The 121,896-nt window shown below is 36.8% G+C and overlaps 1 long non-coding RNA gene and 1 other non-coding gene across 5 annotated transcripts; one reads left to right on the top strand and one right to left on the bottom strand.

Moving 5' to 3' along the window:
- Positions 1–21,374: 21,374 nt before the first annotated feature.
- Positions 21,375–71,010, top strand: LOC117201171 (uncharacterized). 4 transcript variants are annotated; one of them, XR_007470313.1, is made up of 6 exons: positions 21,375–21,413; positions 24,104–24,150; positions 26,511–26,617; positions 28,906–29,056; positions 35,291–36,648; positions 68,479–71,010. It is a non-coding gene; the product is annotated as an uncharacterized LOC117201171 (long non-coding RNA). The 4 variants fall into 4 exon arrangements; XR_004483148.2 differs by lacking the exons at positions 35,291–36,648; positions 68,479–71,010 and adding exons at positions 47,015–47,133; positions 48,201–48,584; XR_004483149.2 differs by lacking the exon at positions 35,291–36,648.
- Positions 71,011–83,426: 12,416 nt separating this feature from the next.
- Positions 83,427–83,533, bottom strand: LOC117201189 (U6 spliceosomal RNA). Its single transcript, XR_004483165.1, has one exon. It is a non-coding gene; the product is annotated as a U6 spliceosomal RNA (small nuclear RNA).
- Positions 83,534–121,896: the final 38,363 nt, after the last annotated feature.

The following is a 121,896-nucleotide window of genomic DNA, read 5'->3' as shown; positions in this document are numbered from 1 at the left end:
TGCCAAGAGCCATCAAAAGCTGGAAGAGGCAAGGAAGATTCTCCCCTAGAGCTTTCAGAGGGAGCGTAGCCCTGTTGATACCTAAATTAAATTCCTTAAGCCACAAAATTTGGGGTAATTTGTTATGGCAGCTCTAAGAAACTAATACAACTCTCAACTAGTTTTCCCCACAAATCCACCCTCTGTGCTTCTGCCAGAAATATGAGACCACACTATTTCTCTGATTAATGTCTTTCAATACAATACAAACAAAGCTCTTACCAACCTGGCTTTTCTTCCTTTTCTTATTCTCTTCCTGCATTCTTTATACTTCTGACCCTCTGTGACTCCTGAGCACAAGTTTCATTCACACCTAAGTGCGTTTTTGAATCCTACCCCTTTGTTTGGAATTCCTTACCAGCCTTTCTTCTCATGCTATTAGCCATCTATCACAACCCAGCCTGGGTGTAATCTTCTCTGTTTGGTCCCTCTTAACTCTTCTCTCTCAAGTTCATTTCATGTTCATGTTTTACATTTTCTTCTATTATTATGTTTATCACACATTGTGATCGTTTGCTTATATCCTCTTATTCATCTTTATAGTCCAATACATAGTAGGTACTCAACATATATTTGTTGAATGAAAGAATTCCTTCTCCCTTATAAATTACACATAACTAAATGTATATCAATTTTAATTCAAAAGGTCAGTTTTTAGTCTTTCCTCCCAGTTTGCTCCCCAATCTTGTTCTCTTGGTTCAAAAGTTCAACTATCGGGCTTCCCCGGTGGCGCAGTGGTTGACAGTCCGCCTGCCGATGCAGGGGACACGGGTTCGTGCCCCGGTCTGGGAAGATCCCACATGCCGCGGAGCGGCTGGCCCCGTGAGCCATGGCGGCTGAGCCTGCGCGTCCGGAGCCTGTGCTCCGCAACGGGAGAGGCCACAACAGTGAGAGGCCCGCGTACTGCAAAAAAAAAAAAAAAAAGTTCAACTGTCTCTCTTAAACGGTTTTCCTGCCTCCATAGCCCTGTTCTCCACTTTGTTTCTTCTTCCACCGTTAATAGGGTCTTTCTGAAGCACATCTGGGATCATTCCCTCAGCTGGAAACTTCAACAGTTTTCCATTATCTTAAAGATAAAGCCCTAATTTTATACCATGACTTATAAAGTTGTTCCAATCTCTCTCCATCATGAATGCCATGCTCCAATTTCACTAGATTTCCTACAAATCCTTAAACCCTATCTCTATGTTTGTGTTTTCATATCTTTCTTCTTCAGCTTTCTCCTCCTGGTGGAGTCCTCTTCCTCCACAATGGGGCTCAAGTGTCTCCTCTTTGAGATTCTTCTCAGATCCTGGGGTGGGCATCAAGGAATCCATTACTCTTTCTTCCATCTTCTTGCAGAACTCTGTCAGAACCTCTTCATTAAAATTCAGCACAGTGTAGCATAGTTGTTTGAATACATTACATAGCTGTCTCTGTCTCCCTGAACTGTCCCACACAGATTATGGAAATTTCTAAACTTGGGACCTTCGTTGTAGTTCGATATCTAGTAAAGAGTAGGTGGCTCAGTAAGTATTGTTTCAGAGTTGGCTAATTCTTCTTCCCTATTAAGGATTTTACTAATTTGTTTTCAACCATAACATATAAATATACAAACACATACAAGTGTACAATTGTGATGGTTAATTTTATATGACAACTTGGCTGGGCCACTGTACCCAGATAGATGTCTCTGCGAAGATATTTAAAGATGAGATTAACATTTAAATCGGCAGGCTTTGAATAAAGAAGATTATCCTTCATAACGAGGGTGGGCCACATCCAATCAGCAGAGGTCTTAATAGGAAAAAGATTCATGCTGCCTGAGGAAGAGAAAATTCTGCCAGAAGATAACCTTTGGACACGAACTGTAACTCTTCCCTGGATCCCCAGTCTGCTGACCTACTCTGAAGATTTTGGACTTGGCAGTCTCCACAGTCTCATGAGCTGGTTCCTAAAATAAATCTCTCTCTATGTGCACATCCCACTGGTTCTGTTTCTCTGGAGAGCCCTGATGAATACAACAGTCAACACGTACTTCTTATCACATGAAACATTTCATTGGTTCTCTTTCCACACAAAAGTTTCTAAAACACAGTAACACACAAATATTTATAAATAAACCTCATGAGTTTAGATTTGGAAATCTTTGTTTGTGAAGGTGTGTTTGTGACCCAGTAGTCCCGAAGTCACTCTAAGTGTGAGTTTGAATCCTGGCTCTGGCAGCTGGGTGACCATGGTCAAGTTACTTGGTCTCTTGGTTTTCTGTGACTTTATTTTAGAATGAGGTCAAACTACCTACCTTATATGATTGCTGTTGTGAGGATTACATGATTTACAATGAAAACATGTAAAGTGCTTAACACAGTGCCTGGCACATAGTAAGTGCTCAATGAACATTAACTGTCATGTTAATAAAGCCTGCTCTGTCTGCCTAATTGCTTCAGTTTATTCACTTCCCCTTGTTAATTTACCACTGGAAAAAAAATAGGAATTATGTTTCTCTGCAGTTCCGACAGTTTAAAAATTAATGCACAATAATGTATTATTATAAAATTCAACTATTAAATTTTTTTAGATGGCTTATATTTCTTGATGTAATGATATTATATGTGTATTCCTAGGGTATTTTTTGTTTGCTTATTGTTTAAACAAACATATCTACTTTGATTCTAGGATATAGGACATGGGAAAAGTTCAAATATATAGGTAAAAATAAAAGGTATCTTCATTTACTAAAGCTATAATCAAGACAGAGGCATTAATTAATTACTTAAGAGAATAAAAATGTTGTTTTTGAGTTTGCTAACTATTCTTCCCTGCAGAAGAGTTGCTACCATTCTGTCTTGAGCTATAACATATGCAAATATATACGTAGTTAGAGCCAACTCTGGGTTTTCCTTGCTTATGAAAGAAAATAGTGGTTCAAAAAGATCTGAAAAGAAATTTTGTTTGGCCTGGAACTGGACCACATGATTTAGGGGGCATTAGTGGATTTATTTTGGAATATGTATGTATGTTTTAAGCCTTAATCTAAAACAAGACAAAAATCAATCTATTTCTTAGCACAGTCCTGCTTATTATTTAAGAATCTGTCTCAGAATTGTGTTAATAAGATAGGAGAGTCAATCAGGAAGAAAGGAAAGAGAGTGTGTGAGAGTGTGTGTGTGTGTGTGTGTATGTGTGTGTGTGTTTCACACATCATTTTCATAAGACATTGGTTTTTCCTCAGTACTTTCTGTTTTCCACTTATGGCACTGAATTCCTCTTGCCCTTTCTTGATAAAGCATCATGTCCCTAGGTATATACTAAATGTTGAAAGAAAACATTCTTTTTTTTCTTTTCCCCCTTTGAGTATGTGAAAGATTGATGATGAAGACAATTCCTATCTTCTCTCATGCAGTTCTCTCTTTAGATCATTACTAATAATTTGGCAATCAAATGCACTTGAAAGATGTAGATGAAATAATCTTCATTCTTTTTATCAGTGGCAAAAGAATTTCTGATTTACAAGCGGATCAAGAAACAGACACACATTTCACTGAAATATATTAATAAATATATAAAAGACCTACAAGCATAAATGATAAACTGAGCATAAAGCAATATAAAATAAAAATATAAATATAAAAGGGCCCATATTCCTGAAGTCACTTAAGTCATTTCTCATCTTCCAATCAGGCTTCATTAAATCAATACAGATTGATGAGTGTTTATCTCTTTCTTGTAAATTTCCAGGAAGAAAGATGCCTCATTTAAGGAGTAATTATTACCTATATATGTACATATATGCATATATATATATATCTTATGCTATTTTTAAAAATTCAAATTAAGTTTTAACTTGTAACCTTGCATTAAGCATTTGCTTCTGTTTGAATTCTGATAGGACAACCTCACTATAGTCTTATGATATCAGAATTGTTATCTTGTTTGTAGAAAGAAAAAAATGAGGCACAGACTTTCCTTCATTCCACAGATAATTAATTTTTTAAAAAGGGTTTCGCTTTTTAAAAAAAATTTTAATACTAGGCTTCTTTGTTCAGCCCAAGTCATTTTTTTAAAAAGTCTAAACCATTTCTCTCAAAAGTATTATGAATGGAGGGAAATCCTCAGTTGGCATAATTTTTCTCTCTCACACCTTACCTTTCCCACCCCAAATTTTCTTTCATGTTTAAATAAAAACTGCTTAGAATCACACTCCATTGGTATACTGTGGTAGATACAGATTAAACTAACCCCTTATTGTCAGTATTTCTGTATGCAAAAATCAGTTTGGTTTGAAATCTTTGTGCTTGGGTGTTTATTAGACTTGCTGACTAACACAGATGCATCTGGTGAATTTCCTCAGCTTCGAAAGGACTTGAGAAACAAACCCAGAAACCCTTTGAAAGACAAGCCCACTAGATCCCAAGGCAGTTGTTTGATATCCATGGTCAGCTTAGTTTGGCTGATTTCCAGAGGCTGGAATGTGAAATGTTCCCTGATAGTTTCATCAAGCCCTTCTTATAAATGACCTGTGTCATATCTTTAATTAGACTCGTCATCCTTCATACCCCTTCCTTTTTTCCCCACCTGGACCCGACCCCAACTTTTCTCTCTTTTCTTCCAACCTAATGTTAACACCGTGGGAGCTGAAACAGCATAATATTATCAAACCCATTTTCCTTTGACTGATAAGCAGAACCTTACTTCTACGTCTTTTAATGCCTAATTTCCAATCAGGCCTTTCCTCTAATCTCTCCTATGCTTCAGTTTCTCCTTCAGTGCAAAAGGAGTTTTCCTTAATGCATTCAACAGATGCTCCTTCCCAATGCCATCTTTTCAGAGCGCTGAAAAGTGCCCTATTGTGGAGCCTAGCGGATATGCTTGAATATACAAACACAGCAATACTTCTTTTCTTTATTGACTTGCACTGAAATCTGTGCCTCTACTAAATAAAACACTTCGCTATCCCAGTATCAGGCCGCCCATGTGCTGAGACATTTGTGTCTCCTTTAAATGCATCAAAACTTCCCAGGTTTGCCTCCAACAATATTTTAACAGATAACACACTGCCAAAACCCGATCAAATGCTTTCCAAATCTTCTCGACAGCATTATTGATGACAGATGCTTAGCCTCCACATTTCACCAAACCGTGGGACAGTATTAGAAATAAGATTGCCTCTATATGATTATGTAGGAAGACAGCATATGTAATTCCTGCTCAACTCTTGACCCCTGCAAGAACATAAACATTTAGAAGAGTTCCAAAGTACTAGAATAACTATAATTGCACATGGTTTTATGTGAACTGTTTACTTACGGATCCCCTTAGCTGAAGGGGAATTATTTATTTGCTTTTCTTTTCATAGGAATCATGTGTCATTCTACTATATTTATAATGCCCATTTTCAGAGCTTACCAAAGAAAGGCAGCTAATTTTTCATGAGTGAAAAAGCTCTGAAAATAGATGTACTCAGGGCTTGAAAATGCAATTTCTCAGAAGTCTGTTGTTGTTTCCAGTTAGGAATTTTTAAACTAGAAATAAAATCATATATTGTTTTTTCTAATTACTGTTTGGTTCTCTGTGATGTTAATCCTTGATCTGTAAATATCAAAAAGGTCATTAATATTGCACAAGATGTGTTACTAATGTAGCTGCTTATGTAAAAATTTTAAAATTTGTAGGTAGTTATAATTTAAATAAGTCTTTTGGGCACCAAAATATGCTATCATAATAAATAGCTTATCTTGGATGTGTGGAATGGTGGTCATGTTCCCAGCTTCTTAAATACTCCCAACTATTACCTTCCTAGATTATAAACTCCCTGAAGATGGGGATTATGTCTGTCCTGTTCACTTTTGTATACCCATTGAGAAGCATAGAATCTGCTGTCATAATTGCTACTCAATAAATATATGATGACTATCCAGATGACTAGATGGATTAACGGATGGATGGATGTATCTAGCTAAAGCATATTACAACTTTCGTCTTTTTTTTTTTTTTTTAAAGAATTACACAGTGAGAGTTAGTATACATTACGGGTAAAAGCCTGGCTTTAGCTCTGGTTATACTTAACAGCTTTATAAAGTGGAAGGTTCTTAAAATCTAGTGCAGTTTCCCCATCTTTAAAATGGAAGTAGTAATACTTTCTACAACATAAGACTATAGAGACAGTATTGTGATGGTGCTAAGCACATTGGTTCTGGGTATAGATTTTCTGTATTTGAATCTATGTCCTACATGTAATAGCTATGTGTCTTTGCTCAAGGTTTTTATGAGAATTTGGTAAGTTGATACTTACAAAGCTCCAGCACCTAGGGCTTAGTAAACACTTAAAATAAATGTTATTTTCATTGTATGATACTATTTTTTTCTTTCTTGAACCAAATAAGGGTTTTTTGTTTCTTTGTTTCTCACTGTGACTAGTTTAAAAGAAAAAAATTCAGTAATTGTAATTTAAGAGCTGTAAATATGAATTCATCAGTCAAGTTGCAAATGTGAAATAAAAGGGCTTTAGGGCTAGGAGTGGTGATGGAAAAATAACCCTTCAATGTAATAGGGCTTTACAGAAAAAGATTAACTTGTTTTTGCTATCCATCTATTCACCTACTTCATTTATTCATTCAATCAATTATTTATTCAACAAATGTATTGAGCCTTGGCTCTATGGAAGGCACTACTCTAAGTGTAGTAAATATAGTTAGCAAATAAACAGAAATCACAGCCTTCGACAGTGCTTAGGAACATGTATGTGTTGTGAGGTGTGTGTGTGTGTGTGTGTGTGTAGAAAACAACAGTAGGCAAAATAAGTAAATACATATTTTGTCTAGTGCTAAAGTAGGTTAAATTCATGTAGGTAATTCATGTTAAGGAGAAAATAGCTGAGAAAGAGAGAATTTTGGCAGCATAATTCTCCCAGAGTAGACAGGGGAATCTTCATTTACATCGTGGATTTAGAATAAAGATCTAACAGAGGTGAGGGAGTGAATCATGCTGGTGTCTTTGGAAAAGACAGCCAGGCAGACTGAGAAGCAGTGGGAAAGACCCTGAAGAGGAAGCCTAGCTAGTACATTCCAGAAACATCAGGGAGGCTGGACTTTTTGCAATCAAGTTCCATAAGGAAGAGAGTAGTAGGAGATGAAGTCAGAGAGGTAGGTGGGAGTGGGCTGGACTGTGTAGGGCCTTGTCTGTCAAAGGAATAATTTGAAATTTCACTTGTGAATTTGAAGGTTTTTAGCAGGAGGATGAAATTATCTGATCAGCACTTTAACAGGATTATTTTAATTACTGTCTTGAGAATATACAGTAGGGAAGGTAAGGGTGGAAACAGAGTCAGGAGACTTCCAAAAATCATAGTAGGAGATGATGTGCTTTTGGACCAGGATGTTATAATACGAAGATTGTACAAAGTGGACAAATTCAGAAGCTAGTTTGACGCTAAAGCCAAGAAGACTTATTGACAAATTAGATGTGAGAAAGGAAAGGACAGAGAGCCATTTTTTAAAGATCTGGAGCTACTGGAAAGATAAAGTTACCATTAACTATTTGGAAAAGCTGAAGGAGGGAAATGAAAAAATATATATATGTGGTATTTAAGCATAAATGGTTTTTACTGTACATATTGTTCTCCCACATAATTTTTCACTTGAAAATATGTCTCAGAGAGTTCCATATGATATATAGAATTCCTTTAATTGTTGCATGATATTTTATATGATACCCTCTTGATGAAACTTAGAGCATTCTCAGTTTTATTGCTGTTATCAACAGCTATGTAACCAACATCCTGGGCATGCCTCTTTGTGCATATAGGTGAGTGGTACTCTAGAGTCAATGTTTATAATCAAATATATGCACAATGAAAGTTTAACTGATACGTCACACTTTCCTCTAGGAAAATGGTTCCAGTTTATACTTTCACTAATAGAGTAAAAGAATAAAATTAAAGGTTTTTTTTTTATTAAGGTAGAAAGAATTTGCAAAAGATAACTTCCTAGTGTTCTTTGCACATAAATAAAACACTGGCAATATGTTATGGACGGATTAAAAATTATTGATTTTTCCTAACATACTTCCACATAGTAAAGACATATCCATGGGGAAGCTTGGCAAAGTTCCTGCTGTGATGAAGATAACACTCTAGGGGGTATAAATTTTGTGGACTCAGGGTTTTGTTTGGATTATCTAATATATTAAAGAGAATTTTATTTCTCTCATATTCTCTAATTGCCATGTTCTCTTTTGAGAAATTGAAAATGTATACCTAAAAGTCTAAAAACTTTTTGCATTAAAAAACCAAATAACTAAAATGCAATAATTAATTACAAATCAGGAAAATATTTTTCAATTTATAAAACAAATATTAAAATTCCTTATAAAATTTCTTTAAAATGAGGGAAAAGATGCCTAATAATGGACAACTCAATAAAAATAATGCAAATAGCCCCAAAACATATGAGATGCTTAAACTCTCACAATGACAGATTTACAAATGAAAACCATAGTGAGATAACATTTTTCATTCACCAGCATGCCAAACATCAAGGACTTACACCATTAACTTTTGGCAAGACTCTGGGGAAACAGGCACTTTCATTTACTGCTGGTGGGTATGCAAAATGCCATTGTAAGGGAGTTTGGAAATATCCAGCAAAATATATGTCTTTATTCATTTTTTTTGAATTTTATTTTATTTTTTTATACAGCAGGTTATTAGTTACTTATTTTATACATATTAGTGTATATATGTCAATCCTAATCTCCCAATTCATTCCCCACCGGCCACCGCCTTACCCCCTTGGTGTCTATATGCTTGTTCTCTACATCTGTGTCTCTATTTCTGCCTTGCAAACTAGATCATTTGTACCACTTTTCTAGATTCCACATATATGCATTAATATACGATATTTGTTTTTCTCTTTCTGACTACTTCACTCTGTATGATAGTCTCTAGGTCCATCCTAGAGACTCTACAAATGACCCAATTTCGTTCCTTTTTATGGCTGAGTAATATTCCATTGTATATACGTACCACATCTTCTTTATCCATTCGTCTGTTGATGGGCATTTAGATTGCTTCCATGACCTGGCTATTGTAAATAGTGCTGCAATGAACGTTGGGGTGCATGTGTATTTTTGAATAATGGTTTTCTCTGGGTATATTGCCCAGTAGTGGCATTGTTGGGTCATATACTAATTCTATTTTTAGTTTTGTAAGGAACCTCCATACTGTTCTCCATAGTGGCTGTATCAATTTACATTCCCACCAACAGTGCAAGAGGGTTCCCTTTTCTCCACACCCTCTCCAGCATTTATTGTCTGTAGATTTTTTGATGATGGCCGTTCTGATTGGTGTGACGTGATACCTCATTGTAGTTTTGATTTGCATTTCTCTAATGATTAGTGATGTTGAGTAGCTTTACATGTGCCATCTGTATGTCTTCTTTGGAGAAATCCCTATTCAGGTCTTTGCCCATTTCTGGATTGGGTTGTTTGTTTTTTAATATTGAGCTGCATGAGCTGTTTATATATTTTGGAGATTAATCCTTTGTCCATTGATTCATTTGCAAATATTTTCTCCCATTCTGAGGGTTGACTTTTTGTCTTGTTTATAGTTTCCTTTGCTGTGCTTTTAAGTTTCATTAGGTCTCCTTTGTTTACTTTTGCTTTTATTTCCTTCACTCTAGGAGGTGGGTCAAAAAAGATCTTGCTATGATTTATGTCAAAGAGTGTTCTTCCTAGGTTTTTCTCTAAGGGTTTTATAGCGTTGGTCTTACATTCAGGTCTTTAATCCATTTTGAGTTTATTTTTGTGTATGGTGTTAGGGAGTGTTCTAATTTCAATCTTTTACATGTAGCTGTCCAGTTTTCAGCACCATTTATTGAAGAGACTGTCTTTTCTCCATTGTATATCCTTGCCTCCTTTGTCATAGATTAGTTGACCGTAAGTGCGTGGGTTTATCTCTGGGCTTTCTATCCTGTTCCATTGATCTATGTTTCTGTTTTTGTGCCAGTACCATATTGTCTTGATTACTGAAGCTTTGTAGTATAGTCTGAAGTCAGGGGGTCTGATTCCACCAGCTCAGTTTTTTTCCCTCAAGATTGCTTTGGATATTCAGGGTCTTTTGTGTCTCCATAAATTTTAAGATTTTTTGTTCTAGTTCTGTAAAAAATGCCATTGGTGATTTGATAGGGATTGCATTGAATCTGTAGATTGCTTTGGGTAGTATATTCATTTTCACAATATTGATTCTTCCAATCCAAGAACATGGACTATCTCTCCATCTGTTTGTGTCATCATTGAGTTCTTTCATAAGTGTCTTATGGTTTTCTGAGTACAGGTCTTTTACCTCCTTAGGTAGGTTTATTCCTAGGTATTTTATTCTTTTTGTTGCAGTGGTGAATGAGATTGTTTCCTTAATTTCTCTTTCTGATCTTTTGTTGTTCGTGTATAGGAATGCAAGATATTTCTGTGCATTAATTTTGTATCCTGCAACGTTAGCAGATTCACTGATTAGCTCTAGTAGTTCTCTGGTAGCATCCTTAGGATTATCTATGTATAGTATCATGTCATCTGCAAATAGTGACGGTTTTACTTCTTTTCCAATTTGTATTCCTTTCATTTCTTTTTCTTCTCTGATTGATGTGACTAGGGCTTCCAAAGCTACGTTGAATAATAGTGGTGAGAGTGGACATCCCTGTCTTGTTCCTGATCTTAGAGGAAATGCTTTCAGTTTTTCACCATTGAGAATGATGTTTGCTGTGGTTTTGTTGTATATGGCCTTTATTATGTTGAGGTAGGTTCCCTCTATGCCCACTTTCTGGAGAGTTTTTATCATAAATCAGTGTTGAATTTTGTCAAAACCTTTTTCTGCATCTATTGAGATTATCATATGGTTTTTATTCTTCAATTTGTTAATATGGTGTATCACATTGATTGATTTCCATATGTTGAAGAATCCTTGCATCCCTGGGGTAAATCCCACTTGATCATGGTGTATGATCCTTTTAATGTGTTGCTGGATTCTGTTTGCTAGTATTTTGTTGAGGATTTTTACATCTATATTTATCAGTGATATTGGTCTGTAATTTTCTTTTGTTGTAATATCTTTGTCTGATTTTGGCATCAGGGTGATGGTAGCCTCATAAAATGAGTTTGGGAGTTTTCCTTCCTCTGCAATTCTTTGGAAGAGTTTGAGAAGGATGGGTGTTAACTCTTCTCTAAATGTTTGATAGAATTCACCTGTGAAGTCATCTGGTCCTGTACTTATGTTTGTTGGAAGATTTTTAATCACAGTTTCAATTTCGTTACCTGTGATTGGTCTGTTCATATTTTCTATTTCTTCCTGGTTCAGTCTTGGAAGGTTATACCTTTCTAAGAATTTGTCCATTTCTTCCAGGTTGTCCATTTTATTGGCATAGAGTTGATTGCAGTAGTCTCTTATGATGTTTTGTATTCCTCCCTTTTCATTTCTAATTTTCCTGATTTGAGTCCTCTCCCTTTTCTTCTTGATGAGTCTGGCTAAAGATTTATCAATCTTGTTTATCTTCTCAAAGAACCAGCTTTTAGTTTTATTGATTTTCGCTGTTGTTTTCTTTGTTTCTACTTCATTTATTTCTGCTCTGATCTTTATGATTTCTTTCCTTCTACTAACTTTGGGTTTTGTTTGTTCTTCTTTCTCTTGTTCCTTTAGGTGTAAGGTTAGATTGTTTATTTGAGATTTTTCTTGTTTGTATTGCTATAAACTTCCCTCTTAGAACTGCTTTTGCTGCATCCCATAGGTTTTGGATTTTCGTGTTTCATTGTCATTGGTCTCTAGGTATTTTTTGATTTCCTCTTTGATTTCTTCAGTGATCTCTTTGTTATTTAGTAATGTATTGCTTAGCCTCCATGTGTTTGTGTTTTTTACATTTTTTCCCTGTAATTGATTTCTAATCTCATAGCATTGTGGTTAGAAAAAAGGCTTGATATGATTTCAATTTTCTTAAATTTACCAAGGCTTGATTTGTGACCCAAGATGTGATCTATCCTGGAGAATGTTCCACATGCACTTGAGAAGAAAATGTAGTCTGCTGTTTTCGGATGGAATGACGTATAAATATCAATTAAATCTATCTGTTCTATTGTGTCATTTAAAGCTTGTGTTTCCTTATTAATTTTCTGTCTGGATGATCTATCCATTGGTGTAAGTGAGGTGTTAAAAGTCCCCCACTATTATTGTGTTACTGTCGATTTCCTCTTTTATAGCTTTTAGCAGTTGCCTTATGTATTGAGGTGCTCCTATGTTGGGTGCATATATATTTATAATTGTTATATATTCTTCTTGGATTGAACCCTTGATGATTATGTAATGTCCTTCCTTGTCTCTTGGAACATTCTTTATTTTAAAGTCTATTTTATCTGATATGAGTATTGCTACTCTAGCTTTCTTTTGATTTCCATTTGCATGGAATATCTTTTTCTATCCCCTCACTTTCAGTCTGTATGTGTTCTAGGTCTGAAGTGGGTCTCCTGTAGGCAGCATATATATGGATCTTGTTTTTGCATCCATTCAGTGAGCCTGTGTCTTTTGGTTGGAGCATTTATTCCATTCACATTTAAGGTAATTATCGATATGTATGCTCCTATTACCATTTTCTTAATTGTTTTGGGTTTGTTTTTGTAGGTCCCTTTCTTCTCTTGTGTTTCCCACTTAGAGAAGTTCCTTTAGCATTTGTTGTAGAGCTGGTTTGGTGGTGCTGAGTTCTCTTAGCTTTTGCTTGTCTGTAAAGCTTTTGATTTCTCCATCAAATCTGAATGAGATCCTTGCCAGGTACAGTAATCTTGGTTGTAGGTTCTTCCCTTTCATCAATTTAAATATATTGTGCCACTCCCTTCTGGATTGTAGAGTTTCTGCTGAGAAATCAGCTGTTAGCCTTATGGGAGTTCCCTTGTATGTTACTTGTCATTATTCCCTTGTTGCTTTTAATAATTTTTCTTTGCCTTTAATTTCTTTCAATTTGATTACTATGTGTCTTGGCATGTTTCTCCTTTGGTTTATCCTGCCTGGGACTCTCTTTGATTCCTGGACTTAGGTGGCTATTTCCTTTCCCATGTTAGGGAAGTTTTTGACTATAATCTCTTCAAATGTTTTCTTGGGTCCTTTCTCTCTCTCTTCTCCTTCTGGGACCCCTATAATGCGAATGTTGGTGTATTTAATGTTGTCTCAGAGGTTTCTTAAGCTGTCTTCATTTCTTTTCATTCATTTTTCTTTATTCTGTTCTGTGGCAGTGAATTCCACCATTCTGTCTTCCAGGTCACTTATCCGTTCTTCTCCCTCAGTTATTCTGCTATTGATTCCTCCTAGTGTATTTTTCATTTCAGTTATTGTATTGTTCATCTCTGTTTGTTTGTTCTTTCATTCTTCTAGGTGATTGCTTTTTAATTCTTCTAGGTCTTTGTTAAACATTTCTAACATCTTCTTGATCTTTGCTTCCATTCTTTTTCTGAGGTCCTGGATCATCTTCACTATGATTATTCTGAATTATTTTTCTGGAAGTTTGCCTATCGCTACTTCATTTAGTTGTTTTCCTGGGGTTTTACCTTGTTCCTTCATCTGGTACATAGTCCTCTGCCTTTTCATTTTGTCTGTCTTTCTGTGAATGTGGTTTTCCTTCCACAGGATTCAGGATTGTAGTTCTTTAAATTTACAATTAAATAGACTTTTCTTCCCCTAAAGTTATAAAGGAATTTATTTATGTTTTAGTCTAGTACTTCTATGGTTTTACTTCTGATATTTCATTTTTAAACATTTAGAGAGTATTCTGGTGTTTGAGGTATGGTTTGATTAGAGGTATAGATCCAATATTGTCTTTTTTCTAGCTGGCTGCCCAATTGCCTCAATACCATGCACTTACATATTTCTATTTGCAGATGCTACCTTTATCATATGCTAAATTTTCATACATATTTGGATCTATTGGTAGGCTTTATATTCTGTTTTGTTGATCTTTCTATTAGTAAATCTACTGTTTTATTATATAAATTTGTAATATGATTTAATACTTGGTAGGATTAGTACCAATAATATCTCTACCATTTTTTCATAACTTTCCAAAATATTTTTACTTTTTAATTTGTCCTATGCATTTTTGAATCACTTTTCTTAGTCCCCAAACAAAACAAACTACAACAATCAGCAAACAACATACCTTTCCCCCCCCAAAAAATCCTAGAACAGGAAGAACATGGCTTATCTTTCCCTTGATGAAGTATATTTTTGTGTCTTTCAGAACTGATTTAAAATTTTCCTTGCAAAGGATTTGAATATTTCCTATTAAGTACTTCAAACAGTTATTAATGCTTCAAAATCACTGAAACTTAGTGGTATAAGACAACCATTTTGTTATGCTCATAGATTCTATGGATCAGGAATTCGGAAAAAAAAGAATGGTGACAGCTTGCTCCATTTTGCATGACATCAACTGAAAAGAAACAAAGGCTGAGGTATCTCAATTGCTAGAGACAGGAATCATCTGGAGGCATCTTCATTCACAAATCTAGCAGTTGAGTCTGACTGTTGTCAGGAATCTCAGCTGGGGCTGTCACCTGGAAACCTATATATGGCTTCCCTATGTCGTCTGGGCTGACTCATGGCATGGTGGCCTTGGACATCTTACATGGTGCTCAGGGATCCAAGGGCAAGTGTCTCAAGGGAACCAGACGGAAACTGTATCACCTTTGATAATCTATCTTTAGAAGTCATATAGTATCACTTCTACCACAGTCACAAGCCCATCTAGTTTCAGGCAGAGGGACATGGACCCTACCTCTTTTGATAAGAGGAGTGTCTAAGTTGTATTTTAAGAATATGCGGGATGAAAGATATTGCTGAGGTCATTTTTTGAAAATACAATGAGCCAGAGGATTTTTCCTTAACATTTTTTTCTGTTGCCTTTATAGATTGGGCCTTTTCTTTCATTTTATACCCTAACTGGGTGTTTATTATTTAATAAATGTTCCTGATTTCTGTATATGATTTCTATATCCTACAACCTTATTGAATTCTGTCGCTTTCTTTTTTGTGTGCTTGATTCTTTAGGGTAATTAGTTATAAAATCAGATAATCAGCAAAAACAGTTTTATCACTTCTGTTCCAATTTTTGATTTTTTTACTCTAAACTTTTACTCTTGCAAATTGTGTTGGCTTTGAGCTAGTATAATGTTAAATGTAATGTTGACTGTGGATATCCTTGCCTTTTTCCTGACTGTAGAAGAAATGTCTCTTTGTTTCCATTAATTAAAATGCTACAATTGAAAAGACCATATTTTCTCCACAGTCTCCTCCTTTTTTAAAGTTGTGCTATGGTGTTTGATATACAGGTAATCATTACTTCACATTTCCATTTTGAATCACAATCTTAACTATTATAAAGTGTCTCTTTCTTTCTTCCTCCCTCCCTTCCTTCCTTCCTTCTTCCCTCCCTCTTTTCTTTCTCTTTCTTTCTTTCTCTCTTCCTTCACTTTTTGGTCTTATTTCTACCTTATCTGATATTAAGATCACCAACCCTGATTTTCTTTTATGGCTTATACTTTCTTTCCTTAAACACCTTGTAGGTGTTCCTCCACTGTCTTCTGGCATTAAAAAATACAGTTTGAAAAGTCTGATACTGTCTTAGCCTGTTTGGGCTGCTATAAAAAAAAATCAGAGACTGGAGTAGTCTGTAAATGACAGAAATTTATTTCTCAGAGTTCTGAAGACTGGAAATCTAAGATCAGGTTTCCAGCATGGTTGGGTGAGGGCCCTCTACTGGATTGCAGACTTCCTTGTTGTATCCTCACATGAAGAAGAGGCTAGAAATCTCTCTAGAGCTGCTTTTATAAGGTCATTAATTCCATCTGTGAGGGCTCTGCCCTCATGACCTAATCACTGCAAAGGTCCCACCTCCTAATATGATAGTATACTGGACGTTAGGATTTAACATATGAGTTTTCAGGGAGACAAAAACATTTAGCCCATAGCAGATACTAATCTTATTTTTTTTTCCTTTATAAGAGGGTTGACGTTTTTGTCTATCCAATGAAATTTTCTTTGCCTTTAAAGCCCAATACATTTATTAGGCTATGTCCTGGGGCCAGTTTTTCTTGGTTCACAGGTTCAATATATAGATTCACATCTTTTAGTTCAAACAATTTTTTAAAATATGTTTTAAAGTATTAATTGTCTCTCATTGTTTTTCTTCCTTGGAAGCTTCAGCTATGCACATTCCTTTACCTGTCTTCTATATCCATCATTTAAGATTTATTTGTTTCCATTTCATTTGTTTGTTTTCCTTACCTCTATTTGTCAGACCCTTTACTAAACTTTCCATGTCACCATTTTCTTTCATTTTTGAAATAACTTTGTCCTTTTCTTTTCCTGAGTTCTGTCAATTTCTTTTTTCCTTTTCTGGTTTTCTAGCCATTACCTCTTATAGTCTGACTGTTATTCCAGGACTCTTGTACTTCTGCTTTGTAATCTTTCCTTATAGGTGCAAATAATAGGTGCAAAAAATTCTTATTGGAATATTGGATTATAATTATTTGCTATATAGTACAGAAGTATTTTAGTGAATGTTGCTTTGTATTGGAAATTTTCTGTATAATTTTTCATGTTTTTTCTTACACTATTTTCCTATTTTTTGGTTTTTTGGTTGTCATATATAGATTAGAGCAAAATGTTCCTGGATGTGAGCATGGAATGGAATGGGGTGAGAGCAGGAATAGTTTCCCTGATTCACAACTCCCACTAGAATGGTATGGACACTGGTATAATATGGAAACTGATCAGTAAGAACAGATATTTCAGGGGGAATTCCCTGGAGGTCCAGTGGTTAGGACACAGCACTTTCACTGCTGTGGGACCAGGTTCAATCCCTGGTCGAGGAACTAAGATCAAAAAAAAAAAAAAAGCTATCTCAGCCAACCATTTCAGTTTTTAAAATAAAAAAAAAAGTGTTCAGCAGTGAGTTTATATTGAAAATCAGCCCTGGGCTCAAAAATCTTTCCTTACAGTGTGCTACTTCTATGTCGGCATCCTTCCTTTGCCACTTGGAATCTAAGTTGGCTCTGGAGGGCTTCTTCCTCCAGCCCTGTATCTCCTCAGCTTATTCTCTCAGCTGCTGTTACTGAGGGACAGTAATCCACTCACTTTTAGAAAGTAGATTATTACTGATGTTTTCTAAATACACTCTCCTCTGCACTCATCTCTGGCCAATTTCAAGTCTTGCTTCTGTCCCCAGCGCTCATGTCCAAATGTCTTTCAATGCTGTGTTCAGAGCACTTGCGTACAGTTCGGGACCCTCACCTCTTGGAGAGTAGATACGTATTTTGCTGTTGGTTTCTGGGATGGGCCTCTGCAGTGTCAGCACTCTCCAATCGTCCCAACTACTGCATCATGGCTGCCCTGGGGGCTTCCTGCCTGGCTCCGCTGGTCTCAGTTGCTTTTGGCAGCATGCACACATAATTTGAAATTTATGGGCTTTCTCTGTCTCCTATTTTTAAGTGAAACTGGAGCTTGTGATTTTTTTGTTCTTTTTCTTTTCATTGTCTTGTTGCTCTATTTCCAAGAGAAGCAGAAAGATTCAGAATTGGGCTGCCACCATGCTCTTCCAGAATCATAATTAATATAATTATTTTTGTCATAGTGAAGATATGAAGGATATTCTCACTTAAGTCAGGTAAAGAATGGACTTTTCATGTGGAAATATGAGATTCTCTAAAAGACGGATCCCTGGGCAAAATATATTCCCCACTGGTGACTTTTCAAGATGTGCTCTGGACATAATTGAGAGAGCGCAGCTCGATAAACTTATTAGGTAAGCAAATCTATGCAGAGAGTCTGTCACACCCTGAGAAATAAAACTGGGTAGAGGAAAAAGATTCAGATTTACATGTTACAAAAATGCTGTTCTTTATTTTAATCGACAGAATTGAATTAGACTCCAGCATCAGCATGCATTTCCCATTGTTTTCTTTTTATATTAACTACAGGAGACTCATTAGAATTTCATGGATGTAATTGTTTCTGGGTTACATCCTCAATTAATGACTATAATTGAAAGATTGGATAGGATTTGGATAACGTGACTGTAATTTAAGTGTAAGACAGACGTCTGGGCCTCTATTTACAATGCATTTGTTATTTCTTTTCTTCTACTGTGGAGGAGTATTTACGAGAGGCAGAAATAAATGCATTTCAAACAGCAATGTCTCAATCAAAACAATGTGCATATTGTGTGCTGGGTACTGTCTTCTCGGGCTGTTTTGTGACTCTGCAGGCCTTAGCAGGATGCATATGCATAAAAAGAGCTTGTGCTCAGATCTTCTGGGAGGACTTGGGGGAGGAGAACAAGCTTCAACAAAGGGGAGGTGGAAGAGAAGGCTATCTCTGTCCTTCTTTATGTTCTGTTACAACACTGTTCAAAACCCAGCATCTCAGCCTGCACTTGCCAAGGATTCCTTAATCAGTTTTAGATTATGTCATGGGGAAAGAAAAAAGGACCACCTCCAAGCTCTTAATTATGGCTCTTCTCTGCTTTCCTCTCCTTATATTTCCCCCCAGAAGTAGATATTAACCTTATTAGCTTTTTTGAGCAGTGCATCACTGATTATCTATACACAAGCTTTGAGGCAGCTGCGAGGGGCAGCTGAACAATTACCCAGGGTTAGCCAGATTTGCTCCAGACTCTGGAAACACAGAAGTCTATAGACCAAAGCTCTTGGGTTCAAGGATGTCTGCTATTTCTTCATCCAAGGTCAAATGTGGACTGTGTAGCTCATTATGTGTCTTTCTCAATACTAATGACCTTTCTTTCTCTTGTGGGTCTTATGATCTGGATGAAAGGGCAAAGACAGTATCAGGATTGAAGATGTGATGGATGAGCTGGAGAGGCCAAGATGTGTGGCTGGACTAAACCACCATGGAAAGAAAAGAGAAAGTGGGACAATGAATAGTAGGAATAGAGAGTTAGGAAACAGAGAGGATGGGAAGGGAGGGGCCCCTGATTCAGAGATGATTTATCAACAATGATAATAACTTGACACCTATGGTACCTCTTGTTGTGGCTCTCATGCTAATTTTGTGAGCCGAGGAGTATTTCCTAATATGTCATCTCTGCTTCAGAAACACAAAGGTGGGTGCTTGCTAGAATGCAGATTATCAGACCCTACCACAGTCCTATAGGAATCAGAATTTCTGGGTATGGTTCCAGGATACTTCATCTTTCCAAGATCCTAGGTGATTCTGATAGACGTTGGAGTTGAGAGCAACTGGGGAGGAGGGAGTGGAAAGCAGAAGGAATGACATGATGGTGATGGGCCAGAGAAGGTGGCTGGGAAGGTATGGACTGAGAGCAGACTCAACAGGCACATATTCAGTTCTTACAGAAGGGGGGCTGGTAATCAAAGGAGTTCAGTGTCTTCCTATAAGTTATGCATCTGATAAGTGGCAGAGCCATAGTTTATACTTCTAAGTCCAAGGCTCTTTCTTTGTACCAAACCTAAGTCAATACGGTTAGGAAAGTGTTAGAATTTGGATGGCAGGTTACGGGAAGAAGGCAACACACCTTGGATCCAGGTCTCAAATTTATCTGTTGAGATAGGGACAATTTCAGGAAAATAGTGTGGAGGCAAAATATGTTCTATTTTTTTTGACCTCATATTCTAAACTCTTTTTTTTTTTGCATATTTCATGAATATTTGGGGGCATGGTTGCATATTAGATGTAAAGTTACACACTCAACTTATTCTTTTGTTAAATTGATGGCTTTTAAAATTTAGCATGGTTCTAGCTCATAATATTGTAAAACCAACATTTGATATATTAATTAAGGTGTTTTAGTACATATTAGCAAATACCCAACTAATAACTTCTTTAAAACTCTATCTGTATAGTATTTAAAATCACCTTGCCAGCAGTACTACACAGAACTTTGGAAGTAATGAATTTATCAATTTTATCTTCTGCTCCAGGCAGATGCCTCTTTCCATTGCCTTCCTGAGTCTTGCTGTCTTGCATGTCTGCATGATCTCAAATCATCACGTTTACCGGATTGGCTTGTTCAGCACTGCTTTCCCAGTGGCACAGCCTGGGTCACTCTCTCTCTTCAGTATCTTTTCTTGTCCCTCTCTGCATTTTGCCACTGAGCTGCTCCTCCAGCTTTCATTTCTGGCTGAACTTTACCCACGGAATTTGGATCTCTCTGCTTTTAGTGGTCATAACAAGCTCCCCTCTCTCTTCATCTATTGAATGTGACCATCTTTATGAATAGTCTTCAATCATAATGCCCCTTATTGACATGGTGTCAGTAAAATGTTTGATTGATAAATAAATTAATAAATGATTTCAGATCACTAAGTAATTAGATGGCTTTTAAGTGCCCAAATGACAGGCATTAAAAATGAACAAATAAATATAATACCAATACTGATTTCCTCTATGAAGAAAATAAAACAGAGTAAAGTATTAGAGAGACAAGAAGGTTTTTACTCTCTATGTGGGATGGATAGGGAAGATCTTCTTGAGAGAGGAAGACTTGAATAATGAGAAAAAGTTCATTTAATGGTAGAAGAGTGTACAAGGGAGAGGTGTGCAAAGGCCCTGAGATGGGGATGAATTTGAAGCTCCGGTGGGAACAGAGAATAAGCCCCCATAGAGCAATAATAGGAGAGGTTAGAGAGGTAGGCAAAGGGAAGATTCTACTGACTTTTCTAGACCACAGCCAGGAGTATGATGTATATTCTAAGTGGAATGGAAGCCACTGGAGGAGGTTCCCAAGGGAGGAGCCTGATCTAGCCTCCCCATCCAGGTTCTGGGGAAACTGAACCTGTTCAGAGAAGCATTCTAGACATTTAAGCTAACCTAGTCCTTCTTTTTACAGTTGTAAAACAGACATAGTCATTCTCTGATGATTGTCTTTTGTATTAGGGTTCTCCAGAGAAACAGAACCAACAGGATGTGTGTGTGTGAGGAGAGAGAGAGATTTATTTTCAGGAATTGGCTCAGGTTATTATGGAGGCTCACACGTCTAAAATTTGCAGGGTGGGCTGTTAGTCTGGAGACCCACAGAGTAGCCTAACCTACAGTTCAAGTCCAAAGGCCATCTGCTGCAGAAATCCCTCTTACTTGGGGGAGGTCAGTATTTTGTTCTATTCAGGTTTTCAACTGATTGAGTGAAGTCCACCTACATTCTGGAGGGCAGTCTGTTTTATTCAAAATCCTCTAGTTTAAATGTTAATCTCATTCAAGAGATCCTCACAGAAACAGCCAGAATAACATTTGGCTACATATCTGGGCACTATGGCCCAGTCAGATTGGTACATAAAATTAACCATCATGCTTTTCTTATAGGACAAGACAAAGGAAGAAACATTTTCCATTTTAAGAAGTAAGTCTGTATTTCATCACAGGTGGATTTGCATGTATACAATTTTGATGTTGCAGTAAATCAGCAACCATAGAATTAACAATCTCCTTCCAATAATTGTTATATTTATTAAAGTTTTTTCTGAAATAAATGTTAAAAGTATAGTAATCAGACTGGAAGAGTGAAATAAAGAACAACAGAACATAGACCAGGTCAGGATAAGAAGAACAGAAAGGAAAAGATTCATAGGAATTTACTGATGAGATTCCTTAGTAAAAGAGAGTAGAGACAGCTAGTAGGAACCTAAGTTTTGTTGATGCAGAATGGGATGATGAATATTTTTTTTTTTCCAAGAGAAGCACTTCATGCAAATGAATAATGGAGGTGAGGCTTATCAGCATGCTGGAAGCTTACAATTATTCAAATTATGCAAAGCCACCAAATATGTGAAAATCAAAACAGAAAGAACCATTAATTCCCATTCTGTCCCCTAGCATTCTAGGGTTTTACCCACATTTGTGAAAGAAAGATACTTCAACCTTGAAATTAAACAGAGAACACAGTGTGGTGATTTAGTTACACATTCACTATTTAATTGTTTTAAAGGTGATCTAGGCAAATGTACAACATTGAAGTATGCATGTTTTTAGTGTGCAGTCCAATTCAATTCATGTCTTGCATGATGGATTTGGAGTTTCAGAGCATTCTAGTTAATAGAAAATGTGTTAATTAAGATCAGTTTAATAATGGTGTTTTTGGAGAATTAAAAACATGTTTGATTCAAGCACCACATTTCCATACTGGAAAGCTACAGTGCTTTGAAAATGAATATATTGGACATGACATATGTCCTTAATAAATCATCCTTCAAAAATTGGATTTCTGTATTTTCTAAGTTTGAATCCATCTGTCAATCCACAAAGGACCCCTCCCTTTCCTCTCTCCCAGCCGTCCCCTTCCTCTCCATACACCTGTGACATCAATAGCTTAAGACAGTGGCTGCCAACTAGAGTCCTGGAGACCCACTGGGGAGAGAGGCCCCAGAAAATGTTGGCTTTTTGTTGAACTGGAGAAGAAATTCACAGCATAAGCGTCCCTCTGTTAGTTCCCATTGAGCTGAGTCCCAATTATAATGTGGCCACAGGGACCCCTTCCTGTGTGTCCTAACAATGTCTCTTTTAAAGATGTCAGGAAAATGGCCTAATGGTAAGTTCCATCAGAAAAGAAATATCAGACTGAGGGGATTTGATAGTCTGGAAAATCCGCAGCCACTAGCAAGCATTTATGTTCTGGGGCGAGCTACCAATCTTGTTGTGCTGATATTCTTTCATCTGTAAAATGGATACAACTATTGTTTATTGAGGTTGTACTATGTGCTATGTACTTTCATGCTTAATCTCTCTTAATCTTCATGATAACATTATGAAGTAGGCATGATTATACACTTACTTATCCCTTTGTAGAAGAGAAAACTGATGATTAGAGATGTCAGGTATTGACCAAGATTGCACAAGCATGGAGAAAAGATTTGAAAGCAAGCCCTCCTCAGTGCTTGATCTTAATTATTGCACTGATTTCCAGTATGCTACTTAGCACCTACCTCATAGTGTTGTTTCTGGGATGAATTTATTTAATGCATGTAAAACACATAGCACAAATACCTGAAAATAAAAGCTAGCTTCAGCATCCGGATACAACAGCAGCAACAACAAAGTCTTCTTAGGTAAACTTTTTACTAATCCCCTTCCAACATTCCCCTCACCTTTCTTCAGTGCTAATGAATTCAGAGACAGTACCATCTAATGGGTATCTGTTCATGTAATCAAGACCTTTTCATTATTCCCTAATTATTTTATGAAGAATATGTTCCTCTACAGTTCTGTTGTTTTATGTAGGGAGAGTCAAGGAGCAACAGGTTTTTGGTTAGAAGATCAGCATGGATTCTTAGCTCTTCCACTGGACTTTGAGGAAAAAAATCTAAGTTCAGTTTTCTTATTTCTGAAAAGGGAATAATGATACCTGTTCTTTGCTCCTGTCAGCTCTAGAATAAAATTCAAATTAAAGCAAGCATATGAAAGGCTTTATAAACGTCAATGTGCCATAGAAATATAAAGGTGGTGTTAGCAAGGGTTATGACATCTTCTGCTTCCCTTTCATTCATCCATTTTTGTGTGTCTATCAACATAAAAAGCAAGAATTTTTGACTTGCAAATTTTACTGTTAGACTGAACTGTTTTATGATACAATCAAAGGAGGATGCATTCACATTTTATTTTTATGTGAATAAATTAAGGACAATTGTTTTTCCCTTTTACTTTTTTTTCCCCCTTGTGGCAGATGAGCTCATCTGTTGATATTTAGACCAAAGATTCAAATTTCCTTCTGGAAAGTATTTAGGCTATAAAAGCTCATGTGAGCTAATCAACCTGTGTGAGGTTGTTTGGTTTGTTTCAGATGGTGTTAGAGGTTGGCCCCCCTGAAGAAGACTTTGACACAGAGATTTGAATATAAGAAGGCTATTAGGAAACACTCTTGGGTTCAAAACCTGGGGTGAAAGAGAAGTAAATAGGATTGGGCAAAGGGAAAAGGTTACTTTAATCAAACTCAGAAAAGGTCTCAGCTGACCCCGTGGGTACCTCTAACATGGGATGATCCTTCAGAGTTGCCCTGAACTGGGGAGGAGGGACTGAATCTTTGTACTCTCACAACAGCCAATCTTGGATGCAAAGCTTCCCCATGGAAGATGACATGGCTTAAGGTGAGTTGGCTTTCTTCAGACAAAAGCATTCCCAGAAGAGACTGACAGCCAGGAGCACTTGCAGCTGCTGGGAGATCATGCCCTTTAGTTCTGAATGGGACCCTGTGTAGCATATTATAATATCTACTACAGATAGCAATGTACCTGCTTTACCAGATCTACTTAAGATTCTCATCAACACCTTCCTGGTGAATTATCATGCAGACTCAGGTAAGTCATTACCTTACGAGTATTTCTATCTAAGTTTAGACAGAAAATAATTCTTATTACATTATGCTGAACCTTATATTAAGCGGAAATCTGACACCAGATTCTTTAATCCTTGAAAAGAGAAGATTCTGAGGGAACTGTACTGAAGAGCTCGACTTAGCATTGGAAACAAGTGAGAATAGTACAATATTTGGAGCTCATAAATGTTTGCTGGAGGAAGAAAATGTTGGGTGAAATGGAGAATTTATGTAGCTAATGGCTATAACACCAATCTTTACTCACAGTCACAGTTTTCAGCCCCTGAGTAAGAATAATGCCTAATACTTCTTGAATATTCACTACATACTGGATACTGTTGTAAGTTCATTACATAAGTTAACTATATTAATATCACAATAACCCTATGGGATGGGCATTATAACCACATTTTACAAGTGAGAAAATAGGCTCAGAGAGATTAAAATGTATATCTAAAGTCACATGACTAGTAAGTAAGGAAAACCAGAACACTTACATCACATAAAGGGAATGGTAGTAAAGGAAATTTGCATCTCACATTTTAATCCTTACTCATTTTCCTAACCTTTTCTTCTTCTCTTTGCCATATGCATTAGTTTCCTAGGGCTTCCCTAACAATGTAGCACAACTTGTGTGATTTAAAACAACAGAAATTTATTCTCTCACTCTTCTGGAGGCCAGAAGTCTAAATTCAAGGTATTGGCAAAGTTGTTTTTTTTTCTAGAGAGCTCTGAGGGAAAGTCTGTTCCATGCCCTTAGCTTCTGATGTTACTAACAATCCTTTGCATGAAGACATACCACTCCAGTCTCTATCTCCATCATCACATGGTATTCTACCTTCGTGTCTGTCTCTAATCAAATTAAGGCCACCTTAATAAAGAATGATCTAATCTTAATTACATCAGCAAAGGCATTGCTTCCAAATAAGATCACATTCACAGGTACCAGGGGTTGGGAATTCAACATATCTTTTTGGGGAATACAATTCAACCCATAATATCACATAATTGTCAAGAAGATTAATTCTCAGAGAACACAATAATTCAACCAATGAATATTTCTTATGTGCCTAGAATGTGTCTGGTATCATGTTAGCCACTGAAGGGAGAGTGATTAACAAGCAAACTCTCTACCATTCAGTCAAAATATTTATTAAGCATCTATTATTTATCAGGCACAGGTCCAAGAAGAGAGAATACAGTAATTAACAGGATAAAGTCTCTATTCATAAGGAGTTTATCTTCAAGTGAGACGAGATAGACAATAAACATATTAAGAAATATGATAATTTATACCAACATGTGTTATGAAAAAATTAAAGTAGGAAAATATGAGGAAGAGTGACTGGGGAAGGGTGGGTAACTGTATCTAAAGAGTCAAGGAAGATCTCCCTGCGAGGGTAATGTTTGAGTTGAGAGCTGAGTGACTAGAAGAAAGTGGCCATGCAAAAATGTTGGAGCAGAGAATCCAAGCAGAGGAGCAGCCAAGGGTAAAGACGCTGGTTGGGAACAATGTAGAATGTTTAAGAAAGAAAAGGAAAGCCATTTCTCTAAAGTGTATGAACTAGGGAAACATGAAAAGAAACATGTTAGAGAAGTAAGTGGTTAAGGGGTTTGGCTTTTATCATCCTTTTCATAGGAAGTTACCTAGGGGCTTATTAAGGACAATATCTTAAATATAAGTTTTAGAAACAAAGCTCTGGTTGCATTCTGTAGGGTAGACTATAGAGGGATAAGAACAGAATCAGGAAGACCACTTAGGTGGCTACTAGATGAATCCAAACAAAAGATGGGAGGACCGTGGAGTAGGGTTGTAGCAGTGAAGTTGGTGAGAAAGAGTTTGAACAGAGATATATTTTACAATTAGAGAGGATGGACCCTTCTCATGAATTAGATGCAGGGTTTGAATAAAAACATAAATCAAGGATGATACCTCTTCATCAAAAAGCTTATGATATAATCGGTGGCATCACAGAAAGGGATAATTTTAATTCGTTGTGATAATTGCAAGAATAAGCCCAGATGGAATTCCCAAAATCATCTGGGAAAACTTGAAGGGAAGCTAGAGTTCCCTCAAGAGTTGTGGGGATGTATCTTTCATAGCTGATGTTTTGTCCTATTCTCATTTCAAAGGCTGGCTTGCCTTTGAGAAACAGGTTACAGATGGTTTTCTGCACAGAGAGAACCCATATCAGAACACAATGTTTTCATGAAGACTCTCATTTCATGTCTCCTGAAATGTAAGTGAGTGTGTTTTACAGTATTGGGGAGCCATTTGATGAGTTGAGGGAGGGCTGGAACCAGAACATGAGATTGACCCTAGCTGTCTCTCTCTGACTCTAGGGGAACAAGACTTGAGGCAATGGGGTGTTGTTCTTGAAAAGAACCTCATGTGAGAACATAATGGGCAGACATAATTTATTTAAGGCCAGTCTCTCAAGATACTGTGGGTCTTTAGCCAGCACAATTCCTCTCAAAATGTATAATGGGCTCCCTCAGAGAGCACAAGAACTCAGGGTGGAATTTGAATGACTTCATAAGCTCCCAAATCCCATTTCCCTAGACAGCATCATCTGTATCAGTATATAACAAAACTATCAGTAGCATAACCTTAATAATTACAATTGCTGTGTATTAATCACATTAAGAGAGAAATATACTATTGCCAAACGGGTACAGAACTTCCTATAATACCTAAGCAGGTTGTAACTTTACACATACACTGCTTTGTGCTTACCTCACTTTATCTTTCCAATATTAAAGTTTAGTTTGACATTGCCCCAGGCTGTTAGCTTATCTTGCTGCTCTTCTAGGCTTCTGACCACTAATTTATGGGTTGTTTCTCTTGAGGATCTATCCCTTTACTGTATCTTCCCCACCATTGACCATCCTGTTGATTTGCTGCTGGGGTTCTATTTATTTCACCCCATCTGCATGGTAAGCTATTCCAACGTACATTTTGTTAGTCTCTGATTTAGTGGGTGGCTTCTGTGATATATTTGTCTGAAAATATGTTAAGTCTTTCAAACAAGCCATGATCTCTTAGAACTCTGCTTGAAATACCAATCATTACCACCATTTGGAATAGTAAGTTAACCTCACTATTGTGTGCTTTTCTATAAACATAAAACTTCTAAATAAAATACTCAGTGTAAATACTGACTAAAGTAAACTGTAAAGGAAATGTCTAAGAAAAAAAGATAAACTGGAACAAGATTTAAGCAATTACACCTGGGTAAGCACCGATTAAAGTATTTACTTGACTCTCAACCATGTATATGTATTTGCATATATATCCACATATATGCATGTATATAAAATCAAACTTCTGATATTCTCTCAGAATTAATTTCTATATCCTAATTTTTACTCTTTAGGTTCATAAATCTTTCAGTGTTGTGCTAGAAGTTACTAGTATTTGAAAGCTTAATGCACATCTACTTTGGGCAGTCTTTTGTATAGATACTCAATCCTTAATTGAGTAAAAAGTAGTTAGCATTTTCACTATCTTAGTTCTTTCATTAAGCTTCTCAACTGACTACCTAAGGCCATCCTATTTTCATTTGATAAGGGAAACAAAAACAAATCTTTTTGTATCATTTTCTTCTAAGGCATACTGAGAAAAGGAAATTAATATGTATTGATTCTCCTTTCTTTTCTTAGGACTGATTTAAGAAAACTCTGTGAATTCTCACATTTGCCCATTTTGCTAATTTCTGCTTTTACACTCTACTTCTGAAAAATGGTCATTGACTTTTCTATAACATGTTTAAACTGCTGCCACTTAATTTTAAAGATGCTGAACTCTGCTGCCATGAAAGTTTTAACACATCCTGAGCAAATCACACTGCAACTATTTTAAGTGAAACCAGAGAATGGCTTACCCCAAAACAGTAACTAGTTTTCCCGGTGGAGATAATTATTCCTTTCAGTATAGTTCAGAATAAAAATCAAGACCATCAGTTTAGAGTATAAATAGAAATCTACTCTAGGTTCTCTAGGTTGTCCTAAGCCTTGGTGAGTGCAAGAATGAAAAAACAATCAAAATTAAGTGAAAAGAAATTCTAGGCAATATATTTTTTTAAGATGTGATAAGAAAAAACCTGAAAGCCCACTCTCAGACCTTACAATTTCTAAGAGTGAAAGGAATGTCAAAACAGCATGTATAGGAATTTTTTAAAAATCTGAATACTCAGGACTTACCTCTGTGAAACAGCTACTGACTTGTAGAATCTTGGAGGTGATGGTAGCCAATCAGAATAAGCAGATTTTTGTCAAATATCAGATTCCAACATTAAATACACAATCAAAATCAAAGTCAGGCATCAGCCCGCATGCCCCACATCTTTCCTGAAAAGCAAAAGATATGAACAGAAAGGATGACAACATGTTACCATGGGGAGGTCATCCAAAGAAATCATAACTAATTAAGCAAACACCATTAAAAATAAATTATTGTACTGTCACTGTGAACTTTCCTGTTATATTAGCTCCTAGATATTTTATTATTTCTAATCTCTTTCTGCAGGTACTGATGCTTTTTGATAGTAAGTGAGAGCAAACCAAGAAAAAATGCACATTGTTCATTAAGTCATCTCGTAAGTCTTTCAAGAACGCTATTTGAGAAATGTTGATTTCCACATTGCTATACCCTTTGGCACACTGAGATGTATTAACTGGTGAGTAGTACATAAAATAAAACATCAACATTCTAAGTTTCATATTCATGACAGCTAATGAGGATTAACATAGTGGTCTTTTTTATAGATACATGTTTTGGAAAATGTCTCTCTATATATCATTAGTGTATAATGGCATCATTTAGAAATTTAGAGAAAAACATAGCAATTTTATCTTACTTAAAATATTCTTCTGAAGGGATTCACTTTCAAGTAATTCAATGTTCCTGAGTGCTGGTGACATTATCTTTTCAATAATGATTAGACAAAAATGAAATCATTGTATCATGGAAAAATTTATTGCAAGTTGTATATAAAATCATTTCCCTCTGTTGCAGATTTTATCTTTCCTTTGGAATTACTCTGAGGTGAACCATTACAAATGATTATTGAGGGATATAATTAAAGTTGTGCTGCCTTCTGATGTTTGGGGGCATTAAATACCCCTGGTTCTTTTGATGTTTTTTGTAACTTATATTTCTTTCAAAGCTTAGGTAGCTTAATTTATATGACTAGGTGACAGTGTACTTCTTCTTATATGTCATAGAAAACTGATGAAAAGATGAGAATATATGGCTCATCATGATGATACTCAGGTATAAAGAAGTATTAGATAAAATGTAGAGTAATTGGGGAAAAGATTTATGTCTTGTGCCAGTCATAGGAATGTTAAAAATAGCTTTACTTTCTAACATTGAAAAAGAGAATGTTTAGTATCTATTTTCTTTCTTATATTTACCTGTACCATACATCAGTACATGCGCGCATTCATTAAACTAAATGTGGGCTTTTATTTTGTAAATCAAGAAAATAGAAGCAGTTTCTATAGAGGAATAGAGAGGAAAATGAATGGAGGGGACCAGCATAGCTTTTGTTTCTTCAAACTCTCTGCTTTTGTTATTGTTTTTGATTACTTAGTGTTAGAGAAGCTATTTTGATGAGAGATTTTGGAAATTCATGTATAGCATATTTTGTTTTGGGATCCAGATGACAAAAGCTAGCAAAAAATTTTGGAGAAGGCAATTCTTACCACATATACCAAACATTCTACAATGTTGTGGCTTCGATAACATTGACAGGTAGCCTTCTTTGTGCCAATGTTCTTGTAAGGGGTAGCAGCAATGAAAAGGCTCTTCAAATGACTTGTTGTGTATCACTCTTCAAAAGGAAGATCCAGAGCAGAAGCAGAATGTGATGGGTATCACGTATGCACTGTAGCTGATAGTTTGGGTTGCAAACACACTTATATGTTGGGGGAATGTCCTAGAAAACATGTGGGAATCATAAAGAGCCTGGTGGTTCTGCGTGAATAAGTGAGGGTATTTTATAGGAATATTGGTTTATTGATTTTATTGTAGGTTTATTTGTACTCATCAGATAAAGTGGCTTAATATTTGGGGGTTGTACATTTTATCCTATCTTAGTTTTAATCTCTGGATTAAAGTCAGAATAAAGTGTAGATCCCAAAATATTGTGTTAGGATACTTTGTGTTAGCTGTCTCAGTGATGTGTGATATAAAGGTTTGTTTCTCACTTAGGGGAAATCTGATGCAGGTCAGATGTCTTCCATTTTGAGTTATGCTCCGTGGAGGCCATGATTACCATGTTCACTGCAACAGAGGGAGGAATAGAAGAGGCACCCCACTCCTGGTACCAAAATCTGTATTAGTCAGCCTTCTCTAGAGAAACAGAATCAGTAGGACATAGATAGATTGATGGATTGATACATGTCTATCTATCTATCTATCTATCTATCTATCTATCTATCTATCTATCTGTCTATCTATCTATCATCTATCATCAAGAGATTTATCATAAGGAATGGCTCACATGATTATGGAGGTGAGCAGATCCAAAGATTTGTATGATAAATTAGCAAGCTGGGACCAGGAGAGCCAATAGTTTAGTTCCAGTCCAAAGGCAGGAAAAAAAATGATGTCACAGTTTGAAGGCAGTTAGGCAGGAAGAATTCTCTCTCACTTGGGGGAGGGCAGCCTTTTTGTTCTATTCAAGCTTTCAATTGATTAAATGAGGCCCACTCACATTAGGGAGAGCAATCTGCTTTACTCAGTCTATCTACCAATTTAAATGTTAATCTCATCCAAAACATCCTCACAGAAACACCCAGAACAATGTTTGACCAAATATCTGGGCACCTTGTGGCCTAGTCAAGTTGTCACATAAAGTTAACCTCAAGTTTACACCTTGCAATTGGGCACCCATACAAATCTCCTTAAGCCATACTTAACCTTCAAATAAAGATAATACCAAGGTCATCACTCTACCTAAAATGATACAACTATCCTGTGTATAATAGAAAACTCACTAACTACTTTCCCAGAAGAGGAAGTGAAGCTCTTGAGTAATGTTTACTCTTTTTGATATCCTGCATTTAAATATGATGTACAGTTAACAGTACTTAAATACTATGATATAAAATCAAACAATCAACATATTATTTTACGTTATAAGGGAATAAGAAAGGGAAGAAAACAGACATTTGCTTAAAATTATACACACACACAAACTATCTGTTACAGTCTTAACAAAATAAGGAGGAAATACTTATGACAATTATAGTCCTTGGTGAGCCCTAAACATCTCCAGTATGATAGCTGAAGTTTGAAAAGTGAAAAGCACATATACAAGTCAAGTTTTGTACCAAAGCTTCAAAGTCAAACAGACGTTTGTACTTTTGGACCATATGAAGCAGTTTTATTTGAGTATCAATTCTATGTTCTTTGCCTAAGTGAAAAAAAAAAAGATTTTTATGCCTCAGTTCTGGATGACTCTTCTATTGATTTTTTGCTTCCCACACTGATGATATAGCCACATTGGCTATTTCCTTAGGGAATCTCAGACATTTTCACTATAGAGTCTGCATTAATCAAATATGAAGTTATCCAGGTTATTCAGTAAGAAACGAAAGTCCACAGTAGATTCTATCATCTTGTAGTCATTTTTGAGGTGTAGACAAGCCTCTTCACCAACTATTCCTCTTCTCGTAAAAGTACATTTTTGGGATTCAAAAAACAAAAAAATTGTACCACATGGACTTATTCCTCTGTTTACCCACAAAGTATGGTGCTCCTATGTCATCTTCTCATCCAAAGTATCCATCATACAGAAATAAAATTGTAAGAAACAGGTCTACTTCTACCCTTAAAGACTCTTCCTTCCATGAGTCTTGCTCTCTATCCAAGACTAAGCTAAATACCAGGTATGCTTAAAGGTTTCTTGTTTATCCTCCTCTCAAACAAAACACAACTATATAAAAAATTATTATTATAACTATAGTAATAATAATTCTTATTTTACTGAAAAGCCACAGTTGAGAAAAAATGGATGAAAACCCAGAAGAAAGGAGAAAGGAAGGAGAACAATCAGAAGCATGCTGCCAAAGGAACACAAATTAACGAGATGATTTTACTACCAATTACTCAAGTGATTTCCTAGATCTTTATTTACTTTTTTATTCTCCAGTAGTTTGATTGCAGCAGTTACCTTCTAGTTTGACTCTCTTTATATGATACTTAAAAATTTGATAGATTTAGTCAACTAATAAGAATACTAAATTTACGTTTGTCATCATATGACTAGAACAACAAATATTCTCTGGATTAATATTTTTCTACTAAGTTCTCTTGGAATCAAGGACACATGGCTTGACCCAATTAATATACAAAACAAAGTTCTCTCTATCACAACTTATTCCAATAGATGTGTTCAGTGGGGGGTATTAAGCAAGCCACCTGGTTCTTATTTAAATAATATTCTTCAGTTAAGCAAACCCAGGGTTATACACTTTATGATAAAGATTTCTTCAGCATGCAGAAGGGTGTACAGAGTGTGTATACATCTGTGTGTTGGCATATGTATTTGTGTGTATGGATTCTGATGCAAAACAAGATTTAAAATTAATTCGAGATGGGACACAATCAAATCTCCAATTCAGTTTTGTAGTGTTCCTGATCAGCTTTTTTCTTTTTTTTTTTGACTCAGCGCCTTACCTTTAGACTTTGTTCTGAAAGAATATGGTCACTATCACTACTTTGTGACAATACAGATTTTCAGTCAACATGTTTGCAGTATGAACATTTCTTCTCATACTGTACTTATCTGCTTTGATGTTTCTGACTCTTTCCTTAGATAGGATTTCTTGTGTTATTTTCTTCTCCCAGATCAAAGAAATGTCACAAAGCCCAGGGATTTCATATCTTAGTGTACAGAAAATTCAAGGGTATGAAGTTTAGGAAGATTTAAAAGAAACATCTGAGTAATGCAACTCTGATAGCCAGGTGTTACTTGCAGCTTTATATTATCATATACGGATGATAGAATTAAGATGAGGTCTGGGAATCACAATACATTTTTTTTTTGGTATAAAATACAGTTTACAAAGAACATTCATATATATCATATATATTCATATATATTTATATATATACATATAAAATATATAAATATATTCATACATATTTACAGCAACTCTAAAGAAAGGTGGAGCAGATATTATCTTAATTTCACCAACCATAAAATCAGGAGCCAAAGAATTTTTGAAAACTAATATTTTAACAGTGGGACAATGATTAGAAACTATCTAATCTAGTGTATGTCAAACAATGCTAGTCCAAGTTTATACAGCTGGTAAGGGGTAAAACTAGGACTCTGGTATTCCCAGCCAAAGTTCTTGAGTAAGAATTCAGATTCAAAAGCTGGAGAAACCAGATATATAGATGAGATCCAAAAGACTAGAGTGAGACCATAGGCAGGCAATGGAGCCAGTGGTCAGAGTGATTGAGTAATAAGACTAGAGTAGTTTGAACAGGCAGAAGACTCCTAGGTCATTATTGGAAAGTGATGGGGGGCTATGAATTGGAAGTGTGCTATGTCAATCATCATGTTGGTATAAAAGCACAGAATCAGAAGAGACAATGTCTCCATAGAATTTCTGGACTGTGAAAGAAAGAACTTGGTCATCAGATTCACTAGTCAAATCAATGTTTGATCCAGACTGACTCTGAAACTCAAAGATAAAAATTAGTATATTTAGCATTTGTATAGAAAGAGTCACAGGCACTGCTGAATCATAGACAAGATTTAATACCAACGTGGCAACAGGCATTGACAGAGTGCTGGAACACTGGTCACTCAGGTGTGGCCTTAGGGAGTTGGCTTGCACAGAGTGATTCTCAGATAAAGTGAGAATGTTGGACTAGGGAGGGAGGGCATTAATAAAATATTTTGAGCTGTGAAGCCCTTTCTTCAAAGGATATCATGCACAATTACCTAGTCTGTAAGGGAAGCACACGTTGTTGAAGGTTGGTGGGGGACCCAGACTCCTGCTCTCTCCCACTCACCTCATAGTTAGCCCCTAAGGTACACTTCGGAATCCCTCATGATCTACAGAGCATTGTTTAAAAATCACTAGATTAGATGATTTATAATAATACTTTCACTGCTAAAAATACTAGTTGACTGTGGTTCTAGATGCAGGCTTTTACATTTGTTAATGAAGGTAGAAGGGGTGTGTCATTGCTCTAATTTATGATGTTTGTCTATGACTTCTTGGATAAGTCTTGCAGGGAAGAAGATCCTAGCCGCCATCTGACTTTTACAGGACTCTTAAGTTTGGGGATATGATAGAGAATGAGAATTAAAGAAGCAAAAATATATGTCAAGGTTATAATTCCCACTTCCCAGGGTCAGGGGATTCATTGCCTTCTTGGGCAGTCGGGGGTGGGGATCAGTCCTTCCAGACAGCCTGAGGGATTGGACATTGACAGCGTAAGTAGCATCTGCTGTCACATCAGGTATGGTTTTCTGAACATGGAAAAACTGAGTCTGAGTAGAGTGGACAGTACTGCTTCATTTTATTCCCATTTTGGCTATTTCCTGACTTCGGGATTTTGGATGTATATCACCTGACATAGCAGCAAGCATGGTATTTAGCACGCCGTTTGGAGAGTTAAGAGACTAGAATCTGTAGCCCTGGTTTGCTAATCCTTAGTTTTTTGACCTTGGGCACGTTAGGGTGTTTGGAGGAATAAATGAGCTAAGTGGCAGTACTAACCATATAGCCAAGCAATATAAATAGTATCTATAAATGATAGGTACAACTAGTCCATCAGCAATCATAGTGGTATTATAATTTCTTCTCTGTGACTAGTCTTTTCAGCAGCAAAACTATAATAACAAAATACATAATAAACCCTTTTCTGGGGGTTTCCCTAGTGGTGCGGTGGTTAAGAATCCATCTGCCAACGCAGGGGACATGGGTTCGATCCCTGGTCTGGGAAGATCCCATATGCCATGGAGCAACTAAGGCCATGCGCCACAACTACTGAGCCTGTGAGCCACAACTGCTGAAGCCCGCAGCCTAGAACCCATGCTCTACAGCAAGAAAAGCCACCGCAATGAGAAGCCCGCACTACAATGAAGAGTAGCACCTGCTCGCCACAACTAGAGAAAGCCTGTGCGCAGCAACGAAGACCCAACGCGGCCAAAAATAAAATGAATAAAATCAATCAACCAATCAATCCTTTCTGGGGGCAGGGAGTGTCTTTTATTTCTATCCAGGCAGCTTTGTGATCTTTCTAGAGGTGGAGTCACATTTGGGGGGGGACTTAGCAGCAGAGTCTCATGTGTCCTCTTAGGCCTTATTTCAAAGGGTTCTGCAGGAGTCACTTTGTCACCTATTTTTGTGTAAGTGGAGTAAAGGGAACAGAGGTATGATTACGTACATGCTTTAGGGGCAGGTATGGGACAGCACCCTAACATTCTTAAAGACAAAATACTCTTACCTGAGGTGACAACATTTATTATCAAGGAAGTGTAGAGATCCTTTGTTGCTGGTATAATAAGCAGGTGACATCAGGCCACAGAGGACATACATTTTCATAGTACATCAATATTTCCTTGATTTTGCTGTTACTGATAGGAGACATGTAATTGGCCTTTGCTCATTCAGGAATCCTTATCATTTGCATGATTTCAGATTTTAATAAGATATTTGATTGACAGAGGAAAACTAGACTTTGAGGGAACTACATAATAGACTATCCATAGTGTGGAATCTTAGAATATTTTCTAGCAAAATTTGATGGAATCCTTCTGAAGAAGTTCAAACCAGGAAGAAACAATATTAAATAATCCTAAACATTGCAATGGAGTTTGGGACACTAAGGTTGATTAGGCTGTTTGTTTTGTGATGTTCCCCAGGGTTATTTTGTTGAGAGTTTGCCATTAAGTGGTCTAATTGTGTCAGTGGATGGGGGCCTTTTCAATTTGCATAATTTCCTCAGGGGACCGTAGCTGCTAATTTGGTGATTAATTATCCATATTACACATTGTTTATTTGACCATGCCTAGATTAATTTCTTTTTCCCAGCAAATCATTTAGATATAAATTTGCATATCTTGATTACATTTTAATGCCTTGGCTATCATTGTCTCTTCCCTGGACACCTCATCAGATTATAGAAGAGTGCTCAAGCAGAGAATGATGGAATGTCTTAAATGACATTGCACATCAGTGGACAGATAATGCACATGACTTATTTTTAATGAAGAATGTGTTCTTCCATAATCAAGTGAGTTATGACATCTAATGTACAATACATTTTGTGTTTTTACCATTTCCATTTTACCATTATCAATCAATTAAAAAAAGTCTTAATTTACATTTTGAATATTGCGATATATTTGTTTATCTCTTTTTATGTCAAAATATTTTATTTCTATTCACTTGTAATCTTGTATTTTGCTGTCAATTACTTGCAAGCTGGGTTAATATTTAAGTTCCTAATTAGTTAATCTTCTACCCAATTTTTTCCAAGATTTAAAACCACCAGGATTCTGGTGGCACTAAACCATAGGTTTCTTGTAATCAAGGACTATGTCTCAATTTTTCTTTTATTTATCTCATAGAGTGTCTTTACTGCTATCATTATTGCAAAAATATATAATAATTAATATTTATAGCTACACATTTTTGAGCACTATCTGGGTTCCATATAGTGTTAAAGAGCTTTACTTGCATCGTCTCCTTTAGTTGTCAAACCATCTTATAAGAAAAGTATTATTTTCCTTGCTTTACAGTGAGACAATGAGTTTTAGAGACAGACAGAAAGGAATTTGTTCAAGGTCAGATAACTAGGAAATCACGTAGCTAAAATTAGAAACTGTTTTCCTTCCTCCCTCCCTCCCTCCTTCCCTTTCTTTCTTTGCACCATCTCTTCACAAGTCATGACCATGTATCACAACCAGTCTCTTACTATCAATAGTCTCTTATTTAACATTTGTCTACCATTTTTACTCCACATCTTTAAAAAATGTTGGTTTATTTCTCAAATATCTTTTAACCATTCTCAGGCTGCAACCTGTTAGTCTCCCAAATATTCTTACCATTTATATTGGCTTCTACTCACCCTACAGGCATCCTAAGGCTCAGTTTCCCTACATCAACTCTGTGAATCCTTACCTTCCAGCACCCAGAGCTAACCAGCAGAGCTGAGGGTGTCACAGAACTCTGGTATATCCTGTATGATTATCTTAGTTTGTAACTTTACCTAAGCTTCATCGCTACTTAGAAATTTTTGTATACTCCTTGCTGCAAGAGTCACATGGCTGTTTTAATTACCTTACAACTTCTTTATGCCATTTAGTATATTCTGCTTTATGTTGTATATATATGTGTGTGTGTGTGTGTGTGTGTGTAGTTCTAGACCGTACTTCTTAGAGGTCAGTCCTCATTTTTAATAAATGTTTGTAGCACCTATTATATCTATTAAATTTTTATTTATTTATTAACAAATATTTATTGAATGAATTCTATGTGTTAGAATGCTCTAAGCATAGGGAATCCTGCAGTATCCCAAATGAGAACATTTCCTGCTCTCATGAAACTTATATTCTATCAAGAGACATACAAAAAATACATAAAGAGATAAATAATCAAAATAATAGATAATAATTAAGTTACTTATCCCCTACAAGATTATTACCATTAATGACAATAGAAGTGGAAGGAATCCTTGGATAGGAGTCATGACACCTCAGGTCTAGTCACAACTTAGAAATGAATTAGGTTGCATCAATTGTTGTCTCTCGGCCTCCATGTCCTTTCCTGTAAAATGAAGGAGGCAGCCTGGATAATTATAAGGCACTCCCTTTCCAGCTTACTACAGTATGTTTCTAAGATCTATGATGCTGCTATTCATATCTAGAAGCCCCAATTGATGCATCAAAGTATGCAGAATATCTTTGAAAAGATACTGTAAATGCCTTCTGGGAACAGTTTCATTTTAATAACGATTATGACAATAGGAACACTGTGTCTTTTATTAAATTTGTCCGTTCTCTGGTGTTGATAGTATCTTCGGAATATAAATTGCACAATATAATATAATAAAACACAGTTTAGAATTGTTTTCATAATAGTGCATGCCATAGTACTCGGCCATAAACTAAGAACTGAAAGTACATCTTGTTCTGTAAACTCATAATTTTCAGCTGTCTAAAAACTTGGTGTAAAAAGGAAATTAATAAGAGAAAAACATTTCACAGCATGCATGCACAGCATAAAAAAAAGATTATGATCTTCGTAGAAAAAAAAAAGCAGGGATGTCATTTTTCTGGAATTTGATAACCTAGAAAAATGTTTGTATTTTTTAATCTTTTGTTTTTGCTAATAATTATTGCTGTCACGTGTATTTATTCATTGATTCTGTAATTCTCTTAACAAGCATTGGTTTAGCAGTTACCATGTACTCAGCTCTACTTTAAGATCAGCTAATGTGCAGATTCATTAGACATTAAAAGAAAAGGTGGCCCTGGAAGCTTGGAAGTCATGAGATTTACATTAAGGATAAGTGAATATCTTATCCAGCTGATAAACATCAGCTGAAGTCGAATACCTTTAATTTGAGTTTTGCCAACCTGTAGGATTAGCTTAAAAGTGATTTTTTTTTCTAGTAGCATTGCTAAATTAACTTTGGGAGATCATTAGTTAACATGGGCATATGGTAAGTAAAAGTACAGATTGGATGCAAAGCTTGTTCTGGTAATGCAGTTTTGTTAATCAACTTTCTTGCCATTGGGACCAAAATTATGGGTTTGCTTTTTGTGGATCTGGATAATATAATAATGGCATTAATAATATTATTTATTGTACACTTAACATATGTCATGGGCTTTATTCTTTCATTGTATAGGCATCATTTCACCATATTCTTGGGAGAAAATAGAAAAAAAACAGCAAAGTTACTGTCTTCGAAATGCTAATTCAGGAAGCTCAGTTACAAGAGCGTGTGATAAATGCTAAGGAGTGTATGGAAGCACGTACTAATGGTAACCAGACTAGCCTTAGAAGAGTTAAGTGGACAAATTTACACATTGTGTGTGGTTTATTTTTGTGGTATTTTTTAAAAATTCCTATTGGAGTATAGTTGATTTACAATGCTGTGCTAATTTCAGGTGTACAGCAAAGTGAATCAGTTACACACATATATATAACCACTCTTTTTTAGATTCTTTTCCCATATAGGCCATTACAGAGTATTGAGTAGAGTTCCCTGCGCTATACAGAGGTCATTATTAGTTATCTATTTTAGATATATTAGTTTGTATATGTCAATCCCAGTCTCCCAATTTATCCCTCTCCACCCTTACAGAGTTTTGATTGTTTAAAATCTTAGGTAGATATGACAATCTACATTATACAGATAAAGAAATTGAGGCTGGAAATGATAAGTGACTAGACCAAGATCATGCAGGTAGAAATTTTGACAGCTGAAGTTTTAACCCTTAGTTCCAAAGCACTTGCTCTATTTGCTACAGCAGAGGTTGCAATCCCTGTCTCTTTCCCAAATGCTTGCTTGCTGATGGCTGTGGGGAAAATGATTAAAGGAATGTGAGCAGAGCAATAGAAAAGCAGATAAACAATGACAACAACTACACATGAATATATACACATATACACACTATGTACATAAATATATATACAAACTAATAAATGCCCGTATTCACACATACACATACGTATTCTACTTTTTTGAGTCAATGGACTCATCCTTCTGCAAAAAAATGGTATAAGAGGAAAAAATTGGCTTGCGGAGCCAAATGACAGTATTTAAATTCCATTTTCAACACATGCAAAGTGAAACTGCCTCCTTTAGAGGCTCATGTTCCACATCTGTAAAATGACATTAATAATAATATTTACCATTCCCATATGTTGGATGTTACACATTCAATAATGCACTTGTAAGCCACTGTAAACATTAAATGTTCTACATATATCAGTAGTTTATTTTAAAGGTGGTGATTTGTATGAAATTCTCAGATGCCAATGTTAATCTACCAGCCTCTCTGCTCAGGGTCCAGTCTAGGTGAATTTGAGGCAGCAGTAGATGAAATAAAGAATTACATGAATAATTACATTGCTCTTATCATGGTATTTTTGAAGATTCATTTTTATACTAACATGTGGAGTCATCTGGATAAATAACATTTTTTATGTAGAAGACAAATTGTGTTGCTAGATTCAATGGTCTCAGTTCACCTATCCAGAACTATGACACACTGATAACTCTGCCAGAAAACACATTTGCTCCAGTTTCTACCTTTATAGACATTATTCTTCATCATCTCCCTGCCCTCTTTTTTTTTTTTTTTTTGTGGTATGCGGGCCTCTCACTGTTGTGGCCTCTCCTGTTGCAGAGCACAGGCTCCGGACGCGCAGGCTCAGCGGCCATGGCTTATGAGCCCAGCCGCTCCGCGGCACGTGGGATCCTCCTGGACCGGGGCACGAACCCGTGTCCCCTGCATCGGCAGGTGGACTCAACCACTGCGCCACCAGGGAAGCCCTCCCTGCTCTCTTAAAGCTGTAGTGTCCTTGGGATTAGGACACAGACTTCTTTCCTTCCCAATCTACATTCACTGCCTTGGTGATCTCATCCACTCTGATGACTTTTAATGCCATTTAGATCTTGAACATTTATTTTTTTCAATACAAACTTTACCCCTGAGCTCCAAACTCATATACTCAACAGCCTACTTGACATCTCCACTTGGATGTCAAAAACACATCTCAAATTTAACACGATCTACCCTGAACCAATGATATTAATACCATTCACTCTTACTTGTCCTTCAATTTTCTCTCATTTAACTTAACAAAATGTTATCTATTTTGTTGCTCAGATCAACAACTTTCATATAATCCTTGACCCCTTTCTTACCCTCAAATGCACATGTGGTCTATCACCACATTTGACTCTACTTGCATAATTTGACCCGTTGTAAACTCCAGGGTTGCCATCAAAACTATCCTCACCTTGCATCTGGATTAGACAAGAACCTACCTGCTGTCCTTGCTTCTACCCTTGCCCTATTCTGTGGTCTATTCGACACAGCTGCCAAAGCAATTCTCTTAAAATGTAAGCCAGAGTGCATCACTTCTTTGCTAGAAACTTTCCAATGATTTCCCATTCCACTTAAAACAAAAATCAAAGTCCTAACAGCAACCTAGATGACCTTCATTTGCAGCACCCTCCCCCAAGCTCTCCGACCTCCTCTTCTTTTGTCTCAATCTGCTCCAGTCTCACTAACTCCATGCTGCCCCTTGAAGCCCCAGGCACCCACTCTTGGTCCTTGGCAATAACTATTTCCTCTGCCTAGAGTACTTTCCCCCAGATATCTGAACAGAGCCCTCACCTCACTCTTGTTTTACCAAAATACACCTCTGTGAAACATGCTCTGGTCATTCTCCCTAAAATTACACTATGCCTATGTTTTATATTACTTTTTCCTGCTCCACATTTCCTCCTTGACAGTTATCACCATCTAATTACTTTATATTTTACTTATTTGTCTGTGTCTTATCTACATCCCCGCTTCATGGAAAATAAGTTCCAAAAGTATTTTTGTCTGTTTTGTTTGTCACACTACCCTTAGGACTATAACAATGCCTGTAATATAGGTGCTCATAAGTAGTTATTGAATTGACGAATTAATAAATTTTGTTACACACATACACACATATCAATAACATATATGTGAGATATGTAACATATGTTACATAAAAACAAATCATACAAATGTGCCCTAAACTTGAACGATCTATATAAATATCTCAAACATCTATTCTATTTAATTGTATAGGCACAGTCTGAAGACAATTTGCTTCAGAAAAAAGCCTGTATTCATTCCTTAAATAAAGGACTGTTGGGAATGTTAGAGAGAAATTAGGACAATCTGAAGGCAAAATTAGTTGTGTAAGTTTTCAGATATCATAGAAATATGCAGGCCTAATTAGCTTAAAAATTCTCCCCAAGACTACCCTACTCATCTGGTGGGCAAAACAAAACATCATGAAATGTTACCATTGCCACGATGCGAACCAGGATTTCAGCATAGATTATTTAGTTGTAGCTTCAAGTGCAGTTTGCTTAGTAGTCAAGCAATGCAGCAGCTCTGGTGAAAATATGGCACATTCTTTGTGTAGCAATTAAAGTCTGCATTTTTAAGTTGAAGTTAATAAAATGGATAGAGTTGCATTTTCACCCAGAAGTCGGTACCATCAGAAGCTGGTACTATCCTCATAAAAGGAAAACAGGAAATATTAAGTTGACCTAGAAATATATTAAAGACAATTGAATAATAGGAAGTAAGTGAGAAAGCACTTAAGAAATTTTAAAATATATATTGGAAGGTCTTATTAATTGTTATCTAATTCTATAGTACCATGTTGTATCTAATGAATGTTTGCCTTGCCTTCTTCTTTATTATAAGGTTATAGAGGGTAAAAATCATAAAGGCAGGTAATTGGTTACTTAGTGTCCACACTTAGTCACGTAGCATATTAGAGTAGCAAGTAGGGAGCAAATAACAAGCCAGAGCTGGAATAAAATTCCAGAAGCATGGTTTTCTCAAAATTATGTGGTGGCCTGAGGATTTCCCCAGGAATCTCCATTTAGTTGGTATAAAAGCCATCTGGTAATCCTGAGATAACCAGATTTAGGGTGCATTTCTGGAGTAATGTATTTATTCAACAAATATTTTCTGAATTTCTAGTATGTTCCCGATATTATTCCAGGTGCTGGGGATACTGAGGTGAACAAAAAATTCCTTTCCTTATGAAACATATACTACAGAGTGATGGATAGTCAATAATATATAGCATTGCATAGTATCAGCATTGTGTACTATTATAAGGTTAGATAGAAAACAATAAAGCAGAGATAGAGCAAAAGGGACGGGTGATTTTTCTTTTCATTTTTTATGACTTGGAAAGAAATTGTGTCTCTGAAGAGGAGACTAGGGAAATTACGTAGTGGAACTGTCCATGGGACTATACGGAAAAAAAACTCTCCAGGTAGAGGGAACAACACAATTCTGGGAGTGGTGAGGGAGGGAGGGCATGTTTGGTGTGTTTGAAGAATATCAGGAAGCTGATGTGGTTGGCACCCAGAGAGTTACATCGTGTAGAGTTTTGTAGGTCAGGGTCAGATCTTTGGACTGAGTTTTGAATGAAACAGAAAGTTATGGGGGCTATGGTGAATAACAGAGTGTCTTTACACGATTCATGTTTTAAAGGATAATTATGGCTATCATGTGGCAAATGCATGATAAATGATGTGAAGTAGAATTGGGAAACCATTAGGAGGCTATTCCAGTGTGCAGAGGAGACATGATGGTGGCTTGCACCATGTATAGTGAAGAACGGGGAGTATTTTTTAATACAACATGAAGATAGAGCTTATATGATTTGGTAGCACACTGAATATGGAGAGAGAAAGCACAGATCAAGAATGTCACTTAGGTTTGTGTCATTTACTAAGGTAGAAAACACCTGAGGAGGGTAAAGTTTGGGGGATGTTGAAACTCAGAGTTCATTTTACAGATGTTAATTTTGATGTTTCCAGGGAGTAATGTTGAATGGCCAGTTGTACAGATGAGAGTGACGTTCAGAGGAGTGGACTATAGATCAAAAAAAAATTTGAAGATATAAGTATATGGAGAGAGGAGAACAGCGAGATGCACCTAGCAGACACCAGATCCATTAGGAAAGTATAGCAAAAGCAAGAGCAGAAGATCTGTCAGGCATGCTGGATTTTAGGTTGGACACAACTTAATCCTCTTGAAGATTTATTGCATGATGTCCTTATCAGCACAAACACTCAGACACAAAGCAGCAAGCTGTTTTCAGATCTTTTTCTTAGTCTTTACAACACCTGTGGTCCTTGGCTCAGGACTATAGATTTTTGCTAATCACAAGACAGGGTTGGAGCAATCAGGTCTTTACAGAGCACCATGCACATGGAGAGTGTACAGTCTGAATCAATTAATTAATGATAAGAACTTTTCCCCCTCAGAACTGAGATTCAATATTCCCAATGTCCTCTAAGTGTTTGAAAACATTAAGTCAAATAAGAAGGCCTGGGACTTACAATATAAATGGTTCCTGGACAGTGGGTGCAAGTCCAACTTCGATCAGTGAAGGCATCACTTCTTTTGGTGCTTGCAGCTTATGTTGAAATTTTATCTTATGCCAATCCATTTCTTTTCTTAAGAAAACAAAATACCTTTGTCCTGAAAATAGTTTCCTAGGATGCCCCACTGTGTTATTGAACCAAGCTTGGGCCTGCTTGCTTGATGCACAGCAAAGAAGCTAATCTACTGACACCAGGTTGTGGTGAAGGAAAGTACAGCATTTATTTCAGGGTCAAGCAAGGAGAATAGGCAGCTCATGCTCAAAAGACTCAAAGCTCCCTGATGGCTTTCAGGGAAGGATTTTTAAAGAAAGTGGGAAGGAAAGGATCACAGGGAGTATGATCAACTCATGCATAATTCTCTGATTGGTTGATGGGGAGGTAACAGGGTGATGTTTCAGGAATCTCAATTATCAACCTTCTGGTTCCAACCAGTCTGGGGTCTACATGCTGGTGGTGAGCATGCAGTTAACTTCTTCCACCTGGTGGGGGTTTTAGTATCTGCAAAACAACTCAAAGATATGGCTCAGGATATTATCTATAGCCCTTGAGGAGGAATCAAAGGTCCTTGACTTTGTTTTATGGCTAAACTATTATTATTTTGTCTTGTTTGACTGCTTTTCTTTGTTTCTGTATTTTCTCACCTCTCTGATTAAATGTGCTCTTTGAAACTCGGAGAAGGCCTAGGAAGCTAAAGTTTTCTATAAACAAAGGTGGGGGACAAGGCAGGGGGGGAGGTGGTCTTCCCCTGGGAAGGCCCCACAGTGTCCTGATCTGTTTCAACTGGTCCTTTTCTTCAATATGTAAAATGTTTTAATGGGCTTATATCCATATGAATTCAATAGGTCTTATCCTGTATTTATGCAATCAAAAGTTTCTCCAGTGCATGAATCATCCTTCCTCATTTTCTCATCACCTCTGGTTACTTTGACCCAGTGACTACTGGTTTAGTGTGATGTCAAGGTCAATTGGACTTCACTGTCATGGTGAGATTATACAACTATGAGTTTTGGTCACTATTGTAAGGGGAGCTTGTTTATGATAAGAAATGTTGGAAAAATGAGATGTCGCAAGTGGAGATATGATAAATTGACATGTCAGAGGTTGCCTTAACATTATATATAAATACTAATTATTTAATGTTATTCACTCCACATTATAAGCTTATGTTTAACCTATAATGTATTCATTCAACAACTAGCAAGCAGGCTTTAGTTAGACTCTGGATGTACAATGGTGTAAAAACAGACACTAGGTTTACCAGTAAGCTTCCATGCAGACAATAAACAAGTAAGCACCCTGTAAAAATATAGCAAATTACAACTTATGAGGGAAACAAACAGTGTGCAAAGAAAGATGGGACTTGCTTAGGTAGAGAGACCAGAAATAGCATTTCAGAGGAAGTGACAATTATATTGAAACTTGAAGGATTTTAAAAAAAAGAGTCAACTGTGTAAGTACTGAGGGAGATGGGAACAGTGTATCAAATTCCTGAGACAGGTGTGTTAGGAAAAGATTAAGACATTTGTGTTGAAGAGGGGAGAGACAAGTAAGTGAAGGAAAAAATAGAACAGGTGAGGTTGGGAGGCAAATGAGGTCTTTAAACTTTGGTAAGCTTGTTAGTATTTCATTTTGGAAGTAGACCAAATAGCAGCAAACACTAGCTTTACATGAATCAGTGCTTGCCTCTTCAGATCAGAGTCCTTTTACCCTTTAAAATTCCATACCAATTGATATGTTATGTAATAGCATATCCCCTATGAGCTTTATGATTCACTTTATCCTGGAGATTATTCATTTATTCCTCATTTCTACCATATTATTTTAAAAAATCTTGAACCATAATAAGTACCTAATGTAGGTGTTAGAATCAAAGAGGCCTGGTAAGTATGTATGGGTAAGTAGTTAGCTGTGTGACTTTTGGCAATTAATCTGAGTGTTAGTTTTCCTTAGCAACAAAATGGTAATAAAAATATTTACATAGTCAAGTTGTTGTAAGAATTAACTGAGATGATACATATAATGTGCAAGGTCTCAATAAACAGAAGATTATTATTGTTATTGTTATTATTATTATATTATTATTATTACGGCAACTATTGCCCTTACGGCTGTTAGATAAAATCATTTTCTTTTTGCTTCAGAATAAAATATAAGCTTGAATATTTATCTTAAACAATGGCAAGTTCTGAGCAAAGTTTATTTTATATGCTATCTGAGGGGAATAACAGAATATAAATAGAGTAGCCTCCCCAGAGGGATGGCCCAAGTGTATAAAGAGTTCTGAAGGTAATTGTGGTTTCTTCCTAGATTGGAAATAGTTATTCAAAGATTTACAGAAATCCAGCTTACCACACACCTATGTACATGGTTTTTTTCTTCTTTGCGTCTTTGTGCTGTATATTAGAGGAAATAAAACAGCAGAGAAATTACAAGATACTATGAAACATTTCTTTCGATTAAGTTTCAGAAGCAGATTGTGAAACTCATTCTAGAGAAAGAGTGAAGAAATACATAAGTTGTCTCTAAAGGCTTGTCCTTACACTGTAGTGAAGCTTTGGAAATGAAGCTGACAGTATGAAGGTATGAAGGGCTTCTTTGGGATGTGAATGGAGGAATGACTGTATAATGTTACTCTGAAGAAGTTCTGTTTTGACTAGCGGTATTTTTCAATGGTGTATAACTCTTAAATTAAAAATAGATATTTTTATAGATATGGTAAAGAGTTAATCCTAACATCTTAGTTAGGGAAAAACAAATTAGTGAGTTGAGTATGTCAAAATGTCTTAAGAATTATCTAGACAGGACTCAGTCATTGTAACTGGAGGCGGCAGACTGGTCACTTTATATGTGAGTAATGCAGAAAATATACAAGGAAAGTAACCCTGAGGAAGTTGTATACACAAGAGGTTTGGCTTGAGAGTCAAATCCCAATGGCAAAGGTCTCAAAAAATGTAACCAGAATGGAGACTATAGGATTTGCTATTTTAAAATATTTCTAAATTCGATTTCAATATTATAAAATTTAGTGAAATTTATTATGTATGCACTACTTGTTAAACCAGAGGTGTACACAGATGAAAAAAATTGTACCTGTCCAGGAGAGATGACACATAAATAAATGAGTGTAATACAATGAGAAGTAGGGTGTATAGATGACGGTCTAGAAAATGTCAATGGTTTAGCATTCTAAAACTTGGCACATAGCTGGATCTAATTCTTTGTTACATTATAGTACATATGCACACACATGTGTGCAGTAAACATACATGTGTGTGCATTTATATGCATTACATTATGGGGTTATGATGCTTAGTGATAATTAAGAAAGTTCCTCTAGAAATAGGACATCTGTGACCCTATAACCTGGTTCTAACACTTACCGGGAAAATTATTTAAACCCTCTAAGCTTCCATTTCTTCACATGTGAAACAGGAATATTTGTATCTATTCCATAGCCTTGTTAAGATTACATAAGATAGTGCTAGTTAAGCACTGGCTCAGTGACCGACACAGGGGATTTCAAGAAATATTAGCTATTACTTTCATGTTGCTTTTGTCACTTTTAGTAGTAGTAGCAGCAGTTTTATAAAATCAAGGTGACTAAAAGAATAGTTTCTCAGTGGCTATTATTCTCTTATCTATCTTAGAGGACACATATCAAGAAGATCTTTCCCAAACTTTCATTGTATCAAGAATAGAGGAACTTCCCCGGTGGCGCAGTGGTTAAGAATCTGCCTGCCAATGCAGGGGACACGGGTTCGAGCCCTGGTCCGGGAAGATCCCACATGCTGCAGAGCAACTAAGCCTGTGCGCCACAACTACTGAGCCTGCGCTCTAGAACCCGCGAGCCACAACTACTGAGCCCGCATGCCACACTGTTGAAGCCCGTGTGCCTACAGCCCATGCTCTGCAACAAGAGAAGCCACCGCAATGAGAAGCTTGCGCACCACAATGAAGAGTAGCCCCCGCTCACCACAACTAGAGAAAGCCTGCGCACAGCAACGAAGCCAAAAATAAATAAATAAATTTGAAAAAATAAAAAGCGTTTAAAAAAAAAACAAAACATTTCTGTGACATTTGCTAAGTGCCCAGCAGTGATCTAACCGCTATACAAGTATTAATTCATTTAATCAGCATAATAATGAGATAGCAATGATGATCATTATACTGTGTCACATTGTACTAACGGGGACGCTTCTCTACTAACCACTGAATGGGAGGAAAGAAAATTTCCAGAAAATTAGTGCTGACAGGATAATCCCTTAAATACACTCTCTCCCTCTCTCTCTCATATTGGAAAATAGATCCAGATTATACTACAACTCTCCAACTTTCCTTCTAATAATATGTCACGTACATCTTTCTACGGTATTACCCATAGATCCACCTCATCATTTTTTAAGTTTATTGAGTTTCAGTTTTGCAAGATGAAGAGTCCTTGGCACAGATGGCGGTGGTGGTTGCACAGCAACACGCACATTCTTAATCCCACTGAACTGTACACTTTAAAATAGTTAAGTAGTAAATTCTGTGTTATGTGTATTTTACCTCAATAAAACACTGGAGAAAAAGAAAGTCTATAGAATGTCAAGGCTGTACTAGATTTTGAATGATATATAGATTACTTCAAAATCTTTACTTTTATAAGCAGTGCTGCAATAAATATCACAATAATTTTCTTCAAACACTGATTTTCTGTAGAGTATGATAAGAAAATAACAACTATCATTTATTGAGTGTTCACTATGTGCAAGGCACTACACTTTATACAGATAATCTCATTTGAACCTCACAATAACCCTATAAAGTAGATAATCCTTGCCTACTCTTTTCAGATGATGCAGGATGTTCCTTACACAGGAACACCTGTTTGAAGTAGCAAGTTGGGGCTGACATCCAGTTTGAACATCTTTTACCAGCAGTGGCTCTGAAGTTCCCTGCCCTGAGGTTTCCCCTAACTTGTATGATACAGAACCAGGGTTGAATTCAGGAAGTCTCACATGAGAATACACTGAATCACTACACAAATGCCTCCTGTAGAACTAAATTCCCAGGAGCACAACTGCTATGTCAGAGGGTAGACACGTTGAAGATGTTTCTTTCAAAAAGAGTTTCACTTTTTACTCTCCACCAATGGTTTTTGAGAGTGTCTGTTTCCTCATGCCCTAGGTAACCCGGATATCACAATTCCTTTTTTTATTTGTTAGGTGTTTATTATCATAGTGCAAAAAGTTGCCAGACAATGCTATATTTTTTTCCTGGAAAAAGTCATTGTGGTTCTTTTATCCAATCTAGGGTAATTGACACTTTTCTGTTATTTGACTTTTTGTCAAAAGTAGATGTTTTAAAATCTTGGAAAATTGATGTTGTGATGGCATTGATTTTGCTGCCTGAGCAACCTGGCTTGACATACATTGACACACTTGATAAAGGGATTTGGTTACACAAAGTTGTAGACTTCTTTTGGATGACATTTTGAAATTTTTCGGAGCAGACAAAGATACTTAAATGCCTTATTGTATTTTTAAAGGCCGTTTCATCCATTGCAAGGCCATTTCCCTTGGTATGAACAAAATCAATTTTATTAGAATATTTGCCAACCATAAGCTGTATTTATAGACAGCATATGTGCTTTATATCAAGCTACTTCAAAGCCTGTGTTAATAGAATCATCAAGGCCCTCCAGTCCAGGCGTACTTGTAAATTGCTAGTGTGTCCTTTTATCTTTTAAGATCTTCTGATGTGGAGAGTGGATAAAGGTTTGGAACAATTTTTAAAGACTCATGTAAAATTTCATCCATGCAAAAGCATTTTACGCAAATGCTTTTTCTATTAGATTAGTGCAAACTTTACCTCTCATTTTAATCTAGTCCGTGCATTCACATTTTTAATTCTGTTTACCATCTTTTCATGCCCAATAAACGTGTTGCCTCAAATAAAGAATTAGATCTCATTCTCAGTTCAACAGAATGACTCGGAAGAGTCTCTGATAACACACATATTCAGTTTTCCATTTCTTTAAAATAGATATCATGGCAACCAAAATTGTAAAATTCAATAGTACAAGCAGATTGTATGAAATCTCTCCATGTCTAAGACTTTTATTCTTATGAGCCTTTCTTAGAGTACCCGTAATACATTTGTGTTTCTCTTGAGCCTCAAGCATGAGAGCAGTTGCTTCTTTTCATTTGGATACTGAGTTAAGGTGAGTATTAGGGCTAGATATGTCTAATAATCATAAATAAGTTTTGCTCACAGTTATGTCAACTCATATGTTCTTTGTGGTTTTTTTTATATAAGGTCAAGCAAATGAAACAGTGGGACATATGAATAGTTCCAGCTCAATTCTTATTTGGAACAATATCATTCCTGGCTACAAACAACAATGTGGTTCAGGTTACATCCTGATTCAGACACAGAGATAATAAGTGATCAGTTAGACCCCAATGACTGCAAGCAGTAGAAACTAATTCTAGCTAATTCATACAGAGAAAAATGGACATCAGTTAGCTGGATGATGAGAAGAGCAATGGGAAGGTGATGAGAATAGTAAAGAGTCAAGCTACTTCTACACTCAGAAGATCTGTGGGTTTAGATTACAATAACTACTCCAAATGAACATGCTTCACCTGATATTTTTTCCTGCACCAGCATCATGCTTTTCAAGATTTAAAGTCTTCAAAGAGAGAATCTGATTAAACTTGCTTAGGTTAGGGGGTAAGCAGTAACACACTGAATAAGAGTTCTACCATGACTGTGCATAATAGAGGCAAGATAATTCCTTAAAGTACTAAAAGAAGAAGAGTGAGTGGATACTAAGCAAACACAAATCAGAAAAAAAGTATATTATGGCAGAAAACGAATCATTCCTGGAAATGACTCCATTATTTGGAAACATATTTTTATTTAAAAAAATATACACATTTTATAACAATTTTAAGTACTATCTAGATTTAATGTAGAAAGATATATAATAAAACTTACTGAATAAGCATTGTTTTTTAGCCATTTTTGGACATGGCAGAATAAACATTTATTTCATAATTCTGGCCTTGCCACTAACCAGCTGTGTGACTTTGGGTCAATAATATTATTTTTCTGGATAGCCAATGTTTTGCCTACTTAAAATGAATAAATTGGGCAAAGATCTCTCTAAGGCATCAACTATAGCATAAGCATGATCCCTGGATCCCACTTACTTTTTCAACCCTAACCCGAACTGGAAAGGTGAGTAGTTTATGGCCATGCTTTCAAGCTTTGGCCATAATGAGCTGGATTAGCTTTTCCTGATTAACTTGTCTTGTTCCAATAAAATAAGAAAGAAGTTCCATAATTATTCTCGGCAAGCATCCAAAAATATGCCTCACTATCCAGTTCCAATTAATAATGTGTGACTTGTTAAAAACAGATTTTGTTCATTTGAAGGTTTTAATAGCACCCAGTTTCAACTTAGTTCTCTTGGGAAAATATTTAGCATGCATTTAGCTAGCTTGACACACACAACTAATTAATTTGTCTAAAGTGAACTATTATATGAATCATAAACAAAGAACTGAGAATTGAGATACTGCCAGAATTAAAGCTTGAGGTAGTTTATGCTTAATTAGCCTCAGGTTGTTTTTTTGGTTCCTGTTTCTATTAAATAAGGTACATAGATTAATATTATATCATTCTTCAGGCAGAAAACTGAAAACTCACAGAGTAATGGGCGCTTTTATGTATTTTGAGAAATTGAAAGAGCTTTCATAAACGTGATTTTTAAGAAATATGTCTAAATGACACAGATCAACTGATGATGGACAGGGTGACAAACTAACATGAGCTGCTATGCCTCACTCCCTAGCTCAATCCTAGAGATGCGCAGAAACGGGAGGGAGGTTGATGGATCTAAGTAGAATATTTACGTTACACACTTATTAAATGTTTAATACTTTCCATTTCTTGGTAGGAGTATTCATTTACTGTAAAAAATCTTGGGACACAGAGCTGGTTATATTCTAGTGTAAGGGGGAAACAGTCCTCCAAAGTAGAAGAGAACCAGGTGCAATGAGAGGGAGAGGTACGAGGACAAATCTTTAGTTGTGATGTCTCCCTGCTCCCTGTCTTCCACTGGTATTGCTTTGGAAAACCATTGTCCAGCCAGTAATTAATGCAAGATAGAAAAACAGCATGCTGTTTTAGCTTGGGCATGGGATCGTATTATATCATCAGGCTGAGATGGGGTGTAGATAACAAGAAATATAAGTAGATTGGTTGGCCATTGCCATTTATTACTTCTTATCCCCACCTCTTTTTATGAAACTGAAGGTGAGAAAATTATATCCCAGTAAGATAATATTGGTGGAGGTAAATTTGCCTGGTAAATAAATTTGCCTGGTGTGGAACAGTTTGTAAAGACTGTACCTTGAGACCCTTCTATTCCCAAGTACTAAATTTATGGGTGGCTGCTAAGTAGGGCCTGGGCTACTTTAGCTACTTCTCCCCACACTCATCATCAGCCTCGTGGTTGATATGTCCAGGGGAAAGGTGACCGGAGGGAAGCACAGCAATTTATATGAGGAAGACAATTGCTTCAGAAGACAGATATTTAACATCTTGTATGAGAAGAAGCAGAATTTCTTGACCAGATGAAAAAAGGATTTTAAAAAAAGAAAAGAAATTATCTTCAAAAGATAAAAAAAAAAATATTGGTATAACAGAGTATGTGTTTATAAAAAAGAATTAATTCAAAATACTGGGCATGAAATGTATAATAATTTGAACAGACAACTTAATGGATGAACAGCAGAAAGAAAACAACCAAAGCATGAATTAGTAAACTGAAAGATCAGATTTAGAAACCCTTTTCATATATCTTAGGAAAAGATCAGTAAGGGATAGAAAGAAGGAAAATTAAGAGTTAAGACATGTGAAAGCTAGAGGAATTCTCAGTAGATGTATAATGGATTTTCCATAGACAGAGAAAAATAAACAATGAATAAATAGAAGGAAATAGTTGAAGAAATAAATTACCCTAATTTCTCAGATTAAAAAAAGAAAAGAAACTGTCATTTTAAAGGAACACATAGAATGCCAAACAAAAAATAATGAATAGAGCAAAGTAAAACTAACCAAAAAAAAAAAAAAAAACCCTTAGAAACATTAAACTGAATCTTAAGAATATCAATAAAAGACAGGGGAAAGGGATGCTCTAAAAACTTACAGAGAAAGAAATACATTACTTCCATAAGTATAAAATTTGGATTTGTGTCAGACTTCTCAAAAACTTTAAAAACAAGGATGAAATAATATTTTCAAAGAAAAGAAGCTCTAACATAGAATTTTATATCTGTCTAACTCTTTATACAAATGTGAGAGTAATACACAATCATTCCCAGGCATATATGACCTCAGAAGTTTTATCAATTTAGTTTACTAATTTTAAAAGGAACCTCAGATGAAGTATTTCATTAAAAACAAGAGCAAGAATTCTGGTAGGATGTGGCAAGATATGAGGACTAAGGATGAGTAAATAATTTAGTAGAATTAAATATCTTCTTTAAAAAATCTGCCCCAAAAATGTGTATAAATCACAATCCAGAAGTAAAGTCCTATGGCACAAACATGAAGTAAGAGTAGGACAAGTTACTAAGCACTTATCTTTTCCATGAAGAAGATATAAATAATAATACATTTAGAAAATTGAAATGAAATATTAAATATAAATGAGTCAAATAAATTAAGCCCAATTTTAAATGGTATAAAAATATAATGCAGGGCTTCCCTGGTGGCGCAGTGGTTGAGAGTCCGCCTGCTGATGCAGGGGACGTGGGTTCGTGCCCCAGTCTGGGAGGATCCCACATGCCGCGGAGTGGCTGGGCCAGGGAGCCATGGCCGCTGAGCCTGTGCATCCAGAGCCTGTGCTCCAGAAGGGGAGAGGCCGCAAAAGTGAGAGGCCTGTGTACCGTAAAAAAAAAATATATATATATATATGTGTGTGTGTGTGTGTGTGTATATATATATATATATATATATATATATAAAATGCAAAACTTTCAAATAAACAAAAAGCATGAACAGAGAAAAAAGAAATAGACAATGTGGTAAATATGTAACATGAAATAAGATGGCTAAAACAGCCATAATACAGCTGTAATTGCAATAAATGTAAATAAGTTAAATTTATTGATCAAAAGAGCATCTCAGATTGGATGAAAATGATCTGTCACTCTCATAATTTTAGTTTACCAAGAAACAGCCTTTTAGACAGTGATTTGTGTGCAAGAGGTTTATTGAGGTGAGCTCTTAAGAACAATAGTTGTAGGGAGTGAGGGAAGGAGGATTGAGCAGAGGAAAGTTGAACTGTGATAGAGTTTCAACAAAACACACAACTGATTCCACAGGGACGTCTAAAGCTGGAATGGTCTTTCAGATATGTCCAATACTTGGGAAAGGAGGTTGGAACTTTAGGCCAACTCATTAACCAGGTAAATATTTGGTGTGGGCTAACACTAGGAGGTGACATAACCTTGAATGAAGCAGTTCCCTTTGGCCAAGGGTAATCCCTGGACAAGGACTCATCTGTAAGTCATAGAGGGGTAATAGTGCCAGTGACTGAGTTTCTCAGTCCTGAAACGGAGAGGGTTGGTGGGGACAGTTACAGTCCACACCTTGAGCCATTCAATTTCACTTGCTTCATGAAATATATTCACCCGTCTGTGAACTACTTCTATAAAACTCTAGCTGGTCTCTTCCTGGGAAAACTTCAAGAAAGATTAGTGGGGCAAACTAAAGTCCCTGCCCCTGTAGTTAGTGTTGGGACCACAAATGATACTCATCATCTTCCTGTACTACTACTCATGCTAATCACATCTCAATTTCACCTAGTATCTCTGCTAGTCTTGGTGACACTAACATCTATATGAGGTCTGAGCCCCTAGTTCAGGATATGGCCGCTACACTTTTCATTTACTACTGAGATTGATTAAGGCAGCATCAAGCAGCCACCATGGATAACTAAGTGTCACATACATTCTTTCTGCCTCCAGGTATAACAGCAGCCCTACCTCCTCTTGATAATCAGGGTCAAATAGCTCCATCAGGATGGTGTCTCCTTCCCTGATCTGCTGAGTTTTCAACATGAAGAGCCTGAAGTGACTAGGGGTTAGCCATGGCTTAAAGTTTCATGGAAGTGAAAGTGTTTCCATCTGGGATCCAGAACCTCTATATCCATAGTGCTTGGAGTTGCAGGAATGGAAATCAAATATTTCCCAAGTGGATCAGTGAACACAACAATAACTATACTAGTTCTATCCCTGGGTTCTTGCACTCTATTTTTTTGGGTCACAGCACCCCAACATATATTGTTGATTTAGAGTATATACTATGACTGGAAGATGAGACCCTGTTCTTTCTGGGTATCAGAAACTGATGCCTCAGTTTGAGTGGTGCAGTATGTGGTAGGACCAGTGGATTCCATGGTAATGTATCACTGCTGGACCTCCTTTGCTGTGAAAGGAATCCCTTGCACTGAAGTGATACTTTGTGGGATTCCTTGTTGCTGGAACAAACTTTATAAACCTTCAGACAGTGATGTTAGCCACCAGTACTTGCCACCAAGTGCTGGTTGGTTTCACTGAGGCATGGTACCAAATCAGAAGCTCAGTTGCTGGAAAAGTAGACATTCTGCAGTGTCAGTACCTACATCAGACTTAGTGATATATAATCAGAACCATCACTTCTGCATAATTTAGTTTTTTAAGGGAGGCACCAATCTCCACCAATACCCAGATAAAATATTGGTTTGCATTAACTATTTTAGCTAGGTTGATGAGGGGAGTTTTCAGAGTCTTCCTCTTGGCTTTCCCCACTCTGATAGTTCTTATCCCACAGACCAAGGAACTAATGTGTCAGTTCTGCTAACTAGCAAGTATATGTATTCTAATTATTTAGTTGGTGGCTGGAAAAAGTGACCACTGGGTGAACCCTTGAGCTCAGTGAATCTACTGGTGAGCTGGACCTAGACCAGAGTTCTTTAGTTGATCTCCATACATCCTCATTCTAACAGGGACACCATAATCATGTTTCAAGTTCCCAAATATCAGTATCAACTCAGATTTTGTATCCAACATTTTCAAATATCTGTGCAGTTTGAGTATTCCCCTTTTCCCAGTGTAGTTACCTGCATCAATGATCATAGTTACATTTGGGGAAAGACTGAGGGAATCATTACAATAAATACTTGTAATTACTACAGAGTTCTCCTCCTAAGGACCTGGTATTTCTTCCAGTCATTGGGTTCTTGGTCTAAGGTGTGGCTCAGAGCTAGAAAGTGGCAAGGAGTCATGATTTTACTGGATTGGATATCCTCAGCTTCCTGATCATCCATCCTTGAATTATTTTGATTGTATAGACTGAGTAATAACCTTCTGTGTTGCTGATCCATCTTGCTTCCAGGGTACTGTGTTCTATCAATATATAACCACCTTCATAGCTTTCTGTAGGTCAGCACCACCCGTTTTCTGGCTGCCATTGAGGTCTTTTTGCTTATTTCTATAGTTGCCGCCACATGCCTTCTCATAAATACCACCAGTTGGTCTCTGTTATTTTGAGATCTTACCATGTCCCATTGTTATCAGCATCTTCTACCACCAGATGGCAAGCTTCTCAGTGATGCGGGTGCCCCACTCAATAGTGCATTCCTTAGAACTTTGGAAAACCAAGTGTCTCTGGGCTTTCTCATGGAACATTGTTAGATGGTGGTTTTCCTAGTTGTTCTGGTTATCACTGAGGGGAGCTATAAGCCAAAGGGGACTAGTCGTGGATACAGGTTGAGAAGGAGCCACGGGTTTTTAGTGGATGAAAACAGCAGAGGTGAAAACAATGAACTAGGTACAGTCCTTTGGAAACAGTAGACTTTATTCTGCTCAATAAATTAGTTCTTTGTCTTCTTTCCTTTATTTAATATATGCACAGCTGACTGTAGCCCAATGATACTAACAAAAAATTGAAAAATTAGAAAACACAATACTCAACCTTGGTTCAGAGTTCTTATTAATTCTAAACCCAAATATATCCAATGATTTATTTCTGTGAATTATTAAAATCCACAAATTTATTCTCTTAGGAAAGAACTTATTGGCCCCATTTTAAACTTCACTAAAAAGTAAGAACCATGGATGCTGAGATGTTTTCCCTATTGTTTACTTAACCTAAAGTCACAAAGACATTTTCCTATATTTTCTTCTAGAGGTTTTATAGTTTTCAGTTTCATTTCTAGGTCTATGATATATTTTGAGTTAACTTTTGTATATGGTGTGAGGTATAGATCAAATGTCTTTCTTTTTTTCCCCTTATGCATATGGAAATCTAATCGTTCCAGTATCATCTACTGAAAAGACAATGCTTTTTTTCTACTGAATATTCTTCTCTCCTTTGTTAAATGACTATATATATATGTGGGTCTATTTCTGGACTCTATTTTTTCACATTGACTTATTTGCCTATCTTCACATTAACACCATACTCTTTTGAAGTTTTTCATTTTGGGGTGCTTTTACTTTTTTTCTTGCCTTATTGCCTGGTTAGAACCTCCAGTATGATTTTGAATAGAAGTGGTTGTGAGTGGATATCCTTGCCTTGTTCTTGATCTTAGGAAGTAAGTTCAGTCTTTCACAATGAAGAATAATGTTAGATGTAAATTTATTATAGATCGCCTTTATTAAATCTTTTAAAAAGTGTCTGTTGCTAGTGCGCTGACAGTTTTTTAAGTAAGTAATGGGTGTTGGATTTTGTCAAATGATTTTTCTGTGTCTAGTGAGATGATGATATATTTTCTTCAGTCTGATAATACAGTGAATTGCATTGGTTTGTTTTCAAGTGTTAAACTAACTTCACACTCAAGATAAATCCCAATTTGTCATGATGTATTATTCTTTTAATATATTGTTGGATTCAATTTGCTAACATTTTATTAGGAATTTTTGTATTCTTCTTCCTGAGAGATATTAGTCTGTAGTTTTCTTTTCCTATAATAACTTTGCCTGATTTTGATATTAGAATAATACTTGCCCCATAAATGAGTTGGAAAGATTTTCCTCTGCAATTTTCTGGCAGAATATGCATAGATTTGTATTTTTTCTTTCTTACATGTTTGGTGGACTTAGTGAAGTTAACATATTTTTGGAAAATTTTAACTTGATATTCAATTTCCTCAATAAATATAGGACTATTCAGATTATCTGAGAAGACCCAAATTACTCTTTGATACTGTTTAACTGATAGTCTTGCTTCTGAAGAAAATTGGACAAAAAGAATTCTCTAGCATTAGAGACTTGTAAAAATTAGAGGAAAAAGAAGGTAAGAAAAATAGAATAAAACCAATTGCAAAAGAAGTTTTTAAAATTCATGTGAATTTTGACAGTGGGAAAAAAAGTATGTCAAGGGGTTTTCTTAATCTAAATACATCTAAGTTTGTAAGGTTTGTTCTTATCAGATATCATTAATTTATATATGCCATATAAAGTTTATGGAGATGGATAGGTCATGATTAGTAATACATAATATTTCATATTAGTACTGATATAATCAAGATAATGTAAATGTCAAGAAATAAAACTCCTTTATTCATGCATTTATTCACAAACTCACTTATATATTCATTGATTCAGTATCTTAACACATTCATGAACTTATTTATTCCCAAATGTCAATTACTGAAGATCTTTTATGTGCCAGACACTATTTGAGGCCCTGGAAATTTAGCTGTGAACCATAAAGACCAGCATAAGAAAACAAATAGGAAAACTTCTGATGACCATAAATACTGTAATAAAAATAAGGCCAAATGATGCAAAAGAGAATGATCCAGGGGCTGCTCTAGATTGGGGGATCAGAAGGGTATTAATAAGGAGATGGAATTCAAGCTGACCTCTCAATGACAAAAAGGAACTTGTCACGAACGTATTTAGAGGACAAATAATTCATGCAAAGGAAACAACTCATGAATAAAAGAACATGACGGAATGAGCTGGGCCAATCTGAGGATCTCTGAGTCCAGTAGAGCTGGAGGAGACTGAGGGAAATGCAGACAGTGGGAGCTAAAGAGAAGTGGAGAAGATCTACATAAAAGGCACTTTAGGCCAAAGTGTAGTGTAATTTAGTTAGGAGAAATGGGAATTTCATGGACAGCAACAAGCAGAAAAGTGACATATGATTTACACTTTTAAAAGGTCGTCCAGACGCCATGTGGAGAATAGACTGGGGCAAGAGTAGAAATGAGGAGATCAGATGAAAGATGATGGTGGCTTGAACCAGGGTAATGGTAACAGATATGGAAATAAGTGAATAGATATGTGTTACACTTTGGACATAGACACAACATGCTGCTGGACTGGATTAAGGAGTTGGAGAATATTTCCCTCCAGCTGACTTGCACATTTTTGGCCTTAGTGGCACATGTGGTGTTATCATTTCCTCAGATAGAAGGTACTGAATAAGAAGATTTGAAGGAATACAAATTAATAGGTTTTTGGGGATATCTTAAGTTTGAGGTATCTAATGGATATTCCAGTGGAAATGTCAACTAGGCATTTGAATTACATAAATTCAGAGTTTAGGGTGATGTCACTCACTCATTCACTCATTACACAAAAACTTACTAAGAGACTATTATATGTGAGGTAACTGTGACAGCAATGGGGATGTTAATATAAGGAAGAAGTAAGGTCATCTCTTCAAAAAAATTCACCTTCTAGAAAGGGAGACAGGCATATAAATGCATAATTACTATACAGTGGGGTGATATAATGAAGGAAGGAACAGATCACTTTAAATATCAGCTGATGGCAAATCATTTCTGCTTGAGGGAATTGATAAAGGAGCTGCTAAAATTTTGAAGTTGATAGTATTTTACTTTTAGTGCAGAAATGATGCCAAATTACTAGAGTAAAATTTCTGAAAATACTCTTGTAAATGTGTATGAGATCTTTGAAAGTTAAGCTGAATATCTTCAGAAAGAAACCATAGCTCTCATACACATTTACAAGAGTATTTTCAGAAATTTTACAGACAAATAGAAGAATCAATGCACCACATGCACTGAAAGTAGAGCATTTCTCACGTATTGCATGTGGTCCAGTTAGTTTTATCACCTTTTTTGGATAACGTATTATCCAATGAGTAATTCAATGGGCATCAATTTCCTTTCCATCTTCTTTAATATTGTCTAGGCAAGTGAGAATTTGTCAAGGTATATTTAAAAAATAGCAATAAGTGCCCACATCCTCCAGGCAGTTTCCTGGCAACACTTATATAGCAAATCTTATTTTCAAATGCTTGCTGCTGCTATCACATACTCTACTTAATTAAGGACTTTGTGGACTTCTTGTCCTACTTCTGTCTGTTTCTGCTTCACATGTAGCCTTGAAAGCAGCAAGCAAATTGCTTGAAACCAAAAGTTCAATTCCTTCTTGCACCCTCCTGGAAACTGAGTGTGGGGCAAGAGATGGGTGATTAGGTAGATAATTTGCCTCAGTCAGACAGGTTATGTATTCCCAGCAGAGTTAAGAAATAAGAATGCTCTAAATGGAGGAAGCAGTTTTCCTGTCAGTTTTCAGGTCCCTCTTCAGGTGTGTAGTGCAAGGCCTAAAATTAAGTCCCAATATTATGTGCTGTCTTGACATCTGGTGAAACCAGGAGGACCTCAGATAGCCTAACCACAAGCTCCCCTTCCAATTCTGCTTCTGTGAATAAGGTCTCCTAGCCAAGCAACCCTTCTTATCAAGAGGACCAACTGAAGTTTCTGGTTATGCCTGAGAAGTCAGTTTCAGTTCCCTCCCAGTCTATGGGATTATGCAAACAAGCCAATTATATCCTCCCACAGAGCCAGGGGTCATCCCACGCTCTTGGTACTACAAAGCCCACCTCCCCCAGTTGTTCACTCTGTTTCTGAGTGCAGCCCCCATGTAGCCCTGAATTGAATGCAGTGTTTTACTCCTCTGGGCTGTGAGTATACGTGACTAATAAACTGCTGTCAAGCTCATCCGTTTGATGTCAGGTGTTGTGCCTTTGGCCATCCCCATAATATTAGGGCAGGGATCTCTTCTTCATGAATGGGGTGACTAGGGGGTGGTTGAAACAAGCTGGTACTAGAATACACACAGCTTTTTGCCCTGGACAGGAACAGAACACTTTAAGAACAGGAGGGGTACACCTTCACCCCAAGAAGTGTGGGTTGATATCAGCTAATTTCCAATGTAACCAAAAGAAATAACTTGCCTTCTTTGCCAACATAAATTGTCCTGTTTTCTGAAACTTGATGTTATATATACACAGTTCTGCTTTCTTCCTGCCTCTTTGCCTTTTGATATGATCCTCTACCTGCACCAGTATCTTAATTCTCAGTTTTGCATAGATTAGTCCCTTTTCTAATTAAACTTTCTTTTCTGGGGGCCTTTCCAAGATACACAGCCTTCTCACACTGTGCTACAATGGGTGTTCAGAAGCAGGCGTTCTGTGAAAACAAATCCTTTCCATCCTCTCTTGGCCCTTGACTTCTACAATTATGATCCTTCAGGTTTTGATTGGAGTCTATTCTTTGCTCGTCAACTCCTGCCAAGTTCAGTAGTTAGGATGCTTGCATGTGGTCTCATTATTTTGTTTGGAGTATTATCCATTTTTAGATCACCAGGCAATGTTCCTTCCAAAAATGTAAAAACTCCACCACAAACGAGAGCTATTAGGGTTTCTTTCCTGCTCCTTGGATTAGCACTGTGAATTGAAGTTGACTAACATCTATTACCCACATGGGTATGTCTGCGAACATTTGACACAGTAAGTTGTGACCCACTTGCAGTTGCCTTCAGTCTCCAAGCACATACAGTTTTCAGAAATAACTGTTGATGCTATCAGCTTTGTAGCTATTTTCATATACATAGGTAGCCACTCTGTAGTCACACATGTGCACATACATACACACTCATGCATACTCCATTTTCATACATACAATAGATTACTTGTTTGTTCCCCATTCTCTCTCCTCTGCTGCAAAAATATTCCATTTCCATTTGATTCTAATGGAAAATGTTCTCCAGAGTGAAAGGGGGCACTTGGTTATCTAATAAACTGGAGCTGCAGTGATAACACATTCAGAGTTGTCAAGGAGGAGGAGATTGATTTCTGCAAATGGAATCAGATGGCAACCAAAAGTGATAGCTTCAAAACTATCTCCCCCTTCTGTTTGACATCGATCTTTTCTACATGTGCCAGCTCATTATCTGGTGGGCAAAGGGGAATTGCGACTTGACGTCATCCATGGCAGTTTTACAACGGAGAGTGGAAGGGCAGACTGTCTGGTACTGATTGACAGAGGTTTTTAGCCCACAAATGATGGCATGATATACTTATCTGGGAAGAAAAGTATTTATTTGTGGATCAAAGTTGCATTTAAATAGCTGGAGATCATGTTGTAAATGGTGAGAAAACCTACAATATTCAATTTCAGTCTACGCTAGTATTTAAAAAAATAGGCTTGTATTAATACGACATTTCTCAGCTCATACTTTGATCTGCTCTGCAAACTGAAGACAATTTTATTTTAGTTTGAGTCTTTGGAGCACTTTGGTATATTTCCAAGGGCAGATTAAAGACAATTCATGGGCTGTGGAATGCATCACAGTTACCCAAGTTAGGACCTGGTAATTGATACAAATGAATGAATGCATTTACTATAGAAGGGTTCTGATATCAAGCAGGGCTAATGAAATTGTTTTAAATGGATCCTTTACCTCATTTAAAAAAGAGTGTCTGTAACCCCATCAATTTACATTAAAAGGTCCTTTTGGCCTTCCAGGGAGATCCGTATATGCATTTATTTTTGATAATCAGTATATACATTTATTTTTGAGTTGTTGCTGCCCTCTATTACACTTGTGTCTGTCACAGTGTGCTCTCAGTGTCTGGGAATTGTGTATCACATACTTTTTGCATTAACACTGGAGATAATACAGCTTTAATAGAACTGGAATCCTGTGGCACACGGAACAAACAACTCCCTGCTTCTAGGCAGAGTGCACTAATAGTACATCAAAATACACTGCAGCATAGGCATTGAGTCCACATATTCAGTTTTTTTTTTCCCCTGGTCCCACACATTTTATTTTATTTATTTATTTTTTAACATCTTTATTTGAGTATAATTGCTTTACATTGTTGTGTTAGTTTCTGCTGTATAACAAAGTGAATCAGCTATATGTATACATATATCCCCATATCCCCTCCCTCTTGGGTCTCCCTCCCACCCTCCCTATCCCACCCCTCCAGGCGGTCACAAAGCACCGAGCTGATCACCCTGTGCTATGCAGCTGCTTCACACTAGCTTTCTATTTTGCATTTGGTAGTGTATATATGTCCATGCCACTCTCTCACTTCGTCCCAGCTTACCCTTACCCTTCCCCATGTCCTCAAGTGCATTCTCTACACCTGTGCCTTTATTCCTGTCCTGCCTCTAGGTTCTTCAGAACCATTTTTTTAAATATTCTATATAAATGTGTTAGCATACAGTATTTGTTTTTCTCTTTCTGACTTACTTCACTCTGTATGACAGACTCTAGGTCCATTCACCTTACTACAAATAACTCAGTTTCATTTCTTTTCATGGCTGAGTAACATTCCATTGTATATGTGTGCCACATCTTCTTTATCCATTCATCTGTCGATGGACACTTAGGTTGCTTCCATGTCCTGGCTATTGTAAATAGTGTTGCAATGAACATTGTGGTACATGACTCTTTTTGAATTATGGTTTTCTCAGGGTATATGTCCAGTAGTGGGATTGCTCGGTTGTATGCTAGTTCTATTTTTAGTTTTTTAAGGAACCTTCATACTGTTCTCCATAGTGGCTGTATCAATTTATATTCCCACCAACAGTGCAAGAGGGTTCCCTTTTCTCCACACCCTCTCCAGCATTTATCATTTGCAGATTTTTTGATGATGGCCATTCTGACTGGTGTGAGGTGATACCTCATTGGAAATAAACACAGAGTAATTCTCTTGTCATCTTGATGTAAATTTTACTTACCTTTTAAATCATAGCTCACATCCTCCCTTCAGTTCTCAACCATTCTCCGACTTCTATGCCCCACTTCCATGATCCTTACTCTCAACAGATAACTTTGCCCCTATGGTATGAAAAAGATAAAGGCCATCCATAATTAGTAGAAATCCTCACAAATTATCTCCTCTCTCTCTCTCAACAAAAACTTCTTGAAGAGGGGTTCATATCAATTCCACTTCCTCATCCTCTGCTTGTTCTTCACGTATTGCAATTCAGCTTTTAGCCACACTGTTCTATTAAAATAGGCTCCCAATACAATCAAGGAGGACTTTCTAACTGGTAAATGAAATCACTGTATTCCTGCCTCTCTCCACACGATCTCTGTGACATTTGGCGTTACAGTTCTATCTTCCTTTCCCTTCCTCTTCTTCTTCCTTCTCATCCACAATACAATTTTCCCTTGCTTTAACTTTTTAAAATGCAGATTGTTCCATTTCTGATTGCCCCAGGGACTCCTTTGCCTATGCTTCCTTGGAGCAGAGGTGAGGGAGGCTTATGCTTGGTTTTAGGTATTCTCAGAGTCACATGGCACCTGGGGCTGAAGGGCTCACCCCTACCCCCTTAACACTGATTGGCTCCTCTGCTTTGCTTTCTGTCATGCCTGGTATGCCCTCTGTGACCATTTCAACTCCAATTTGGTAGCCAGGCTTGGGGATAGAAAGTGCTTATGTCATTACTTGGTATACAGTAAGTGCTTAATTAAAGCCAGATAATTATGGATGGATTTAAGTGATTTAATATAAATATTTTAATATTTTTTATAATTTGCATTTACCATTAATTCTCAATAATGCTTCCTCCTCTTTAAAATAATTTAATTTATAAACAAATTAAAATTATCCATGAATTATCCTATGTCACTACTTTCTTCATTCCTCTATATTAATCATTTCTTTTATTAAACTTGGATCAATAGTTCTTTATATATATCATCAGAGTTCCAGTAAAGCTTTTTGATAATTTCCTGTATAATTAAAAAAAATATGTTTCACAGAGCAGGAATCGTAGAAGAATTTTAAGGTAAAGTTAAAGGTATTTCTGAAATAAAATGGAAGTTATACATTTGCTTTGGATGAGCATTTAGTTGGACTAAAAGTAGCAATTAACAACAGAAATCACCACGCAAAGCATTTTGGGCTTTAGTTTTTATCTTCAAGTTAGGATCTACCACCAAAGCCTTTGAAAAGACTGCTAATAGGCCAAACGATGTGTCATAACCTCTGGCTGGTGTAAAGAGGTGATGAACATGAAAAAAAATAGAGAAATGGGGCAGTGAGGTTTAGTAGAAAAATATAGAGGGCCTAGATTCAAGTTATATCTCCAGCACTCATAGCTCTGTGATAACTCAAACTCTCTAAATGGGACCCTCCACGTTGGGAAGAATTCCACCTACCTATCTGTCTTCTAGTGCTGGAAATTTCTTCATGCATGGTAACTGCTATATACAATGTAAAGGATTATTTAGACTATCTTGCACCCAATAAATGCGTATTATCAGTTGGCTAAATTGAATTGTCTTTTTCCTAAAAGACAGTACTTTCATGGACCAGGCAGATCAATCCCATGCTGCCTGAGGCAAATCATTTTTATCATAGTAACTGTTACTTTTACATCCCCAAATTTTACTTTGTTCATCTATAAAAAGGAATCATTAATAACACTTGTTTCATGGGAGAGTTGTAAGGATTCATTGAGATGATACACGTAACTGGTTGGCAAATAGTGAGCAGTCGCCATCTCTGCCTACCTTTCTAGTCTTATTTTTAATAATCGTTTCTCATGTACCTTAAGAACTCTTCATATTGCCCTGTGTTCATGTTCTGAAATGCCATCTTCTCTCACCTCTGCTAGGAACACTGTTCTTCCATCCTCCTTTCTACCCACATTCTTCCCATAAAAAAAATGTACCTCTGTAAAGACAATTCACTTCTCCTTCTGGTGCTTGTCACTTCTGACCACCAGGCACGTTTTGAATCAATCTCTAGAATAATAGCCTCCATGCCAAAATAACACCTCACTGTGTGAACAGTATTTTCACTATGGCTTTAAAAATGATAGGCAAGGTAGAACATCAAGCAACATCTGCCGCTGCTTCCTCCCCCAGCCCCTACCGTTCTAGGACATTTTTTTATAATGCTAATCTTTGAAAAATACATAGAAGAGTGCTGTTAGAAAAGAGTGATATTTTAAAATCATGGCTAGACGTACACGACTACAAAAATCCTAGGAAAGCAAAACTACAGAAAAATGGAAGTCTATTACCATGCGAAACATTCAACTTTAAATTACTTTTTTATTTTTACCATATTAATCATTTTTGAAGTGTACAGTTCAATAGTGTTGAGTACATCCGTATTGCTGTGCAACCAACCTTCAAAACTCTTTTCACCTTGCAAAACTAAATCTCTGTACCCATTAAACAACAATTTCCCATTTCACTCTCCCCCCATCCCCTGGCCAACCACCATTCTAGTTTTCTGTCCTTATAAATTTGACTATTCCAGGTACCCTGGATAAGTGGAATTATCAATATTTCTCTTTTTGTGACTGACATTCCATTTAGCATAGTGTCCTCAAGTTTCATTCATGTTGTAGCATGTATCTGAATTTCCTTCCTTTCTAAGGCTGAATAACATTCCATTTTGTTTATCTATTTATCTGTTATTCAACTTAGGTTTTTTACATCTTTTGTCCATTGCGAATAATGTTGATAAAAACATGGGTATACAAATGTCTCTTTGAGACCCTACTTTCAATTCCTTTGGGTGTATAACCAGAAGTGGAATTGCTATATCACATAGTAACTTTTTTTTTTTTTTCTGTTTTTCTTTTTTTGCGGTACGCGGGCCTCTCACTGTTGTGGCCTCTCCCGTTGTGGAGCACAGGCTCCGGATGCGCAGGCTCAGCAGCCATGGCTCACGGGCCCAGCCGCTCCGCGGCACGTGGGATCTTCCTGGACCGGGGCACGAACCCGTGTCCCCTGCATCTGCAGGTGAACTCCTAACCACTGCGCCACCAGGGAAGCCGAGTAACTTATTTTTAATCTTTTGAAGAAACACCATATTGTTTTCACAGCATCTACACCATGTTACATTTCCACCAACGCTGAATGAGGGTTCCAATTTCTCCACATCCTCACCAGCACTTGATGTTTGTTTTGTTTGTTTTTATAGTATCCAGCCTAATGGAAGTGCTTCACTACCCTTTTTGGGGTCTGCCATTGATCCTTTTTGTAGAATCTTTCTTCTAACACTGGCTCCCTAGCCACAAAGAGCAGATCCAAAAACACAAAGAGCCACAAAGAGCAGATCCTTGTGCTGGTGCAAGTTTCTAGGCCTCAAAAAAGCAGAGATTAGCAGATGTCTTTGACTTTTTGGCTATCAAACTCAAATTTCCAGATACATACGTTGCCTCCTCAGGATTTCTGTTCTGTCTTAATTTGGGTTTACACTAAGTTAATCCCTTAGACCCAAGACTGTTCAATTTTCCTGCCATTTGTAAAACACTGATTACCTCTTCAGGCAGAATTAATGTACCCTTTAACTTTTTTCCCAAGACTTTCTATACATTGCTTAAGTTGATACATTACAGTAAAATTATTTGCTTATGTATTTCTCTGGAGCAGACCCAACAGACCCCACTTTGTTTTGACTAAAAGAACTTTTTCTTTTGAATAGCCTATAACCAGCTAAAAACCTATATTCCACAGACTCTTACAGCCAAGGCTACCCACATGACACAGTTCTGATTAAGAGAATAACTGGAACATTGTTGGTTATTTCTGAATAAGTTTTGTTTTCCTAATGTAGGTATAACTTGTTTTCCTAATGTAGGTATAACTTCCTTCTTTATAACTGGAATACAGATGAGAGGATAGACATGGAGCAGCCATTTTGGAGGTCTGTGGCAACCATGAAAATAAAAGCCATATGTGAAGGATGATGAAACAAAAACATAAAAAGAAGCTATAATGATGTAATGGAACTTCCGGTACCATGCTTAGCTGTGTACTATGGATTTTTAAAAAATATGATAAAATATCAACCTGTTTGGTAAAGCCACTGTTTCCCAGTATTTTTTTCACATCACAAAATATATAGAAAATGATAATATTTGATACTTACAAGGAAAAGGCAACTCAGACAAAGTTGAATATTCAGAATGCTCTTTTTGCTCTCAAGTAGAAGTACCTTATCTTGTCACACCTATAACACATCGGCAAAACAATAATGTACTGTGTAGCACGCCTGTTGGGAATCTCTGACTAAACCACAACAGTCATATTGTTTTTTCAAGGAGCTGAACATAATTTCTTACTAATAGAGTTTCTCTAGCTAGACAATGAGATTATTGAGAGTAAAACTATGCATTATTTATCTTGTTTCTCTCTTACCCAGTATGCTGCTAGAAATACAGTAATTACTCCACAAATATTTATTGAATAAATGAAAAGAAAAAATAATTCATTATTTCAGATTGACTGGTTTTCTCATAGTTCTGGATTGTGCTCCTTTCTGACTAAAAGGCGTTATTCATTTTCTCCCTGCCTGGAAAAACTTCCTAATTCCTCTCCATGTACCCAAATCCTATTCATTCTTCAAAGTTCTTCTTAACTCTCATCTCTTCCATAAAACTCTTCTTAACATTTTGGGTCAGATCATACCATTTTATTCCTTTCTCTGTACTTCTATAATTCATGCTGAAAGAAAGGTTCACTGTGGCCTTAAAAATACAGGTGTCCTCCAACTAATGACCCAGCTTTTCCAGGTCATATGCTAGCCATATTTCCTAATGACAGAAGGCTGTACTTTGGATATTCCTTTTCTAAAAACATATCTCATTCCATGAAAATACAAACAATTGATGACAAAATAAAAAATTAATCAAGCAAACAATAAAAAAAATAAGAATTACATTTTAAATGTTCTCCTTGGGGCAATGCTTTGTCTGAGATAAATCAGCTGCAGTTTCCTAAAGTATGAATCCAGTAAAGTTGGGATAAGCACACTAAATTAGTCAGAATCTCCCTAGGTTAAACACTGAGATTTTTCAGCTCTTAGAACTGCATTTAGAGATATTATCATCTGTCCCAAAATTTCTACTGAAAATTTGATACAAGGTAGGCTTATAAAGGTCTTTGGATGGTAAACTAGAGCTGGGCCTTTTATTTCCTGCAACAATTCTCTCCTGTCTAATTCATCACATTCAATACTGTGGAGAAAACTCACCTTTCTGGACATAATTAGATGCTTTTGGATCAATGCTTAGAGCTTCCCCTTGAGCGCTAGGAATTCACTAGTATTCCTCTTGCTACAATCAAATTATTCTTTCCTCACTCTAAAATATCTTTTATTTTTCACTTTTCCTGTTTTTCAGTATTTTGGAGAGATAATATTTTACCAGAATTTTTGCTCAGGTGTGTTTGATTGTACATTCATATCATCAAAAGTTATTGCATTTATATCCATGTATTTAGTGAACTGGATACTGTTTAAACAGTCTGGTGTATCACCCTCCTACTGCTTTCTTTTAGCTGGCTTTGAAGAATTACTCAGGCCTCAGTTTGAGTCTACCATGAGGAACACTGCCATCTAACATAGTACCTTTTTAGTATATCCAAAAGGGTACTATAATATTTTTGAATTTGATATATTTAATGTTTCTAGAATTTGCAGCCTATTAAGACCTTTATTCTTTGTTGGAGTATCATTTGTAGGTAACCCCTTTAAAATCTCTACTGATAAATACAGCAGGACTAGTTGAGATGTTGAAGAAGGGGCAAAGACTGAGAAATGTACACTAGCCTTAGACCAAAATTTTCTACTGTAGCTCTTAAAATTTTTGTGACTTTGGACAATAACTAAGTCACTATAAGTCTTTGCTTTCTCATCTGGAAAATGAAGCTGGTTCTAAACTTACCTACCACACAGAGTTGTTATAAAAATTCATTAACATATACAACATGCTTTGTAAATTGAAAACTTTATTGTGAAAATCCAACTACATATGTTAGTATCCAGTATTCACACATTGACCCACATTCTCCCTATGAAAGGGAATAGTGTTTTTCATATTGTAGGGCTATTTCACTATTTTGAATTGTATTAATGTTCTTAATCATTTGGTTAATGTATCCCTTGGATATTTCTGGGTTGGTTTACTCCCAGTTTGCTACCAAACTGAAATATTACTGTACTGTACTCTGTTCTCATTGAGGGAAGAAATGCTTACCTTCTTGCTTAAAGTGATTTAAATCTGAAATAATGGGCTTTACACCTTCAAATTTTTTATATTCCTTGATAACTGGATGGGTAATAAATGTTCTAAATTTGTTGAGCATTAAACACTCATGGCTTATAAACAGACTTTATTTGGGGTTGTACTCTTTGCTTATCTTTTGGGTTTTCATATCAGATACCTTTCAGTCTTGAAGAAGCAGTTACAATAAAATATCTTAGAGGGAATTCCCTGGCAGTCCACTGGTTAGGGGTCCATGCTTCCACTGCAGGGGGCATGGGTTTGATCCCTGGTCAGGGACTAAGATCCCACACACCACGTGGTACAGCCAGAAATAAAATAAAATAAAATATCTTAGAACTGAGCAGTCACTTATCACTGGTTAGAGATAATCCGTGGCCCTGTACAATGTGCCCATGGCCGGTTCTGGTAGTTTATTTTGAAAGGTTCGTTCACAGTACCAAAGAAGCCCTTTTAACAGGAAGCTCATAGGGTCTGTTTACCAGGTAATTCTGCCACATGCATTCAACTTGCAACTGTTTTTAAATTCAGAGCCATAAGGCCTTCTGCAGGTATGGCTTTCAGTAGGTTGTAAAGTGTTTAAACAGATGGGACATTGTTATTAGCGTGGATAATATATTTTCATCATATTAGCGTTGAAAGTGATTTTCCAGATAATGGCTTAGACAAATGTTTGTAGAATCTGTCTCGTTAATTCACCAAAAATGCAGCCTGGCTTTCAGGAGCAATTCTACTTTTATTGAATGTTTTTGATTAAACATTTAACTCCAGTGAATTTCTTACCACATTGTTAAAGAAACTCTATTGCTTTGTTTTCTTCTTGGAGTCATTGTTATTGTATTATTTAACCTAATAGTGACTTCTGACTAATCCAGAAACCCATTTTAAGCTAAATAGCTACACATTTTACTATATATTAAGTGATTTATTTAAAAAATAATCTCAACAAAGGTCTTTTTATATTTCCATAGGTATCATGGAGTACAGGGCAAAGTGTTGTTTGAACTTACTAGATGAGATACTGTAGCGGGGGTCCAAACCTGATGAATTGTGCACTCTTCAACCTAAGAGTTAGCCACAGAATAGCTATGTCATCTATTTATTCCATCAGCAAATTAAGTGTATCATACGTAGCAGTCACTGGGCTAGGTGCTGGGGACACAAAAGATAAATAAGAGTACCTTTTCTTTGTGAAGACAAGGAAATGACTGACATTTAAAAATTACATTTGCAACTTGTTGTAATTAGGGCTCCGTGGGGACTTAATACTTATGAGCTGAGTGGCTGAGTTACATAAATTGTTCTGTCTCAGCCCCAATTTCCCCATTAGGATGGAGGATATTAACCATATAGGCTTCCAGAGTTGCTGGAAGAGTTAAATGGGATATGGCTGGCCTGGTATAAATGGAAGCTGTATAGAGTGGGAAAAAAAAATAACGAAGATTTGAATAACTTAGAGTTCACAATATTTACACACCATTTATGTCCTTCCCTAAATTTCTCAGCTGATAAATATTCTAGCAACTATTTCAGTATTGCTTTGATTAGTTTTGAGGTTCTTTGAGTCTCTAAATTGCCAAGTTCCTGGTTATTGTTATAACCTATGTGAGACATAGAGAAGCCCTGATAGCAGCTCTTGGTTTGGCTGACTGACATTTTCTTTGTTTTTGGTTTCCTGACTCAGTTATAAAACCTATATCACCAATACTAACACCCCTCCACCAACAAATAAAAAATTACTCATGGGCTTCCCTGGTGGCGCAGTGGTTGAGAGTCCGCCTGCCGATGCAGGGGACACGGGTTCGTGCCCCGGTCCGGGAGGATCCCACATGCCGCGGAGCGGCTAGGCCCGTGAGCCATGGCCGCTGAGCCTGCGCGTCCGGAGCCTGTGCTCCGCAAAGGGAGAGGCCACAACAGTGAGAGGCCCGCGTACCGCAAAAAATAAAAAAAAATTAAAAAAAAAATAAAAATAGCTGTGTTGGTTTCCTATTGCTGCTGTGATAAACTACCACAAATTTAGTGGCTTAAAGTACACCAATTGATTCACTTAGAGTTCTGGAGGACGGAAGTCTAAAATGGATCAGCAGAGATGCATTCCTTCTGGAGGCTCTGGGGCAAATCCATTTCCTTGACTTTTCTAGCTTCTAGAGGCTGCCCACATTCCTTGGCTCATGGCTCCACATCACTCCAACCTCTGCTTCTGTTGTCACCTTGCTTCTCTGATTCTGACTCTACTGCCTCCCTATTACAAGGCCCCTGTAGTTACAATGAACTCACTGGCATAACCCAAGATATTCTCACATCTCAAGTTTCTTAATCACATCCACAAAGCTCCTTTTGCCACGTAAAGTAACATATTCACAGCTTCCAGGGATTAAGCCAGGGGCATCTTTGGGAAGCTATTATTTTTACCTACCACAAAGTATAAGAGATGAAAAGAAATCTAAAACATATTTTATTTTTCGGGAATTAGCTGAGATGGCAGAAAATAGACAAAGAACAGGTGACGAAGAAATGTGACACTCTCTTTCAATGGACATAATCAATTCTGTTAGGGCTAATTGAGGGAAAAGCCAGACAGTGGTGTGAATTATATAGTTTTGTTCATCAAAGCAGTATATTGGCATTGACTAACAAAGAATAACTAGGACTAAGCTAATTGAAAATGACCCAGTAGACATTGTTAAGAAATTTGTTTGTTAAGAAATTTGTTTGGGGGAACAGATAGGAAGAGTTAGAAATTAGCATATGGATTCATCATGAAATAATCATAGTTTGTTATTTTTTATGGTAGTCTAGAGATCAAAAAAGTTTCTTGGATATTATTTTCCTTTTAATACTGTGAGTACCCTTATAAGGTGTATGTGTTTTGAACCCTATATTTCTGATGAAGCATTGAGGCTCAGATATATTAAATAGCTAGCTCAGGGTTCCAGACTGGAATGCTAGGTGAGGGACTAACTGGCAAAGATCGAATCTGTGAACTCTGATGACTCAGTGTACCTGAAACCCATTAGATCCCAAAAGTAGCTGAAAATTTCCCTTTCAAGTCTTGTTTACACTATGAATTCCCCTTGATGTGCTAAATGATCACAGTTTAAGACTACAGAAAGTTCTCTCAGTTAACAAATAACACCCTTTTTTTCTTATTTTCTTATTTCTAATATCACTGTTAATGCAATTCATCACATCCCTGAGGTGAGCTACTACTGCATTCAATAGTACACTCTTTATCTTACCTTCTTTCACAACCACCAGCAAAACTAAATGCTGTCTTTTATTTTCTGAACCATTTCTAATAAAGGACTAAGCATTTTTACCAACTCTCAAAGATGACCTACCTACAATTGTTTTCACAAATTATTAATCCCTGTTTAGTAATGAACCACTTGCAGCTGGTAAACATTGGAGCACGCTTACTAGAACCTGCTCATGTGAGAAGCAACAAGCAAATTAAACCTGCATCTGCCTTTGTGACTCTCAACGTGAGACTCACAGCAGACATGCCATGCCTTCCAGTTGGGCTCCTACTGCAGCTCCTCTGGAGGACAGATACCTATGTTTTACTGCTTCTTGTTCCATGAAATTCATTTCGTGTTGACTAGAGAGCCAACATTTTAAGTCAGACAAACACAAGCATACTCTTATAATTTGGTGCAAAATCTGTCCTCAGTTTTAACTAATCTGGAGGATAACAATTTATCCCTTTGAACTACCCCCAAAGGATCCCAAAGTGACATTCCATCATTCTAAATTTGTTCTCTAAACGCAGGCAATTACCATCCAGATGTTTTCCTGGGGTGAAAGAAAATCTTGATTTTTATGTAAAGGCAAGAGATACTGTTTATTTAAAGATATATTAACAACAACAAAAATCTGCCAAATAACTCTCTGGGCTCTCCAGCTTTATAGATCCCATGATTCAAATTTGTGCCTCAGCAAAATACATCACAGTATATTATAGGTCATCAGTTTCATTGTCACTTGGTCCACCAGTGCATTTTCCAAGCATCTTCTGAATTGATTTACTTAGCTAACTTCACATGTATTCATCATCAGGACCACAAATGGCTTACAGTGAACTGAATAATGTCAAGAAACCTTTAGTCTAGCCTCTGTGTGAATTACCAGAGGATCTTCCTACTGCAATTAATGAAGTGCCAATCAGGGAGACTCCTTATATACTCAATTTCTGTACACACCTCACCCTTCACTACTTCCACAGTCATTATGCTTTCATCTTCTCACATCTAGCCTAGACAGCTGTTACATCTACTTTAAAATATTTTTTTCCTTAACAAACTCCTTGTTTTATGTTATTGTCCAGTGAGGCTTACAGACTAGAAGAAAAAAGCCAACAAAACAAAACAGCAGGTACTCTATCATTTTGAAAGGTTCCAATTGCATAAGCCTTTATGACACAGACTTCTGCTATATTTTGTATCAGCAGCTTGTCACATGGGTCCCAGTTCATAGTATGGGTCATTATTTTCCAAATTGAATTTGCTTATCTGCTCTTCCCTTTATGGGTAACACTACCTAGGACACCAAGCTCACACTACTTTTAAGAGTGCTCTTTTGAAATCTTTTTCTCTCCATTTTTGAACACTGCACTGGAATTAATAATATAACATATGTATCTGGTAAAATGGCTCATTTTAATCAGGCTCTTCTGTTCCTGTGGTGTCTCAGACTTAAGGAAAAAACTTTGACTTTTGATTATTTTCTTCTATTTCATTTTTCAAACTCTCATTTTACCTAGTTCTGCCATAAAGCAATTTTTTGAAAAAGCACTGCTTTCTGGTTTCTCGATCAGTTAAAAAACCTGTGGTCTGAGATCCTCCTTCCTACTCAGCCCCACACTAAAGCAAGTGACCTTGTTGCAAGCCGAATATTGTTCTTTGCTTTGATGCTCACATCCCCACCATTTTGTATGCTATTACTATTGTCGGCTCTTATTAGTGTGGACAGAGCCATCCCCAGGATAAAGCCCACCAGAGAAATGGCTTTATGCTCCAAACACTAGGTAGCTCACACTTTTGTCACTAGGCTGCAAGTCAGAGAGCTGTGGTGGGGGGCAGGCAAGGTAGGGAAATGGTGGGAGGAAAGTCCTTGATAGAGAATACTACAAAGAACCAGAGCTCACATTTTTCAGTAATTTATCAACCTCCCTTTCTGCTTCATATCCCTACCCTCCTCCTTTTCTCTCACACTGCACCATCAAGTCCCCCATCCCCAAAAGAAACAGGCAATACTATTCCATCCATGTATTTACACATTCTCTGTATCAGTTTTGGTTTTAAACGATCATCACCAACTCGGCCTTCTTCACCTAAAGTGAAATTTACTGAACTGTTATGGGGCTTCACAATATTAATGGGAGGTAAGTGGACAGAACTGATAAGACCCAAGAATAACTGAGGAATGGGAAGTAGAAATCACATCAAAAGTAACGCTGCAGGGCTTCCCTGGTGGCGCAGTGGTTGAGAGTCCGCCTGCCGATGCAGGGGACACGGGTTCATGCCCCGGTCCAGGAAGATCCCACGTGCCGTGGAGCGGCTGGGCCCGTGAGCCATGGCCGCTGAGCCTGCGCATCCGGAGCCTGTGCTCCGCAACGGGAGAGGCCACAACAGTGAGGCCCGCGTACCGCAAAAAAAAAAAAAAAAACACAAAAGTAACCTTGCAGAATTGGTCTGATCCACAAGCTGCTACAGCTGAGGTGCATATGAGGGTGTCTTTAGAATGCAAAGCCCTGGGAGGAAGATCTGAATGACCACAGCTACTGTTAGTCCAAACTGAATTTTTGTATGAATTATTGTAGAATATGGCATCCCATCTGGGGAGACACAGCCCCATAGGTGCCAGGCGTGGCAAGCAGACCCCAGCTGATTTTCAGTCCCCATTGACCATCTTGATAGGGTGTTCTTATGAATGGGGCTCAACCTGCATAATCTTTCCCAGGACTCTGAGGTTGGGTTGTGCCTGACTGAAACAGGAGGGGACGGAGAGAAGGATCTGATTCACTTAATATTCTTAGTGGGAGGTGAGCACTGTATACGGTGGAGAATCCACCAAAAGGGAAAATGGAGGAGGATAATTAAAAAGAAGTTTAAATATTGGAAAAATATTGAGAAAGACCCATTGCGTGCCCAGGGATCTAAAGACATCATTTGTTAACATCATTTCATTTTCATTTTCCCTTGAATGAAAGTACTTATAGGCTCCGAGGAGTGCCAAGGATGAAAGGACTTCCCCTCTTTATGATTTGTATGGGCTTCGACACCCCTAAATTCAGCCTCCTTAGACTTTACAAGATCACATGTAAGTGATATTATAAGAAAAGGATACATAGTCAATGTTAGACAACTAGGAAATCATTCTTCCCTTATTTAGTATAGCATTTTTAGGGAGAGAGAATTATACAAATTATACAGTTTAGGAAATGTGGTCTTTAATAACATGAATGCTTAGACCAAATTTTGGTTTTGCTTAAATTAAGTGCATGTTTTGGTTAGTGATCATATGCCCTTGGTATATCTGGAATAAAGTAGTACGCTATCCCTTAAATTTTTATTTTGTATGTTTGTAATGATTCCAGTAGCTTTCTGATTATACAAAGATTAAACACATGGTTTTCATTTCAGTTCTCTCCCCAAACCTCATTAAAGTGAAAGTAAAGGAATTAAAAATGGTAAAAACACAAAGAAAAAGAATGCAAGAAGAGACAATAATAGATTGAAATGGCAACTACTTGTAGTAAATGGAAAGTGAATGGAGGAGTTAGTATTGCTGAGAAAGCTGGATAAAAGTACTGGCTGGAGAGAAAGACAGTGAGAACCGTGCTTAGTTCTTTCTCCAGATCCCTGCACAGGCTCTGGGAAAGGGCATTACACAAAGCAGGGAAGGTATGCTGCAATCAGGAAGGTGGTGGGAAGTCTCTTTAGAGACAGGTAAAATCTTCTTCCCTGGTGTGTGCAGTCAACAGATTCAGCCATCTTGAGTCTGGCAGGAGACTGCAGGTTTATCCTGAATCGGAATAAGAGGCCCTCATCTGTGACATGAATGGACCTTGAGGGCATTATGCTAAGTAAAATAGCCAGACAGAGAAAAACAAATACTGTAAGATATCACTTACATGTGGAATCTAAAAAAAAAAAAAATCATAGAAATAAGAGTAGAATGGACTGGAGGGTGGGAAAAATGAGATGTTGGTCAAAGGGTACAAACTTCCAGTTATAAGATGAATACGTTCTGGGAATCTAATGTACAGCACAGTGACTATATAGTTAACAATACTATATTATATACTTGAAAGTCCTTTAAAAGAGTAGATCTTAAATGTTCTCACCATACCAACACACAAAACGGTAATTATATGAGATGACAGATGTATTAACTAACTTTATTGTGGTAATAATTTCACAATACACAGAAGTATCAAATCATCACATCATATGCCTTAAACTTACACAATGTTATTTGTCAATTATATGTCAACAAAGCTGGAAAATTTTAAATAAAAAATCAATTGCATTTCTATATACTAGCAGTGGACACATGGAAAACAAGGCAAATGAATTACCTAGGTATAATTCTAGCAAAACATCTACAAGACTTGTGAGGTAAAAACTACAACATATTGATGAAAGAAATCAAAGAAAATTTAAGTAAATGGAGAGGTACCCTATTAAAAAAAAAAAAGAATAAGATGAACTGAGCTCAGGGACAGGAGGTAGAGCAGAAGGCAGAAGAGAGGAGCCAAACTGAAAACAGATAATTAAATAAATGTTTAGACACTGAACTATGCAACTAATGCCCCCCATAATGCTTATCATACACTGCTACCAGGAGATTGGAGGGTTATGTTTTGGGGAAAATGGGATGGGCTGTGGGGTGGGATTCCCAATATGAAATGAAAAAATTCCAAATCAATCACTCTCAAGGAGAAGTCTCTCAGCTGGAAGATTTCATGTTCTCACACAGACCTTCAATCCAAGCTTCTGATGCCCCAATCTTAAAAATGAACAGCTAACAAAAATCCCAGGCTATAGAGGAAAGCCCCACCTAAAAATAAAGACATCAAAGAGAAAAAAAGAACTCACAGAAAACAGGAATGCAGAGAACAGATGAAGACTATAATTAAAACTATAATTTATGGTCTCAGATAAATAAGTCACTGCATCCAATAGGATACTATAAAAATGGAACTGTCAGCTAGAGCTCTTAGAGACTAGAAATATGAATATAGACATTAAAAACTCATCCAAAGAGCTAGATAACCAAGGTATCACAGAAAGCAGAACAAAATTAAATGAAAAATATGATAGACATAAAAAGATAAGATTATTAGTAGATCAGTCCAGGAAGTCCAAAGGCTGACCAAAAAGAGTTCCCCAAACAAGATAACAGAAGGGAGGAAATTAGTAAATGAAGAATACAATAAAAAGTTCCAAAACTAAAACAATGAAGTTTCCAAATAAACAGAGCCTAGAAAATGTCTAGCAGAACTATTAAGAAAATGATCACACTAAGGCCCATTACTGTGAGACTTCAAAATACTGGCAATACTGAGAAGACGCAAAAATATTCAAGCAGCAAAATCAAGAAGTTCACATTTGAAAGGAAACAAATTTAGGATCAAATTGGACTCCTCAAGAGAAATATTCAAGGCAAGAAATCAAGGAAAAAATGGGGACAAAATTCTGGATTCTCCAAAACCAGAAGAAGTCATTACAAGAAATAAAAACTAGAGACCAATATTGTTCATGAGTATAGATGCAACATCCTCAATCAAATATTAGCAAATCAAATCCAACAATATATTAAAAAATCATACAACATAACCATGTGGGATTTTTTTTCTGGATATACAAGGCTAGTTCGACACTTGAAAATCAAGTAATGCACTATATCACATCAACAGGATAAAGAAGAAAATTATATGATCTTATCAATAGTTGTAGAAAAAGCATTTGACAATATCTAACACTCATTCATGAGTAAAAACAAAAACAAACAAAAAACCCCAAACCCAAAACAAAACACTCAGTAATCTAAGAATAGAAGAGAAATTTCTCAACTTGATATAGAACATTTACAAAATACCTACAGCTAACATTATACTTAATGGTGAGAAATGAGATTTTTTTCCCCCCCTAAGATCAAGAACAAGGCAAGGATGTCCCTCTTACCATTCCTACTCAACATCATAGTAGAAGTCCTAGCTTTTACAATAAGAAAAGGAAACAAAGGGTATACAAATAGGGAAGGAAAACAAAACAAAACAAAACTGTCTTTGTTCACAGATGATTGCCTACAAAAATTCCCAAAGAGTTAACAACAAAGAAAACAACAAAATTAAACTACCAAATGCTGGTGAGGATGTAGAAAAATAGGAACTCTTAATTATTCATTGTTGGTGGGAATGCAGCATGCTGCAGCCACATTGGAAGACAGTATGGTAGTTCCTTACAAAGCTAAATTTGGTTTTACCATATGATCCAGCAATTGTGCTTCCAGGTTATTTACCCAAATGAGTTGAAAACTTTTGTCCTTACAAAAACCTGCATATGAATGCTTAAAGAGACTTTATTCATAATTGCCAAAATATTGGAAGCAACTGAAATGTTCTTCAAAAGATGAATGGATAAAGTGATACATTCATACAACAGAATATTATTCAACAATAAAGAGAAATGAGCTGCCAAGTCACTGAAAGACATGGAGGAAGCTTAAGTACATATTGTTAGTGGAAAAAGTCAGTCTGAAAAGGCTGCACTCTGTATGATTCCAACTATATAACATTCTGGAAAAGGCAAAACTTATAGAGACAGTAAAAGATCAGTGGTTGCCAGAAGTTTGGGGAGAGGGAGGATGGATGAGTTAAAAAAGAAGTTCTGGACTCTAATGACCGACAATTATCCCACATGGAGAATGAACTTGCCCCTTCCCAAGACCTCCAAAAGTCTTATCCCACCATGAGGTCAAGTTCAGGCTCAAGTTCAGAATATTTCATCATTTAAATTAGTTTGAAGTAGAGTGGGGTAAGAGGAGGCTTCTCAGGGGAAGTTCCTCAGTCACAGCTTTTAAAGAATAATTTATATTGATTTGAAGGCTAGTGAACTGAGAGACCAGTTGTCTGACACCTTCCCTTCCTCCTTTGTATACATACACCCTGTGATTAGATAATTGTAAAAAAAAAAAAAAAAAAAAAAAAAGGTAAAGGGAGGCCCAGAGTAGTCACTAGTCAACAACAATTATGAAATCCAATGGGCACCTGCTTCCAGTCCTTGATTAGGGCTCAGTTCTCCTTTCTGCAAGAGGCTCTTCCTATCTCTTAGTGAGTCATCTTCCTTTTCTTTAGAAATGGCCTGCGTTTGTAGCTGAGTAGCTTTCTCAGTCTGCTTCCTGTTCATTAAAGTTGTTGGCCCAGAAGCCTCTTTTCAGTGTAAATGATTTCTGTTCAATTCATTCAAAGCTGTAGGTGCTTCCATAGTTATAGTTTCTTATAAATCTTATTGTAGTCGACTCCATTAGACAAAGCCACTCCCACAAGTCTCTTTGAGATGGACTTCATTTTACTTTGGGCCAAGCGTAAGGGTCTTTTGGACAAGGCCTTTAAGATTCTTAAAGCCTTTATCTAGCTGAGAGGGTCTCTGAGATATAACCTTAAATCTCTCTGAGGTTCCAACTAGAACTCTTGTAGCCTACTCTAATATGACCACCTAATCAAAAGTGTTCTTCCCCTTTCCCCTACTGTGTAGTCAACCATAGAACTTAATATTTCTTGATATTTTCTAGTTTATTTAAAAAAATTTTCATTTGATTGTTATCTGCCGCTGCTGATTAAAATGTAGGATCCATGGGATAAACGATTTCATTTTGTTTTCCATAGTGTACCCAGGGCCAAATCCAGTGTCTGTTACATAGTGGGTCATAAAAATTGATGACTGAAACAATAAGTGAGCATTACTGATAATAGTGGTATTGGTACTACTGGTTATTGATTTAATAATAACAGTTAGTTGAAATGCATTTAGAGAGAAAGCCACATGTTTCCATTAAAAATGAGTTTTGGCTTAATTATAGGGCCCTTGTGGCTATACCAAAAGTGGGGATACACCCCAAAGGATGCCATCACACTCCCCCTTGGCCTATATCTGTATTAGATTTCCATATCAATGGAATTAACTATTCTTATTCCCAGTTTCCTACTTATCTCAGAGGGCTGTTAGAAGAATTAAAAATAAATTCCTACCTAGCACTTGATAGAAGAAGCACTAGATGTAGTATAGCTTTTACTATTGTTAAGAGAGGGAAAGAACTTCCATCCTGGAGTGAATCTTTACATTTCATTCATCATCCTTACTTCAGTAACAAATTATTTGATCATGAAATGTGTTTTAATAACTATTTTTTCATTATTAGACACTCTGACATGCTTCTATATATTTATTTTTTTGAGGGTTATCTGCATCTTTCCTTTTTTAAAAAAAATTATTTTATTGAAGTATAGTTGATTTACAATGTTGTGTTAATTTCTACTGTACAGCTAAGTGATTCAGTTATACATATATATACATTCCTTTTCATATTCTTTTCCATTATGGTTTATCACAGGATATTGAATATAGTTGCTTCTATATATTAAATAGAGATTCCCATCCCATCATGAAATAGTCAATAATAGAGTAACAATAAAAATAATAACTAATAAAGTATTGTCTATGGCAAAATTTTACCTCTTATTAAAATGGATGCTGAATTGTTACTGGCAATTTATAATCCAGGTGCTATTAGGTTAGACCAGAATGACAAAATGGGGACATTTCCATTTTTCTACAAATATCTTCTGACACCAGCATTCATTCTTGTAAATTGAGGGAAGTGATAGTATGTTGAGATTATTTCCCAGTTTGTCTTTTTTTCTGTCCTTGAGAGGTCTTCACACACAGCCCCATATTCATTTTCAGAAGCAGCATAAGCCCAGGGCTTCCTCACTCTAATTCCCCGCACTAAACACTTTATATAACATTCAATCCTAATGGTAACACCACAAGGTAGATATTGCAGCAGGGTTAGATAAATGTTTTCAGTAAAGGGCCACAGATTAATTTTCTTAGGCTCTGTGGGCCATGCAGTCCCTATTGTAACTTTCTGTCTGGTCACAAGAAAGCAGCATAGAAAGCAGACCATACGTAAACAAATGAGCGTGGCTATCTTCCAATAAAGCTTTATTTATGGATCATGAAATTTAAATTTCATACTATATTTGTATGTCATGAAACATTCTTCTTTCTTTGATTTTAATACTTAAAGATTTAAAAAATTAGCTTGCAAGTTGAGCCAAAACAGATGGCAAGCCACATTTGTCCCAGAGGTCCTAGTTTGCTGATCCCTGTAATGTACAGACTAGGAAACTGGGTTCAGAGAGGTCACAAAACCTCCCCAAAGTGACACTACCAGTGAGCGGGGGAGCCCAGACTCAAAAGTGGGTATCTCTGATTCTCTCTTTTCTTTTTTTTAAAATATGGAACGCTTCACGAATTTGCATGTCATCCTTGCGCAGGGGCCATGCTAATCTTCTCTGTATCGTTCCAATTTTAGTATATGTGCTGCCAAAGCGAGCATTCTGATTCTTAACTCATGTGGTATATTGCCTCTTGGACAGTGATCTTAACTCTTATCTTAAATTTTAAAACTGTAGTTTAAATAAACTAGAAATTCAGATCACTTTTGTTTAGCCTGGAAACCTGACCACTGCTTACAACATTTTATATATATATATAGGAAAAGATAGTTCCATTTCTAAGTCACATCATTACTTTGGGATTATTCTCTGCTCTGGGAACTACCTATAGGAGGTTCATATGCACTTACATATGAAAACATTTGTTCCTTTCTTCTACAAGCATTTAAACAATAGCATTATAATTTAATATATGATGATTAATTTGCACCAGTGTGTAAACAGATGCATATTCAGCTAAAATTCAGTTTCCCTTGTGATCTATCCACAGTGCCAACAATTGCAAGACCCCTGGCCTCCACTCACCCACCTCCCAGTCGGGGATAGAAAGAGGTTGGCTCACTAGCCAAACTGGAGACCGGATTTCTCCTGGGTAAGTCGGGATGATCACAATATTTGCACAAAGCTCTGCTCTGCCTCATGTTAGTATAACTATAACTATATAGTTGACTGAGCATCTGGGACAGTGCAGGATACAAAAAGGTTTTCCCAGCCCTGAACAAAAACAAGTCATGTACAAATGCTTATGTTTTTATCTCCTCTCCCCGATGTTTTCACCTGTCAAATCTTTGCTCTCTGGGGGAGATTTGGGTCCAGTCTGTTTGTTGAGGGTCTACTTATTATCTTGAGCTCTAAAACTCTAACCTTTTATATTTTAATTCAAAAGGGAGCATTGTTCCAAATTATCCATTATTTTCCACGAGGGCAAAATAATACAAGCTGTCAAGAGCCCCCCAGCACAGGTAATTTATTGCTCAGAAATTCTGGGTTGAATGTATTCTTCAGGAAAGCATTCTTCAAAACCAAATATCAGGCACCACCGTGTAGGAATCAGACTGTAAATGATTAAAAACACGATGGATCACTGGTCAGTCGTTTGGTCTGTCTAGAATCATTATGCTTGGAAGAGAAGTTAAGAAGCTAGGAAAGGAAACCCTTTGAGGTCTGCTCCCTATAAAGAAAGAGGATTAAAAAGAAAGCCCAGTCCTCCTCCTCCCCCAACATCACAGACAGTGTACGTGTACACACACAGCCACAGACAAACACACACACAGCCATAGACTGCTCAAATAGCCCAGGGCTAAAGGTTAAGAATTATAAGGTTAACATTTAAAAACGCAAGTTTGGGCAATGATTTAAAACAGACAAGGAAGAAGTCAAAGCAAAGAGCATTATTTAATCCTATAAATGCGCTAGCCTATGGTATACTTAAAGATGTAGGTAAAGACATTTGTTTGCTCACTGTTGTGGCTAGAAGCCTAGGAAAATAAATTTACTCAGGCACGCCAGTCTGTCTGCAAAGACTTCCATTTTGCCTTTTATGGGAATTTTGAACAAAGAAGATGATCTTTGCTTCTGTCACGAAAGCGGTTTCAATCAGACTGATGAATAAAAAGCACAGCTGCCAAAACTGATCCATGGCAGGGTAAAGTTTAGATGCCCAACTGCCCATTATACTATTAAGATGTGTCATTAATGTTGGCCTGGCTAATAGAGCAGGGCAATGCAACATGCTAAATTGCTTCCCAATTTTAAAATATCAGTTCTAGCAAAAATTACATAGGATAAAATATGGAACCTCAGTGTCACAAAACGGAGGCAGTTCAGTGAGACAAAGGTTTGGTTTTGCAGCCACCACAGATAGGTTTATGCTATTTACATATTTGGTAGCTCTGTACTTACGCCTGTTTCCTAAGAATTGTGTTTGATAAATGAATATTCTGGGACAATCACATTTTTTATCTGAATTTAGTGAGCTTAACATCTCATTTGAAAGAAGCAACATGGCACTTTTATTTTCTAAAATAGTTCTGACGAGACCTTCAAGATGGCGGAAGGGAGATCACCTTCCTCCCTACAAATACATCAGAAATACATCTACACGTGGAACAACTCCTACAGAACACCTACTGAACGCTGGCAGAAGACCTCAGACTTCCCAAAAGGCAAGAAACCCCCCACGTACCCGGGTAGGGCAAAAGAAACAAGAAAAAACAGAGACAAAAGAATAGGGACGGGACCTGCACCAGTGGGAGGGAGCTGTGAAGGAGGAAAGGTTTCCACACACTAGAAGCCCCCTCGCAGGCGGAGACTGCGGGTGGCGGAGGAGGGGAAGCTTTGGTGCCGCGGAGGAGAGCGCAGCCACAGGGGTGAGGAGGGCAAAGCCAAGAGATTCCCGCACAGAGGATCAGGGCCGACCGGCACTCACCAGACCTAAAGGCTTGTCTGCTCACTCGCCGGGGCGGGCGAGGTCTGGGAGCTGAGGCTCGGACTTCGGTCAGAGCACAGGGAGAGGACTGGGGTTGGCGGCGTGAACACAGCCTGAAAGGGCTAGTGCGCCACGGCTAGCCGGGAGGGAGTCCGGGAAAGAGTCTGGAGCTGCCGAAGAGGCAAGAGACCATTGTTTCAGGGTGCTCAAGGAGAGGGGATTCAGAGCACCCCCTAAACGAGCTCCAGAGACAGGCGCGAGCCACGGCTATCAGTGCGGACACCAGGGACGAGCATGAGACGCTAAGGCTGCTGCTGCAGCCACCAAGAAGCCTGTGTGCAAGCACAGGTCACTATCCACACCTCCCCTGCCGGGAGCCTGTGCAGCCCGCTGCTGCCAGGGTCCTGTGATCCAGGGACAACTTCCCCGGGAGAACAGACACATGCCTCAGGCTGCTGCAACGTCAGGCCGGCCTCTGCCACCACAGGCTCTGCCCGCATTCAGTACCCCTCCCTCTGCCGGCCTGAGTGAGCCACAGACCCCCTAATCACCTGCTACTTTAACCCCGGCCTGTTCGGGCAGGGGAACAGATGCCCTCAGACAACCTACACGCAGAGACAGGGCCAAATCCAAAGCTGAACCCCAGGAGTTGTGAGAACAAAGAAGAGAAAGGGAAATCTCTCCCAGAAGCCTCAGGAGCAGTGGATTAAATCTCCATAATCAACTTGATGTACCCTGCATCTGTGGAACACCTGAATAGACAAGGAATCATCCCAAAATCGAGCAGTGGACTTTGGGAGCAACTGTAGACTTGGGGTTTGCTGTATGCGACTGACTGGTTTCTGGTTTTACATTTACCTTAGTTTAGTATTTAGAGTTGATTTGGTTGCTCTCTCCCTTTTTTAATATATATATATAGATATATTTTTTTTTTTCCTTTTTCTCTTTTTGTGACTGTGTATGTGTATAGCTTTGCTGTTACCATTGGTCCTAGGATTCTGTCTGTCCATTTATTTATTTATTTATTTATTTATTTTTGTATAGTTTTTAGTGCTTGCTATCACTGGTGGATTTGTTTTTTGGTTTGGATGCTCTCTTCTTTCTTTTTTGGATTTTTTTTTTTACTTTTTAATTTTTTTTACTTTTAATAATTAAAAAAAATTTTTACTTTAATAACTTTCATTTCTTTCCTCCCTCCCTCCCTCCCTCCCTCCCTCCCTCCCCTTCTCTCTCTCTCTCTTTCTTCCTCCCTTTTCTTCCAAGTCGTGTGGCTGACGTGGTCTTCGTGCTCCAGCCAGGCGTGAGGCCTGTGTCTCTGAGGTGGGAGGGCCGAGTTCACGACATTGGTCCACCAGAGACCTCCCGGCTCCACGTAATATCAAATGGCGAAAGCTCTCCCAGAGAGCTCCGTCTCAATGCTAAGAGCCAGCTCCACTCAACGACAAACAACCTACAGTACTGGACACCCTATGCCAAACTAGCAAGAGAGGAACACAATCCCACCCATTAGCAGAGAGGCTGCCTAAAATCATAATGTCACAGACACCCCGAACACACCACCAGACGTGATCCTGCCCACCAGAAAGACAAGATCCAGCCTCATCCACCAGAACACAGGCACCGGTCCGCTCCACCAGGAAGCCTACACAACCCACTGAAACAACCTTAGCCACTGGGGGCAGACCCCCAAAACAACGGGAAATATGAACCTGCATCCTGTGAAACGGAGACCCCAAACACAGTAAGTTAAGCAAAATGAGAAGACAGAGAAACACACAGCAGATGAAGGGGCAAGGTAAAAACCAACCAGACCAAACAAATGAAGAGGAAATAGGTAGTCTACCTGAAAAAGAATTCAGGATAATGAGAGTAAAGATGATCCAAAACGTTGGAAATAGAATGGAGAAAATACAAGCAACATTTAATGAGGACTTAGAAGAATGAAAGAGCAAACAAACAATGATGAACAACACAACACATGAAATTAAAAATTCTCTAGAAGGAATCAATAGCAGAATAACTGAGGCAGAAGAACTAATAAGTGACCTGGAAGATAAAATAGTGGAAATAACTACTGCAGAGAACAATAAAGAAAAAAGAATGAAAAGAATTGAGGACAGTCTCAGAGACCTCTGGGACAACATTAAATGCACCAACATTCAAATTAAAGGGGTCCCAGAAGAAGAAGAGAAAAAGAAAGGGACTGAGAAAATATTTGAAGGGATTATAGTTGAAAACTTCCCTAATATGGGAAAGGAAATAGTCAAGTCCAGGAAGTGAAGAGAGTCCGATACAGGATAAATCCAACGAGAAACACGTCAAGATACATATTAATCAAACTATCAAAAGCTAAATACAAAGAAAAACTATTGAAAGCAGCAAGGAGAAAACAACAAATAGCATACAAGGGAATGCCCATAAGATTAACAGCTGATCTTTCAGCAGAAACTCTGCAAGCCAGAAGGGAGTGGCAGGACATATTTAAAGTGATGAAAGGGAAAAACCTATAACCAAGATTACTCTACCAGCGAGGATCTCATTCAGATTCGAAGGAAAAAATAAAATCTTTACAGACAAGCAAAAGCTAAGAGAATTCAGCACCACCAAACCAGCTTTACTACAAATGCTAAAGGAACTTCTCTAGGCAAGAAGCACAAGAGAAGGAAAAGACCTGCAATAACAAACCCAAAACAATTAAGAAAATGGTAATAGGAACATACATATCAATAACTACCTTAAATGCAAATGGATTCAATACTCCAACCAAAAGACATACACTGGCTGAATGGATACAAAAATAAGACCCGTATATATACTGTCCACAAGAGACCCACTTCAGACCTAGGGACACATACAGACTGAAAGTGAGGGAATGGAAAAAGATATTCCATGCAAATGGAAATCAAAAGAAAGCTGGAGTAGCAATTCTCATATCAGACAAAATAGACTGTAAAATAAAGACTATTACAAGAGACAAAGAAGGACACTACATAATGATAAAGGGATCAATCCAAGAAGAAATAATAGCAACTGTAAATATTTATGCACCCAACATAGGAGCACCTCAATACATAAGGCAAATGTTAACAGCCATAAAAGGGGAAATCGACAGTAACACAATCATACTAGGGGACTTTAACACCCCACTTTCACCAATGGACAGATCATCCAAAATGAAAATAAATAAGGAAACACAAGCTTCAAACGACACATTATACAAGATGGACTTAATTGATATTTATAGGACATTCCACCCAAAACAACACAATACAATTTCTTCTCAAGTGCTCATGGAACATTCTCCAGGAGAGTTCATATCTTGGGTATGATCTATCTATGAAATTGACCAAATCAATCCTTGGTAAATTTAAGAAAATTGAAATCGTAACAAGCATCTTTTCCGACCACAACGCTATGAGACTAAATAGCCATTACAGGAAAAAGTCTGTAAAAAGTACAAACACATGGAGGCTAAACAATACACTACTAAATAACTAAGAGATCGCTGAAGAAATCAAAGAGGAAATCAAAAAATACTTAGAAACAAATGACAATGAAAACACGAAAACCCAAAGCCTATGGGATGCAGCAAAAGGGGTTCTAAGAGGGAACTCTATAGCAATACAATCCTACCTCAAAAAACAAGAAACATCTCAAATAAACAACCAAAACTTACACCTAAAGCAATTACAGACAGAAGAACAAAAAACCCCCAAAGTTAGCAGAAGGAAAGAAACCATAAAGATCAGATCAGAAATAAATGAAAAAGAAAGGAAGGAAACGATAGCAAAGATCAATAAAACTAAAAGCTGGTTCTTTGAGAAGATAAACAAAATTGATAAACAATTGGCCAGACTCATCAAGAAACAAAGGGAGAAAACTCAAATCAATACACTTAGAAATGAAAAAGGAGAAGTAACAACGGACACTGCAGAAATACAAAGGATCATGAGAGATTACTATAAGCAGCTATATGCCAATAAAATGGACAACCTGGAAGAAATGGACAAATTCTTAGAAAAGCACAACCTTCTGACACTGAACCAGGAAGAAATAGAAAATATAAACAGACCAATCACTAGCACTGAAATTCAGACTGTGATTAAAAATCTTCCAACAAACAAAACCCCAGGACCAGATGGCTTCACAGGAGAATTCTATCAAACATTTACAGAAGAGCTAATACTTACCCTTCTCAAACTTCCTTCTCAAACTCTTCCAAAATATAGCAGAGGGAGGAACACTCCCAAACTCATTCTATGAGAGCACCATCACCCTGATACTAAAACCAGTCAAAGATGTCACAAGAAAAGAAAACTAAAGGCCAATATCACTGATGAACATAGATACAAATATCCACAAGAAAATACTAGCAAACAGAATCCAACAGCACATTAAAAGGATCAGACACCATGATTAAGTATGGTTTATCTCAGGAATGCAAGGATTCTTCAATATATGCAAATCAATGAATGTGATGCACCATATTAACAAACTGAAGGATAAAAACCATATGATAATCTCAACAGAAGAAGAAAAAGCTTTCAACAAGATTTAACACCCATTTATGATAGAAATCCTCCAGAAAGTAGGCATAGAGGGAACTTACCTCAACATAATAAAGGTCATATATGACAAACCCCAGCCAGCATCTTTCTCAATGGTGAAAAACTGAAACTGTTTCCACTAAGATCAGGAACAAGACACGGTTGTCCACTCTCACCACTATTATTCAACATAGTTTTGGAAGCTTTAGCCACAGCAATCAGAAAGAAAAAGAAATAAAAGGAATCCAAATTGGAAAAGAAGTAAAGTTGTCACTGTTTGCAGATGACATGATACTATACATAGAGAATCCTAAAAATGCCACCAGAAAGCTACTGGAGCTAATCAATGAATTTGGTAAAGTAGCAGGATACAAAATTAATGAACAGATATCTCTTGCACTCCTATACACTAATGATGAAAAATCTGAAAGAGAAATTAAGGAAACACTCCCATTTACCATTGCAACAAAAAAAATAAAATACCTAGGAATAAACCTGCCTACAGAGATAAAAGACTTGTAAGACACTGATGAAAGAAATTAAAGATGATACAAACAGATGGAGAGATGTACCATGTGCTTGGATTGGAAGAATCAACATTGTAAAAATTACTCTACTACCCAAAGCAATTTACAGATTCAATGCAATCCCTATCAAACTACCAATGCATTTTTCACAGAACTAGAACAAAAAATTTCACAGTGTGTATGGAAACACAAAAGACCCCGAATAGCCAAAGCAATCTTGAGAAAGAAAAACGGAGCTGGAGGAATCAGTCTCCCACACTTCAGACTATACTATAAAGCTACAGTAATCAAGACAGTATGGTACTGACACAAAAACAGAAATATAGATCAATGGAACAGGATAGAAAGCCCAGAGATAAACCCACACACATACGGTCACCTTATTTTTGATAAAGGAGGCAAGAGTATACAATGGAGAAAAGACAGTCTCTTCAATAAGTGGTGCTGGGAAACCTGGACAGCTACGAGTAGAAGAATGAAATTAGAACACTCCCTAACACCATACACAAAAATAAACTCAAAATGGATTAAAGACCTAAATGTAAGGCCAGACACTATAAAACTTTTAGAGGTAAACATAGGCAGAACACTGTATGAAATAAACCACAGCAAGATCCTCTTTGACCCACCTCCTAGAGGAATGGAAATAAAAACAAAAATAAACAGATGTGACCTAATGAAACTTAAAAGCTTATGCATAGCAAAGGAAAACATAAACCAGATGAAAAGAGAACCCTCAGAATGGGAGAAAATATTTGCAAATGAAACAACTGATAAAGATTAATCTCCAAAATTTACAAGCAGCTTATACAGCTCAATATCAAAAAAACAAAGAACCCAATCCAAAAATGAGCAGAAGCCCTAAAGAGACATTTCTCCAAAGAAGATATACAGATTGCCAATAAACACATGAAAGGATGCTCAACATCACTAATCATTAGAGAAATGCAAATCAAAACTACAATGAGGTATCACCTCACACTGGTCAGAATGGCCACCATCAAAAAATGTACAAACAATAAATGCTGGAGAGGGTGTGGAGAAAAGGGAACCTCTTGCACTGTTAGTGGGAATGTAAACTGATACAGCCACCATGGAGAACAGTATGGAGGTTCCTTAAAAAACTAAAAATAGAACTACCATACGACCCAGCAATCCCACTACTGGGCATATACCCTGAGAAAACCATAATTCAAAAAGAGTCATGTACCAAAATATTCATTGCAGCTCTATTTACCATAGCCAGGACATGGAAGCAACCTAAGTATCCATCAACAGACGAATGTATAGAGAAGATGTGGCACATATATACAATGGAATATTACTCAGCCATAAAAAGAAACGAAGCTGAGTTATTTGTAGTGAGGTGGATGGACCTAGAGTCTGTCATACAGAGTGAAGTAAGTCAGAAAGAGAAAAACAAATACCATATGCTAACATATATATGGAATCTAAAAAAAAAAAAAGGTTCTGAAGAATACAGGGGTAGGACAGGAATAAAGATGCAGACAGAGAGAATGGACTTGAGGACACGGGAAGGGGAAGGGTAAGCTGGGATGAAGTGAGAGAGTGGCATGGACATATATACACTTCCAAATGTAAAATAGATAGTGTGAAGCAGCTGCATAGCACAGGGAGATCAGCTTGGTGCTTTGTGACCACCTAGAGGGGTGGGATAGCGAGTGTGGGAGGGAGAGGCAAGAGGTAGGAGATATGGGGATATATGTATATGTATAGCTGATTCACTTTGTTAGAAACTAACAACAACAAAAAAAAGAAAAGTGGAAACCAAAGTGAGAAAAAAGAAAAAACAGGGAGAGCAGAGGAAATGCAAATGCCATTGAACAAATGTTAATGAAAAGCATGAATCTACTGATTCGGGAAACAATCCATCTCATAAGAAATTCACCAGTGTTAATAATCTCCTACTTTTTTTAGTTGGGTGGTAAATTCATGGGTGTTCATTGCATTATTATGCTTTTAATATATGTGTATGTTAAATATAAAAAAATAAATAAAAGATTCTACCTTGTTAAAAAAAAAAAAAGTTCCAAGACCTTAGGAAGCTCCAGGAAGCTGAAACAGCATCTGCATTACCCTTTCATTTTACAAGTGAAAACACTTAGAAGAATTTCAAATTCTCTCAAACCATATGTCTGGAAGTGGCAAAGCAGAAGCCAGAATCTTTAATTTCAAATCTATACTCTTTCCGCTCACATTCTCGGTGGAGAAACTTCAAGTTTGTGGCTCCTGAAAAATTTTCCCAGAAAGGTACACCTGATATTTTGATGACTACAAAGAACAAAGAGACAAAATAGCAGCAGCCAAAAGATCACCAGCAGAGAGAAGTCCACCCTTATCGCTAATCTTTCCTGCTAAAGGCATGTCCTGTCAAAGTTGTTCTTGGTGTATTTAAATGGCATTGATTCTAACCTCCTTCTATTGCCACATGACAATTACCCCATAGCTTAGTGACTTAAGACAATAGCATTTATTTTTTCAAAGTTTCTTTGGGCCAAGATTCCAGCATGGCTTAGCTGTCTCAGGGTCTCTCTTGAGATTGCAGACAAGGCATGTAAAGGGGCTGCATCATGTAAAGGCCAATGTCCTTTCTGCATGGTCTCCTCACTCCCACTCCCACCCCTGTCTCTTTTTACCTACTTTCTTACCTTTTGGTATCACAAAATATTCCAGTCTTATCCTGAAATTTCCCTGCCTCAGCCCTAGAATTATTTCTTTTCCTCCAAGGAGCTCTGGTTCATTCTATTGGAGAATGATATTTAGAAACCAAGACCTGAGCATTAGTTGTGCTCATTGGTTCTGGGGTGTCACTGCTTCTAGGCTCTCTCTGCAGACAGAGCCAGGAAATGTAAGTGTATAAGTTGAACCAGGTTAGCTTTTATTTTTGAGTGTCTTCCATGTGTCATGCACCATACGAGGCATTTTATATCCCTCATTTCATTTTGTCCTAACTGCAACTCTGTGAAGTAGGTTTTATTAACCTTGTTTTTACAAGAAAAGTAATAGACTCCAAGTAAATGAGAACAAGGAGGAAAAAGAGCCCAAACTAGAAGTCAGGTTGGTGGACTCCAAATCATATCTCCTTTTCTTTAAATCAGCCTAAATAGCTACCTATGTACTCTCCCTTTATATGTCCCTCTTTCAATCTTTCTCTCCTTATTTTTCCTTCCTATTTTGTTTTCCTCCCCTTATTTCCATCATAGCAATAGAGAAATAAGATGTATATTTAATGAGTTGAGTCTTGATAGTGGAACTACTGTGGCCTTTAAAATATTTTTTTAGCTTAAATTTTTGCTTTCACAAGGATTTGGATATTTGGATGGGATACACCAAGAGATTTCCTTCACCAAGTGTATAGCACTGCAATTTTTCATTCACCATTTCAACAAATATTATTATTATGATGTACCAGGATCAATTCTAGATGCTGGGATACAATGGTGAACAAATAGATAAAAGGGTCTATTCTCATGGAGCTCCTCAGCCAGTGTGGAAGAAAAACAAATGAAAAATATAATAAAATAAGTAAATTTTATAGTTTATTTGAAAGTGATATGGAGAAATAAAGCAAGAAAGGGGATGAGAAGAGGTTGAACTTTTAAACAGGGTGATGGGCATGGGCTTCTCTGATGAGGTGACAGTTGATCAAAGACTTACGGGAGCTGTGAGGTCTACATGCATTTATGGGTAAAGTACATTCCAGGCTTCCAAAAGTCAATTCAAAGGCCCTGAACCAGAACGGTGCATGTTGTGTTTGAAGAACATATAGAACGTCACTGTGACTTGAGCCAAATGAGCATAGGAAAGCAGTGGAATAGGAGAGTGTGTTGTGGCATGAAAGCATAGGTCATACAGAACTTGTTAGGCCATTATAGGAGCTTTGGCCTTTCCTCTGAATGGGATGGGAGACTTTAGAATGTTTTGAGCTGAGGAGTGACATTATATGACTTACTTACATTTCAAAACGACCACTCTGTCTACTGTAGGGAAAATAGTAGCAACAAAGGTAGAAGCTGGGAGTACAGTTAGAGGTGGCCCAGTGAGACTCAGTCATGGCTTGGATCTGCATGGAGATGGTGAAAGATTGTCAGATATTAGTGATATTTACAAGTTGAGCCAAGAGAATTTTCTTAGTCATTTCTTAGTCATTGCATAAGTAGTATGAATGAAAGAGAGGAGTCAGTCAGGACTCCCAACATTTTAGTATGAGTGGCTGGAAAGAGGAAGTTGCCATTTCAGTGTGGGAAGAAGTGTAGGGTGTGTGAGATAATAGAAAATATATGCATTGGTCTCTGCCGCTGGTTACTGGCACAGAGGTCCTAAAACACTTGTAATTTCCTAAGTGATAAGAACATGAGGAGCACCTTTCGTTCTAACGAGGTGACTCTGAATGGGCTTCTGGATGGCTCCTGGATGGGGGCTGGTCACCAGGAAGACCAAACCATGATTAGAAGCTTGGAATTTTCAGTATCACCCCCATCCTCCAGAGAGGGGAGAGACACTAGAGGGGTTAAAAATAGATCATGCCTACATGAGGAAGCCTCCATAAGATCCCAATAGTATGAGGTTTGGGGAGCTTCCAGGCATGCACACTAGGAGGGTGACACACCCCCAACTCCATGGCACAGAAGCTCCTGTGCTCAGGATCCTGCCAGACTTTGCCCTAAGTGCCTCTTCATCTGTATCCTTTGTCACATCCTTTAATAAACTGGTAAACAAAAGTAAGTGTTCCCCTGGGTTTTGTGAGCCACTCTGGCAAATTAATCCTACCTGAGGAGGGGGTCATGGGAACTTCTGATGTGCGGCCATTGGGTCAGAAGCACAGGTAATAACCTGGACTGGTGACTGGTGTCTTAGGTGTATGCAGTGGTATGGGGTCTCAGTCGTGTGGGACTGAACACTTAACTTGCAGGACCTGAGGCCATTTGCAGGTTGACAGTGTCAGAATTGAGTTAACTTGTAGGACACTCAGCTGGCATCACAGAGAATTGCTTGTTGTGGGGGAAAAAAACTTCCACATTTGGCGACCAGAGTGTTGGAAGGGAAGGGTTCTGAGTGAATGGTAAAAGAGACTCAGAGGGAAGAAAGTCGTAGTAGGGAAGAACTGGGTTTTTCCCTACTCAGGAATGTGGAAAATTGAGTTTTTCTATTTTAGGGTGGAAGATCAGAAGTTCAACTTTGGACATGTTAGATTGTCTATATGTTTGGAATGTTTATATATGATTTGCATGATGTAAGATGAAATGAGGCTGGAGAAAATCTGAGCCTCCAGTAAACTAAGAAATCTTCTAAGACTGAGCATAGCACAGAGGATCAGAGCCCTGATCTAGTCTCAGGGAAGCAAAGATATGGCATAGGAAGGCTGGGTTTCTTGGAAAAATAGCAATGTCAAGATCAGGGAATGTTTCCAAAATATTTACCAGCACTTGAAAATCCACACTGGATTCTTCAACTCTAAATTTATTTGTATCCTAAAAATGTAATTTTTATCTTCCCCCATTTCTGCTGTTTAAAAGAACACTTCTTTTATTTTTCTTAACAACAGAATTTGATAATTTCACATTCATTCTAAACCTACTTTGTTTTGTTTGTCTTTTCAGACTGTAAAGGTATACATTTTATCAACTTTTTTCCTATGATCAGCCTCACTGAAAGAATTTCCAAAAGAAATTTCTTTTTTCAGAAGGTCAGATAAATAGCTATTTAAAGGAGCAAGTACAAAGCAAGATAGAACCTCAGGTATGCACCCTGCCAATGATTAAAAAAAGGAGAAAGTCTTAAAGGGGAGAAGGAATGAGTTTGTCAGAGACTGCTTCTTGAAGGTGTTAGCTTTCAAAGAAGTGACGGCTGACAAAGAAAGGTCCAGGAACAGAATAGGGTCTGTTTATAAGATTGTTTTGCCTGAATGCATGAGAAAAGTTCATATGTGTATTTTTTGAAGGCAAGGCTTTCTCTTTCATTTTCTTTTGCTTTCTATTTTCAAAGCACAATATTTCGAAGAGGCTCTGCCTACTTAACTCTCCTGTGGTTTAAAAATCTAACCTAGACATATGTTGTTAATACTTTTATATGTTAGGAGCCTGGAGGGCAGAAACAATTTTAAACTTAACTTTTTAATTTTGTTTTCCTGACAACACCTTTTTTTCTCAGCCTGAAGAATTTTGCAATGCCAAAAGTTATCTTTCCAGATTTAACCAATAACTTGGGTGACATGAAGCAAATGATTGATCACAAACAAAATGATAGAAAACAGAAAAGTGTCCCTATTTATTGACACAAATTTGTATATTCATCATCATATTGAAAAGGCTGATTACATATGAGATAAAAATTAAAATAAATAAAAATAAATAATTTAAAAACAGTACCAAAGGAAAAAAAGTTCAGTAAGTCAATTATAGCAAGGATGTCCTTCCTCCCCCAAGAAGAACATAAACGTTTGAGAAGAGGCAACATGTTATCTCCAACAGGAAGGTAGATGCATAATAAATGCATTTAAATAATGCAATTCAATAAATGCATTTAAATTGAATCATTATTACTCAAATTGTTCAATTTTAAAAAAATAATTTTTAAAAATTTAATTCTGTAGTCTGAAAAAAGATCAACTATATTTCTCTCATTTGGGAGTATTTTCAGATGAGTGTTAAAAGAGTTTTTTTTTTTTTTTCTTTCTTTTTCTTTTTTATTCAACTGCTGGAGAGTAACTAGAAACAAATCTGTTGCTTGGAATAAATGTTCAGTCCATATGTTATCTTTCATGGTAAGTGATGGAAGTGTGAAGTCCCCCTCAGTAAATTCTGCTTGAGGTCTTGCTGTCCCTTCCCCACCACCATATGTAACACATTTTGAGAGTGTGGAGAATTATTCCTTCATCACTGACTTTGTTGCTTGCATTTTTCCTCGAGAAACATAAAATTTTCAAAGAGAATCAGTGTTACTAATACGAAGCGTGGACAAACCAACCAAGCTACTCCGAAAGGCATTTGAGAGAAATGATGGGCAATGGAAAAAAAAGACAAAAAAGACAGATGAACTGTAAGCATATTCTCCAATTCTCTGCACAGTGGGAGACAAAAGAATTATCAAGGACTTTGGAGACAAAGAAATCTGGGTTTGTTCCCAGCACCACCAACTACCTAGCAGATCTGGGCAAGTTTCTTAATCTGACTTTAAATTTTCCCATCTGGAGAACAGTGGTATGTGATACCTACTTCACAGTGTTGACGGAAAAATTTAAAGAGATAATCCAAGAAAAGTGACTGGAACATCATAGGTATTTAATAAATATTAGTTTCCTTGTTAACAATAATGAAACAGTTTTGTTTATGTTTCAGTGACTTATGGGCATTCAGCCAAGACCATAAGTGTGATCAAGTACATGTTTTATAGCAAAAGATTTACCAGAATTTTTTCTTTCATACTAGAAAGTCAGTCTAAATTGACTTCTCTTGTCAAAACTTTTAGTGTAGCCAGAAGACTTGGGAGTTTGAATACAGACCGATACTTTAGGAGAATTTAACCCCAGGCCAAATGCTTTATGCTGAAAAAACAGTCTTTGATGTTTGAATGGGTCTGAGTGTTGCTCAGAGCCAAATGTGTTGGGTAGGACCCCTTGTGAATTGAAACATCAAAAAAGATTTGCATTAATTCCCTCCAAACAAAACATATAGAGTTTCATGCAGCTCTAATTGAAATGTAATAACTATTTACAGATTTGAGTGCACTATCACTACAGAGTAATTGCTTTTCCACACCAAGCAAGTGGGAGATGAAGTAAATGTGTCTAGAAGGGTTTGGAAGTTCAATAAAATGTTTCCAAAAAACACTATTTTTAGTGGTGTCTTTCCTGTCTCAAAGTTCAGTCAGAGCCTGACCTCTAGAGAGTCAAGTTACTGCTGGCCTTGGGTGTCAGAAGAGACCTTTATTACTCTGGCTTGGGTTCATTAAAACATGAAACTTCATTATCGCAAAAAGCTGCATTACAAAAGTTACTTATTGTTGGCTTTTCATATGTTCTGCACAGTGCTGGGCTCAACAAACCAGAGGCATCTTGGTTTTTTATGCAAACTAAGTATGTTGGCATCTCTGCAGAGGGCAGAAAGAAAGAATGAAAGGAAAAGTGGTAAACTTGAAAATTCCTAATGAATCCCACTGCGATTCGTTCATTGTGAAAATGCTCAAGAATCATTTACAGTGGAATAATGACTAGTCTAGCTCAGAGCAACTGAAAATATAGTTTAAAAAATAAATAAGAACAAAACAGTATTTGGGAAATGATTTACTGAACATGATAAGTGAAAAAGTGGTTTCCTCCATCCCCAATCCCAAAGGCTTTAGAATATCTTTATAAGAAGCAAAATAATCAGGGAAAGGGGGAGAGTTCTGCCTTTTGAGAATGTTAGAAAAATAATACTCCATGAGAGAAGGAATCTAGCTTTTTTGAGAGCTTATATAACAATCTCATGAGGCCTGTATTATTTCCTCCGTTTTAAAGATAGGGAATCTAAAGCTCTGGGAAGTTAATTATTTTCCATATAGAGAAAAAATTGCAAAATACAAACTCAAATCCAATTCATGTTTTTTCCAAAGCCAGTGTTTTTTCCGGAATAACAAGTGGTCAATTTCAAAATTAAAAAAAAAATGTATCTATCATAGGTTCAAAGAAAAACCACATCTTGATATAAAGGTCTGGTGTGAAGTTTAATTATTTTCACGCATTATATGCTACTACTCAGAAAGTTAAAAAATGGAAGCATGATTGAAATAAAGTTACTAGACCTTGGGTTCTTACTCTAAAAGATGGGATATATAATGTAAATTTTCCCAAGGGTAGTATGAAGGATAAATTAAAAACAATACGTACAGGGTGGTTCAGAAATATTAGTGCCTTTTATGATGAAAACTTAGTGGTAACTGAAATCATCCTGTCCCATCACCTAATAGTGAGCAGACTTGAGGTAGAATGCCAGTTCCACTTGTGCAATAATGGGCAAGAACACTTGCTTTTCTAAAACCTCAGTTTCTATGTTGGTAAAGTGGAATCATAACAGTGCGTATCTCACACAATGAGAAAATGCATGTAAAGGGTATAATGCAGCAGTTAGTACATAGTAAGCACCCATTAATTATTTTTTTATTAATACATCAACTCCAGAAATATTGATACCTAACAGCTCAGAGCACAATAATACTTTTTGCAAATAAAAAGAGTCTTCTCCTAAATTATTCTAGTTCTTTGCTGATACATCTCACATCAATATTTTAAGAACTTCTCTTTTGAAAGGTATAAATACTGGCAAGGTACTTTTATTGATGACCTTAACAGGTCATCAATATATTCTGTGTGAGATGGTACCTTTTCTAGAACAATGTCATTTTTCACAAAAAGTACAAAAAAGCCTTAAGAATTTCCATGTTAATTTTCTTCATCACCATATTTAAGGTTTTATATTGCCTCCTTTAACATGAACTACACACTGTATGTGTTCAAATTCTACCTGCCAACATGCACAATAAATAGAAAATACTAGGGCAGTTGTGTTGTGGTTGGCAAAGTACTGTCTATCACCCAAGATGTCCATTTCCTCCAAATATATTACCTTACATGACACTTTGCTGATGTGATTAAGTTAAGGATCTTGCTATGGGAAGATTATCCTGGATTATCTGGGTAGGTCCAATGTAATCACAAGAGTTGTTTATAAGAGTGAGGTGAGGGATCAGAGTCAGAAAAGGAGATGTGGTGAGGGAAGCAGAGTCAGAAGGACAACATTACTGGAAAGAACCATGAGCCAAAACATGGAGGTAGTTTCTAGAAGCTGTAAAAGGCAAGGAACGGATTCTTCTGCAGAGTCTCCAGAATAAACACGGACCTCCTGACACCTTGCTTTCAGCCTATAAGATCCATTTTGGAACTTCCGACCTCCAGAAATATAAGAAAATAAACTTGTGTTGTTTTAATTCACTAAGTTTCTGGTAATTTGTTACAGCAGCAACAGGAAACTAATACACGTGTCTTTTTCATATTTAGTACCTATTATATTGGAGAACTGGAAAGTTATTATCAAGAAAAACATTTTGTCAAAAATATATTTTGTCAAATATCAAACCTCTCTCTCTCTCTATATATATTTGTCAAGAGGTATATGCCATAATAAAATTGCTTTACATGTTATTTTACTTTAGAGAACTGTGTATGAAACTGTGTGTACAATTATCTCAGAAAAAAATGAAATGGGAATATACATGATAGCATTACTCAAGCTTTAAATAAAAGTTTCTCTTTTTATCTTTATAAAAATCTTTATTGTGGGCTGTTCAAGAACCTTGACCACAATCTAAATATACTTGAGAAGCTGAGTTCACATATTTTTAAAGGAAAGTCTTTTCATATAGAATTTTCTATAGATTTAGAGCTCTGCTACTCTATGATATATTTTGTTTGTCAGCCTTCATTCAAATATAAGTTTTCAATACATGAGAGGAGACTTGAAAGAATTAGAGGATTGTATTTATTCCTTTTATTCTTTAGATGAGTGTCTAAAAATGGTACATGGAGAATTTTAATTTTTCTAAAGAAGTTACTAAAAACAAGTAAATGGATTTGTTTCATATTTTCTTTTCTTATGGTGATTATGGTTATAATAAATTTTAGAGGGCTTAACAAAATGGATTTAAATTGGCAAATCAATTGGTTTCATAGGTTGGATAAAATGAAGTCTAGAGAATAAAATTTTTTTTTCCTATTGTTATTGGTGAAATGACCATTGAAACATGCCAGGTCTGTACATTTGATTCCATTGTTCTCGCTATTATGTCAGTTGACCTCATGCTAGTCATTGAAGTTGTCGTTCCTCTATTGTTCCCTCAAACAAAACATAAGGAGGATATCAAATTGCTTATAAAAACAGCTCTAAAGGACTTGCTAAAATATCCCATGCATGTAAATTGCTTCATAGACTATATAACATACCCACAGAAGCTACTGAAATTAACAATGAGTTGTCATTAACTATGTGTCCTCAACATATGTTCTTATTGGCCCATAGAAGAAGAATGATGAATGGTCATAGCAGGGTTTTCAAATCTTTAAATTTTAAAACAAATTCTTCAAAACGGTAAATCCTAAAACCAACTCCAACACTGATTTACCTATTTAATTTCAGATAAATGTTATGGGAAAATCCAAATAAGTATGCTTCATAGTTGTAAAATTCAGAGGTTCATAGAAAGTTAAAACTGGAATAGATCTTAGATATTATTTAGTCCAGCCCTCTAAATTTACTGCCTGAGACAGATGCCTAGATATCCTCGGTTATCCAATTAGGTGGGAGAAGGACTGAAATTAAAACTCAGTTTAAAGACTTATGAAGTGCAAATTTCACTACTTCTCTTCATGAGGGTTTCTAGCAAATGTTCTGCCCAAAACATTACCACTCATCCCACTAGTATAAAACTCAATTCTTGTAGAGTTGTGAAAGTAGTTTGTTGCTTATAAGTTCCTTATTGAATGGCAAACACTGCTAGCAGGGAATGCTATAATTAACCTCCATTCCCCTCATGTTTGAGCCACCAGACAGCACCTACTCAGGGGTATACTACCACATAGTTAGGCTGGGGCTGGACAATGACCAAGAAGATAGTTATGTCAAGGGAAGAGGCTGGAGAGTGAGGAAGGTAAGAGAGATGCAGTGACCTAAAGGATAACCCCATTGTTATCCTTTCCTCAAATGCCAACAACTTCCTCTAACTTTTGCTATTAAGTGATGAGGAATTCGAGATCAAGAATCAAGGCTTGGGACTTCCCTGGTGGTCCAGCGGTAAAGAATCCACCTTCCAATGCAGGAGACGCGGGTTCGATCCCTGGTCGGGAAACTAAGATCCCACATGCCACGGGGCAAATAAGCACCAGCACTACAACTACTGAGCTCACGTGCCTTAACGAGAGAGCCCATGTGCCACAAACTACAGAGCCCATGTGCCCTGGAGCCCGTACGCCATAACTAGAGAGAGAAAACCTGCATGCCACAACTAGAGAGCAGCCCGTGAGCCTCAATGACCCAATGCAGACACACAAAAAAAGAATCAAGTCTTATTTACTTTTTTCTTACTTTCCTTCTTCACATTCTACACGTTAATTAAACTCATAGAAAATTTTATTTGTTAAATGAATGAATGATTACAGCTCCCCTCTACAAAGTGCACCAGATCAGCCATGTCTAAATCTGAGCTCTGAAAGATAACTCATTATTCATAATAGCCAAGGTGTGGAAACAACCTTAGTGTTCATTGACAGGTGAATGGATAAAGAGAATGTGGTATATTTGTACAATGGAATATTATTCAGCCTTAAAAAAGAAGAAAATCCTGTCCTTTGAGGCAACATGGATGAACTTGGCATTATGCTAACTGAAATAAGCCAAACAGAGAAAGATAAATACTGTATGGTATCAATTATAATGCTTGGGGGTGAGGGAAATAGAGAGAGGTTGGTAAAAAGGCACAAAATTTCAGTTATAAGATGAATGAGGTCTGAGGAGCTAATTACAACATGCTGACTAAAGTTGATAACACTGTACTGTATAATTGAAATTTTCTAAGAGAGTAGAAATAAAATGTTCTCACTAAAAAAAAAGATAAATATATGAGCTGATGAGTGTGTTAATTAACTTGATGGGGAGAATTCTTTCACAATATTATATTAAATCATCATGTTGCACACTTTAAAAAAGGAATCCAATTATATATTAAACAGAAAGTCTCAGAGATTTAAGAATATTTATTTAAAAATATTTCCATCATGCTTCCTGCCAAAAATAAAATGTGATTCAAAAGCCAAAATAAATAAATAAAAAATAAATAAAAGATGCTTACTAGCTATGCAACTTATTATTAACCCCTGTGCCATGATTTCCACATTTGTAACAAAGGGTTAATAACAATACTTACATTTAAGGTTGTTTTGAGGATTAAATAAATTGATACTTGTAAAATGCCTAAGCATTGCTTAGCATATAGGAAGTGCTCAATAAAGATCACTATTATTGGTGGTTCTCCAGTGGGGAAGGGGGTTGATTTTGCCCCTCAGAGGACATTGGTCATTGTCTGGAGGGGGTTCTGTTTGTCACAACTGGGGGAATGCTACTGGAACCTAGTGAGTAGAGGCCAGACACACTACTAAACACCCTTTAACGCACAGGGAGGCCCCACAACAAAGAAGTAGACCAGAATGTCAATAATGCTAAAGCAAAAAAACTAAACTCTTACTACTACTACTACTGCTACTACCATTGCTACTAGTACTCTTCCTCCTCTTCCTGAGTAGTGTAATGTAGGTATAGTCTTTCCTTTTTCATTATTGTTGTTGTTTATTTTTTAATTTGTCTATTTTTATTTATCTGTAATTCCTTCTCAGATAATTATCAAAGCAACTCTCTGGAGTAAGGGGAATTTAATCAATGTCTATTACTTTAATATAAAAATTGCTTCCTATGGATAACATGTTTATTAAAGTAATCATCAATTCAGAACAAGGCAAAGTCAATTTTGTTAAGAATACCACCAAAGCTGGTCAGAATCTTAGGTATTAAAAACAAAAGTGCTATTCAATGGCCAATTCAGCATTAACATTCCCAAGGGTCAGGGACCCCATATTTCTAAACAGAAGCAAACATGTTCACTGGCTGGTGGATTAAAGATGATTTATTTGTGTAAAATTCAACTTCTTTGAAGTTATCGATACCACTGATGTTCTAAATATGAGGTTATATGTTTTTTTTCTAACTTTTGAGTTCAGCTTGTGTATTTGTCTGCTCTAGCTGCCATAACAAAATTTGACAGACTGAGGGGCTTAAACAACAGAAATTAATTTTGTCACAGTCCTGGAGGCTAGAAGTCCAAGATCAAAGTGTTGTTAGGGTTGGTTTCTGTTGAGAACTCTCTTCCTGACTTCTTAATATGTCTTCACATGGCCTTTCCTCTGAGAAGGACACAAGTCCTATTGGATTAGGGCCCCACCCTTATGATCTCATTTAACCTTAATTACCTCCTTAGAGGCCCTATCTCTAAATACAGTCACACTGAGAGTTAGGGCTTCTGCATGAATTTTGGAGGGTCACAATTCAGTCTATAACAAGCATGCTCAAGGGATGAAAATAGAAAGATAGATGAAAGCAAGGAGTGAGAGAAGAAAATTGTATTCTACTCCATTGTAATTGCTTTCTCTCTTTGGGACTAATTAGAGCTGGGAATTTTATTGGAAAGCTGTTTTAAATTTTGTATGTTGTAGTTAATTAACTCTGGAGAAAATTCTTTAGGTTTACTTTTCTGTGCATAGTGTTATTCTTTTCTATTAGTCTGACAGTTAGACATGCAGAGAAAAATGCTCGCATTTAAAAATATGCGCAAACATACACCATACCTACATTTTTTCATCACAGAACATTGTTCATGTTATTAAGAAAAATGCATGTGAAGAAGTTTCTAGTATTTTGAAAGTCTAACACTTATTCTGATTTTAAGTATATTTTGAAAAAAGCAGCATTCACTACATAGTTTTGACATTTATGTCCTTAGCAAAACAAAGAATCTTAACTGAATTCCTATGATCTGTTACTAGGGAAAAATATTGTTAGGCTTTGAATGTGACTTTGGATAATCTTAAGAAATATTTTAAGTATGTAAAAGTTTAAAGTCCAGTTTCCTCTGATGTACTAATTTGTTGAAAAATATCAGGTCATTTTTTTGCTTTCTAACTAGGAATTTCTGCCTTCATCTTTCTTCCCCCATCTTGCCTTCCTTCCATTCTTAGTGGGATAAAGGTCTGCATTATCTGGATTTGGAAATACCCCAGAGAAAAAATTCTTTACTATAAATCATGGAAGAAAAGCTCTATACTATGTGATTCATGACAACATTATAGGAAGTCCCTCTTTCAAGCCTGAGGATTATCTCTTCAGTCTGATCCTTCATGATCTTTCATGGGTGATGGCAAAATCTTTGTAATGAACAAGATTCTCTTGGATACAATTCCACTGTTGCCTCCCTACCCCCACCCCCCTCAGTTAATTCTCCACTGAGACATTTTCTCAAAGAGTAATTCAGATAAACACCGCCCCATGCCTACAACTCTTCAAAAGGTTTAGAACAAGATCCAAACTCTCATTGTTATATGGTGCTTCCTTTCCGTCATGTTGGCCTTGACACAACTCTCATCTTTCCTGACAGTTGTTCCCTGACCACCTTGGTTAAAGTAGCACCCAAATCCCCACCAAGCCAATCTCTAACTCTTGCCCTGTTTTATTTTTCTTTGTAGAACATGCCTCTCTTGAAAATCTATATATACATTTATTCTATTTTCTGTGTGTATTATCATATTGTCATTTTTACCCCATTATAAGCTTAGGTCCATTAAGGTAGAGCTTTTCATCTGTCACGTACATCATTTTACCTGTATACATGGTTCAGCACTGGCATATAGGAGGTGCTTACATTAGTTTTTTTTTTATCCCTATGCAACAAAGAGCCAGAGACAAATTGCAATAGAAATTAAAACAACTCAAATTTATTACCTCAGGGTTTTGAAGGTCAGAAGTCCAGGCCTGGCTAAGCTAGATTCTCTCCTTAGGTCTTCATCAGGCTGGAATCAAGCTATCACCTGGACTGTGTTATTTTCTGAAGCTGGGGATCTTTTTACAAATTTACTTGGCTATTGGCAGAATTAAGTTTGATGTTGTTCTAGCACTGAGGCCCCTGGTTTTTAGCTGGCTGTTGAACAGGGGCTGCTCTCAGCTCCTAGAGGCCCTACACAGTTCCTTGCCCCATGGCCTTCTCTATTGAACCTGTCATACTTTGAACTTCTCTGACTTCTTCTGTTGCTGACCACCATCCCCTGATTAGGTCAGGCCCACACACACACAATGAGAGAGTATTATGCAGGTTGTGCACCCTGGGAGGCAGGTATCTTGGGGGTTATATACTCAATAAATTCTGAATTTATAAAGTGGTGCCACTCCACATTTGCAACAAATTTCTGAAATTGCAAAAGTGAAGACATTAAAGAAGTATTTAATTAGTTTGTACTAAGAAGCATTGTTTGTTGTGGTTCCTTTGTTTTAATCTAAAGCCATATATATCTTCCCATTACTAAATTTTGAGCAGCCATCTTTGTTAGACTCATGAATGACTAACCAGAATTTGGTCACCAGTGTATAGACATGCTTGTTCACACCTAACTAGCCTTCAATTAGAAAATTGAAAATGTTTCTCCTCTTAAACTACTTTCTTAATCCAATGCTTATTTTATCTTTTCCTTCCAATGGTTTGTGGTTTTCTGAGAATTTAGAAGATATTAAATAGGTTGTCATCTTCTTGACATTTTGTTTTATCCTTTATCTAATGTTTTTTCTCCAAAATATATTTTAAAAAACCCTTTATTCCTAGTATTGATTATGAATGTGTCTTTATCATGATAGTAAATCGGAAAGAGCAGGGTCTTTGGTCTTATCAGTCTCTGAATTTTGACTTCATTCTTTATATGTTGTACCATCATGAGGAATGTATCTTTCTTCCACCTCAGTTAGCCTGTCAATAAAATGTGGATAATAATATTTAACTCAAAAGACTGGTGTAAAGAGTAAAGAAATAAATTGTCTGTAAAAGCAGCACACAGTAGGCATTCAGTGAAAGTGAGATTGTTTTTCACAGGTAGAAAATATAGATATGGGTAATATTTCCCTAAATACTTGTTTAAAAAGCAGATTCCCATGCCTTTCCCCAGACCTACTAGGTTAGATACTCTAGAACAAGTATCCACGAATTTACATTTTAAACAAATACCTCAAGTCATCAATAGTACACCAATGTCTGAAAACCGAAGATAGGGAATTACATAAAGAATTCATTAGAGAGAAATTTAATATATTTAAATTATTGAAAAATAATTTTCTGCTTTTAAAGATATAATAATTACATAAAAGGTCAAGCATACTTCCTGTTTTGTTAAATTCTGTGTATTCTATGTCAGCTTATATTGTATTGAAATATGTATTGCATAGTTTAAGAATCTTATTTTTGCTTTTTCTCCTGATAGGCTGCAAACTGAAATTAGTTTATCCCTCCCACCCTCCAATGTCTTAGAGTCCTGTCTTTGTTTTCAAAGAACAATATTCAAGAAGGCAAATAATATTCACATTTTGATTCTTCATTTTCACATTATAAATATAGGCTTATTGCTATATATGTTTAGTCTTTCAATTAGAAGCAAAACGGCGATGTTCACAAACCAGTAGGTCTTATAGAAATATTTTTGGAACAAAAAATCAAGATGTGGTTAAAATAGATGGAGACACTTGGAGAGAATATTTGACTATTTAAAACCAGTGTATCCTGGAAAATCAGCCACAATCCTGAGGTTCACTAAATGTCCACATGCCTAATTACACTCTTGGATAAAGGTAAAGCTTTTAGTTTTCTCTTTTAGGGTTTCACGTTTCAACTGTTATCAGTTAAATTCAGAAAATTGTCTCTCTTCTCTTCAGGAACCCCACCCCCACCCGACCTTGAACTATCTCTAGTTCTTATTTTTGATTAGAACCATATGCAGTGATAGTCTTTACTGGGATGGAAGCAGATCATTGCAGTGCAGCATAACTGAAGCTCATAAAGAGCTTTATTGCCATCGTCCTTTGAAACTGGAAGAGAATGTGTCCCGTCTTCCCACTGTGTCTCATCAGCCCAGCAAATTATATCTTTTCCCCTTATGAGGAGCTGTATCACCCCCAGATGTGTTTCTAAAGCACAATTTGAAGATAGTGAGACAAATACTGGACACAACATGCTTCTGACAGAGGCCACTTGTTGAAGAGAATTCATTTGTCCAGAGGCTGCAGCCTTGGTTTAGCTTCCCTCACTTCGTGACCTGGATCATCGGGCCTCTCAGATTTAGGAAATGCCAATACACAGATCAAAAATTATATTCCAAAATGAAAACAGCCATTTTAGAGCTTTGAGTGGCATGTGGCTTTGCTCATGAATGGCAGACCTGAGGGAGGCTAGTTATCAATACTTATGCAGGTTAAAGTGTTCACATGCTGAAGGTTCAGATTTAAACTCTCTCACTCTTCATTGTCCCCCACACAAAGGACTGCTTCTTTGTGGATTTAAAAACTAAAGGACTTCATACATTTCTTTAGATGCTGCAGTTTTACATTTAACATTTTGTTGTGATATTAAAAAAAATCTTGCCTGGTAACAAATATGACAAAAGGTATGTAAAAAGCTCATACAAATAATAAAAATAACCTAAATTCATCACAAAAGGATAGAAAGCATGTAAAACTGCCTTAATGGTTATTATATGCCAGGCTCTCTACCGAGAGTACAGACTTTGGAGAAAGAATTTCTGGGTTCAAATTCTAGCTCTGGCAAGTTACTAGTTGCAGAACTTTACAGAAGTTACTTCAAGTCTCTGGGCCTTAGTTTCTTAAAATGACTATAAAACCAATTGCTTAGAGCTGCTGTGAAGAGTTAGTACATGTACAGTGCTTAGAATATTGTCTACACATCCTAAGTACTTAAAAAATAACTATTATCATCATTGATAACTATGCTACTAATAGCTATTATCATTTCTAATAACTCTTAGCATTAATAACTATTTTAATTATTAGTGACAACTTATAGTTACTGATAATTATGACTAATGATAATACATCATTTTTATTACTTTAAGCATTATCTTTTCTAATTTCACAAAAATCTTCTTAACTTTATCCATTTCCCTTTATACAGATGCTTTGCCATACAAAGCCCAAAAAGAAAAAAAAAAATGCCTGATATTATATGATAATAATTGGCAGTACTGGACAGAAGTTGTCTAACTCTAAAGTGTGAGGCATTACGTGTTTCTACCTCTGAAGGTAGGCACATAATTCAAAAACAAATTTAAAAAGGCAACCAGCATTTATTGAGCTTCTTCCCTGTTTTATTAGAGTCTCTGTCCTGTGTTGGGACGGTGCTTCCCCACTGAGCCATCTTGGAGCAGATTTTCACCTGGTTTCTTTTAGCATCACTTAATACGTGCATATGTGTGGGTGGCAGGGGGGTGGGGTGGGGCTGGGGGTAGGGCGAGACTTTTCCTTTCAAACCTTCACTACCCCTCCAGGATCATTTTTTGCAATGCAAGTACTTGTGAGCAACCCAGGACACTGAAAATGGTAAGCCAGATAGTATCCAAGCAATGTTCAAAGACAAAGACCCATTCATTCATCCATTCATTACCAAACTGAGTGCCTATTATGTACCAGACAGTGCTCCAGACAAAAGGAACAGCACTGAAAAAGACAAAAAAAAAGCTTTTCTCCGCTCTCATGGAGCTTACTACTGAATGGAGAAGACAGACAACAATCAAGCAGATGAATATATTATAAATTTTTATTAGTGTAAGAGCTAGATTGTGTGTGACAGAGAATAACTGGGTGGTTACTTTAAATCTAGTACTAGGAAAGACCCCTTTGAACATTTAAGTTGAGATCTGAGTGACAGAAAAAAAGTAGCTATGGAAAGATGAGAGAAAAGTACATTCTGGGAAGAGGGAAGAGTTAGAGAAAATACTCTAACATGGGATGGACTTGGAATTTTCAAGAAACTGAAGAAAAGAAAAACCAGTATGGCGGAGGCTAGTAGACAAAGAGGACAGAGGTAGGAAATAAGTTCAGAGAAGTAGGTGGGGGCCAGATTAAAGAGAGCTTGATAAACCAGGATAAGATAGATATTACTGAAGGAATGAAATGATCTGATTTACTTTTGATTTTTTTTTTTTCAATTATCCTGGCTGCTACGTGAAAAATGGATGGTAGAAGGACAAGAGGAGAAACAGGTCCCTGAGAAACTAATTAGGAAGTTTTATAGGATTCCAGGGTGAGATATGAGGATGGACTGGGCAGAAGTAATTGTACTATAAGATGGAGAAAGGGGACATAAGTGGGGATGAGCTTGGGAGTTGGAGCTGATATTTTTACTGAATGCTTGTGTGTCGACATTCAGGGAAAGAGCAGACTCAGGGGTGGCCGTAACTCCTAATGATGAATATGCAAAGTCCACAGTTGAATCTAGATACCAATGGGAAGGCAGTCAAGGTGGGTCCTGAGCCCAAACACTTTTGATGCCAGTTGGGAGTTTGCAGCATTTCCTCCACAGAGCTGCTGGGATATGAGGGTGGGCGAGGTAGTGCTCTCTCCACCTCTGGATGCTGATTTTGGTCCTGTTCATGTGGTCCCAGCAGTTCCTGTTGCCACATCCTGGACACCATTGACCTCTCCATCCTCAGGCAGATTCTATTCTGTCTCTCAACCTTCCTGTGAAACCAAAGATGTCTCTCTAGTTTTAGGAGAGGTGACTGTTCTCTTACACAATGCACATTCTCCCAAGTCTCTTGCCTAAGCACCCACCCATGTCTCCCATTTCCTAGGCCTAAACTTTAGGCTTCTAAAACACAAGAGATATAAATCTGTTCCCTTTTTGTTTTCTGCTATGTAATTTCCTCCCTTATTGAACACGTTGCTGACCAAATAGAGGGGAGAATCAGAGGGTAGAAGGAAACTCCAATAAAGTACACACACTCACACTACACATACACATACACACACATACTCACATCAATAATTCAAAATCTCTATCCCTCTACACTTACCTTATTTAGTCTCAAATGTCACTGCTCCCACTACTCACTAACTGACTTGAAGCTTGTCCCTTGGCTTTTGTTTCAGTTTTATCACATATTAACTGAGAATAAATAATTTTCAAATCCTCTTTAGATCCAAGGTAACTATACTTCCATTCTAGATTCTGGGCAGAAACTAACATTCATTTGCTGCCTACGATCTCCCAGGACTTTCAGGAAAGTGGAGTGGGGGATGGTCACCCTAAATTGTATCTCTCACTTAGTTTCAAGGATTTTTGATAAGAAGATGGATCAAAGTTGCTAGGATTGTATTTGAACTTGTTCACTAGTTGTCCTCTAGAAGAGAAGTCATCCTAAGAGTCCAGACACAAAACTTTAGTTGCATGTTGGGAGCTGGGGGCTATTCTCAGAATAGCAGGGGCCGGCCTGGTGGGAGATAGAAACCTACTGGGAGCAGCTCATCTGCCAGTACTAAAGGCAACAACTGAGATTAGAGAGAGAGAGGGTCAGAAAGGAAGGCAAGGAAAGGCAAGGGAAGGCAAGTGAAGGGAAAGAACATAGAAGATGCATGCGGTAGACTTATACATATTAAACACGTATCATGAAAAAACCGTAAGTAGGGCTAGATATCATGCAACAGAAGCTGGGGAACACAGTTTGCACTTTTAATCTGTTATTCCAGAAACTGAAGTTTTAAAAGTTTAAGTAACGTTACAAGGTTTTATATACATAACTAGGAAAAGTAGAAAGGTATTAATTCATCATTCAAATATATTTGTTGATCACTATTTTAGACATGTGTTAGGTACCTTTTTAGACATTGAGAATATAGTGATACCAGATAATAACTGCTGCATTAGATGTCTTCTAGAAGAGAAGTTATCCTAAGAGCTGACCTCAGATAATATTGCTGACCTCACAGAACATACATAAGGAGATAACAAATAAAACAAGTAAATACATGGTATATGAGATGATGATAGATGCCGCAAAGAAGAAAATAGAACAGGGTTAGCAGGGTGGGACAAGCCATGTTATTTTCTATCAAGGAGGTTCTCAGTGTGAAAGGGACTGATAGGTTTATCAAACCAAAGTCTGAAAAAATGTGGCTGGTGGATACTTGATCCTCCAGTGCCTGAGCATAGCATGTGTTTTTTACATATTTATGATTCCAAAGACAACGTAATCTTTTGATTACAACATTGCCTTATTCATGGTATATTCAACACAACATGTAAAATAATTTAAGTAGTGGATAAGATCAGGAAGAAAATTCTCTTCTAAATATTAAACTTCTAAATCATACAATTCTTCCTCCTACTTGAAATGAATTATACTACCAAACATAATATTTTAAATAGGGATCAGACCATGAGAGAAAAATTTAAGAACATAATATCAGAGGTAATCTAGAAATCTGGGATAGGCGATTGAAAGTCAGATAAGAAAGCTTCTATTTGCTCTTTAATCAGAGACATTCTGGTGCCAAAACACTGGTACTGACATTTCATTTTCCCAAACACTAAAGGAGTCTTTTCAAATGTTTTCTTTAAAATAGTTAATTCTGGTTCTAGTTCTTCTTGAACTGATTAAAGAAAATCTTGTTTGAATTTGCTTTAACCTTGCAAGTCAAAATATCAACTGTGTTTTCATCCCAAAAAAGGAAAAGAGAGAAAGTGTATTGCCAGGTTTAGGGAACTGCTCATATCATTGTCTCCTTGAAAATTCTTTAAGTTAGAAACCCAAGGAATTTGAGATTTCCTTAGATAAACAATGACCTGATGCTGGAATATTAGCAGGGAAATTGGTAATTGCCAGCCTCAAAAGTTTTGATGGAGTATTTTCTGTATCACTGCCACCCTCACCTGTAATTCAACCCTCTATCACCTTCCGTCCTGGTTACACAAAAGCTGAGACCCAAAGTACACCGTATATAGGAATCATATTTAACCATGTTAGACTCGAGAATCTAATTTCCTATAATGAACCTTCTAGTTCCTGCTGTGCCACTCCCTAGTTATAAAATCTTGAATTTAACTTCTCTATTGTTTCTTCATCTTTAAAAATGTTGTTACATAGTTTAAAAATCTCTTTAAGCTCCAGTAGTCTTAGGTATTTACACAAACTGTAAGATGTTTTGCAGGTTGCAAAATATTTAAACATTTTCTGAGTCAGACAAATATGCATTTGGATCCCAGTTCATTAACTTACTGGTTGGGTTATCTTAGGTTAGTAACTTAGACTGTTAGTGTCTCATTTTTTTTTCTTTAAAGTGGAGATTAAAAATAAGACATTCTTTGAATGGTAAATGAGGTAATGCATGGAAGGTACTTAGCTCAATGCCCAGCACTTAAAAATTCAGTCAATGTACCCTTGTGTTCCCATGTGTCATATTTTCCCAAAGATTCCTGATAGAATTTGACCATAACTGTGCTCATCACATTGCCAAATAGTGTATGGTTTCTGCAGTTTTATTAGAAAAAAACAGCAATTAGAGGTAGTAGTGGAAGAACAAGCTGTGCCTATATGTCAGTATTTTTAAGTTTAAAACAAACTTCCTCTTTGAATGGAATTGTTAGCTCTACCAGTATTGGCGAGGCATTTGGAAATTTCCTAAAAATATTGTATTTGTTAGCTTTTACTGTGTAACAAACTACTTCTAAACTTAGTGGCACAAAACAACAATCACTTTATGTAGCTCACTGTTCCCTGGGTGAGCTGGACAGTTTTTCTGGTCTAAGCAGGCTTCTCTGAGCTCTGTTAGGCTGTAACTACTGTTGAATTTATATATATACGTATATGTGTGTGTGTGTGTGTGTGTGTGTGTGTGTATAGTACAATTACGAACATATATTCTTCAAATTAGAACATTTCTATTACTTATCCTTTAACTGACATTCTAATCTATGTGGAATTTAATTTGGGAAACTCCACTCAGTTGAATCTCTAAGCTTTGTTGATACTATATATTCCTTCATTTAAACTACTGTTTCTAAATAAAGACAGCACACTGTAAAAATGAAGAAACAGAACTTGAGTTAACACAGATTAAAATCTTCTTTTCCTATACGGCCACTTTTTATTTGTTCTTAAAATTTAAATCAGTGAAATAGAGGGCAAATTGCCAGGTGTAATATTTTTGGTTGGTAAGTGGAAAACTTAGTTTACAGAAAAAATATATATTTGTTGCATTTTGTGAATGTTACTGAAAATAATTTTGTCAAATGCGGGGGAAGGTGTTAAACAATTATTGCTCCAGGTGTCAAATATGCTAGGTATACCACTGATTAAAAGCACAATCAAAATGTATTTCTGGGCTTAAGGGCTATAAAATATAGTAAGTCAAATGGACATCAGAATAAGTAATAACAATACTGCACCAGATCTTAGAGATATGTATGCAGCACTCTGTTGAAACAGAGAAAAGACAAAAACATAAATGTTGTTCCTTTAAAATTGTTCCAGACCCATGTATTGAGAGCTTAAAATTCTCAACAAATTTCTTGGAAGGAGGCTGTGAAATAATAGAAAATATATACATTGGTCTCTGTCCCTAGTTCCCTGTGCAGAGCTCCTAAAACCCGTATAATTTCCCAAGTGATAAGAATACTAGGAGCATCTTTTATTCTAAATTTGGTCTTTTACCCTGGTTCTTGACACAGAGTTCCAAAATCCTTGGAATTTCCTGGGTGATAGGAGAATCTTTTGTTCTAATGAGATGACTCTTGGTGGGCTCCTGGATGGGGTTGGTCACCAGAAAGACCAAGCTATGATTAGAAGCTTGGAAGGTTTATCTCTGCTCTCCAGAAAGGGTTGAGGGGCCGGAAATGGAGTTTATAATTGATCATGGCTACATGATGAAACCATAAAAAATCCCAATCGTATGGGCTTTGTGTTGCTGAACATGTGGAGGTGCTGGGAGGGTGTCACGCCTGGCAAGGGCATGGAACTCCAAGCCCTGTCACCATACCTTGCCCAATGCATCTTTTCCATTTGGATGTTCATCTGTAACCTTTATCATATTCTTTATTATATAATAAACCAGTAAGTGTTTTCCTGAGTTCTGTGAGTCATTCTAGCACTCAAGAAGGGGATTGTGGGAACTCTGACTTATAGCTGTTTGGTCAGAAATACAGGAGACAACCTGGGGCTTGCGTTTGGCCTCTGAAGTATTTGTGGGGTGGCAGGAAGTCTTATGGGACTGAGTACTTTTAACTTGGGGATCTGATGCTATCTCCAAGTTGACAGTGTCCAAACTGAATTATATTGTAGGACACCTAGTTGGTATCACAGAGAATTGCTTGGTGTGGTCTGGTTTTAGAAGTGTTGTGAGCGTGGTAGTAGTGTGAGAATAAAGGAGAAACACAGAGGAAGTGTTTTTTTTTCCCCACACAGAAGCCATCCTGGAAACAGCCTTACTCTTCCTGCTATTATTTTCCAAAATACTGTGACCAAGAAGCAAGTTTTTCAAACTAGAATTATATATCTTAACTGTGTGATTGAATTTCCATTTCTGTGTTATCTTTACTACTCTCCCTTTTTCTATGTAATGAAATATATGGCTGCAGATAAAAAAACACTGGTAATAATTGTTGATTTGGAAATATCTACTTCATAGGAATCTTGTTTCTGCCTGTGTTATGCACACATGTGCACTTATTTTCTGTTTCGAATAAACGTTTAAGGCTGCATACCAATCATTAACATGTCCACAATGCCAGAAAAGATACTCTGTTAGGAAAAATATAAAGGCTTTTATTTAAATAAATGATTTATAATATAATCAATGAACTCTAAATTACATTTGCAAGTTCTCTTAAGTAATTACATTACTAACCTTTTTGAAATGATATGAGTAAAACAAATGTTAGACTTTCATTGCTTCATTCTAAACGATGTTTTAAACCAAAATAATGGATTTAAAAAATACTCTATGTTACATCATACATATTAAGTAGAAAGAGGAAGAAATCTTATGATATTACAAAAATTTATAAACATAACAGAATTAGATATTTAATTATGAGGCATTCTCAAAAATTAGAACACAATGGGGTATAAAAATAAGCAATATCTGGGATTGATTTCTTGTTTATTTGCTACTTCCTAAAAATATTGTTTCAATAGAATAATCAGAGACAAGTGAAATATATAAAATCAGAGCCAAGTGACCTATCTATCTATCTATCTATCTACTATCTATTAGGGTGATCAATTTGAGGAACAAACCCCATAGGATAGAATCTATCCCCATAACCTATAGTATAAAGGAGATAAAAGTGATGATAATTAGGCAATATCACAATATTTTAATAATCCCTCTTCAGGAAATTTATATTTCTTTGAAACTCAAGGATTTCAAAAAGCAAAGCTTAGAACTCACACGACATAGAAAAATATTGGATTATTCAAAATTGTAGATAGTAGGGAAGAATCTGTGCTTTTTAATATGCTAATAAAAATCTAAATAATGCTGCTCATGAGATCTGTTTTCTGTAATAAACAAGAACTAGACTTATAATAACATGAGAATTACATATGTAAAATTGAATTTGACTTCAGTGTAAAAATACAGAGAAAGCAACTAACTTGTGTTACCTTGCACAATAATTTTAATATCTAAGTTTTAAATTTATTTTGCCAACAATCTTTTTTTGTGTGTATAAACTCAAAAGAAATAAAAAAGACACTAGGAATACCTGGGTGTGCTTTATAAATAAGCAAAGTAAGGACATGATCTCTTTAAATTTCCAGTGGCAGAGTTAATTTTGTTTTATAGGAGTTCAAGCTACTAAGCTTAAAATAGCAGTTGTAAAGGACCCCTTGAGAAGTAAGAAGGCATTTTCTTTTTAGTAGATAGGAATGTATATAGATATTGATCTCATTTCTTCTCTTAAATATGTATAGGATCTACCTAAATACTCCAAGCAAATTTATCTCAAAATTATAAGATATAAATGTTTTCCTCACTAATATTTAATGAGAAATAAACTCTCGAGATAAAACATTTCATTCGGAAGGATGGTAATATAAACCTTGGGAAAAGCAGAATTTGCCAATGGAATTTTGTTCCTTGCCGTATAGCCTTTAAAGACATCTCTATCAGATTGTTCAGAGTTCATGTTAAGACTTGATTCATTTTACCTTATTAACATAGGTTCTCATTTCTTTGCTACTGCTTTGTTTTTTGTTATACACAACATATTGCCCTCCTTAGACTTCCCGATCTTGTTAGCGTAAGTTATTCTGTTTGCTTGTTTGTTTTTAGTTATAAGGTATAATGAAGCCAACAGGGATTCCAGAATTTAGTATTGTTCAGACTAAGCTTAATCTCATCTATTACACACACAATATGGGAGAGCTCAATCAAAGAAGGTAGTTTATTCTTCAACACCAGTTATTTTCTGATGGTCAGAACCATCTGTGGCCACCTGGTGAAGCTCCATGGACTGCAGATACTTTTCATGATTTTTTTCTGTGACATCTTAGGGATGCTATCCTCTCAGGCAAGTTATAACTCTCTGGAATTGATGAGATTAGGTATTAAATAAAAATGTCTCATAATGTGAATATTTAACAAAAAGAAATTAGGAGTTCTGGCTTACTGGCATTTGACTTTGTCTAAAGAACTTTGGTTTCTTTATTTGTGAAATATGGATTATGTGAAAGGCTGCAGTCGCTTTACCTTAAACAATGAGAGCAAGCAAGCCTCTCCATCTCTCACCTTTTTTGCCCAGAATCTAAAAGTAACTAAAAGAAGTGAAAACAAGTGAGTCCTTGTCTGGCAATAGAAATTTGATCTCTCAGGACAATTTTAGGTCTAACCTGTTGCTCTATCATGTTGCTAGGATGGTACCCCATGAATGAAAAAAGCTACTATGGTTTGAGTTATTATTGTGTGCTAGACTTTGTGCTAAGAGCCTTACATATTTTGTTCCATTGAATTCTCACAGTAAATTATTCACTTTTTCAGACAAGAAGACTGAAGCTTAAGTATCAGTAACAGTTAAAAGGTGGTGTTTAAAAATGGAGGTGTGTAATTCCAAAGGTAGACAACTGAATTAAAGTGCATTTGTGCCCTTTTCTGTTCCAGTATAATCCATTTGGGTGGTTAGGATCCATCTTCACCACTACACTTAGGTTGTTTCCTCAGATTCTGTTTTGTATTTAGAGCATTGCTGTTTTTCATTCTATTGGTTAGGATGGGCTATATTATGCTGCAGTAACAAGCAATCCACAATCTCAACGGCTTAAAACAATACAGACTTATTTCTTGTTCATGCTACATGTTCTTTGCTGGTTAGCTAGGGATTCTGCTCCACAGTATCTGTACTCCATGACAAAAGTCACTTTTCTGGTTAATCAATATAATGTGAGCATGTTCCATAGCATAAAATAATGTTATTTCATCTATTATGTAGATATGCCATAACTTTCTTAACAAAGCCCCAGCCGTTGCATCTAAGATGGTTTCATCATTTTAGTTAGCTGGTATTCCCATCCTCATAAGAAGCAATATTCTCTAGTGCATAAGAGCACAGTCCCCAGGAACCAGAACCTCTGGGTTCACAGCCTTGTGTGCCAGTAGCTATGTGATCTTAGGTAAGCTACCTGAATTTTCCATGTCTCAGTTTCTTTACCTGAAAGAAATGTAACTGTGACCATTTCATAGGGTTGCTATGAGAATTAATTGAGGTTTTATTCCCAAGAGGAAATGCAGATGGCCAACAGGCACATGAAAGATGCTCAACAATGCTAATCATCAGGGAAATGCAAGTCAAAATCATCATGTCACCTCACACCTGTCAGAATGGCTATCAGCAAAAAGAACACAAATAACAAATGTTGGCAAGGGCATGGAGAAAAGGGAACCCTTGTATACTGCTGGCGGGAATATAAATTGGTGTAGCCACTGCAGAAAACAATATGGAGGTTTCTCAAAAAGGTAAAAATAGAACTACCATATGACCCAGCAATTTCACTTCTGGGTATATATCTGAAAAAAATGAAAGCACTAATTCAAAAAGATACACGCACCCCAATGTTCATAGCAGCATTATTTACAATTGCCAAGGTATGGAAGCAACCTAAGTGTCCATCAACAGATGAAAGGGTAAAGAAGATGTGGTATATATATGCAATGGAATACTACTCAACCATTAAAAAGAACAAAATTTTCCCAATTGCAGCAACATGGATAGACTTGAAGGGCAATATGCTAAGTGAAAGAAGTCAGACAGAGAAAGACAAATACTGTATGATCTCACTTACATGTGGACTCTAAAAAACACAACAAACTAATGAATATAACAAAAAAGAAGCAGACTCACAGATACAGAGAGCCAACTAATGGTTACCAGTGGGGAGAGAGAAGGAGGGAGGGGCAATATAGAGGTAGGGGAGTAAGAGGTATAAACTATTATATATAAAATAAGCTACAAGGATATATTATATAACATGGAGAATATAGCCAATATTTTATAATAACTATAAATGGAGTATGACCTTTAAAATTGTGAACCACTATACTGTATACCTGTAACATATAATATTGTACAGCAACTATACTTGGATAAAATTTTTTAAAAGAGAATTAATTGAGGTTTTAGATGTACATAAAGTATGTAGACTTTGACTCATGGTAAATACCATATATGTGTTATCTAATAATTTATGAATAAAAATAATAATTACTAGGAGTAGAAATTTTGAGAAAAAGTTTATCTAAATATTAAGGTTTTAAATACACAAAGCAACGATGGAATATATTTTTAAAATTTAGGACCCTACAAATGTAATAAAGGATTCCCTGAGAAGAACTAAAGTTACTCTATGGAATAGGCTCTGCACAGTTTACTAATGAAGTATAGAGAACTGATGAAGCTCTAAGCTACACGTAGATACGTTAGAATCTTTTCAGTAACATGTTCTTTGTAAAGAGTCCCAAATCTACAATCTCCATAAATCAACTTCCCCTCTACACTCTGGCCTATGTCCGACCCTGAACCATAGGAACATTTATTCTTTGTTACAAAGCTCACTTCTGAACCTCGGGCTAACCTCAATATAAGGCAGACTTGCCCATCAGCCCCGCCCTTCAGACCTTTCATCATTTTACTGTATGAAGCTAAGCAAGAATGATTCAACTTAACAATCATCCATGACACAGGCATGTCCCAGTTCCCCGGTTCTTACACAGTAACTTTGTCTCCTCTCTTTTCTGTTTCTGGGCTCTGAGAAACATGATCTTCCCAGACATTTGATTATCTCCCATTAACATTTACATTTTTCATACATAAGGCTATACCATCTATCTAATTTTTACAGGAGGCAATGGAGTTTCCAAAAACGAAAAGTAGTATTACAGTGCATTCTATATGTTGCTAAGATTATCATTATACTTACTATTTGACTTATTTTTTTCCTGAAGAATTCTAAAGCCTTGTTTTATTACTTGCAACTCCATGTATGTACTCCATATTGCTTTTTATTGAAAGGATATGCACATTACAGAGAAATAAACAGAAAAATTTGCATTGAAATTTCCTAAGCAGGTAGATGAGTTGACTACTGTAGTTTTACTAACAAAACATGAGGCTACATATCACTGTAATTTGAGAGTCCGGCAATCCCCATATTGATGGATGGAAAGACTCATATACCATTGACTTAAAAGCTCAAAGTCCATTCAAAATACAGAGTCTAGACTTAGCTCTTTGTTCCTTGACACATCTGACTAGCATTTGGTTAATGTCAGTGTCTTGCTAATACTTTCAGTGTAATCTCTTCCCCAGCAATGATTAACTGTAATAGGGCTGCTGCTGAAAAGGTGTGCTTAATGTATTGTAAAGGGTCACAGATGGGGAGTATTAAGTCCAAGATGCCCAGCTAGCTAGACTATGAAAGATATAATCCGTATTTAATATCCTTTCCCATTAACAGTAACAATCACATGTAAGCGATTTCAGTTAAGAACTAATCTAAGGCAGTAACAAAGTTAGATGGCATCTCTAATTACAGAAGGTAGGGCCCCATTAGTTCCACCCACTATTGGCTGTTCACCAATGTTGGCAGAAATCAATGTGGGCTTTATGACAACAGGTAACTAAAGCAGATATTTGGTATATGGTTATTCAAGAAAAAAATCAAGAGGATCAAGTTTATTCCACACCTTTAGCCTATTCCTTTTGAAAAACATGATTAAAAAAATCATCTAACTTAATATGCACTCATGGGGTCTTTTATTTTTCTTCTTTTC

This window comes from Orcinus orca, chromosome 11, assembly GCF_937001465.1.
Source record: "Orcinus orca chromosome 11, mOrcOrc1.1, whole genome shotgun sequence".
NCBI lineage: Eukaryota > Metazoa > Chordata > Mammalia > Artiodactyla > Delphinidae > Orcinus > Orcinus orca.
Note: the sequence above shows the minus strand (reverse complement) of the source record. Positions and strands in the feature narration are given on the sequence as shown.